Below are 143,556 nucleotides of genomic sequence, written 5' to 3'. Positions count from 1 at the left end.
TCAAAAGCCAATAAAAACTAAAATAAAGTAGTTAGGCCTTAACCCTAACCTTAACCAAAACAAATACATGCCTAACCACCTTAACCATAACAAATTTAACCTTTACCCTTACCCTAACGTTCTTCACCCGTAACATACACATGACATGCCTCAATGTAACATACACGTGCCTCAATGTAACCTACACATGACTCAACCCTCACCCTAACCATATGAAACTGCATTCAAATACAATTGGGCACACCAAGTTTGCCCTTTGTCCTTTGTCTCAATTAGACACGTGTCCTCAATCAGCTTACACACACACACGCACACGCACGCACGCACGCACGCACGCACGCACGCACGCACACACACACACACACACACACACACACACACACACACACACACACAGCACAGCACAGAGTATTATTTAGCTTTACCCTGCCCTATTAACAGATTAATTCGGTGAGCTAGCGGAACAGATTGGTGGCGTGACGTTCTCAGTCCAGTTTCACTGTCTGCGTTCCAAGAGTACAACTGTTTCCTCATAGGCCAACTGTACTGTATGCTGAGCTATTAGTCACCATGGAGACTTTTATATCCCCCTAATAACAATTATATTCTTAGGGTCAAAGTACAGCCTGGTTTTTCCATGTCACGACCCATTAGGTAATCCCTGATAGGAATGTTTTCCTTTTCTTCTACTTCATGTTTACAGACGATAAAGCGATGTTGAACTTTGGTAGAACCTGGGGTTGCATGTATCATTGTATTTCGTACATTTTCCCCAAACCGGAATAGTCGCATCTCAGAGACAAAGAGAAACATAAAGTAGTTATTTAATTCACTCTTGTTGAATGACTAGGTCTCAAAATCTGCATTTTATCACAAACAAATACAAACAAAGCCGATTCTGCCAATGTAAATGATAAAGAATCAGTCCTGGCACCTTTTTACTGAGTTAATATCCTTGACAGAAGTTCCTTAGTGCCTCAAAAAAATGCCAGATCAAATTTCAATACCTTATACCTAAATGTTCTATATATTGGAAGATACTGTATATAAAACTGCTTTATTTGCATATGCCTATGTCACTGTCATACAAAAACAAAACAAAAACATAAAGCATGAAGATAGCATGATAATATACGGGAGATACAAGGTTTCTCCCTGACAGTGATGATATCATGCCCAGGTAGCTACTGGTAAATTCAGCATCAAAAAGTAAAGTTGAAGAAGTTATGTTAATTTGGCTCTTTGGTTAACAGGCTTTCAGTGTAGCCTACACCAGGTAGCCTACAATGTATGTGAGGTGACCTTACGAAATGCCCTCTTTGCTCCCATTGAAGGGGTACAACTGTCTTTTGGACAAATAAGCCCTTTGAACAACTTGTCTGTTGTGCAACTACTAGTCACATGCACGCGTGCACGCACACACACGCACGCACGCACGCGCGTGTGCGCACACACACACACACACACACACACACACACACACACACACACACACACACACACACACACACACACACACACACACACACACACACACAGACACACAGACACACAAAATAGATGTATAAGTCTGGTTTGAGTGGTTTCTACCGCATGTAATACTACCTGCTTCATGTAATTGCAGAGATTTTCGACTTCCAGTTTTTCCAAATGACCCCTCCTTCAACACACACACACACACACACACACACACACACACACACACACACACACACACACACACACACACACACACACACACACACACACACACACACACACACACACACACACACACTGCTCTATCGTCTCCTGATCCCCCGCCCAGTATGCCCACACCATAAACATTCCATTGCCATTAACCAATCACCTCCTCTGTCTCACCAGCATTCCTTCTTGGGTTTATGTCTGACCTTCTATGAGGTTAAAGATCATTCCTCCTAACACACACAGTTCATTCATGAAATACTAAATCCCTATTCGTAGCTAATCACTCATATTTCTGCCACTGTCGGGCAGAAACCTTGTATCTCCATATTTCACATTTTAATATTTTATTCAACTTTGTCGTATGACAATGTCACGCAAAAGTAGCAAACATAACTGATCTATAAGCTTGCGATGCGTTGTGAGCTTGTAGGTCTGCTATTTTTGAAAGACCACCCTTATCACACACATCGGCTATTTTCGGTGAAGAGATTTGATTTAGATGGAAAAATGAGTGTACAAAGTATAGAGCCCTGGGGGAACCTGGTCAACTAAGTATTTAACACTATTGCATCATGTGCACGGTCATTACCACATTCTCAAAGTGGGGTCCGGGGAAGCCTTGTTGAGGTATTTTTGAAACATTTTAACAACACAAATATTGTATGGGGGTTCCTGGCACAACATATTTTCAGATGGGGGTCTGCAGCCAAATATGTATTAATTTGAAATTAACAAGTTTGAGAACCACTGCTCTGTGTTGCCTATCAAGTTTATAAATGACTGACCTTTACCCTCTCGTTACCCATCAGGCCCTGGACCGAGCCTTCCGTCGAGGCTGGGAAGCATTCGTCACCAACCTCTACAGCGTCACGCTCACGCCCGTCAACTCATCTTCATCATCCTCACCTTCGTCGAAGACAAAGCACCAGCACAATGCCGCTTTGGCAGAGTTCAGATAGAGCTGGAATAGACTACTGTCTGGACAATATTAATACATTTTAAGAATTATAATTGTGTAGTAATAATGTCAGACCTGGGCATGGTACTTCATAGATTTGTCCCAATCTCTGAATAGCCGTATCTTGGAGACACGCATCATCTAAATCAGGGGACTCTCCATCATCACAGATACATATTTCTGGGGGACATGCTGACAGCATTATGATGTACTATACATATAATTCACCCAGAAAATGTGTGCCTAAATTTCTCAATATAACATTTATGGTCTCCAGCCATTGGTGCCAGTTTGCAGGATGCATACGTTCTGTGTTGTTGTTGATTTCACATGGACCTGACTGAGGAAGGGAGAAGCCCAGAAGGCCAATTCATGCTTTGAACAACTTCGTCGCATCCGCGACATGTTGTGAGCTTGTGGGTTGGCTATTTTGGCTCGCGACACCGTCTTGCGACGGAGCATAAATTAGGCTTTAAACTGTCTGAGTTTTTGCAACATTCCAGCCACTGTGAAGACCTATCTATCCTTGGGTTTAGCACTATGAAACAGCTTCGCTGTTGATGTGTTACCCAGACGAATGGAAACTTCACTTGCCGCTGGCGAGAGCTTTATGGTCGAAAAAATTAATGATTGACTCATTGATTCATGTCACAGCCGTGTTCTCCCATTCAACACGTTAATCAGTGCCATTTATAGCTCTGTCAGCTGGGTAATCAGTGATCGATAGGCGCTAATGAGCAGTGGTCGGAAGGAGACAATCTACTATAGATCAGTGGTTCTCAAAGTGGTGTCCAGGGACCCTCGGGGTTCCTTTGAGTCGGTACTAAATGGAGGTCTGTAACTCTGAGAATGTACAAATGGAACCAAATGGACTCTTACGGGTCCATTTGGTTCCATTTGAGTTATGGGGGTCCTTGAAATTAAAACCTTTGAGAACCTCTGCTGTAGTTATAAATTCAAGGAATCTCTATGTCTGTCTGTCCGTCTGTCTATCCTATATCTCGAGAACCGTTGATCCGCTGGACTTCAGACTTGGCGTGTGTGTTGCTTAGATCCCAGGGGAGTGCAGTGTTAAGTGTGAAGTCGATAAGATGAGCGATTCTCCAGAACGCTGCAAAGCAGCCATACTGTGGTTCTCGACAATGCTGCAAGCAGCAATACCGGGAGCCAAGGAATCAGCCCGTTCTGTACGGGTATGTGCTCCGAATGGGAACTGCATTAGGGTTTTCAATGATGTCATGCGTATGAGTGCACGCATGCACATACAGTACGTACTGTACATAGTATTGTCAATGCTGAGACACACATACATGCATTCTTATACACATTTGTGTAACTGTGAGAACATTACATTGACTAAAGTAATTCCCTGCCCTGACCTTCACAACATACGTGCAGTACATACTCACGCACACACGCGCGCGCGCGCGCTCGCTCGTTCACACACACACACACACACACACACACACACACACACACACACACACACACACACTGGCTGTCCTTATGAAGGTCATCTAACCTGAATGGACTGTGTGTGTTTGTGCGTGTGTGCGTGCCTGCGTGCCTGCGTGCGAGAGAGATTAGTCAGGGATTGAGTGACGTATTCCATGTAAAGTGTTTGGAAACATGATAACAAGGGACATGAAGACACAAAATGACGGTCCTGGCGATTGGTCAATTCATAAGTTTATCTATTTAGTGTTTTCTCTCACAGAGTGTTGAAGCCACTAACTGTTGAGGTAAGGGCTGAGCTGGTTGGAGTAGAATACAATGATGTCATTTTATAATGCTGCTGTAATTTAGCATGTGTTAAAACAATTGTGTGCATTTTTTTAAATCTACCTTTTTTTTTATATCCCAATCAATGTTTCATTGTTTACTACTCAGAAACAGAACTTTTATGACCAAATAAATGTAAAAGTTATGTTAAAGCTTGTTGTAATGTGTTCTGTTGTTCAGTCAAACAAAAAAAACATGCCAAACTTCTGCCAATGGTTCAAAGTGCAGCAAGTCAGGCTTTTAACCAGAACTGAGAACCAGGGATCACATCATTACCCCCAATTTCAGCCTGTTTAATTGGCTTCCTGATAGCTTTACAATCTATTGTATTATCAAAAATGCATCTTCTTATGATGTACAGTTTTACATTTCTTCAGTAAAACTTTTGCATCTACTGTACAAGAGGAGGTTCCATTCTTCATCATTGACATTAGACATTAGATTATTTATAAATTCATGATGTAGCCACTAAGCAGAGTAGTGAAATACTTTTTTGTTTTACTTTTTAGTCGTTATGGCAATTAATTCCTCCCCCCACACACTGTTGTTGTATCCTACTGACTCACACGCCAGTGAGGAGCATATCCTTCTCATCCTACTCCTCCCGCCCAACAATCAGCCCATAGCCATAGGAATATGTGCTGATCCCCTGGCTTTCCCTCCCCCAAACACGGGGCAATTGTGTTCATATAGACACTCGACAAAGCCGGATGCACCACGGTGGATTTGAACCCTCAACCTCCACAGTGGTGGGCAGGCACTTTACCACTGCGCCACTTATCCAGCCAATTCAGTGGTGTGGATGCAGTGAACCCAAGGCCATCGTCATCAACAATACCCAGATCAGCCACTGATGTCTCCATCTTTACTCTCTGGACTGATTCCTCCATTCATGGTCATCTAGAATCAGTTGTTCACAACCTGTGAGCTGGGGACCACTGGTAGGCCACAAGGATATTGCAAGTGGGCCCCCAAATAATTGACTAAACACTAGGATTTTAATGATGATATGATATATTTAAAACATGGTATCATGTTGATACCAATAAGCAAACTTAAAGTATAAGCTACTGGTTCACAATTGATCCAATTCAGACAATGGATTGATTTAATAAACATGTTCTGAAAGCGTTCGTGGCCCATCCATGTGACCATTTAACACGGCAGCCACATAAGTGGTCACATGGGTGGGCTGCAAAGGCTTTCATAATGTTCAAGTGGTCACAGGTTCCCAGAGGAGGAAGGAAGGAATCTTGCTGTGGTGGCTGAGTGTCTCGGATTGGCTCCTGGACAAGTGACTGTGACAATGGACAAAGAGATGACACAGTCTATAGCGTCATCAATGACACAGAATGTCATCTGTGCATCTTATGAACAGAGGATCGCCCCTATACTGATTGTGGTGACCCAACGTCTTCCATCAAGTCCTACCATTAGACCAAAAAGTGATTGACCCTGTCCTCTAGTCTTACCTATCCTATAGCACCACCCGCAGGCCAACATATCAGCCTTTCACATAAGATATCTCATAATCGAATGATTCCTATTCCTAGATCTTTATGCTTTCCGGAGGGAGGGGGGTTTACCAGGCTACTTTATGCTATGTTGTGTGTGCAACACCATTGTATGAAGTATAAAATGAGGCTTAGCCTATGTGGTTAATAAGACTAATCAATTAGATATGATACGATAGATATGATATGATAGAAAAATGGATTTTAAAAAAACCTATGGATGTATACGGTGTATACTATATAAAAACGCTTCTTGATTATTTGACCAATCGAAATAAGACCTCTACTTGAATCTATGCACCCTTGTTTGTCTGCTTTTAAGTAGGCCTATAGTGATAGTGTCACAATTATAATGGAAAGGTGACATGTTCTACTTTTAACTTCTGCTATCAATTTGTGCAGCAACACATTTAAAAAAGACGCCAAATGGATGATACACAAAAAAGCCAAAGGCTTGTTTCCATTGTGGTCCATTAAACATTCAACACTCAAACAACTGGACAAAAGAACTAGACAGTGCAAAAAAAATGCAAAATAAGAATGTTATAATAACAGTTAAATTAACCGTTTTTAGCAATTCATGATTAAATACACAAAATATAAAAAATGGTTTACAATTTCGTAAATTCAAAGGATCGGATTATTTTGTCATTGACCAAGCACCACCATCAAATTGAATGCCGTCACATTGATGACAGTGAAGTGGAGCGCTACTGTCATCAAAGCCTATATAGAGGGAAAAAAAGAGGGAACCAAGAATAGATCCCTGGAGGACTAGTCAATGAAGTATAGAGTTTAAGTTACATTTTTGGTTCCCTATCCCCAGTGGTGTAAAGTACATTTACTCAAGTACTGTACTTCAGTACAATTTTTAACTGTTTTTACTTTACTGGAGTATTTCCAATTTTCAATATTTTAATTCTACTCCACTCAGGCAAATGTTATACTTTTTGATTATTATTACAAAACATACATTACCCACTTGAGCCCTATAAACATTTCGGCCATTTGAAAATAGCCGACCTACAAGCTCACAATGTGTCACGATGCGACGCATTGATTTATTTTAGTACTTTTTCCACATCATGGAATTATGCCAAATACAAATGAGTTAAACCTTTGCCACGGTCCACTCCTCGGGCCGTGGACTGAGACTATTATTTAGCCCTTGACTTCCCTTATATGGTATTGGACACTTCTTAGGCTATTCCTCTGTTGTATCGTTCCAATTGTATCTCTGTTACTCTGTTGTTGCCTTTTGCCCTGTTGTTCTGTACCTTTATTTTGTAGTATTGTTTCCTGTCTGCTCAGTTACTGTTTACCTGTCTTGTCTTGTCTCACCTCCCTGTTGTTTACTAGTCATGTTCTCCTCCTGTGTCCTCTTAGTCCCCCAGCCTATCCTATTGTTAATTGTCTTTTGAGTTCACCTGTGCCTATCCCTGTCTATTTATATGCCCCTCTGTTTTCAGCCTGTGTTGGTTCGTTAAAGTTATTACTGTGTTCAGTGAGTTACTAGTGTTGTCTTGTATTCCCTGTGTAATTGATAAACCCCCCTGCATCTGAATCGTTCTGTCTCCGCTTCACTGTCTGCGCTTGGGTCCTACACCTCTCTGCCTCGCACCGTGACAACCTTAAAGAGAAAGAAAGACATGATTAGGTACAGTATGTGTTTTATATTGTATAAGACAGACACAGTGGAATTGTGGAAGCCTTTATGACTGTAGAAAACCCTCGATTTAGGTTGAGTGTTTGGAGGACAGCCTCAGCAGCAGAGACTCAATTCCACCGTCCTCCCCCCAAACCAAACCTTTGCTTCAAATGTCGTCATTCTTTGGAAAGGACTTTGGTAGGGACTGTGCTAATTGCCCCGGGGAAGCTGACTATGACCAACTTTGAGAACTCACAACTTTGAGACCTCAGTTATGTTTTGATCATTTTATGTTATGTGATTTTGTGTTATAATTGTGTTTAGATTAAGTTTATAGTTAGGTTTGGATTAGGCTGCCTCGTTGATTTTCAAGGGTACATTTTCTTTTGGCTATCGCCTTTTATGTCCCCTCCCCCCGCCTATTTTGTATAACCTGCTAAATCAGTCAATATCCTAAAGTGGTCCACTAAACTGGGTTATTCTAAAATGGAAAAAACTGAAAACTACACAAAAACAATAATCAAAGAATTACTCTGAGGGAGATCAAATTTGATTACAAACTGTGACAAATCCAAACATTTGAAAACAGTATCTGCTATTTTTGTCAAGGTGTATTCAATCCAGTGTCTGTAGTACTGTATATGAAATGAGGTACATGAAATGATAACGTTTTTTGGTGTAGCAGTCGACAAGCTTACCTTGCGTTACCATTGCATATATTATAAAATAAATGCAATACATGTTTCAATCAGCCAACTTAAGCCTAGTCCAGGGTCCTTGCTTCCTCTTCTGGTGTAGCTGAATACGGCCACAGTGGTCTAGTAAACATACTACTGAAGCAGCTAGTATGGGTGATTTAGAGGGTCCTTGGTTCCTTAGCTTTAGAGTGTATTGGTAGAATGATGCACAACTAAACTTGGAAGTAAGTTATATCAGAAAAGGTTTATTACAATTAGTCAGCCAGCATAAGCATTACAGCAAACAATGTCGACGCGATAATTCTCAAGTCTTCTCTCTCCCCCAACCATATATATCTTTCGTGGTTGCCCACTCCTCCTTAGCTATTTTCCCTTACTCATCCTTACGTGTGCGTTTCTGATTTCTCACGTATGTGTTTGTGGTTTCTCAAGTATCTACTTATGATTCATTTGTTGTGGTCTCCTCTTGCCACAATGCTTCTGACGTCCCCAAGGACTCAGAGGAGACCACAAACTGTGTTCGCCTGCCAATTCCTTTCCGTAATCATGTCGCTGTGACCCTAACCTGTCCTTACCTATTGTTGGCTAAATACTCTTATCTCTGTCCCACGGCCCCCTTACTGGTTCGTCATAGTGTGGTTATTTAGACCAAAGTGCTCCTTTTCGGTTGCCTCTGCACCTTTAGTTATCTCTGGCTATCCTTAAGTTCCCCCCATTGTTCTCCTTGATTACTAGATTGCTATCTGTTGTATCAAGACAGTTTCAAACTGCCCTATCCCTGGCCCTACGCTGTTTGATTAACATCTGGTGTTCTAATCACTAGTTTCAAGCTCCCCTTTTCTCTGCTACTATTTATGTATTTTATATGGCCTGGGCAATTGTGCTTGTGTGCTCGTGTTCGCCCCAACACTAGCTTTAGAGTGCAGTTCGTGAGCGAGTGTGATTGGTTGAGGGTCCACATTTGAAAAATCTATAATTTGAGGAGGGTCCCTGATTTGCATGTCTTGCATATTGTTTGCATGTGATTGCATATTCAGTAGCTATGTGTTTGTTAGATTTATGTTAAAGTACTGGCCTTGAACCATAAGGTCATGCGTTCGATCTTGGGCACCACCAACTCGGCGTATGAGTAGCGTGGCTTGGGTGTGGAAAGTACTGGGCTGATGGTAGGTTCTGCGCTCCACTTCAGCAAACCATCTCCCAGGTAAATAGAACCAGATGGAAACATTTGATCTGCTGTGGTGACCCCGATGGGAATTAGCCTAAAGAAGAAGAAGCAGCAATTACATATATGTCGTATATTTCCTGAAAAATAACCTCTACCGTCCAGTCTGACACCTCTGAGCAGGTTGAGGGGTGGGCCGTGTGGGATATGATATTCAGTGCACAATGCATAAAGATATGAAAGGAAATATTTGCCGTTATTCAAATCAAATGACAAATTTGAAAATATAATGAATTTGCCAATTAATTACAATAATGGCATATATTTGCTTCCATATAAAACATGTAACCATGGTGTGGTTGCAATGTGCTAAAGGTGTAATCACAGAGCTATCTGCTTGATGTATTATAATTAAAAGTGCATTCAGATATTATAACACACCAGCAGCATCAGCATCTCCAGTGAAGTTGTCAACGTGTGTTTACAAGGAAACATTAGAAGTGGATCTCAGGTGAGCTGATGTGAACACAGGTGCTATCAGCATCTTTACACTCTAGTTGTCAACAGTGAATTTGTTAACTTGACGTGATAATGAATTAAGTGCTAACATTTCATGTAAACATACAACAGGACAAAGGTGAGACAATCATAGGGCACCGCAAGGAGTTGAACCCTGTTCCCAGCAGAAACTAGGAGTACTTACTACCAGTGCCTTTTTGCTTTGTGACACCATGTCCTTATTGCATGTGAATACAGTTATTACATCAAAGATCAACAGAGAATATTAAAAAAGGATGAATAACCTGTGGCTTGATATATAATTGATATATGTGGCTTGACACAATAGCACAGTGATTTTCAGATTGGCGTCCGGTGACCCCAAGGGTCCTTGAGGGGGTTCCAAGGGGTCACCAGGAAAATGTGTTAAAGGGATAGTTCACCCAAAAAATTACTTACTTTCCATCAATTACACACCCCATGAAGCCTTGAATTCTTGGAAGCCTTGGAGATTTGTTAGTTTTTGTGGCATTCCTAAGCCAATAACTTGATGACCGGCGGAGACTCAATAGAAAAAAATGCACGATTGACTTACCTTTTCAACTGGCCACAGAAAATGTATATCCCTTATTATCCCTTGTCCGACTGTTTGTAAACACACACGCTACGTGTGAGCGTCGCCCAGAGAAAAATAATCCAACCGGGACATTTCCTTCTCCTGCAGCAGCATGTTGAAAACAGGATGTCTCGCGAAACACAGGGGGAAAAAATCAACTCGAGATAGAACCGTTTTAATTAAAAAGTTAAACAGGAAGTGGACGGAGGCGGAAATCTTCGGATGACGTTATTTCCGGATCCGGGTGAGTGGAAAGTGAACCTGATCACTCGGGTGACAGAGAACAGCGCAATCTTTTATAAAACCACAACAACAACAAAAAATGTTTACGTCCTTGTCAGAATTGGCATTTGGACGTCAATTACGTCCTTGGCAGTGAATGAGTTATGACAGAGCACTCGTTGTGTCTGCGAAACTGCGCATCTGTGCGCTTGAGCTCGGCGAGTGGACATGTGCGCGCACGGCCAGGTTTGCGCGTGTTGCTCACCGAAAATAGCCGTTCTACAAGCTTGTGCTCAATTTAGTATCAAGCTTTACTAGAGATGCAGCGTACGGCATGGATTTATACACAGAGGGCAATTAATCTATGTACTGTCCTGCAAACATTCTGTTTTGGAGAAAATATGTGTAACTTGCCAAAATTCGATTTTGGATGCAAACGCTAGGGGGTAGCAGTCCCTGTGAGTCCAAATGACGCCCCAATACTCACACACGACCCTCCTGGGCCCTGCAGCTCAGATAAGCCGATACTCACACTTGACCCTCCTGGGCCCTGCAGCTCCGATGATCATCTCTACTCACAATCCATCTTCACTGCTATGCCGATGACAGTCAACTGTTTCTATCCCCCCCCCCCTTTGCCACTCAGGTGGAAGAGCGCATTGCTGCATGGCTGGCTGACATCTCAGAGTAGATGTCCTCTCACCACCTCAAGCTGAAGCCAGACAAGACGGAGCTTCCCTTATTCCCAGGTAAGTCACCCCACGCAGGATCTATCTATTTCCATAGACAACGCCCTGTTAACTTCGGTTCCAACGGCCAAGAACCTCTTGGTGTTGTCTTGGACAGTCAGGTCTCATTCAAGGCCCACATTGCAGCGGTCACTCGATCCTATAGGTTTACACTCTATAACATTCAAAGGATCAGACCCTTTAAGAGCATCTGCTAAATGCCTAAATTGTGAATTGATGAGCCAGGACTCGACCCTCCTGGTTCCCTCAGCTCTGATGAGCTTGTACACATTTCATTGTAATCAGGAGAGAGCACCCATTTATCAACATCAATTTTGTCTGCCCGTCCGTCCGTGAATACAATATACAGCTATGGTCAATGTATGTATTTATTACACAAATGAACACATCAGGTATTGCAGATAAAAAAATCATTCTCAAAGCAGCACATTGCACGGTGTCGCCGTTGTCGGCGCCCCGGCGGTGGTTCTTGGCTTTGCGGTGCTGGTGCTGCTCATTGATGGCCGGGCCGCCCGTTGTCGGTACCCCAGCGGTGGGTTGTTGCGGTGCTGCTCGTTGTTGGCCGGGCCACCTGTTGTCAGCGGCCCGTGCTGGTCATTGCTGGCTGTCTGCCCGTTGTGGTGCTGGCGTTGCTGGGAGGCCGGGCAGTGGGTCTTGGCGTTGCGGTGCTGCTCGTTGATGGCATGGTGGTCTTACTGGCACTGTCGGTGCTTGGGTGACTGCGGTGCCTTTGCCTGCCCGTTGTCGGCAGCCCGGTGGTGATATGTGATGATTTATATTAACCACTAGATGGCACCATCTTCTAGTCTACAAAAGCCACACCCAAACAAACAAATGGAGATCTAGTATGACATGATGTATGCTGTTTGCTACGCTGCTACCAGTCCTAAATAAAGTGACGTTGAAAGAACCCAAGTTTCTTCATTGATAGAAACATGACATGGTACCAGGAGTGTTAACGAGTCGTTATCATGATGGAAAGTGTGAAGCCGACAAACGCTGTGAATTGGACTGGTAATGTTGATTACGAGTGGCGTACCTTTAAGCAGCGTTTCATAAGGATAAGGATAATTCCTTTTAACAGGTCGTTCATGAAAGTCCTTGCGGTCTTGTTTCCAATGAGAACCTGTGAGCAATTAGGGGTTAAGAGTCTTGCTCAGGGACAAATATCATTTCATCGACACACATGCTGACCTGGCCTGGAATCGTACCTGGGGCAACCAGGGCCTCTGGCTCCCTTGGCGGGCTCTCTAACCATTCAGCTATGGCCGCCCCTCATGCTGTACCTAATGGCTGTAGGACTGGAAGGAAAGTCTGAAAAACGGAGGATTGCACTGCTTCTTACCATCGCGGGACATCAAGCCGTGGAAGTATACAACACGTTTGTGTTCGCCAACGCGGAAGACAAGTTTGACGAGGTTGTCAAGAAGTTTGATGAACACTGTTCACCAAAGAAGGATGAAACGTTTGAACAGTATGTGTTTAGCTCAAGAATGCCGCCTGCTGAAAGTTTTGATGTGTTTCTGACGGACTTAAAGCTAAAAGCTAGGACGTGCAACTTTGGAGTTGCACAGGATTCTATGATCCGTGACCAGCTTGTGTTTGGCATACAAGATTCAAAGTTGAGGGAGAGGTTACTGCGGGAGACAGAGCTAACCCTTGTATCGGCTGTGAAAATATAAACAATTGGGTCTAGTCAAGAGGATGGATAGCATCAAAACAAATGCACAGAACAACGTAGAGACAATAGTGGATCAGTATACAGATGTATTCCGAGGGTTTGGTGTCTTACCATACACCTACAAGATCCAACTAAAAGATGATGCACAGCCAGTCATTCATGCTCCCAAGCGGGTTCCAGCATAACGAGTGAAATGGCCGGTGCCATTACTTCAGAAAATTGGATGTTTCACAGGGCTTTTGGCAGATACAAATGCATGAAGACAGTACAAAGTACTGGACATTCAATACACCGGTTGGGCGCTACTCGTTCCAGAGAATGCCTTTTGGAATATGCTCTGCTCCTGCACACCAGTGAGCTCTACGGAGACTGATGTTCAATTGCATGTTAACTTGATTGCAAAATCACCACCTGTGTCAGACAGAAAATCTAAGCAGATTGCAGCAGAAACAGAGAAGGACCCAGTACTACAGAGGGTCATACAAAAAATCTGAAAGATAACTGGCCTAGAGGTGACTGTCAACAATATTACAACATCAGAGCAGAGCTGAGTGTGATAAATGGACTTTTACTCAGAAAGAACAGAATTGTCACTGAGACCAGAGATGTTGAAAAGACGATGGTCTCGAGCTGTGAAACTTGTCTGAAACATCATACAAACAGGCAGAAAGAGCCCATGGTAACTACAGACCTACCTAATGTGCCTTGGCAGAAAGTGGGAACTGACTTGTTCCATCTGGATGGAAAGAATTATCTACTGGTCATAGAGTATTTTTCAAACTATCCAGATATAGCACTGCTTTCCAGCATGATAGCTACTTGTGTGATTATGCATATGAAATCTATCTTTTCGAGACAATTTGCCAGACTTTGCAGTCTGACAACGGCCCATGTTACAGCTGTAAAGCATTCCAGAACTGCAGAAGAATATGATTTCCAGCATTTAAAGGACAACTTTGGTTTTTTACAACCAATGTTTATGTTTTAGATTGTAATTAAAGTAAATAAAAGATGAGTGTTAAAAATTTTACATTTACTGCTTTCTATAGTTTTAGCAATTTTCACAATCTTTTTTACAGTGTTTTCACAGTGGGCGGGGGCATTCTGTCCGGTGGCTAAATATGTATTTTTTTAACACAACAACCCAGCGTTTTCTTTATTATTATTTACAGTAGCTCTTCTAGCCCCCAATAACTCAAATCTGGCCATCACAGACAGCCGGACCTTTTTTATTGTGTAAAAAAGGCATATTTAGCCACCGGACAGAATGCCCCCGCCCACTGTAAAAAATATCGCAAAAAATGCTAAAACTATAGAAAGCAGTAAAAGAAAAAAAAATTACACTCATCATTTATTTACTTTAATTACAAGCTAAAATATAAACCTTGGTTGTAAAAAACCAAAGTTGTCCTTTAACCTCAAGCCCCCTATATGCCCAGTCAAATGGTAAAGCATGAAAAGGTGTGCACATAGTAAAAAAGCTGCTCAAGAAAGCACAATAGAGTGGTTCTGATCCATATCCAGCTCTACTGAGTTACCGAGCATCACCACTGGAACATGGAATGTCTCCTCCTGAGCTTCTGATGGGACGCACGCTTCCTTACAATGCAAAACAAAAGAAGCATAACTTTGTGAGACAGAAACGGAAGTTTCTGTCATAGTTTGCTTTCTGTTTTGCAAAGTGCCAAAAGGTTTATTGCCACTGTCACATGACACAGTGAGACTTGAAGATTCTAACTACTTCCACAGTTCTGGAGGAAGTGGGTCCTAGATCGTAGACAGTCAGAACAGAAGATGGTCAAGCCCTGAGAAGGAATCGACAGAGCTTGCTGAAGACACTTGAAGAACAGTCAGCTGATGACGAAGTTTGCACAACAGCAGCACCACTGCCAGTTGAGATGACAAACTTGCCACCTAGGTCTACATGCCAGTTTAAACCATCTGACAGACTGGCCCTCTAAAGAACAGCACAGAGCTGTATCCTTTTGCACATAAAAAGGAGGGGGGGAAAGGGAAAAAAACACTTAATGCATGTAAAAAAAAAAAAATATTTGGAATAGTAACAGTTGAAAAAAGAAAATCATGATGTCATTTGACACTGCCCCCGAAGAATGTGTTTTGTTGTGTAATTTCCATTTCACAAAGAGCACAACAGAAATTGTTTACATTTATTTTTGTGTGGTTTACATTTTGAGAAAAGGGGATGATGTGATATGTGATGATTTATATTAACCACTAGCACCATCTGCTAGTCTACATAAGCCACACCCAAACAAACAAATGGAGATCTAGTATGTACCAAGAGACATGCTGCTACCAGTCCTAAATGAAGTGACATTGATAGAAACATTACATGGTACCAACATTACAGGCGGTGGGTCTTTGCTGGCATGGTAATCTCTCAAGAACAGATTCCAACATTCAGGTCCTGGGTTCGATTCCTGCCGGGGACGCTGTGGGCACTGGGGGCGTGTCTTCTCCTCCGCGTCATCAGCGCCCATACCCTAGGTGGGGTTGGCGAAAGGGCCCACTCTGTGTGGAGTTTGCATGTTCTCCCCGTGTCTCTCAGGGTAGTTAATACCCTCACAAAAACATGTAGTAATCCTGGTCACTATAACTCCTCCCCCATAACAGCCGGGCGCCTGATGGAGGGGAAGGGAACTGGTTGGAATAACGTGTTCCTTCCACGCGCTACGTCCAACCAGGGAAACTCCCCCCTGTCAGGTGACAAGAAGGTCAGTTGGCTCTCATGCATTGAAGGAGGCATGAGCTCGGCCCTGGCCTCCCTAGGCTGGTGAGGGGAGTGTAGTGCCCAGGATCACTTAGCAAATTGGCACCGGGTGAAAAATAAGTGTTACAAAATCGTGGGATAAAAAAAAAAAGAAAAGAAAAAAAAAACAGATTCCGAGCTGTGCTACTGCATCTGTCGGGAGGGCCATTCAGAATGTGTGAACGTTGGCCTACAAGAAGGCAGCCTTAGATCAGGAAGCAAGGCACGCTTTACCCAATGAAATGTATTGGGCGGTATTTACATCTGTGCGTTTGCTTTCTAATGTGTTCCCACTGGAAACAAACCCAAACTCATTCAACAATGGCGTCCTCAGAGCCGACAACACCATGGAAAGTTTTAACTTGTTCTTACATTATAGAAACAAGTGGGCTTATAACCAAAATGATCCATGTTCCATGGGAGAAATGTTGTTAGTGTTCCATGGGAGAAATGTTGTTAAGTGTTCCAAGAGAGAAATATTGTTAGTGGGAATGAAAACATAGGCGCAAACGGGCCAACATCCTGTTATCAACATTCTATTGGGCGGTCCCCCCAGAGTCAAATTCAAAGGAAAAAAACAGCACAGGGCGCTGTTTTTCCCCTTTTTTTGACGATGGGTTCCCAGATTGCTGGCATGGTGGTCTTGCTGGCATCGCGGTGCTGGTGCTGTTCGTTCCGGGCACAGCGGTGGGTGCTGTCCTGGTGGTGGTGGTGCGGCTCGTGAAGGAAGAATATTGGAAATATGCCAGTTGCTCGTTGCTGGCATGGTGATCACTCAAGAACACATTCCGAGCTGCGCTACTGCATCTGTCTGGAGGGCCATGTCGGGAGAGCCCGTTGTCTGCTGCCTGGTGGTGGGTCTTGGGGTTGCGTGCTGGCACGGTGGTCTTGCTGGCACTGTCGGTGCTGTCCACTGTTAGCAGCTTGACGGTGGATCATGGCACCGCGGTGCTGGTGCTGTTCGTTCCTGGCTCCTTCATCTTGTAGTACAGTAATGAAAGTGCAGGCAGCCTTCTCTGTGCCCTATTTATATTGTACCTGCCGGGTAACTACAGGTGGTCCCCTGCCCGCCCCTCATTTAAAGACAAAGGCTACCTACATCTACTGTTGTGGAGGTGTGTTATTCAAAAGACTAAGACTAAATCAGAATTTGCTGCAGTGTTACTTTTGGAGACTAAGACTAAGACTAAATCAAAATTTGCTGTCAAAATTAACAATGCATTCAAGGAAGTAGCACTTAGCCTAAAGCTATGTCCAGTATGACATCTGCCTCCGTGTGATGTCACGGTAGCAGATAGGACACTTGTCGAGGGCCTCAGCACACTCCTGGCAGGTGACCAGGTGACCGCACGGAATGAAGACAATACATGTGTCCCTGTCCATACATACTTTACATTCTTTTCGCCTCTGCAGCTCCAACAGAGTTTCATCTGAAAGGGAGAATTATAGTACTTACTTATTAAGTACTTTGAGGGACATTTGGCAGGTGAATAACAATTCACAAAGACAGACCCTCTTCTAGAAGGCTCGTCCCCTAGGTGCCACGCTGAAATTGTATTTTTATTTTAAGTCTATCGAGACTAGAGACTTGTTCACACAAAACACACCCATGACTTATTCAGAGATGAATACAACCCCTTTGCACCTCGTGTCCATATTATCAGTGTAACTAGTTAAATTGGTTGCTCCATAGAAATAGAGCCCAATGTCAGAGATCTGCATGGGAAGTTGCCATGCCATTATTGAACACCTGTCTAATTTGTTCACAGGTTCAGTTATGTATGAAGGATACAAACATGGACAAACAGGTACCTTGTGTCTGGGCAGCATTGCTCTCTGGGTTCTGATTGAAATAGTCCTCGATAAAATCCTCTATTCTAGAGTATTCTGACCCGGTCCTTCTCATCTTCTCCTGGAGGGTTCTCTCTACCAAATGGCGGTCCAGACCCATCTCAAGAGCTGTCTGAGTGATGTCTGACTGCTGCACATCTGGAGAAACAAACAAAACACACACACACACCATTTGTCTTTATAGATATATTTTACTTCCAGTAGAGACATATTCATAATGTGGCCATTGTGGACCTATAAGTAAATCAATATATGATAAAGAAGTCAATATTTACCATTCTGATGACCTGATTCCTGCAAAGGAAAGAGATTTCAATATAATTGTTACTGGAATTATTAACTCAATGCTCAACCTCAGCTAACATCAGCCATCCCTGTAATTAGTAGATTGTAGTAGTAGATATTGAATGGTAGAGCATGACCATCAGTATTGGGTTGGGTACTAAAGTTATGTTCCAAGTAGGAATATATACTGAATTTACTTCAGTTAACAGTTTTTTAGTTTTTCTTCCAGAAATGGGGAATCGATAAGAACTGGAAACGAAAGGCAGAATCAGCATCAATAAAATCCAAACGATACCCATCCCTAATCCAGTGTTAATTTTGACATCAAATTTTGATTTAGTTTTAGTCATAGTCTTTTGAATAAAATTCCATTTAGTTTTAGTCATATTTTAGTCATCTGAAATGTTTTAGTTTTAGTCTAGTTTGAGTTTACTAAATATTATAACATTTTAGTCAACTAAATCTACAGTTGATGTAGTTGACGTGATGGTGTCGTTATGCCCGAATTCTGCATGCCGACAATAGTCGATCTTCATGTAGATTTTAGTATAGTTTTTATTTGTTGACGAAATTGTCAATATATTTATTCATCATTAGTTTAGTTTTTATCTAGTTCTCGTCAGTGAAAAGGATTTTTTTCGTCATAGTTTTAGTCAACAAAATGCCCTAATCATGATTATTATTAAACTGATTGATTGATTGATTGATTGATTGATGTACTTTATTTAGTAAGACATGAGAAATAGTACATGGAAGTACAATTCACAATACAAGGTCTACTAAATTGGATAACTCGTAAAGCACTAAGCTTGTTTAAAATGAGTTCCCACGCACACAAATCATGATGACATATAAGAGACAGACAGATATACACTACTATACAGAACGTCATACAATCAGTTTACAGGTTACTGGTATGAGACATAAGAAATATGAAATATGTACAAAAGAAAAATAGAAGAGTTCAGGGGGTGGGGGGGTTATGTTAAGACTTTGACAGGGGCCAGTTTGGAATTGCAGCCTCCTGAAGGTGTTTCTTTAGGGCAATTTTGAAAGTGAGCAGGGTTTTACACTCCTTTACTCCTTTTGGTAGGGCATTCCACATTTTTGTTGCATTGCATGAGAAAGAGTTCATTCCCTTTGTTGTGCCAAATCTGGGTTGAACATGATCCGTGGAGCTGCCTCTGGTATTGTGATTGTGGACGTTTTTTAAGTATTTTGACAGGTACAGGGGGATACCAATGTTGTGTAATGAAACTAAAAACTACTGTGGCTAGCTGGCAGGTAAGACAAACGAACACTGTTATTGTGAGATATTGGCAATCCTATGGAGCAACTAACTGTGGTATAATGTGTGCTCTTATGATTTGCAATTGAAAAACAATGCCTAACAAGTCCAATGGCCTTGGGGTAGTGGGTCTGATCGACTACCTACCTCCCCTATCTCCATGTCCTCCTCGTCGTTGTCAGTTGAACCATTAGTCAGTGATCCTGGGTTGAAACTGGACAACTGGGGGTGTCTGAAGCCAGACATTTTTGCCTGGTTTCCACTGAGAAGAATGTCTTGATGACAAGAGTTGACCTGAACAGAAAACACAAAAAGAGAATCACTTTATAGGTATGAGGCACATGTTTTTTTCTTCTTTTTGAGGTTCTTCATTGGCCTAATGGGATGAAGACAATACATGTGTCCCTGTCCATACATACTTTACATTCTTTTCGCCTCTGCAGCTCCAACAGATTCTCATCTGAAAGGGAGAATTATAGTACTTACTTATTAAGTACTTTGAGGGACATTTGGCAGGTGAATAACAATTCACAAAGACAGACCCTCTTCTTGAAGGCTCGTCCCCTAGGTGCCACGCTGAAATTGTATTTTTACTTTATATTCTAAGTCTATCGAGACTAGAGACTTGTTCACACAAAACACACCCATGACTTATTCAGAGATGAATACAACCCCTTTGCACCTCGTGTCCATATTATCAGTGTAACTAGTTAAATTGGTTGCTCCATAGAAATAGAGCCTGATGTCAGAGATCTGCATGGGAAGTTGGGAACCCTGCCATTATTGAACACCTGTCTAATTTGTTCACAGGTTCAGTTATGTATGAAGGATACAAACATGGACAAACAGGTACCTTGTGTCTGGGCAGCATTACTCTCTGGGTTCTGACTGAAATAGTCCTCGATAAAATCCTCTATTCTAGAGTATTCTGACCCGGTCCTTCTCATCTTCTCCTGGAGGGTTCTCTCTACCAAATGGCGGTCCAGACCCATCTCAAGAGCTGTCTGAGTGATGTCTGACTGCAGCACATCTGGAGAAACAAACAAAACACACACAATTTGTCTTTATAGATAGATTTTATTTCCAGTAGAGACATATTCATAACGTGGCCATTGTGGATCAATAAGTAAATCAATATATGATAAAGAAGTCAATATTTACCATTCTGATGACCTGATTCCTGTAAAGGAAAGACATTTCAATATAATTGTTACTGGAATTAATAACTCAATGCTCAACCTTAGCTAACATTAGCCATCCCTGTAATTAAGCAATAATACACAAGGGGGAGTGCTCGGCCTACTGCCTACGACCTGATATTGAATGGTAGAGCATGACCTTCAGTATACTATTACGATTATACCACAATTATTAGGGTTGCGTATTAAAGTTATGTTCCAAGTAGGAATATACACAGTTTGTACAAGTACTATTTACTTCAGTTAACAGTTTTTTCGTTTTTCTTCCAGAAACGGGGAATCGATAAGAACTGGAAACGAAAGGCAGAATCCGAATCAATGACAAAGACTTTGACAGGGGCCAGTTTGGAATTGCAGCCTCCTGAAGGTGTTTCTTTAGGGCAATTTTGAAAGTGAGTAGGGTTTTACACTCCTTTACTCCTTTTGGTAGGGCATTCCACATTTTTGTTGCATAGCATAAGAAAGAGTTCCTTCCCTTTGTTGTGCCAAATCTGGGTTGAACATGATCCGTGGAGCTGCCTCTGGTATTGTGATTGTGGACGTTTTTGAAGTATTTTGACAGGTACAGGGGGATACCAATGTTGTGTAATGAAACTAAAAACTACTGTGGCTAGGTGGCAGGTAAGACAAAGGAACACTGTTATTGTGAGATATTGGCAATCCTATGGAGCATCTAACTGTGGTATAATGTGTGCTCTTATGATTTGCAATTGAAAAACAATGCCTAACAATACAAGTCCAATGGCCTTGGGGTAGCGGGTCTGATCGACTACCTACCTCCCCTGTCTCCATGTCCTCCTTGTCGTTGTCAGTTGAACCATTAGTCAGTGATCCTGAGTTGAAACTGGACAACTGGGGGTGTCTGAAGCCAGCCATTTTTGCCTGGTTTCCACTAAGAAGAATGTCTTGATGACAAGAGTTGACCTGAACAGAAAACACAAAAAGAGAATCACTTTATAGGTATTAGGCACATGTTTTTTTCTTCTTTTTGAGGTTCTTCATTGGCCTACTGGGAGTGTGCATGACGGAGATTAGCTGTTCACAGACGGATACACAGACACATGGACGGACTTACGGACAGGGGCGAAAACATAGTCTCTGGACTTCAGCCGTCCGGCCTGGCGGAGACAATTATTTTTGTTCTAGTTCCCCAGAGACTGTACTAGCAGCAATGATAATGCAATAATAATAAACATATTGTCGCTGTCGGGTGAAAAAAACGTGTATGTCGAAATCTATTACTTAGTAGGGCATTTATGAAAGAAAGAAAACATAACTAAATTAAATATAAAGATACAAGGATTCTGCCCAACAGTGACGGTATGTAACGAGGGAAATAAAAAGGTAAATCATATTCAAAGAATAGCAGCAGTATACCAGGTACACTCAATGTCAGTGAATAAACATATGGAAGTACATGGTGTATAAAGTTCTGGAACATTTTCATCTCAAGGACCCCCAAATTGATATGTATGTGGCTGCAGACCTCCATTTGACAATCTGTTGTGCCAGGGCTAAGGCTGCGACTATCGATTATTTTCTTAGCAGTTATTTTATCGATTACTTTTCCAATTAATCGAATAATTGAGAAGCGTTTTTTTTGTAATATATTCTAAATTATTTTTGTAATAACATAAACATAACATAAATAATGTACATTTAAGTGTAGCCTAAATGTGACAGGGTCAAAGCAGGGGGGTGAAACCAAATTGTAACATTTTTTATTGATGATGAAAAACCTGTATTACGCACTTAAAAACATCATTCTCGTAACTATATTTCTGCACTGCATGTTTTATGGTTGACAATGTATTTCCCCCCGGTCCCCGAGCCACTTGACATTGGACTCCCCTATAGGCTGTGTGACATTGGCCTTGTGACAGCGGACGGCCAATGTCCCCAGGTCACGCTGGTGGCAGAGCGAATGAGGGCGGAGTAGGGTGTGGCCCACCTTATTCAAAAGTGAGCGCGAGCCACTTGGACAGCAGAGAGACAGGCATACAGGGCAGTGTGGAAGTGACAGCCAGAAGGGACGGTTGTGCACAGGAGGAGCAGACATACCACGGAGCAGAGGTGGGGAATACAGTGATCGCGGCACGTACCAAGCCACCAGCAGCGGACGGTGAGCAGACGGCGCAGTAGCAGCAGAGACGGGGAGGACAGACAGACGAACCAAGGAACGGAGGAGAGGTCCAGTGGCGATAACGTTGCGCGCTTCACACCCTCAAAGCCAGACGTACAGTCTGGCGGGCGAGTAAGTGTCCTTCTATGCAACGTTACCTTTATAAACCCACGGTCCTAAACCTCATATGTGAAATATACCTGAACAGATGAACTGGTTCTAGTTTCTATGATTGCAGGCAATACGCACGAAGACAAGAAGAGACAGTGATTCCTGGCCTAAACCCCCGCTCCAGTTAAACCCCATATAAGGACATTCCCACCTTTTGCATTGAACCGTGATGAGTATATGACATATAGCAATTGAATTGGCACTTGGCACTTTACTGCTTCAGTAATAGTTGGCACTTTAACGCTAAATTCATTATTTATTTGCTATAGTTTGCACAAGCCCTGTCTGTTTTTAGTGTTTGGTGATTGTCTGTATTCCTGTATTTTAGTTAGTTAGTGGGCGCATTAGGAGGTTGAGGTTTTAGAATTAGTGTTATATTTTGTTTATGCTTTTCAATATTTTATGGCTTATAGACGCCACTGTATTAGCTTAATAAAATAGATTACCTTTTTATACAAACCTGTTTCCGCCCAGCTTTCTCCAAGGGATATGTGTTGAAGTGTTGTTCTCATTTAAAAGTATTGTACTTACCTGGGTAAACTCGAACCTGTGAATAGCCTAAGAAAGAGTGTTACAGAGGACCCTACCTCTTAAATAAAAAGGTGGCGTAGTCTTGCAGTACCTAACAAACAGTATTATTCTCACAGTAATTACGCACCCCGCACTTTACCGTGCAACTGATATTTTATTGTTGTGAGTTTAATGTGTATTGTTATTTATTTATTATTGAGACAAAGTAAAGAGTGTCAGCATTCTAAAAAGAAGTGGCAAGTTACATGTGACAACCTGGCCACCGTCACATATTTGGCGTAGCGCGGCAGGACTGGGTAGAGAACAACACAAAATCCCTAAGAGAAACTGTATTGAAATTTTGCTGTTTTGCTGCTTTTTGTTTTGTTTTGTTTGGTTGAATCAAGAAAGTAATGATGATGATGCCAGTGTATCCAGGGGCACCGTGGCTACCTAAGTTTTCGGGCATAGAAGGTGAGGAGAAATACAGGGAATGGAGAGAACAGATTAAAGGATTATTGGGCACTCAGGATTTAACAGAGGAGAAAAAAGTTGCTTTTGTAGTACAGACCCTTACTGAGGAAGCTAAGCGACAAATTAGTGTAATTGACAAGGAAGATCGCAATACAGTGGCCAAAGTCTTTAAATGTTTAGACACGTTGTATAAAACATCTGTTTCTGCTTCCCAAGCTCGTGCCTTGTTCTATGGCTGTGCGCAACGCGCAGGCGAAAGTGTGCAGGCTTATATTTTGAGGCTTAGAGAGTTGTTCTGCGGGCTGCGGCGGCTCGACCCAGACACCGCTCCCTCCGATGCCATTCTGCGAGAGCAGTTACTTGTAGGACTGTCTGAAGGCCCTCTGGGTCAAGCCTTAAGAATATATGCCCGTCGAAACCCCACAGAAGACTTCGCCGCCCTAAAAAATGAGGCCTTCCTACTAGACACTGAACATAGAAGAGAAGGGACTGCTGAAATCTTGTGCCATGCTGTTAAACCTGTCTCTATCCCAACACCCTCACAGGAATCTGAATGGAGAGAGAAACTGAAACAGGAGATTATGGAAGACGTCAAATCGCAAATGCAGGGGTTTACGCAGGAGCTCATGAAAGAGATCAGACCGCTCCTTCGACCCAACACCACCGATACACGACCTCGCGGTTCGCCTCCATCTGAACGACGCCGGGAGCCGTACCAACGCAACGAGTGGGATGAGGGAGGTAGGCCGATCTGTAGGAGCTGTAGGCAGTCTGGGCACATTGCTCGCTTTTGTAAATCTGACCCCAATCATTTAAACTAGTACGCCCTGTCGCCGAGGTCCGGGAGACAGGGGTGCAGCGCGCACTCGCCAGATCAAGGGCTAATGAAGTGTTTATTGGGGACTGTCCGACTATTGGGATCACTATGGGAGGAGTCCACTTAAGGGGGTTACTGGATACTGGGTCACAAGTCACATTAATGCAGCAAAGCTTATTTGAGGAAAAATTCTCACACCTAACGTTGGGAAATGGGCCCCTTGTTTTTAAATTACGCGCCGCTAATGGTCTTGACTTACCGTACACTGGCTATGCCATATTGGACCTAGAGCTGGAGGGAATGAAGATCCCAGGGAGAGGAGTTGTAATCGTGAAAGATGAACATTGTACTCAACCGCTGATTATTGGGATGAATGTCGTGAACGCTGTATGGCATGCCCTCTTTAAATGGCCTGGGAGGCCTGTGTTTCCATGTCAGCAGGGAAGGACGCTGTGGAAGGACGCATTCGCCACCTGTAGGAGGGTGGAGGCAGTGACGAACGAAGATGGGTCCATCGGTTATGTGTGGCCGGTCGGCCGGCGGAAGATTCGAATCCCCGCGCAGAGTGAAGTGATGATCTGGGGCCGCGCTTGGAGAGGACCAAATGGAGCGGACTACGAGGCCTTGATGGAAGCCTTGCCGGATGGAAAAGATTTGGGAGTGGCCCGTGCCCTCGTCACGGTGCGCCACGGACGTGTTCCCATACGAGTGTGCAACCCACACGCATATAGTCTGGTCCTGGACCGCCACCAGAAGCTGGGGAGGCTGTACCCGGTGGAAGAAGCGGATGTCCGAGGCGGCAGGGACCTGAGCCTGTCCCTGGGGACCGACGGAGAGGTGGAAGTGGCCGTAATCAGTGTGGAAGATGATGGACCACTGAAGACCCTGCCCGAAGAGATGGAAGTGTTGACGGAGCGTGATGACCTGCCGGAGGCGCAGAAGAGAGAGTTACACGAGATGTTGTGTCGGTGGAAGAAGGTGTTCGCCATCCATGACGAGGATTTCGGACGGACGGACGTCGTGCAACACCAGATACCGACCGGAGACGCGGCACCCATACGAGAGCGACACCGGCCGTTGCCGCCCTCCATGTACCGGGAGATGAAGACCCTCCTGAATGAGATGCTGGAGAAGGGAGTCATCAAGGAGAGTTGCAGTCCGTGGGCGGCACCTATCGTACTGGTCAAGAAGAAAGATGGCAGCTGGAGGTTCTGCGTCGACTACAGGAAACTTAACGCCGTGACGCACAAGGACGCCTTCCCCCTACCCAGGATAGAAGAGACGCTCACCAGCCTGACGAAGGCGCAATGGTTCTCCACGTTAGACCTGGCCAGCGGGTATTGGCAAGTAGGAATGGATCCCCGGGACCGGGAGAAGACCGCCTTTACGACCCCGCTGGGCCTGTTCGAGTTTCAACGCATGCCGTTCGGGCTTTGTAATGCGCCCGCGACGTTCCAGAGGCTGATGCAGCAGTGTCTGAGTGGTCAGGTGACAGAATCCTTGCTGGTATATCTTGATGACATTATAGTATATTCACCTGACTTCTCCTCTCATCTACAGCACCTCGAGCTCGTCTTCCAACGCCTGTGGAGACATGGACTGAAGCTGCGGTTAGACAAATGCAAACTTCTGCGGAGGGAAGTGCAATTTCTGGGCCATGTCGTGGACAAAGAGGGAGTGCGGCCCGATCCGGAGAAAGTGGTGGCAGTGCGGGACTGGACACCACCCTCAACGGTCCGCGAGGTCCGCGCGTTTCTAGGTCTAGCGGGTTACTATAGGCGTTTCGTGTCCTCTTTTGCTGCTATAGCACGACCCTTAAACAACTTATTGATAGGAATCCCAAATGACGTAAAATCCCACCAGTGTAAAGTCGAGTGGACTTCGGAGTGCCAGCGGGCGTTTGATGCGTTAAAGAGTGCCCTCACACAAGCCCCGGTGTTAGCGTATGCGGATTATACACAGCCTTTTGTGGTTTACACTGATGCGAGTGGCCGTGGGTTGGGAGCGGTTCTAGCCCAGGTCCAAGACGGTCACGAACGTGTAATAGCTTATGCAAGCCGCAGTCTCCACCCGACCGAGCAGAATGACGCAAATTATAGCTCGTTCAAATTGGAGCTTTTGGCCCTTAAATGGGCCGTGACCGAGAAGTTTAAAGATTATCTCACTGGCGCTCGATTCACAATATTCACGGACAATAACCCTGTTGCGCATCTCCAAACGGCTAGATTGGGAGCTGTGGAACAACGGTGGGCTGCTCAACTTGCGTCGTTTACTTTCGACATCAAGTATCGACCGGGCAAAAACAACGCCAACGCTGATGCCCTATCGCGGTTCCCAGTGCAGCCTGTAGATGTGGCGGCTGTACAATCGACGCCAGCAGCCCGGGAGGATGAGTGGAGAGAGACGCAGGATCGGGATCCAGATGTGCAGGTGGTGAAGAGGTGCGTGGAACGGGGGAGAGCCCCTAATATGGTGGAGAGGAAGAATTGGACTCGGGGAGCGCGGCAACTGTTACGCCAGTGGAACAAACTGATTATACGAAATCATGTGTTATATAGGAAGGTGACCGATCCTTATACCAAAGAACAATACTCACAGATCATTTGTCCAGGTTCACGCAGAGAGGAGGTATGGAGAGGAATCCACACGGCCGCGGCGCATGCTGGGTTGGAGAGGACCTTGGCCCAGCTGCGACGTCGGTTCTATTGGCCAGGCATGGAGGGAGCGGTGCGTCAGTTACAACAGGGTTGTGTCGCCTGCAGCCTGCAGAGGAACAGGTCAGAGCCTCGGGCCCCCTTACAACCCTTTGAAGTCTCATATCCACTAGAAGTAATAGCCATTGATTTCCTCACATTAGGTAGGCCTGCTGATGCGTGGCAAAACATTCTGGTAGCTACTGACTTATTCACCCGTTATAGTTGGGCTATTGCCACCCGAGACCAGACTGCGCACACCACTGTCCGTGCGTTATGGACGCATATTATCCAGCCGTTCGGCTGTCCGGCCCGGTTCCACTCAGATCGAGGCCCCAACTTCGAGTCCGAGTTAATGCACCATTTATGTCAGACTTATGGTATTGCAAAAAGTCGCACCACTCCGTACCACCCGGCTGGGAACGGTGGAGTGGAACGATTTAATCAGACATTACTGAACATGTTGCGATCACTAGACACTGATAAACAAGGAAGATGGAATGAGCACTTACCCGAGTTAGTTCATGCTTATAACAACACGATCCATAGTGCTACGGGTTATGCCCCCGCCTACTTAATGTTTGGCCGACATTTGAGGCGCCCTATAGATGTCCAGTTAGGAGTGCAGTCAGCGCAAGAGCGCATGGGAGTGGGTGGCTGGGTACAGGACCACCAACAGAGAATGGCGACAGCTTATAGGACCGCAGGGGAGAGGATGGGAGAAACGGCCAAGAGGAGAAAGCAGGTTTATGACCGTAGGGCCGGTATTACACCCCTATTACCAGGAGAGAGAGTGTGGATTCGAAATAGGAAGAGAGATGGCCAGGGGAAATTGAGTACGTGGTGGGACCCCGAGCCTTACGCAGTGATGGAACAGGTGGGAGCTACGGGGTTGGTGTACCGAGTCAGACCCGAGAAGGGGGGGCGAGAAAAGACCATACATAGAAATGCGTTGAAAGTGTGTGTAGCCCCCAGGTCGCCCCACGAGGACCCCCCAGCTGTAGTGCAGCCCGAGCAGGTAGAAGCAACAACGCCGCAGTATTATGGGTTTCTCTCCGTCCCGAGAGCACCAGATGAGCCACGGCGCTCGGGAAGAGCAAATATAGGCCAGCCACCCCAGAGGTATGGACATGATTAGGGACAGTTGCAGGGACTGGCAACGGAAAATGGGGGGGGATGTGACAGGGTCAAAGCAGGGGGGTGAAACCAAATTGTAACATTTTTTATTGATGATGAAAAACCTGTATTACGCACTTAAAAACATCATTCTCGTAACTATATTTCTGCACTGCATGTTTTATGGTTGACAATGTATTTCCCCCCGGTCCCCGAGCCACTTGACATTGGACTCCCCTATAGGCTGTGTGACATTGGCCTTGTGACAGCGGACGGCCAATGTCCCCAGGTCACGCTGGTGGCAGAGCGAATGAGGGCGGAGTAGGGTGTGGCCCACCTTATTCAAAAGTGAGCGCGAGCCACTTGGACAGCAGAGAGACAGGCATACAGGGCAGTGTGGAAGTGACAGCCAGAAGGGACGGTTGTGCACAGGAGGAGCAGACATACCACGGAGCAGAGGTGGGGAATACAGTGATCGCGGCACGTACCAAGCCACCAGCAGCGGACGGTGAGCAGACGGCGCAGTAGCAGCAGAGACGGGGAGGACAGACAGACGAACCAAGGAACGGAGGAGAGGTCCAGTGGCGATAACGTTGCGCGCTTCACACCCTCAAAGCCAGACGTACAGTCTGGCGGGCGAGTAAGTGTCCTTCTATGCAACGTTACCTTTATAAACCCACGGTCCTAAACCTCATATGTGAAATATACCTGAACAGATGAACTGGTTCTAGTTTCTATGATTGCAGGCAATACGCACGAAGACAAGAAGAGACAGTGATTCCTGGCCTAAACCCCCGCTCCAGTTAAACCCCATATAAGGACATTCCCACCTTTTGCATTGAACCGTGATGAGTATATGACATATAGCAATTGAATTGGCACTTGGCACTTTACTGCTTCAGTAATAGTTGGCACTTTAACGCTAAATTCATTATTTATTTGCTATAGTTTGCACAAGCCCTGTCTGTTTTTAGTGTTTGGTGATTGTCTGTATTCCTGTATTTTAGTTAGTTAGTGGGCGCATTAGGAGGTTGAGGTTTTAGAATTAGTGTTATATTTTGTTTATGCTTTTCAATATTTTATGGCTTATAGACGCCACTGTATTAGCTTAATAAAATAGATTACCTTTTTATACAAACCTGTTTCCGCCCAGCTTTCTCCAAGGGATATGTGTTGAAGTGTTGTTCTCATTTAAAAGTATTGTACTTACCTGGGTAAACTCGAACCTGTGAATAGCCTAAGAAAGAGTGTTACAGAGGACCCTACCTCTTAAATAAAAAGGTGGCGTAGTCTTGCAGTACCTAACAAACAGTATTATTCTCACAGTAATTACGCACCCCGCACTTTACCGTGCAACTGATATTTTATTGTTGTGAGTTTAATGTGTATTGTTATTTATTTATTATTGAGACAAAGTAAAGAGTGTCAGCATTCTAAAAAGAAGTGGCAAGTTACATGTGACAACCTGGCCACCGTCACATAAACATGTACAAATTGACGCTTTTGTGTTTTCTTAAAAGCTAGCTTTTTGATAGTTTTTTATTTGTGACTTCAAAGCAATTCAATTCAAAGCTCATTTGAATTGAATTGAAATGTGAAAATGTCAGATAACAGGAGATTTTTTCCAGGGGGGGGGGGGGGGGGCAGGCTTTATCAGGCTTTAAAAGGATCCATTAAAAAGTTAAAAGTAGAAACAAAAGAGCCATGTTTAATAATAACCACTAATTACTTAAAAGTCTCTTTAAAATTGCATTACCCACATACAGTACACTCACTGTACACCCCAAAACAGGAGGAAAAACAGGAGTCTCCTGGTAAAAACAGGGGATTGGCAGGTATGGCTCAGTTTTGTGAACTTGTAGATCTGCTATTTTTTGCTATTTACATTACCTGCAGGCTGCAGCTGTTCGAATCTTCCCTCTGAGATCCTCAAAGAATGATACAAAATAAAATAAAATAGCCCAACTAAGAGCAAAATGTTCCTTTCTTTCTTCTCTCTTTTTCTCTCCTTCTCCACCTCCTATAAGTGAATGCTTTGGCTCTTGAGCACAATTAATCAAATAGAAGACGCAAATATATTAAATATATACTATTGGCTATATATAATAAATAACAATGAATACAAAAAGAAAAAAAAATCCTCTGACTGCAAGCAACACACCCTGTCCTCTCCAAGTCCAGGACTTTATGATGAACTGTTCTTCTACAGAGATAAGGAGTGGGGGGCCCCCTGGTCACGTGTGATTTAACCATTTAAACGCTCTAGTCTTTATCAAACTTAATTGCAACTGTTCTTTAAGTACTACTTATTCCGTCTACACGAAATATAGCCAAAAGTAGCAGATCTATAAGACTACTTGTAGCTCGGATTGTTTTTGTGAATGTTCCCTCCAGAATAGGGTTGCAGGAGTTCAAGTGGTTAAAATGTGACACGTACAATATGACCCTTTTGGCTATCCATAGACACTTGTAGGGGAAGGGACTTTCCCCAAAGAGATTCCCCGCCAACGGCTATCAAATGAAAATCGTCCACCTGCGCGTCCCCCATAGGACGTAGGGGTGGGGGGGGGGCAGTTGTCCGGTTGTGGATTCCGGTTTGATTAATTGATGTACTGTCGATTCCGGTTGGCTAGTGTACGGCCCGCCTACTGTAGCTCGTCGTCCAGTCAGCGCATGACTGACTGCATCGTCACATGACGCATGCATCGTAACCCACGTGGCCGGATGAGCACAAGATGTAAACATTAAACCCGCTGCGAACAAACCGTGAGTATTCACAACAGAGTTTTCTTACGTTAAGTCTGTACTTCAGTGTCTCTCTCTCTCTCTCTGGCATGTTATGGTGGTTTTGGCTCATTGCTTATGGAGATAGCTGTTCATATGTGACATTACACAGACACAGGAATAAATGTGTGTGTGTGTGTGTGTGTGTGTGTGTGTGTGTGTGTGTGTGTGTGTGTGTGTGTGTGTGTGTGTGTGTGTGTGTGTGTGTGTGTGTGTGTGTGTGTGTGTGTGTGTGTGTCTGAGAGCTTGTAGATTTGCTATTTTTGCTGAAGAGTCACCCCCAGAATAGGGACTCTAGGGGCCAAGTGGTTAAGAAATTGGTAGGTAGGCTTGTAAGTTATGCATTGTCCCTTAATGTGTGTGCAAAGAAAAAGAGACTGATGATTCTACAATGTAAGGTCCAGCCAAAGAATCTTTTGAAATCCTGTCATCTAATGCCACAACTCCCATTTGCTATTCAAGAATGCTGTTAAGCTCTTTGACATTAGTACAGCAGCAGGACGATACAAAAGCAGCAATACAACATACAACGGTACAAAAAATGCATACAGTATAAAGAAGTGCTAAAACAATGTGGCACAAAAGTGCAAAGTGCTAAAGCAATGGGGCGGCCATAGCTGAGTGGTTAGTGAGCCCGTCTGGGGAGCCAGAGGCCCTGGTTGCCCCAGGTTCGATTCCAGGCCAGGCCAGCATATGTGTCGATGAAATGAAATTTGTCCCTGAGCAAGACTCTTAACCCCTAATTGCTCACAGGTTCTCATTGGAAACAAGACCGCAAGGATTTTCATGAACGACCTGTTAAAAGGAATTATCCTTATCTCTCTTGATTTGATTTGAAAGTATTAACCATGCAAAATGACAAAGTCCAGGACTTATTTCAGTTGAGGTCCTCACAAAGAAGACAAAACAACAAAGTACATTAAATAAACACGTTTCCCTAGGCTAACAAGTAACATCATGTATAAAAAAAACACTAAAACATAAAAACAACACAAACACAGACAAACCCTAGTAAAATTGAAAACTCCCTACTTCAGACTAGAACCTTTTCCATTAGCCATGATGCTTTTGTTGACTGTTAAAAAGTTATCAGGTTTTAAGACAATTTGGTTGCAGTGTCCAGCCTGTTCCACTGGGTGGCACCAATGTATCTCAAAGTCCCCTTACCTGTCAGAGTCCTGAATGTATACAGGCTCACATTAGCAATGCACATTGTGTGCGCCACTGACCACCAGAGTAAAAAAAATAAAATTAAACACAGTGACCACTCCATGAATAATCCTGTGAATCATGGTCGATCTCGCCAGACCTCTCTGAGACCTATTTCTCTTTTCATGTCAAGAGATAAGAATATTTTTCTCCCTATGTCTCTATCTCTCTGTCTCTTTCTGCCTGTCTGTCTGTATCTCTCTCTGTCTATCTTTCTCTCTCTCTCTCCCTCAACCCTCTAGGTGGATGAGCAGAGACGGCAGTCAAAGTGAAGGAAAAGTGCCCTGACAAAGTTTCCATACCAACATGTCCTCTACCTCTATACGTTCTCCTTAACACCGGGGCTCAGATGCCCCTACTGGGCCTGGGGACCTACCGGCTGTGTGGACCTTGATTTTATTATTACCATATTGTTATCATCTTTAATAGAGCTAGTGAGTGTACATAAGGGTTTGTGGGGCATCATTTTGTACTGCAGGATTTTGGCATTTTGATATAATGTCCTCTCGACAGTGGAATACATAGTTCTTTCATGGTTAATCACCACTTTCATATTTAGTTTTTGTACACATTTGGCCGGCCATAGCTGAGTGACTAGAAAGGTTGTCCGGAAATCAGAAGGTAGCCAGTTCGACCCTCGGCTCGCCCAGTTCACATGTCGAAGTGTCCCTGAGCAAGACCGTTAACACCTAACGGCTCCTCCCGTGGGCTCATCAGATTTCACCTCCCCTAGAGACCGGAAAATACTCCCTTTCGGCAGGTTCACTGCTCTTCATCATTAATGTCCTCCCTGTTTCTCCGTTCCCTCCTCCCTCTAGTAAGCTGGGTCCCAAGGACCAGGGTGTGAAGGCCATGGAGGGAGCCCTCCACAGCCTGTCCCAGCTGGATTTGGATTACATCGACCTCTACCTCATCCACTGGCCGGGCACACAGGGGGTGCTGGTGTCTGACCAACAAAACCCAGGTCAGGAATGCAGGATAAAGGCCTTTATACACCAAGAATGATGTGCATAAATGACTCGAAATTGCAATGAGTGAAGAGTGAATCACTTGGTGTAATTTCACAATTAGCCACTTACTTTGTTGAATGGGGTCACCCAGTCTATACTTGGTCTCCTCCTTTTTTCCCTTACACTGAATATTTTTGCTGAAAATACTGGATCACGCATGATATTAAATGTTCATCATTGATATGCCTCTGATCTGGATATGTATAAGTAACATGTTTGAAAAATGTTACTGATGTGCCATTTAATGGGATGTGTAAAGGCCATAACGCCCCTATTCTGGGGTGAACATGGGCAAAAAGAACCAATCTACAAACTTATAACGCGTAGCGATGCGACAGGTTGTTACAGTAGCTTGTAGATCGGCTATGTTTGAAGATATTTAGTGTAGAGGGAAAAAAGGAGTGGGCGTACAGTAGTATAGAGCCCATGGGGAAGATTTGAAATTTTTTGAGCGTTCTCGAGGTCAATATTGATTTTCATTATTTCAGCGGTGCAGCTGTGTCCGCTAGACGGCTAAATCTGGTCAGTCATTATATCAGGCAGTCATCTCACATACAGTATCTTTACCAGTGCTTTTAAATGCATTGGATTTATATGTTCCTAGTAAACATTGGTGAGTACTGTGCCACACAGACAGTTGGTGTGTTATCTACGCTTTGTCAAATTGTCCCCGAATTTTAGCAGTTATTAAAGAGTTATTACATAAAGGCTTTTGATCTTGACATGGCGATTACATTCCTACAATACATGAAAATGTGTAATTTGAAAAAATATTTTTTATCTCACAATGCAAAGCACCTTGGAAGCCTGTCATGTTGTCCCATTTGGGACATAGACCTTTGTTAAATCTAGTGTAAAAGACTGAGTTGACTACACCATTGTTTGGCAGCGGCTGGGGTTAAAAAAGAAAGGAAAACAAAATCAAGGCAGACAATAGAACGGCTTTACATTGCATTGTTCTATATTCTATTGTTACTGTAGATGTAGAGATACTAGCTTAGCCTCAAAACATCCAGTAAGCAAGCATTCCTTGTGCTTTTGTCTAGAAAATGTGAGTGAATGTGTCAGCTTGGGTGTGATGCATTTCTATGTGTTTTGCAGGGAACAGAGCTCAGAGCTGGGCTGCTCTGGAGGAGCTGCAGGCGCAGGGCAGACTGAGGGCCATAGGAGTGTCCAACTACACACCAGCACACATGACACAGCTGATGCACAGCTGCAAGATCCTTCCTGCTGTGTTACAGGTAAGAACGGTGGCGGAGATTAGCTGGTCGCAGACAGAAGGACGGACACACACACACACAAGGACACACGGACGGACGGACGGACGGACGGATGGAAGGCAAAACATACTCTCTCGCCATGCCTTTCGGCCTGGCGGAGACAACAAACACGAAGAAAAACAACCCACCCACCCACAAACCCTAGGTACAGTACAAGTTCCATCTTTATATTTGCATTAAAAACATGATACAATATCCCATTTAGTTAGAAGGACGCAGTGATGGTAATAAAGACATAAAAGAACCCCATATTTTCTCATATGTTGCAGGTTTCCTCTAGCCTGGTTCCATACCATACTGTAGACCCCGCCCACTCTCTGAGTGCACTGCCTCTTGGTCTGGTGTTGTAATTGTGAACCAAGGATTTCTCCGGTACAAAATGTACCGGAGATATGAGAGTCGGAGGTGGGGGTGGGGATCCCTTAGGATTGGTTTAGGGAAATACTTGTCCCCTCCCCCTTGTAATCGCCTACACTGGAGCCAATGTCAGACTGAAGCTCCACACAGCTTTAGTCTGATAATCAGGCTAGGTTTCCTCCTTACATTGTATAAAATATTTCATTCATTACAGTGTGCAATTATGGAAACCATAAAATGTAGGAGAACAAATATGTCCATTTTCATCAGTCTCTTCTTTTAAGTACATTTTAAGCCTAGGCAGTTTCTCTATCAAGGACAGAAAAATAAAGAATCAAGAAAGATATTTAGCAAAGCATTTTATTAACTGCGCCAGTGGACGTATACAAACAAATGTAGCAACAGAACTTGCATTTGTGACATTTAGTCTTCCTATTACACTAAATTATTAGCGGAAATGTCTTTACAACAGGCTATTAAACCAACATTTCCTCAGTATATGAGATGGGGAAGACAGAAAAGCTTAAAAATCCTGTGGGCAGATTGCTACTAAAAGCTAGGGTTTGTCCAGAGCCTTCATGATCTTCTGGACCCAAGGGAGAAAAGGATTCATGCAGAACTCCCTGTTCTTCTTTGTCACCACACTGTGCAAGAAACAAGAAATTATTAATGTTGCTATAATGGTGCCACTTTGTGACCACCATACATACTATGCACACACACACACACACACACACACACACACACACACACACACACACACACACACACACACACACACACACACACACACACACACACACACACACACTCCAACACTTACATGACTCCAGCCAGTGCGCACCTAGCATCTGTCTTGTAATAAGACTTAAGACGTTCAATGAAGCGATCAATGTGTTTTGGCTTAGGATAGAAGTCACTCTTGAAGCAGCACTTATGAGGACCAATTTCATCTGCGTCCAAATCTATTTGTTAACATAAAAATGTAACTGAAAACAGAAATTATACAGTACTATGAGTGTTATGAACATTTGGTGAACTCTTCTATCAGGATGCAAAGCAGGACAATGTGACGGCTTCCCATGGTCACAACTTCTGCAGAGAATGATGAATGAATAGTCCTTTCTGATATTTATCAAGAGCAAAGTGCAACGGCAAGAGGAGTGATGTAGGTGTGACCTAATAATGTAGCCTACTCAACCATGCCCCACCCCCCTCTATACTCTCAAACTATTTCCCTGCTGTGTGGAAAAGCCTGGTGACGCAAGGTTACACGCGTTGGTCAATTCAGTTGCCTTGCTCAATAAAACTTTAAAATGCAGAACTCAAACCACACTGATATGGACTCATTCATTCATTAAAGTGTGCAAAATATGCAAACCATAAAAAAGGAGAACAATATTTCAATTTTTATCTTTTAAGTACATTTTATGCCTATAGACAGTTTCTCTATCAAGGACAGAAAACAAAGAATCAAGAAACATATTTAAAGTATTTTATTAACATGCGCCAGTGGACGTATACAAAAATGTAGCCGCTAATTCACACAGAACTTGCATTTGTGACATTTAGCCTACCTATTACACTAAATTATTAGCGAAAATGTCCTTACTATAGACTTTTAAACCAACATTTCCTCGGTATGAGATGGGGAAGACAGAAAAGTTTGAGAATCCTACAGGCAGATTGCTACTAAAAGCTAGGTTTGTCCAGAGCCTTCAAAGCTAGGTTTGTCCAGAGCCTTCATGATCTTCTGGACCCAAGGGAGAGTAGGATCCATGCAGAAGTTCTTGTTCATCTTTGTGACCACACTGTGCAAGAAACAGGAAAATATTAATGTTGCTATAATGGTGGCACTTTGTGACTTATGTGCTTTCTGAAATAAAATCATATATATAACACACACACACACACACACACACACACACACACACACACACACACACACACCAACACTTACATGACTGCTGCCAATGCGCACCTAGCATCTGTCTTGTAATAAGACGTCAGAAGTTTAATGAAGTGTCTGATGTGTTTTGGCTCTTTGTAGAATTCGGACTTGAAGCAGCACTTAGAAGGACCAATTTCATCTGCGTACAAATGTATTTGTTAATTTAAAAATAAAAATGGCCTTTTATGTAACTGAAAACAGAAATCATAAAGTAGCCTACTATAGGCGTTATGAACATTTTGTGCACTCTTTGGTTGAGAAAATAACAACATACTTTTGTCATAAGGACATGTACATCAACTTACCGTCGGCTGTCACAGAGCAGTACAGAGCAGCTCCTATCAGGATGCAAAGCAGGACAATGTGACGGCTTCCCATGGTCACAACTTCTGCAGAGAATGATGGATGAATAGTCCTCTCTGATATTTATCAAGAGCAAAGTGCAACTGCAAGAGGAGGGAGGTGGGGTGTGCCTTAATAATGTAGCCTACTACCCAACCATGCCCCACCCCGACCCTTCTATACTCTGAAACTACTTCCCCTCTGTGTGGAAAATCCTGGTGACGCAAGGTTACACTCAAACAATTGCATGCAAAACAAAAACAGCATAATTTAGAAGAAGAAAATAGCATATATTCATTGCCAGAGGACAGTAAGTTTAGAAACCAGAGAAGCTGCACAATTTAGACTCAGTCAAGCAAAATGTGTACTTTATATAATAGTGAAAAATATGGATGAAAATGATTAATAGCTAAGATTTTTGACTGACTAGGTGACTAAACCTGTCAACAGTAACCTAGTTCACACTTTTGGGCATCAAGTGCATGATGTCCTAATTCTAAAACCAGACTTCACATCCACATACAGTATGTCTCAGAAACGCTGAGGAAACACTTCTGCTGCTGCTATGTTATTAAAATTATTATATACATTTTACAAAAATAGTATTTTGGTTTTATTGAGCAAGGCAATGAATTGACAAGCGCGTTTCGACACTAGGTCTTTCGACAGGGTCGACAGAAGTTCAGAGTCGAAACTCGTTGGTCAATTCAGTTGCCTTGCTCAATAAAACTTTAAAATGCAGAACTCAAACCACTGATATGGACTCATCCACTCATTAAAGAGTGCAAAATTTGCAAACCATAAAAACAATATTTCCATTTTTATCAGTCTCTTTTAAGTACTTTTTAAGCCTATAGGCAGTTTCTCTATCAAGGACAGAAAACAAAGAATCAAGAAACATATTTAACAAAGTATTTTATTAACATGCGCCAGTGAACGTATACAAAAATGTAGCCGCTAATTCACACAAAACTTGCATTTGTGACATTTAGTCTACCTATTACACTACATTATTAGCAAAAAGGTCCTTACTATAGGCTATTGAACCAACATTTCTTCAGTATATGAGATGGGGAAGACAGAAAATCCTGCAGGCAGATTGCTACTAAAAGCTACGTTTGTCCAGAGCCTTCATGATCTTCTGGACCCAAGCGAGAGTAGGATCCATGCAGAAGTTCTTGTTCTTCTTCTTTGTGACCACACTGTGCAAGAAACAAGAAAATATTGATGTTGCTATAATAGTGGCACTTATATGACTTATATGCGTTATAAAAATAAAATAAAAACGTAATCATATATATAACACACACACACACACACACACACACACACACACACACACACACACACACACACACACACACACACACACACACACACACACACACACACACACTCCAACACTTACATGACTCCTGCCAATGCGCACCTAGCATCTGTCTTGGAATAAGACTTCAGATGTTTAATGAAGAGACTGATGTCATTTGGCTTTTTGTAGAAGTCGGACTTGAAGCAGCACTTTGAAGGACCATTTAGATCTGCGTACAAATGTATTTGTTAACATACTGTAAAAATGTTTTTTTTTATGACATGTAACTGAAAACAGAAATGATACAGCACCATAAGTGTTATGAACATTTTGTGCAGTCTTTGGTTGAGAAAATAACAACATACTTTTGTCATAAGGACTTGTACATCAACTTACCGTCGGCTGTCACAGAGCAGTACAGAGCAGCTCCTATCAGGATGCAAAGCAGGACAATTTGACGGGTTCCCATGGTCACAACTTCTGCAGAGAATGATGGATGAATAGTCCTTTCTGATATTTATCAAGAGCAAAGTGCAACTGCAAGAGGAGGGAGCTGGGGTGTGCCTTAATAATGTACCCTACTACCCCCACCCCGACCCCTACACTCAACTATTTCCCCACTGTGTGGAAAAGCCTGGTGACGCAAGGTTACACTGAAACAATTGCATGCAAAACAGAAACAACATCATTTAGAAGAAGGAAATAGCCAATATTCATTACTACATAATTTAGACCCAGTCAAGCACATGTGTACTTTATATAATATATGGATGAAATATGGATGAAAATGATTAACAGCTAAGAATTTTGACTGACTAGCCTGTTAAAAAGCCTGTCAACAGTAACCTAGTTCACACTTTTTGGCATCAAGTGCATGATGTACTAATTCTAAAACCAGATTCACACCCACATATGTCTTAGAAATGCTGAGGAAACACTTCTGCTGCTGCTGTTATTAAAAGCATTATATACATTTTTAATAAAAAAAAAAAACATTCTACTTTGGCTGGGTGGTTTATAACGTATCATTCTGTGGTTTGACATAATTTGAATACATACTGCTTATACTTCTACTTCCTGTTTATAGGCCTACTTCCTGTTTACATGGCTCTTAACAGGAAAAGGAACATGTCCCACAACCGGCAACAGTGGTAAAACAACGTTCTCAACCCCAGTACTCCTGGTCAAGTATTACTCAACTACAAGTAAAAGTTTCTTCGTCAAATGTGTACTTGAGTTAGAGTACAGGAGCACTTGCTTTAAAAAAATACTGAAGTATTCAAAAGTGCATGCTTTTAGAAAAACCTAAGTATTCAAAAGTACAAAGTAAGTAGTATTCAAAAGTACAAATTACAAAGTACACAAAACATCAATTGCGAAAATGGCAGATCTACAATTATTTAAAGGTCCAGTAAGTAATATTTTAAAATACGTGTTAAATAGCTCTATATTCTGACCATAAGAATTGCCATTGAGTATTTGTTCTGTAACAGGGATCTCTTTCCATTTCTATAACATAAAAAAAAATCAGGTCAGATCAAGTTGGGATACCAATTGTATCCAATCATGAGAGAGAACTCATACAGCATACAGGATAAACAATTGAAATTAGAAGTGCAAAAAGGGACTTCCATATTCAGGTTTTACTTAAGGTAGTGTAATTTTCATGTATATAACCTGTACTTTTTTATCGTGTCATTTTTAATGACATCTTAAGAGTGGGATTGACTTTAATACATGGAATGCATTTTGGGTTCATATGGAACTTCGTATAGCTGTGTTCACATGACTTAACCCTTTAAGACCTGAAGCCGATTCTACATGTCTCCTAAATCCCAACAGTTTTCTGAAAAACGTATGTTTCTATATCAGTGGTTCTCAAACTTTTTCATGTCAAGGACCCCCAAAATCATATGTATTTGGCCGCGGACCCCCATCAAAATATTTAGTTCCAGGGACCCCCCAGAAGCAAAGATTTGAGTTAAAATTATTTTTGAAATACAAACCATTGTGATTGTGACAATCAAGATTTGAAACGCCAACATGAGACACAGAGCTATATGGTTCAATTCCAACTATGACTAGTTTACTTTGAGCTGCTGAAGTTTCGTTTTTATCCTCTTGGGGGGTGTATGTCGTTCAGGCATAGCCAGCTTAGGGATGAAAACTGAGGCTAACATTTTTAGGGTTTCCTTATTTCTTTTTTTAAAAGGCCTTACGGGAAAGAATTGACATGTTCTGGTTACCTTGGAAATAACTTGGATGGATGGATGGATGGATGGATGGATGCATGCAATGAAGACCAAAAACGACATGCTCTTGCCAGCTGCTACAAAGGGCATATATATGTGTGTGTGTGTGTGTGTGTGTGTGTGTGTGTGTGTGTGTGTGTGTGTGTGTGTGTGTGTGTGTGTGTGTGTGTGTGTGTGTGTGTGTGTGTGTGTGTGTGTGTGTGTGTGTGTGTGTGTGTAATATATATATATATATATATATATATATATATATATATATATATATATATATATATATATATGTGTATGTATGTATGTATGTGTGTATACAATTTTAAACCAGCCCTATGGCTCTATGACTAAGCAGTAGTTAATATTAGTATTATTAATTGATTGATCTCAAAGTTTGGTTAAATAAATTAATCAAATGTGCTCTGTTTTAAGGCATTGCTTGAGTTAGCCTACAATGCAAACCATAAACAATAGGAGAACAAATATTTCGAGCTCTTTTAAGTACATTTTAAGCCTATGGGGTTTCTCTATAGAACAGAAAGATTAAGACTCAAGAAACATATTTAATGAACCATGGATGTTATTAATCTCCCCCATAATGAACATATACATTGTAGTTTAAAAATAATAATAATAATAATAATGAAAATAATAAAGGACAAAAAATGTGCTGCTAATTCACACAGAACTCACATTTGTGACATTTAGCCTACCTATTACACAACATTATTGCCAGACCCAAGGGGTCGGGCTTACATGAGGCTTTGTATCTGTTTTCTCCATACATGGGCATGGTCACTTTGTCCCCCGGCCCCAGCCAAAAACGTCTGTCCCCCTTTCATCATAGAAGGTACACACGTCATGCGAAGCCCGGTCATTCAGATTTCAACCACTAGGGGTCTGGCAGTACCAGGTCTCCTGGTTCCCTTGTTAGCTAAAAAGTCCTCATTCTAAACAAACATTTCTTCAGTATTTGAGATGGGGACAGAAAAGCTTAAAAACAATTCTATGTCAGTTTTTCTTTTCATCCTGTGGCCAGATTGCTGCTATAAGCTATGCTTATCCAGAGCCTTCATGATCTGCCGGACCCAAGGGAGAGTAGGATCCATGCAGATGTTCTTGTTCTTCTTTGTGACCATACTATGCAAGAAACAAGAAAATATTGATGGTGCTATAATGGTGGCACGAGATTATCTCAAGCTCAGCTGTTTATTTTCAAATGTAAACCAATTTAATTCCTTAAATTTGAAATGCCAACATGAGACACGGAGCTATATGGTTCAATACCAAATAAGACTAGTTTACTTTGAGCTGTTTGAAGTTTAGTTTTTATCCTCTTGGGGGTGTTACTGTATGTCCTTCAGGCATAGACAAAGGGGATGAATACTAAAACTGAAACCGAGGCTAACATTTTTAGGGTTTCCTGGCTTTAAAAAAAAGGCCTTACGGGCGAGAAATAAAATGTTCTGGTTCACCTTGGAAATAACTTGGATGGATGCAATGAAGACCAAAACGACAGCTCTTGTCAGCTTACATTAAATAAAAAGTGGACTACACCTGACTTTTCTCAGAGCCTTAATAACGGCATAACATTTCTCGTTGACATTCAAGGAGCTCCCTATTTACCCAGTCAAAAGCCTTCTGAAAATCAATGAAACGTTCATAATTATTTTCTTGAAGTCTTGCTCGAGTAATAGTAGTCTAGTACTACTCAGTAAATATGGTCAATACAAGATCTTGCTTTACGAAAACTGTACTGTTTATCACCAAGTATAAGCCTGACCTTTCAAAATGATCTGTAAGTCTATTATTTAAAACTGAAGAATTGAATTTATATACATTACTAATAAGATGTATGCCTCTATGACTAAGCGGTAGTTAATATTGTATTATTAATTGATTGATCTCAAAGTTGAGTTAAATTAATTACCTGAGTTAGCCTACAATGCAAACCATAAACAATAGAGAACAAATATTTTCAGTTTTATCAGTCTCGTTTAAGTACATTTTAAGCGGGGAGTTTCTCTATAGGACAGAAATATTAAGAATCAAGAAACATATTTAACAAAGCATTTTATTAATATGCCCCATAGTGGATGTATACACTGCAGATTAAAGCGGCACTATGTCACTTTTTTTTAATAATGAAATGTAATTTTGTCCAATCTGTGTGGTAGAGTATGTTAATACAATATAACTCATACAATTGGGGTGGTTGTATTTAGTCTCCCTGCTCTTCTATATAGATCCTGTCAAAGGTCATGTCTCACCAAGACACATAGTAGGCTCTATTAGCTCAATGGTAAAAATGTCAGCACTTGCGCAGGAAACCGGGTTAAAATCCGAGGTAGAAGAGGAAAGTTACACAGTGCAGCTTTAAATGAATATATTAAAAAAAAAAAAAAAGTGAAGGACAACATTTTGCTGCTAATTCACACATAACTTGCATTTGTGACATTTAGCCTACCTATTACACTAAAATTAATTATTAGCAAAAATGCCCTCATATTAAACCAACATGTCCCACTATTACGAGATGGGGAAGACAGAGAAGCTTTTACATTTTTATTTATTTATTGCTGCTAAAAGCGCCGCTTATCCAGAGCCTCCATGATCTTCTGAACCCAGGGGAGAGTAGGATCCATGCAGAGGTTCTTGTTCATCTTTGTGACCATACTGTGCAAGAAACAAGACAATATGTATGTTCCTATTATGGTGGCACTTTGTGACTTATGTCAACAGAAAAAAGAAAAAGAAAAAAAATATATATGTATATATATTATTATATAGACTCCAACACTTACATGACTCCTACCCTTGGGCACCTAGCATCAGTCCAGTAATAAGACTTCAGAAGTCCAATGAAGCGATTGATGTGAGCTGGCATTTCGCGGAATGTGAAGCAACAGTTATCAGGGGCAATTTCATCTGCGTACAAATGTTTCTGTTAATGGCTTATACAGTATAACTTAAAACAGAAATGACAGTAATACAGTAAAAGTTTTATGAACACTTGCACTCTTTAGTTGAGAAAATAACATAAGTTTGTCATAGGCCAGTGACACTAAAAACATGTAGGATAACTTACCGTCGGCTGTCACAGAGCAGTACAGAGCAGCTCCTATCAGGATGCAAAGCAGGACAATGTGACGGCTTCCCATGGTCACAACTTCTGCAGAGAATGATGGATGGATAGTCCTTTCTGATATTTATCAAGAGCAAAGTGCAACTGCAAGAGGAGTGAGGTGGGATGTGTCCAAATAATGTACCCAACCTGCTAAAAAGCCTGTCAACGGGAACCTATAGCAAGTTCACACTTTTGGGCATAAAGTGCATGATGTCCTAATTCTAAAACCAGACTTCACACCCACATGGCTCACGCGTCTCAGAAACGCTGCTGTGTGTTATTAAAAGTGTTATATACTTATTTCCATAGTTGTTACATTCTTATTTACTCATCAAGCTCTGACGACTTGAGTTGAGCATGTCAGTTTATAATAATAATAATAATCATCATCATGGTAGAGAGCAGCAGGCAAAGTACAAAGTGGACAAAGTACTCAAGCCCAGAACTTAAATCAAAGTATAGATACTCCTTCTCAAATATTACTAAACAGCATAAGGGATAGGTTGCAGACGCTACGAAAACAACATATATCTGTTGAATGCTCCTCTTAGGACACATGTTGATTATGACCAGTTTAGGGAGGTGGGAATGCTCCCTGTGAGGTACAGGGTGGATCAACTTAAGCTTAGTCATATACACAACATTTTGAATTGCAATGCCCCTGACTACCTGAGTTGATTTCCTAAGTTGATTGTACATCAGTAACAGTATGGAACTAGGGCGAACCAAGCAGTATAGGAGATACCAAGAGCCAAATGTTGTGGCAAGAGTTCTTTTATATACACAGGTATTTCTCTTGAGAATAAGCTGCCTGTGTGTGTCAGGCAGTCTCAATCTAAACTGCTATAAAAACAGTGTGAAAATACTGTTATGGAAAAAGCTACAGGCTAGTGATGCACTTTTATTTGTGTTTTTATGGTTTGATATTTGTAAGGGATTTTAGGCTGTTTTCAGTGGTTTTGTTGTATTTTGTGAGTTCATGTGACGTGTAATGTTATGTATTGGTTCTATATATACAGTAAGTACGTTTATTGGACTATTTATTTGTATTTATGTTGCAGGACCTCATCGGAAAGAGTTTCATTACGCTTTTATGTGTTTATCCTGGGTTTAAGTTAAATTGTGATTACTTGTTGTATTTCTTTTACCAAAATCAAATCAAATCAAATACTCAACTACAGTACAAGTAAAGTGCTTGCTTGGTCAAACTTGTACTTGAGTTAAAGTACAGGAGTACTCGCTTTTAAAAATATTTAAAGTTCTATTATGTACGTATCAAGTCACTGGTAGGTGAGGTTCTTCCGCGTGCGGTTAGGGTTAGGGTTAGGTATAGGGTTCGTTAACGTCGGAAAGGCGACATGTCGAAAAGGCGACATGCACCCACTGTCCACAGTCCTCCTCTCAGACACAGACGGGGTAGACAAAAATGGTACCATATTATAATTAGCATTAGTGAGGACCAATTATGAAGATAGGTTGAAAATGGGTGAAGAGGTCCTTTAAGTATTCAAAAGTACAAACAATAGTGAAAATGGCAGATCTACAAGCTCACATACATGTGCATGCGCGTATGTGCATGTATGTGAGTTTTTATCCTCTTGGGGGTGCGACTGTACCACATGGATGGATGGATGGACGGACGGATGGACGGACCGACGGATGGACAGATGGATGGATGGATGGATGGGTGGATGGGTGGAGGCTGTTGCCAGATATTCTGTTCCCCATGATAATTCCAATGCCACTTATATACTGATGTCAATAGTGGGCTCCAATGTCCCATCATCGCTTTATGATGACCTTGACAGACTATAGTCATAGTCATAAGCATTATTTATTTTATATAAATCATATAGATTCTCTAAATCTATACCACATAATCACTTTTGGCAATACTTACAATTGAGGCACCTTTTGGTGAAAACATCGGCTATTTTCAAATGTTTTGCCTCTTTCTTATATTACTTGACAATTTGACCAATGTATGACCACTTTTTATAGTACAGTTCGTTGATTACTTTTGATGCAGTAATGGCATTTTTTTTAAGGTAGTAACAAGGTCTTAAAAGCCCTTAAATTGTCAAATGCGCACAAAGGTGACATGGGTGTTTCAAGTGTTTTGCTGCAGAAAATTGCCTTAGAGGAAACTTGTTGCCGATGGTGGTGTGAATTCGGCATGAGAGAGGAAACAGACATGAGTGAGCAACTTCCTCATAATGTTCTGTGCGTTCCATTACTGTGCTAAACACCCAAAAACCCAGAGGCTGTCATGTATCATTCAAACGTGAGTGACCATTTGGGTAATGCCGGACTGTTGGGAGGACAAAAAGGTCCTATATGAGCTTGTATATCTGCTATTTTTGAGTATGAAATAATGGTTAACGTGGTTAAAATCTAAAATGACACGGATGCTTTCCCGGTTTTAATGGGTTAAGGTGCCAGTGAAAAGAGACATCATGGGTTACCAGTAGTAGTACTATAGATGGAGCACTGCTGTAGATGGAAATTAACTTATTGGACTCATAGTTCAAAGGATAAATGTGTCGCCCGCAGCTTCTGCTTCAGCACAAATCTTCTCAAATTCTCAAATTGATACTTTATACTTCAGCATACAACTGCATTGCTTGCCCGAAAAAGTTTTTCTGCAAATGTACGATGAAGTGTAAATGAGGCTTAATCAAGAGTTGGTTAAAACTAAAGTTAGGTTAGTTCAATTGTATTATGCTTTATTATGGGATCAAGACGAGGAATGTTTCGGCCCGCTTGTGTGTTTCATAAAAATAAATAAAACTTAAAACTAAAGCTTGGGGGAATCTAAACAGTGTACACTCCGTCAAGCAAAAGTGTACATACTTTATCGTTATGTTAGTTAAAATATAGATGATAATGTTTAATAGATACGGCCTAAAACCCAACCCGTTAAAAAGCCTGTGAACGTAACCTATAGCAAATTCTCACTATGGGTGTGACGTGCATCATGTTCTAAATTCTAAAACCAGACTTCACACCCACATAAACTTGTCTCAGAAACTCTGAGGAAATACATCTGTTTACTTCTGCTAATGTGTGTTATTAAAAGTTAAAGAGAAACAAAGAAGGAAGAAAAATATTAGAGACAAGTGGGAAAAGAACTGCATTAGTTTAAACAATTACAATCATTATGTTCCCAAATTGCCCTTAGTTTAAATAATGTATCGCATGTATGCCTTTTAGGGGTTCAGGAGCAAGAATAAAGACACATATTTGACCAAGCGTTTTATTTGATATGCCCCATATACATATAGGTTATATAAACATTCAAAAAGAAAAAGGTAAAGGAAAAAAACAAATGAAGCTGCCAATTCACACATAATTGACCCATTACAGTAAATTATTAGCAAAAATGTCCTCATACTAAAATATAAAACGAACATTTTCCTCGGTACATGAACCAGATGGGGAAGACAGAAAAGTAAAAAAAAAGAAAGAAAGAAAAGAAACAAATCAATGTCTTTTTATCCTTTTAGCCTTAATGTCTGACTGCAATCTCGTGCTGTTTACATGTCTGACTAATAAAGTATTCAATCTATCAATCAATCAATGGGCAGATTGCTACTAAAAGTTACGCTTATCCAGAGCCTCCATGATCTTCCGAACCCAAGGGAGAGAAGGATTCATACAGATTTTCTTGTTCTTCTTTGTGACCACACTGTGCAAGAAACAAGAAATTATTTATGTTACTATAATGGTAGGTGGTGCAATGGTAGGTGGTGCGCACACACACACACACACACACACACACACACACACACACACACACACACACACACACACACACACACACACACACACACACACACACACACACACACAGAGAGAGAGTCCAACACTTACATGACTCCTGCCTTTGCGCACCTGTGATCAGTCCAAGAATAAGACTTCAAGAGCTTGATGGCCACTCTCTTTGGATAGAAATCGAAACAGCAGACATCAGGCCCATTTGTAAATTTTGCATCTGTTTAAAATGGTATATGTTAATATAAGAGTTGCTTTTCATGGTGTACCTGAAAATGTGTTATGAACCCTTTTTGCACTCCTAAGTCTAGAAAATAAAAACATACATTTGTAATATGGTCAATAAAACAGGTACATTAACTTACTGTTGGCCATCACAGAGCAGTATAGAGCAGCTCCTATCAGGATGGAAAGCAGGACAATGTGACGGCTTCCCATGGTCACAACTTCTGCAGAGAATGATGGATGATGGATGGATGGATGGATGGGTATAGAGACCAAAGCGATAGCCCTCATCAACCAAAAGGCGTGCGAATGAAGATAAACCGCTCTAATATTTCAAGAATGAGAGTGCAACTGCGAACAAAGTGTAACTGTTAGAGGAAGGCGAGATGTTGTGGTCAGAAGGGCGTTTTATGTGACAAGTAGAATGTGGTAGAAGAGACAGTTGAGGCAAATATGGAGATATACAGTAGCAGTACGTAGCTAAAATGTGTACCCCATGCAGGGATCAATGTACCATACATGATTCTTCAGCATCTGCTTGCAACAGTCTCCTGTCTCGGAGTGTGTGTGTGTGTGTGTGTGTGTGTGTGTGTGTGTGTGTGTGTGTGTGTGTGTGTGTGTGTGTGTGTGTGTGTGTGTGTGTGTGTGTGTGTGTGTGTGTGTGTGTGTGTGTGTGTGTGTGTGTGTGTGTGTGTGTGTGTGTGTGTGTGTGTGTGTGTGTGCGCGCGCGTGCGTGCGTGCACCAAGGACCTTTTTAATACCTTAAAAAGAAAGAAAGAAAAGGAAAGGAAAAAATACTTACGCTATACCGCATCAAAAGTAATCAACACATTACACAATAAAAACTGGTCAAACATTGGCCAAATAAGAAAGAGGCAACATTTTTGAAAATTGCTACAAGCTCACGACGCCTCGCAGTGTGAGACCTTGTGACCTTGTACTGTAGATCTGCTATTTTCACAATATTTATCTCTGGAACCAAGTCAAACTATGTAATGCCTACATTTCCAAGTACTTGTCAGGGTGTTTGTACTTTTACAAACACTAAGTACATTTTGAATTCCGGACTTTTAGCTGTAACAGAATATTTCTACATTGCAGTATTGATACTTTTACTTAAGTTTAAAAAATGAGTACTTTTCCCACACTGCCCGTAAATGAACAGAGCAAAGGTCAAGGTAACATTGTCTGTAGCACTCCTCGGGTTTTGCAGAAGATTGCATTTTTCCCACTGTAGCACTACCGCTGCGCCATCTAGCGGTGACGTGATTACAAGAATAAATTAAAAAGTACCAGAGTATCGTCGGTCGTCTTCCATTGGTCACCTCTCGTGCAGCTTCTTAGCCAATCACAGCATGACCATGGGATCTGGTTCTTTGTTTACATGACGTAATATATATGCGCCACACAAATATGTTCCAGCGATGCCATGTCCCCTATTATAAGCGACTTTGGGTATTTCTTTTCTGTAGAGTTGTTTGTATTGGTAGTTGCAGGTTGCGTTTTTTTGGGGGGCTTGTTTCTTAATTATCGTTTAAACCAGTGGTTCTCAAACATTTTCATGTCAAAATTAATATGTATTTGTCCGCGGACCCCCATCTGAAACAGGGACACCCATACAAGATTTGTTAAAATGTCTTTAAAAAAAACATTTCTTCCAGGATTTTTTGAAAATAGCAGATCTACAAGCTCACAATGCGACACATTGTGAGCTTGTAGATCTGCTATTTTCAAATAACCACTGCATATAGGTTTAAAGTGGCCTAGTCTTTTCTTTTGGGCTTAGTTTTACAGAGATGGTTGCTTGTTTATCTCCCAACATCTGGCAACACTGACACACACAAAAGCAAAGTTTGTTGTTTACCCAGGGTGTCGGACTAAGCACGAAGCTTGTTTCCAGCCGGACCCTGCATGGAAGCCTTGCTCAAGGGCTATTCAGCGGTGATTCATGATTGATGTGATGAATTGGGGAATCGAACTAGGGACCTTCCGGTATCAAGGCCGCCCCTCTAACCACTAGGCCACCGCTGCCACACACACACACACACACACACACACACACACACACACACACACACACACACACACACACACACACACACACACACACACACACACACACACACACACACACACACACACACACACACACACACACACACACACACACACACACACACACACACACACACACACACACACACACACACACACACACACACACACACACACACACACACACACACACACACACACACACACACACACACACACACACACACACACACACACACACACACACACACACACACACACACACACACACACACACACACACACACACACACACACACACACACACACACACACACACACACACACACACACACACACACACACACACACACACACACACACACACACACACACACACACACACACACACACACACACACGTTGACATTGAAGCACTGGCATGTTTAAACAACTTCTCATCATGGTTATAGAGCAGAAATAAACCATTTTAAATATAGCCACGTTCACCCTTTGGAAAATACGAGACAATTCTAACATGTTGGCAATTGTTTGTGGCAGCTAAGACCGGTTACCACAAAACAGTCACAATCAGAGACCTCAAAAATTATAAGAGTGAGGACTTAGATCACAGACTGGAGGAACAGGATTGGTCCGACGTTCTAAACAGCACACAGGTAGACGAATCCTGGCTTAGTTTCAAAACCAAATTCATTCAAATTTTGGACAGTGTGGCTCCCATGAAAACCATCAGGGTCAAAACCCGCTCGGTACCATGGATGAATTCGGACATCCTTACTGCCATGAAAGTCAGAGACAAAAAGTGTTCTGAGCTTCATAAAAGTAGGATCAAACTAGCCAAATGTTTTAACAAAGGTCTCGAATCCCACGTAGCTAAACTTGAAAAGGAAAAAAACAAGCTAAGAAACAAGGTAAATAGCATGCTCCTGTTAGCAGAAAAAAAGCTACCTCGATGACAAGATTGAGGAAAATAAAAAAAAAACACGAGAGCTTTGGAAGCTACTCAAGAACCTCCTAGGCTGCAGCAAAAAATTGAAAACCAGGCTTTCAAACTTAAGCCTCAAGGTGAATGACACTCTCATTTCATCCAAACACGAAGTGAGTAAAATCCTCAACATATTCTTCACGACCGTAGCCTCAGATTTGGTTGAAAAACTTCCTCCACACTCTGGGAGATATGGTGAGGAGTATGTTGTCTCATTTTACGAAAAACAGGGTGTTTGCAAAGATGACTTTAAACTCTCCCCTGTGAAAACAGAAGAGGTGTTTAAAAAATTGAGTGCTCTTCATCAACACAGAGCCACAGGCCTCGACAATATCCCCCCCAAATTTCTAAAAGACTCAGCCGCCTCCATTGCTCCAATCATTACCCACATATTAAACCTCTCCACCACACAGGGACAGGTCCCCAACGACTTCAAAAAAGCAAGGGTGACCCCTCTGTTCAAAAAAGGAAACCAATTAGACCCTGGCAACTACCGCCCTATTTCTATTCTAAGCTCCATCTCGAAAGTCATGGAAAAAATAGTCTATGAACAGGTCGATAAGTATCTTGCCGAGAAAAATCTAATCTACAAATTCCAATATGGCTTCAGAACAAACCACTCCACTGACACATGCCTTCTCTATTTGAACGACTCTATCAAACAAGAGATTGAAAAGGGCAAATATTGCGGCATGGTCATGCTGGACCTCCAGAAGGCTTTTGACACCGTTAATCACCCAATTATGATCAATAAGCTCAAAGCAATAGGTTTTGATGACACGTCAGTGAACTGGATGAGATCCTATCTGGAAGGGAGGGAGCAAGTGGTGGAAGTAAACGGCACCCAGTCCCCCCCCCTCCCAGTGACTTGTGGTGTTCCCCAAGGAAGTATACTAGGACCCTTACTGTTCCTGATATATGTGAATGACATGTCGTCAGCCTGCGACTGCAACCTGTTCCTGTTCGCAGATGACTCGGCCCTGCTAGTCTCGGACAGGGACAGGCTGCAGGTTGAGAAAACTCTCAGCTCTGAACTCAACAAGATCTGCATCTGGCTCTCCGACAACAAGCTCTCATTACACCTGGGCAAAACGGAATGCATCCTCTTTGGGTCCACTCCTAACCTCAGAAAGGCAGAGAGCTTCACGATCAAAGCGGGTGATGATATCATCAAAAGAAAAAACGAAATTACCTACCTGGGCTCTATCTTGGAGGCTGACCTCTCTGGTGACAAAAATGCTGAAAAAACGATCAAAACGGTCCACAAAAAAACACGCTATTTGCAGAGTATTGATCGTAAAGTCAGTAAGAAGACTCTGAAGACTCTTGCAGTGGCCCTCATACAAGGTCATTACGATTATGCATGTACTTCATGGTATCACAACACCTCCAAGGCCTTAAAAACAAGGCTCCAAACATCCCAAAACAAACTTGTAAGGCTACTTCTTGGCCTCAACTACAAAACCCATCTAACCCCTGATCATTTTGATAGGATTGGATGGCTTAGGGTTGCGGTCAGAGTACAGCAACTTGCTATGGGCCTGGTCTTCAAGATATATCACAACATTGGGATCCCCCTGTATTTGTCAAAATACTTCCAAAATGTTAATGATGTCCATGATCACAATACCAGAGGCAGCTCCACAAACCTTGTCCAACCCTTTTTTGGCTCAACAAAGGGAAGTAACTCGTTCTCATGCTATTCATCAAAAATGTGGAACGCCCTACCAAAAGGAGTAAAGGAGTGTAAAACCCTACTCTCTTTCAAAACAGCCCTAAAGATACACCTTCAGGAGGCTGTAATTGGAAAATGGCCCCTGTCTAAGTCCTAACCTAACCTACCCCCCTACCCCCCCCCTCTCTCCTTCTCCTTTTGTACATATTTCTCACTCTTCATACCAGTAACCTGTAAACTGATTGTATGACATTCTATAGTAGTTGTGTATATCTGTCTGTCTCTTATATGTCATCATGATTTGTGTGCATGGGGAACTCATTTGAAACAAGCTCAGTGCTTTTATGAGTCTTCCAGTTTAGTAGACCTTGTATTGTGAATCTGTACTTCCATGTACTGTTGTTCTCATGTCTTACTAAATAAAGTACATCAATCAATCAATCAGCTGGATGTGAGTTTATTAACACAGAGTTAGGACCAGGTTTGAATTGGTTGAATTGTGTTTGTTCTTTATTTACACAGAACTTTTTCATTAGCAAATTAATATAAATATATCATTGTTTTGTTTGGGTGATGCAGCTATCACAACAGAAGTTGAAATGGCACATGATGTTGATGATGATCAGCTGAATGAAGACCCATGCAGTTCCCATGGCCATGGTGGGTGATACAGCTATCACAACAGAAGTTGAAATGCCACATGAATGATGATGATCAGCTGAATGGAGACCCATGCAGTTCCCATGGCCATGGTGACAGAGATGTTGGATCTTCTTCATATCAATGTGCAGGAGGAGGAAAAGGATCAGCTAGGCCGCCCCCATGTGTGAGATGTTGTGGTATTAACAACAACAACAACAACAACAACAGCTCCAATGACTCTCGCTCCAGTTCAAACATGTTGTCACTCAGGTGGAGTCAGAACTTTACATACTGACCTCATGTCTCCACGGGTCACTCTGCCTGCTGTTGTTGTAACAGGCAGGTGATGGATGCATCAGGGAGCAGCACATCAATCACTATTTGAATCATGTCACACACAGATCAGTGTTGCCAGATTTTGCGAGAGAAAACAAGCCCAAAAAGGTGTCTATTGTAGTTTGTCTATTGTCTATTGTAGTTTACATGAGCACCTATGTGCATCAGATATTTAACTATAGCCGATCTACAAGCTCACAACGTGCCGTGATGCGACGCGTTGTGTGCTTAAGATCGGCTATTTTCAAAAAACTATTGTCAAAAAAGTGACAAATGTTTATTTTTAATGTTTTTTTAAAAACATTTTAACAACACAAATGACATGAAAATGTTTGAGAACCACTGGTTTAAACAAGGTCATTTTGGCACCCTGCAACTACCAATAATTAAGCAACTTTACAGAAAAACAAGCCCAAAGTCGATTATAACAAGCAGACCTGGCAACACTGACACTTGCTTAGGCAAGAATAGTTCATTTGTTAGCAGCACTTTTCAACAAGTGCTTTACATAAAACATGAAGCATTAAGACATCAAGACACAGAGCACAACACATTATATTAGCATTATTATTATATTACAGGGGAGAGGGGGACAGCCCAGGACTCCCTGGACTTCCAGCCCCCCCTCTTACCTCCACACCCACACCCACCCCTCATATCCAGAGGTACCAGTTCTCAACCTTTTCATTTTTTTATACCTTCAGAAATAATTGCATGAGTCCCGACTCATTGTTTGGGAAACACTGCCCTAGGAGAGGTGAATTAAAAGTGTTATTATGCGTTTTTTATGTATGACTAGACACTTTACAAACACATCGGTGAAGACATTTCTAGGTACAGGTAATCACCTGCCTATAAATGACAATTGTCACAATATATTTGGGACAAATGTTTCTACCTTGTTTAGACAAACAGATGTTTTTAATATTCAGCATAGTGGTGGCAGCCATTTTTTGGCTGGACATACAGCAGATCTGGATTCAGCACTTTAAATAAGCATATTCTCTGAAATTATAGACTATTTTGGTTTCATTGGGGTTGGTGCGGAGCGGTTCACGTGCAGCCGAGACGCTTTGGCGCTTGAATTTGTTATTTATTTTTATTATTGCTTTTTTGGTATATCTTGCGTGCGCATCAGTGTGTGTGTGTGTGTGTGTGTGTGTGTGTGTGTGTGTGTGTGTGTGCGTGTGTGTGTGCGTGCGTGCGTGCGTGCGTGAGAGAGAGAGAGAGAAAGAGTAGTCGTGTGACTTGTGTGACCCTCAACACAGGATTTGAGAATCCCAGGCTCAAAGTATTAAATAATTATGATAGTAAGACCAGCATCAGTGCTTTCTGCACATGATGAAAAAAAAATCACTGGAGCAGTGGAAACATCCACAGGGCTATGGGTGTGTGATAAACAAATTATCAACACGTCGTTGTTGTCCGAGGTTATCCAACCAAAGGCAAAGTTTGCATAGTGACCGAATGATTAAATATACATTTCCATGGAAAACACACCATCAAAGGAAAGGTGACAATGCTCATAAGTGCAGTTGTACAACAAGCAGCACAGAGGAAGGATGAGGATGGAAGGGAATGGTTAGAGGAGGCGAAGCAGAGAGTACGTCACTTGGAGGATTTGCTATCAGGAAGACAGTAACTGTCTGAAGGAGAGACTTCACCAAAACACCCGACTCAGAGATCTGAGACTCTCTGCTGACATCTAAAATGTGAGATCACTTTAACCTTGTGCTCATTGTTCATTAGAATAGTTGTTATTTTCAGAAGTGTTGTTCAAAATGTTTAGTTGTGGCAATGTTACATTGCACTCAAATCCAGGCCATATGTTTTTCTCTCCTGAACCAATTGCAGGACACACGCACAGCCTTAAGATGATCGACAACAACACACAGGGAAATGGCACCAACTCCTCCATCCCCTTCATATCCTCAGAGATCGACACTCTACGTCTACATACTGCTGTCATCTCTATCAGCATCATCCTGGGTCTCCCCATCAACAGCTACGTTGTGTGGCTGATACTGAGTGGAGCTGGTGGGACGATAGCCTCAGAGTTCTTTTTTCTAAACCTGACTGCATCTCTGATCATCTCTTCCCTGGCCTCAGTCTTTTACTTTGCATGGCTCTTCACACGCAACATTATTCTTTATATGATTCAAGACATTGCTTTTGTTTGTTTTTTCTTCTGCTGTGTTCCATGGTTCCAGTGTTGTATCTGTGTGGAGCGTTACATAGCGGTGGTTCACCCTGTGGTATTTCTCAGGTACAAAGCTCTTCGGTACAGGGTGGCCTGTTGCTGTTTTGTCTGGCTGATGAGTGTTACGATCAGCTTGTTTTTAATTTTTGGGTCAATTATGGTGTTGGGTTACATCTCTCTGGGCTTTAGCATTGCGTGCATTTCTGTGATGTCTTTCTGCTGCTTCTCGGTCCTCAGAGCTCTGAAACAGCCTGGACCAGGAGATGGGCAAAGGGACAGAGGGGAGGGAAACGACATGAAGAGAAGAGCTTTTAAAATTATTTTGATCAGCTTGATAGTAATGGTAGTAACTATACTGAGCCATATTGCTAATGTTGTAACTGCTACGACTAAAGTCATCCAAGTTGCTAAATCAATCCCATTTACAATCTTTATGATGTCAATGTTTGCTCATCCTTTGCTCTACATCTACAAAGCTGGGAAACTCCTTTGCTTCAAGGGGTTCTGAGAGCAGGATAGATCTCTTACCAGACCTGTGTGTAATAGTATGTTTTAAATTGAATCTATATCTTCCACTGTGTCAGAGAAACTGATTCAAATTATTCAGCTATTTGTTATGTTGTTGTTTATTAGAACAATGTATTATAAAAATGACATTATAATTATAATATTATTGTTCATGATGATACAAAAGAATGCATGTAATCCTATTAATTATTGTAAAAGTGTAAGTTGAAACGATCATTTCTCAAGTTCACTCTTATAGCAGGTGATATGACACCACTTTATCTGAAATGATTTGCAGTGAATATTTGTTCTATCATGTCTATAAGGATAAGGATCAGAGGTGTGATCAAATGATTGTAGTTTGCAGGTGGTTAAGTTCAGACATGAGTTTGTCTGTGGTTTATATTGATGTGGTTTAATTACTTCACTTTGTTTAATGGTTAGTGTAGAGTTTGGTACAGGACCTGGGAAGAGTGTCAAAATAATTTAACCAGCTCATGAACTGCTTTTAATTCTTTCTTTTTTTTTAACATTTACATTTTGATTGTGATTGCAAACAAAATAAAAATCTAGTAATTGTGTTGCTTTGTTTTGTCTGAGAGAACCACAAAAAGGACAAGACAAGAATCCTCACAAGCTCATTAGATGTATTATCAACATAGAAACATTGGTTATACATTAACTGAAGGGCACTCCTCAGAGCACAGGCCTTCGCCAGGCTGGGTGGCCTACCACAGGGCTGTGTCAGTCGTGGGTTACAGGCAAAAGGATGCGAGGAAGCTGCGGGGGTGAACAGCATTTGTACAACAACATACGGTTGACCTTTTAACATTTGTTTAAGAGAACGTGATTTTGGAGGTGTGCCCTCGGGCAGTGGTTCCCAAACTCTAGACCCGAAAGAGAAATTGGACGTTTGCCCGGGACCCGAACTAGTGAAAATAGCAGATCTTTTCATGTCACTTTATCTGAAATGATTGTTCGTGAATATTTAACCATCAGATCATCTGTGTTCTATGTCTATTGATCAGGGGTGTAATCAAATGGTCATTAGGTTGCAGGTGGTTAAGTTTAGACATGAGTTTGATATTTAATTACTTCACTTTATTACACGCCTTGGTTGAATGCTTGATTCTGATTGGTCAATCGCTGAATTCAGCAGTGTGTTATCAGTGTATAATGACCGATGAGCTCTATAACAGACCGCTGTCTAATCAAAGACTCAGAGCACCTGCTCATGTCAACCTGCGCTGCTTGGTTTTATGCTGTAATCCAACATGACAGCCATGTAAACAAACAAACTGTTAGCAGAGATCAAACTGCAACGGCTCTGCATGAGAACTCAGATACAACACATAATAACACCGAACTCACAGGGGAATAAATAAAGAAATATTGAGACAGGAGACAGAGCTTCTTCATACACAGCTTCTCAAGGCGCGCTGCCCTCACCTAGCAGCTAGGCTTTTTATTGAACAGAACACACCCAAATCAGTGCCATAATACACGCCCACTCACAGGTGGCATCATTCAATCAATCAGTGTTAATAAAACATAAATCATTGCACTATGAGAGCATAACTCAACACCCCCACTTGCTCTCACTTTGTTATCATCATGAACAGTGTAGTTTTTCTTTCTCACATTCCAAACATAAATTCAGCAAACTTAAGCAACTTAAATTTAGTAGCAGGTTTTGTCATCACATCTGCAACCATGTCCTCAGTTGGACAGTATTGTAATACAATGTAACCATCATTCACAGTAGACCTAATGAAGTGGTACTTTATGTCAATATGTTTGCATCTCTGTCTGTTGACAGGATTCTTTGCCAAAGCAATTGTACCCTGGTTGTCTTCGTAAACCTTAGGTAGTGCATACTCATATTCATCGAGACCTTCTAGAAGTTGTTTAAGGTAAAGACACTCCTGTATTGTTGCGGCTAGAGCCATATACTCTGCCTCACAAGTGCACAGTGCAAAAGTGGGTTGCTTTTTGGTCTTCCATGAAACCAAAGTGCCTTTTTTGTTTAGGCTTACACAATAACCGGTTGTACTACGTCTGTCATCATCAGCCGCCCAATCTGCATCACTGTATGCTTGTAGACCTAGTGTCTCATCAGATTTTCTGTAACACAACTCCTTGTCAAGTGTACTTTTAAGATACCTCAGTACATGTTTAACTGTGACCCATTGCTCATCAGTTGGCTCTGTAAAGTACTGTGACAGTTTGCTTATAACAGCTTAAATCAGGTCTTGTGCAGACAGTTAAATAAATGAGGCTACCCACTGCCTCTCTGTATTTTCTGACATCAGGCATCATGTCGGCACCATCAGTATAATTTAGTTATTGTTCACAAGTTGTCAATCTAGGCTTACAATCCTGCATGTCAAACCTTTCTAGGATTTTTTTCCACATACTTTGCTTGTGACATTTTTACACAGTCATCATCAATTTGGTTAAAATCAATACCTAGAAAATGTCTAAGTTTGCCCAAATCTTTCATTTGGAATCTTGAAGCAAGCATGTTCTTCACAGTTCTCAGAGCATTTTCATCACTTGCAGCAATGATTAAGTCATCAACCCATAATACCATGATTACGTTTTCATTTTCAGTTTCTCTGGTTTGTCCATGTAGGTTGTTTATTTGAATAGCTTTTTTTACATTTTCGAATTTGGGTAGGAGTTGTGTAAGAAAGGGTTAAAATGAACCCCATGGGACATTTTTTCAGCCTGTTACCTGGCAGAATCTTAAATACACCCTTCAAGGATTAAGAAAAAACAGTTGTCAAGGAAAAATCCATCTAAGAATTTAGTAAAAAAGAGAAGTAATAGATGTGATACGACCATTTTCAGCTATTTTTGTGCAGTTTTCGCTCCGAAACAGAGCCAAGATGTGCTTGAATCTTAATAATAAAATATGTTATGAATTCCTTGGGTCCTAATTGTATGGAAACATGTGTTCATTTGTCCCTGTAGGTTGTTTATTTGAATAGCTATGCTGTTTTGTCTTTTTTTACATTTTCGAATTTGGGTAGGAGTTGTGTAAGAAAGGGGAACCCCCATGGGACATTTTGTTCAGCCTGTTACCTGGCAGAATCTTAAAATACACCCTTCAAGGATTACGAAAAAACAGGTGGCGTAAAAAAATCCACCCTATGCGCGTGGACCCCCCTTTCCATCTAGACCACACATTCATTGAAATGATAGCTGGGGGCGGGGCAATCCGCCCTCTAGTTGCTCGTTGTCCAGCCAGCGCTGACGCAACAGACGCATGCGTCGTTACGCACGTGGCCGGATGAGCACAAGATGTAAACAGCAACCTGATGCGAACACACGGTGAGTATTCACAACAGAGTGTTCTTATGTTAAGTCTTTACTTCAGTGTCCTTGATCCAAGGCTAGGTTAGCAGCCCCATCTCTCTCTCTCTCTCTCTCTCTCTCTCTCTCTGTCTGTCTAGTCTGTCTGTCTGTCTGTCTGTCTGTCTGTCTGTCTGTGTGTGTGTGTGTGTGTGTGTGTGTGTGTGTGTGTGTGTGTGTGTGTGTGTGTGTGTGTGTGTGTGTGTGTGTGTGTGTGTGTGTGTGTCTCTCTCTCTCTGTATGACATGTATGATGATTTTGGCTCATTGCTGTTTATATATACATTACACACAGGAAGAAGACGTGTGTGTGTGTGTGTGTGTGTGTGTGTGTGTGTGTGTGTGTGTGTGTGTGTGTGTGTGTGTGAATGGTTTTGTAAACTAGTTTTCCTAAGTTGTTATTTAATAGCTCTGATTACATATGTATTTATTCCCTTTTAGCTGTACATGCATACATTATTTTGTTTTGACTGTTTTGTTCCACTTTTGCTTTGGCAATGCAAACTTATGTTTTCTTAATTCTCATGCCAATAAAGCCCTTTTGAATGAAATTAATTTAATTTAAGGAGAGAGAGAGAGAGAGAGAGAGAGAGAGAGAGAGAGAGGCTGTACTTGTGAAACAGCGTAAGTAGGGCCAGGTTTTGCTCTTGACAGATATAATTCTCTTGATAGATGGTAGTCATTGGAAGAGGTGGCAGATGGGATGAGATAAGGGTCAGCAATGATCTTTCCGGCCCTGCTTCCCCTTCTTTCTGTAAATGACACAGCAGGTCCCTGAGAGATGGTAGTTTACAACTGATGACCCTCTCAGCTGACCCAGTCTGCTCTTTATCTTGGCAGTGAACCACATGGGGATCATTTGGCAGTGGTGGACAAAGTACTGAACCCAGAGTACTTGAGTCAAAGTATAGATACTCCTGCTCAGTCAAATTTGTATTTGGGTTCAAAAGTACCGGAGTATTTGCTTTTAAAAATACTTTAATTTTCTAAATGTACATGCTTTTAAAATTACTTACGTATTCAATATACAAAGTATAAACAAATCAAATGCGTGGCTTGTAAATCAGCTATTTTCACTTTATTTGAAATAGCGCTTAAGTGGTTAATTCATAATGTACCTTTTCCCTTCGTAGACATGTAGTGGAGTAAAAAGAAAAGTACAATATTTGTCTTTGAAATGTACTGGAGTGAAAGTCATAAGTATCCAAAAATACAAATACTCAAGTTAAGTACTGATATATATATTTTTTTTTACTTAAGTACAGTACTCAAGTAAATGTACATAGTTACTGTCCACCACTCGACCACTGTCATTTGGTGAAGACTGTGGTGGCTGTGTAGAACCGGCTCATCATCGTTTTCAGTGGCAGCTTGATGTGTGTGATCGTGTATAATATAATGCGTCGCATTGTGATGCATTGATGCTTGTAGATTGGCTATTTTCGCTGAATGTTCGCCCCCAGAATAGGGACTCTTAGGGTCCAAGTGGTTAATAACTTAGTGAGATAGGATGGTAGGTAGGCTTGTAAGTTATACATTGTCCCTTAAATGTGTAAGGTAAGGGAATGCCATGCCTCTTAAATGTACCGCTAGCAGAGAAATCCCGTCAGATTTAAATCCCGTCATCTAATGCCACAACTCTCATTTGCAATTCAAGAATGCTGTTAAGAGATTGTTAAGAGAGATTGACTGAATATTTAGTACAGCTGCAGGACGATACAAAAGCAACAATAGGCTACAACATACAACGGTACAAAAAATACATACAATATCAAAAATGCTAAAACAATGTGCCTCTCTCTTGATTTGATTTGATTTGAAAGCATTAACCATGCAAAATGACAAGCGTACAGGTTTAAAAACCACTGAGGATCAAGCACAACAAAGTCCAGGACTTATTTCAGTTGAGGTCCTCACAAAGAAGACAATAAATTACATTAAATAAACACTTTTCCCTAACAGGTAACATCACGTATAAAAAACACTAAAACATAAAAACAACACAAACACAGACAAACCCTACTAAAATTCAAAGACTCCCTACTTCAGACTAGAACCTTTTCCATCAGCCATGCTTTTGTTGACTGTTTAAAAGTTCTCAGGTTGTAAGTCAATTTGGTTGCAGTGTCCAGCCTGTTCCACTGGGTGGCACCAATGTATGTCAAAGTCCCCTTACCTGTCACTATGTATACAGGCGCACATTAGCAATGCTAGATGTAGTGTACACATTGTGTGCACCCCTGACCACCAGACTGAAGACTTTTTTTCTTAAACACAGGGACCACTCCATGAATAATCCTGTGACTCTTGGTCAATCTCGCCAGACCTCTCTGACCTCTTTCTCTTGTCATGTCAATAATGAAGAATCTCTCTCTCCCTATGTCTCTATCTGTCCCTTTCTGTCTGTCTTTCTGTCTGTCTGTCTGTCTGTCTGTCTGTCTGTCTGTCTGTCTGTCTGTCTGTCTGTCTGTCTGTCTGTCTGTCTGTCTATCTTTATGTCTCTCTCTCTCTGTCTATCTTTATGTCTCTCTCTCTCTCTGTCTATCTTTATGTCTCTCTCTCTCTGTCTATCTTTATGTCTCTCTCTCTGTCTATCTTTATGTGTCTCTCTCTCTCTCTCTCTCTCTCTCTCTCACTCTCTCGCTCTCTCGCTCTCTCGCTCTCTCTCTCAACCCTCTAGGTGGATGATCAGAGACGGCAGTCAAAGCGAAGGAAAAGTGCCTTGACAAAGTGTCCATACCAACATGTCCTCCACCTCTAACGTTCTCCTTAACACTGGGGCTCAGATGCCCCTCCTGGGCCTGGGGACCTACCGGCTGTGTGGAGCTGAGGATGTCCGCGCCGCCGCAGATGCAGCGCTGGCGTCCGGCTACCGGGCCTTCGACACAGCCGCCGTCTACCGCAATGAAGCCGACCTGGGCCGAGCCCTGAGGGAACTCCTGCCCAAATACGGGCTGACCCGGGAGGATGTGTTCATTACCAGGTAGGTGTGCATTGTGCAATTATGTATGTCTCAACTAGTGCCCAATGGAGTTTGGACTTGTTCATCTGTATCTCTGGAAGGTGGTATCTTTACCTACCATTTTGCTGCTGAACTCTGGTAGGGGGTTATAGTATATGTCCTGATGAAGATCTGAATAGATCGAAACGTTGACGACGCAAAATAAAATACAGCGGAGCTTTTTCAGCATCACCAGTTTGCAGACTCTATTCCTTTTTACGAGGCAAATAAAGAGAGCCTTGACCTTGATTTTATTATTACCATATTGTTCCTTTTTACGAGGCAAATAAATTACCATATTATTGTCTTTAATAGAGCTAGTGAGTGTACATAAGGGTTTGTGGGGCATCATTTTGTACTGCAGGATTTGGGCATTTTGCTATAATGTCCTCTGGACAGTGGAATACATAGTTCTTTCATGGTTAATCACCACTTGCCATCGCCATAGCTGAGAAAGGCTGTCCGGAAATCAGAAGGTAGCCAGTTCGACCCTCGGCTCGGCCAGTTGACATGTCGAAGTGTCCCTGAGGCTGAGCAAGACCGTTAACACCTAACGGCTCCTCCCGTGGGCTCATCAGAGCCATGATCTGTAAAATAGATTTCACCTCCCCCAGAGACCGGAAAATACTCCCTTTCCCTTTTGGCAGGTTCACTGCTCTTCATCATTAATGTCCTCCCTCTTTCTCTGTTCCCTCCTCCCTCTAGTAAGCTGGGTCCCAAGGACCAGGGTGTGAAGGCCATGGAGGGAGCCCTCCACAGCCTGTCCCAGCTGGATTTGGATTACATCGACCTCTACCTCATCCACTGGCCGGGCACACAGGGGGTGCTGGTGTCTGACCAACGAAACCCAGGTCAGGAATGCAGAATAAAGGCCTTTATACACCAAGAATGATGTGCATAAATGACTCGAAATTGCAATGAGTGAAGAGTGAATCACTTCACAATTAGCCACTTTGTTGAATGGGGTCACCCAGTCTATACTTGGTCTCCTCCTTTTTTCCCTTACACTGAATCTTTTTGCTGAAAATACTGGATCACGCATGATATTAAATGTTCATCATTGATATGCCTCTAGTCTGGATATGTATAAGTAACATGTTTGAAAAATGTTACTGACGTGCCATTTAATGGGATGTGTAAAGGCCATAACGCCCCTATTCTGGGGTGAACATCCGGGCAAAAAGAACCAATCTACAAACTTATAACGCGTAGCGATGCGACGCGTTGTTAGCTTTTAGATCGGCTATGTTTGAAGATATTTAGTGTAGAGGGAAAAAAGGAGTGGGCGTACAGTAGTATAGAGCCCTGGGGGAAAATTTTACCTTTTTTTTTGCGTTCTCGAGGTCAATATTGATTTTCATTATTTCAGCGGTGCAGCTGTGTGCGCTAGACGGCTAAATCAGGTCAGTCATTATATCAGGCAGTCATCTCACATACAGTATCTTTACCAGTGCTTTTAAATTAATTGGATTTAGATGTTCCTAGCAAACATTGGTGAGTACTGTGCCACACAGAAAGTTGGTGTGTTATCTGATTTTTTGCAGTTATTAAAGAGTTATTACATAAAGGCTTTTGATCGTTACATGGCGATTACATTCCTACAATACATGAAAATGTGTTATTTCTTTAAATATTTTTTTATCTCACAATGCAAAGCACCTTAGAAGCCTGTCATGTTGTCCCATTTGGCACATACAGTAGACCTTTGTTAAATCTAGCGTAAAAGACTGAGTTGACTACACCATTGTTTGGCAGCGGCTGGGGTAAAAAAAAAGGAAGACAAAATCAAGGCAGACAATAGAACAGCTTTACATTGCATTGTTCTTTATATATTCTATTTTTAGATGTAGAGATACTAGCTTAGCCTCAAAACATCCAGTAAGCAAGCATTCCCTGTGCTTTTGTCTAGAAAATATGAGTGAATGTGTCTGCTTGGGTGTGATGCATTTCTATGTGTTTTGCAGGGAACAGAGCTCAGAGCTGGGCTGCTCTGGAGGAGCTGCAGGCGCAGGGCAGACTCAGGGCCATAGGAGTGTCCAACTACACACCAGCACACATGACACAACTGATGCACAGCTGCAAGATCCCTCCTGCTGTGTTACAGGTAAGAAGATCATATCAGTCACACGTCCCCTCACACAATGTAGAATGAGGGCACAGTCAGTCACACGTCTGTGTCAGAAGCGTTGCAGCCAACGCAATCCGAGGCTTTAATTGCATGGTGACGTGTTGTGGGGTGGTAGATCTGTTATCTCCGCAATTATTTGGGGGAAAATATTTGAAAATGTATGAACATTTGGAAATGATTATGACAATTATGCTAATTGCGATTAGCTAAAACATAATTGCGATTGACTAAAATAATTACGATTAGGGGATTATGTAATGATTGTGACAGGCCTATCTAATTCATGGGTATTTTGTGTGTGTGTGTGTGTGTGTGTGTGTGTGTGTGTGTGTGTGTGTGTGTGTGTGTGTGTGTGTGTGTGTGTGTGTGTGTGTGTGTGTGTGTGTGTGTGTGTGTGTGTGTGCGTGTCCAGGTGGAGTTTCACCCACGTCTGTGTCAGAAGGAGCTGAGGAGACTGTGTGAGGAGCACGGCGTGTGTTTCCAGGCCTACTCCTCTCTAGGAAAAGGAGAACTGCTCGCCGACCCAGTGGTGATGGAAGTGGCACAGGGCTGTGGACACACTGCTGCACAGGTATGTGCACACACAGCACCCTCTGAAACAACACTTCAACTAGCCGATCTACATCAACACGTTGTGAGCTTGTAGATTGGCTATTAGAAAATATCTTTAAAAATAGTAAAACATGGCAAAGAAGTTTAGGGATAATGGGTAAGGCACCGGTTAAAATATGGCCCCCTGGCTATGTGACATTAACCACATGAATCCTAGTCTCCCTATTCTGGGTATGCAAAGAGAGCAGATCTACAAGCTCACAACCAAGAGATTTGGTGTAGAAGGGAAAATGGAGTTCAGCCCTCTGGGGGATCCCTAGTGATTTTTTTGTGATTTTTTTTCCCCGTTTCGGTAGTGACGAAAAGTGACGAGTGACGAAAACAGAAAAAAAATTGTTCCCCCAAAAACCTGTTAGGAGCACGTTTCAGGCAATTTAAAGCTGATTGGTAGTGATTTTTTTTTCCGTTTCGGTAGTGACGAAAAGTGACGAGTGACCAAAACAGAAAAGAAATTGTTCCCCCAAAAACCTGTTAGGAGCACGTTTCAGGCAATTTAAAGCTGATTGGTAGTGATTTTTTTGTGAATTTTTTTTTCCGTTTCGGTAGTGACGAAAAGTGACGAGTGACGAAAACAGGAAAAAAATTGTTCCCCCAAAAACCTGTTAGGAGCACGTTTCAGGCAATTTAAAGCTGACTGGTAGTGATTTTTTTGTGAATTTTTTTTTCCGTTTCGGTAGTGACGAAAAGTGACGAGTGACGAAAACAGAAAAAAAAATGTTCCCCCAAAAACCTGTTAGGAGCACGTTTCAGGCAATTTAAAGCTGATTGGTAGTGATTTTTTTGTGAATTTTTTTTTCCGTTTCGGTAGTGACGAAAAGTGACAAGTGACGAAAACAGAAAAAAAATTGTTCCCCCAAAAACCTGTTAGGAGCACGTTTCAGGCAATTTAAAGCTGATTGGTAGTGATTTTTTTTTCCGTTTCGGTAGTGACGAAAAGTGACGAGTGACGAAAACAGAAAAAAAAAAATTCCCCCAAAAACCTGTTAGGAGCACGTTTCAGGCAATTTAAAGCTGATTGGTAGTGATTTTTTTTTCCGTTTCGGTAGTGACGAAAAGTGACGAGTGACGAAAACAGAAAAGACAATTTAAAGCTGATTGGTAGTGATTTTTTTGTGAATTTTTTTTTCCGTTTCGGTAGTGACGACTAGTGACGAGTGACGAAAACAGAAAAAAAAATGTTCCCCCAAAAACCTGTTAGGAGCACGTTTCAGGCAATTTAAAGCTGATTGGTAGTGATTTTTTTTTCCGTTTCGGTAGTGACGAAAAGTGACGAGTGACGAAAACAGAAAAGAAATTGTTCCCCCAAAAACCTGTTAGGAGCACGTTTCAGGCAATTTAAAGATGATTGGTAGTGATTTTTTTGTGAATTTTTTTTTCCGTTTCGGTAGTGACGAAAAGTGACGAGTGACGAAAACAGAAAAAAATTTGTTCCCCCAAAAACCTGTTAGGAGCACGTTTCAGGCAATTTAAAGCTGATTGGTAGTGATTTTTTTTCCCGTTTCGGTAGTGACGAAAAGTGACGAGTGACGAAAACAGAAAACAAATTGTTCCCCCAAAAACCTGTTAGGAGCACGTTTCAGGCAATTTAAAGCTGATTGGTAGTGATTTTTTTGTGATTTTTTTTTTTCCGTTTCGGTAGTGACGAAAAGTGACGAGTGACGAAAACAGAAAAAAAATTGTTCCCCCAAAAACCTGTTAGGAGCACGTTTCAGGCAATTTAAAGCTGATTGGTAGTGATTTTTTTTTCCCGTTTCGGTAGTGACGAAAAGTGACGAGTGACGAAAACAGAAAAAAAATTGTTCCCCCAAAAACCTGTTAGGAGCACGTTTCAGGCAATTTAAAGCTGATTGGTAGTGATTTTTTTTTCCGTTTCGGTAGTGACGAAAAGTGACGAGTGACGAAAACAGAAAAGAAATTGTTCCCCCAAAAACCTGTTAGGAGCACGTTTCAGGCAATTTAAAGCTGATTGGTAGTGATTTTTTTGTGATTTTTTTTTTCCGTTTCGGTAGTGACGAAAAGTGACGAGTGACGAAAACAGAAAAAAAAATGTTCCCCCAAAAACCTGTTAGGAGCACGTTTCAGGCAATTTAAAGCTGATTGGTAGTGATTTTTTTTCCCGTTTCGGTAGTGACGAAAAGTGACGAGTGACGAAAACAGAACAAAAATTGTTCCCCCAAAAACCTGTTAGGAGCACATTTCAGGCAATTTAAAGCTGATTGGTAGTGATTTTTTTGTGATTTTTTTTTTCCGTTTCGGTAGTGACGACTAGTGACGAGTGACGAAAACAGAAAAAAAAATGTTCCCCCAAAAACCTGTTAGGAGCACGTTTCAGGCAATTTAAAGCTGATTGGTAATGATTTTTTTGTGATTTTTTTTTTTCGTTTCGGTAGTGACGAAAAGTGACGAGTGACGAAAACAGAAAAAAAAATGTTCCCCCAAAAACCTGTTAGGAGCACGTTTCAGGCAATTTAAAGCTGATTGGTAGTGATTTTTTTGTGATTTTTTTTTTCCGTTTCGGTAGTGACGAAAAGTGACGAGTGACGAAAACAGAAAAAAAAATGTTCCCCCAAAAACCTGTTAGGAGCACGTTTCAGGCAATTTAAAGCTGATTGGTAATGATTTTTTTGTGATTTTTTTTTCCCGTTTCGGTAGTGACGAAAAGTGACGAGTGACGAAAACAGGAAAAAAATTGTTCCCCCAAAAACCTGTTAGGAGCACGTTTCAGGCAATTTAAAGCTGATTGGTAGTGATTTTTTTGTGAATTTTTTTTTCCGTTTCGGTAGTGACGAAAAGTGACGAGTGACAAAAACAGAAAAAAAAATGTTCCCCCAAAAACCTGTTAGGAGCACGTTTCAGGCTATTTAAAGCTGATTGGTGGTGACTTTTTTGTGAATTTTTTTTTCCGTTTCGGTAGTGACGAAAAGTGACGAGTGACGAAAACAGGAAAAAAATTGTTCCCCCAAAAACCTGTTAGGAGCACGTTTCAGGCAATTTAAAGCTGATTGGTAGTGATTTTTTTGTGATTTTTTTTTTCCGTTTCGGTAGTGACGAAAAGTGACGAGTGACAAAAACAGAAAAAAAAATGTTCCCCCAAAAACCTGTTAGGAGCACGTTTCAGGCTATTTAAAGCTGATTGGTGGTGACTTTTTTGTGAATTTTTTTTTCCGTTTCGGTAGTGACGAAAAGTGACGAGTGACGAAAACAGGAAAAAAAATGTTCCCCCAAAAACCTGTTAGGAGCACGTTTCAGGCTATTTAAAGCTGATTGGTGGTGACTTTTTTGTGAATTTTTTTTTCCGTTTCGGTAGTGACGAAAAGTGACGAGTGACGAAAACAGAAAAAAAATTGTTCCCCCAAAAACCTGTTAGGAGCACGTTTCAGGCAATTTAAAGCTGATTGGTAGTGATTTTATTGTGAATTTCTTTTTCCGTTTCGGTAGTGACGAAAAGTGACGAGTGTCGAAAACAGAAAAAAAATGTTCCCCCAAAAACCTGTTAGGAGCACGTTTCAGGCAATTTAAAGCTGATTGGTAGTGATTTTTTTGTGAATTTTTTTTCCCGTTTCGGTAGTGACGAAAAGTGACGAGTGACGAAAACAGAAAAAAAATTGTTCCCCCAAAAAACTGTTAGGAGCACGTTTCAGGCAATTTAAAGCTGATTGGTAGTGATTTTTTTGTGAATTTTTTTTTCCGTTTCGGTAGTGACGAAAAGTGACGAGTGACGAAAACAGAAAAAAAATTGTTCCCCCAAAAACCTGTTAGGAGCACGTTTCAGGCAATTTAAAGCTGATTGGTAGTGATTTTTTTGTGAATTTTTTTTTCCGTTTCGGTAGTGACGAAAAGTGACGAGTGACGAAAACAGAAAAAAAATTGTTCCCCCAAAAACCTGTTAGGAGCACGTTTCAGGCAATTTAAAGCTGATTGGTAATGATTTTTTTGTGAATTTTTTTTTCCGTTTCGGTAGTGACGAAAAGTGACGAGTGACGAAAACAGAAAAAAAATTGTTCCCCCAAAAACCTGTTAGGAGCACGTTTCAGGCAATTTAAAGCTGATTGGTAGTGATTTTTTTGTGATTTTTTTTTCCCGTTTCGGTAGTGACGAAAAGTGACGAGTGACGAAAACAGAAAAAAAAATGTTCCCCCAAAAACCTGTTAGGAGCACGTTTCAGGCAATTTAAAGCTGATTGGTAGTGATTTTTTTGTGATTTTTTTCCCCCGTTTCGGTAGTGACAAAAAGTGACGAGTGACGAAAACAGAAAAAAAAAAATTCCCCCAAAAACCTGTTAGGAGCACGTTTCAGGCAATTTAAAGCTGATTGGTAGTGATTTTTTTGTGATCTCTTTTTTCCGTTTCGGTAGTGACGAAAAGTGACGAGTGACGAAAACAGAAAAAAAAATGTTCCCCAAAAACCTGTTAGGAGCACGTTTCAGGCAATTTAAAGCTGATTGGTAGTGATTTTTTTGTGAATTTTTTTTTCCGTTTCGGTAGTGACGAAAAGTGACGAGTGACGAAAACAGAAAAAAAATTGTTCCCCCAAAAACCTGTTAGGAGCACGTTTCAGGCAATTTAAAGCTGATTGGTAGTGATTTTTTTGTGATTTTTTTTCCCCGTTTCGGTAGTGACAAAAAGTGACGAGTGACGAAAACAGAAAAAAAAATGTTCCCCCAAAAACCTGTTAGGAGCACGTTTCAAGCTATTTAAAGCTGATTGGTGGTGACTTTTTTGTGATTTTTTTTTTCCGTTTCGGTAGTGACGAAAAGTGACGAGTGACGAAAACAGGAAAAAAATTGTTCCCCCAAAAACCTGTTAGGAGCACGTTTCAGGCAATTTAAAGCTGATTGGTAGTGATTTTTTTGTGATTTTTTTTTTCCGTTTCGGTAGTGACGAAAAGTGACGAGTGACGAAAACAGGAAAAAAAATGTTCCCCCAAAAACCTGTTAGGAGCACGTTTCAGGCTATTTAAAGCTGATTGGTGGTGACTTTTTTGTGAATTTTTTTTTCCGTTTCGGTAGTGACGAAAAGTGACGAGTGACGAAAACAGAAAAAAAATTGTTCCCCCAAAAACCTGTTAGGAGCACGTTTCAGGCAATTTAAAGCTGATTGGTAGTGATTTTATTGTGAATTTCTTTTTCCGTTTCGGTAGTGACGAAAAGTGACGAGTGTCGAAAACAGAAAAAAAATGTTCCCCCAAAAACCTGTTAGGAGCACGTTTCAGGCAATTTAAAGCTGATTGGTAGTGATTTTTTTGTGAATTTTTTTTCCCGTTTCGGTAGTGACGAAAAGTGACGAGTGACGAAAACAGAAAAAAAATTGTTCCCCCAAAAAACTGTTAGGAGCACGTTTCAGGCAATTTAAAGCTGATTGGTAGTGATTTTTTTGTGAATTTTTTTTTCCGTTTCGGTAGTGACGAAAAGTGACGAGTGACGAAAACAGAAAAAAAATTGTTCCCCCAAAAACCTGTTAGGAGCACGTTTCAGGCAATTTAAAGCTGATTGGTAATGATTTTTTTGTGAATTTTTTTTTCCGTTTCGGTAGTGACGAAAAGTGACGAGTGACGAAAACAGAAAAAAAAATGTTCCCCCAAAAACCTGTTAGGAGCACGTTTCAGGCAATTTAAAGCTGATTGGTAGTGATTTTTTTGTGAATTTTTTTTTCCGTTTCGGTAGTGACGAAAAGTGACGAGTGACAAAAACAGAAAATAAATTGTTCCCCAAAAACCTGTTAGGAGCACGTTTCAGGCAATTTAAAGCTGATTGGTAGTGATTTTTTTGTGAATTTTTTTTTCCGTTTCGGTAGTGACGAAAAGTGACGAGTGACGAAAACAGAAAAAAAAATGTTCCCCCAAAAACCTGTTAGGAGCACGTTTCAGGCAATTTAAAGCTGATTGGTAGTGATTTTTTTGTGATTTTTTTCCCCCGTTTCGGTAGTGACAAAAAGTGACGAGTGACGAAAACAGAAAAAAAAAAATTCCCCCAAAAACCTGTTAGGAGCACGTTTCAGGCAATTTAAAGCTGATTGGTAGTGATTTTTTTGTGATCTCTTTTTTCCGTTTCGGTAGTGACGAAAAGTGACGAGTGACGAAAACAGAAAAAAAAATGTTCCCCAAAAACCTGTTAGGAGCACGTTTCAGGCAATTTAAAGCTGATTGGTAGTGATTTTTTTGTGAATTTTTTTTTCCGTTTCGGTAGTGACGAAAAGTGACGAGTGACGAAAACAGAAAAAAAATTGTTCCCCCAAAAACCTGTTAGGAGCACGTTTCAGGCAATTTAAAGCTGATTGGTAGTGATTTTTTTGTGATTTTTTTTCCCCGTTTCGGTAGTGACAAAAAGTGACGAGTGACGAAAACAGAAAAAAAATTGTTCCCCCAAAAACCTGTTAGGAGCACGTTTCAAGCTATTTAAAGCTGATTGGTGGTGACTTTTTTGTGATTTTTTTTTTCCGTTTCGGTAGTGACGAAAAGTGACGAGTGACGAAAACAGAAAAAAAATTGTTCCCCCAAAAACCTGTTAGGAGCACGTTTCAGGCAATTTAAAGCTGATTGGTAGTGATTTTTTTGTGATTTTTTTTTTCCCGTTTCGGTAGTGACGAAAAGTGACGAGTGACGAAAACAGAAAAAAAAATGTTCCCCCAAAAACCTGTTAGGAGCACGTTTCAGGCAATTTAAAGCTGATTGGTAGTGATTTTTTTGTGAATTTTTTTTTTCGTTTCGGTAGTGACGAAAAGTGACGAAAACAGAAAAAAAATTGTTCCCCCAAAAACCTGTTAGGAGCACGTTTCAGGCAATTTAAAGCTGATTGGTAGTGATTTTATTGTGAATTTTTTTTCCCGTTTCGGTAGTGACGAAAAGTGACGAGTGACGAAAACAGAAAAAAAATTGTTCCCCCAAAAACCTGTTAGGAGCACGTTTCAGGCAATTTAAAGCTGATTGGTAGTGATTTTTTTGTGAATTTTTTTTTCCGTTTCGGTAGTGACGAAAAGTGACGAGTGACGAAAACAGAAAAAAAATTGTTCCCCCAAAAACCTGTTAGGAGCACGTTTCAGGCAATTTAAAGCTGATTGGTAATGATTTTTTTGTGAATTTTTTTTTCCGTTTCGGTAGTGACGAAAAGTGACGAGTGACGAAAACAGAAAAAAAATTGTTCCCCCAAAAACCTGTTAGGAGCACGTTTCAGGCAATTTAAAGCTGATTGGTAGTGATTTTTTTGTGATTTTTTTTTTCCGTTTCGGTAGTGACGAAAAGTGACGAGTGACGAAAACAGAAAAAAAAATGTTCCCCCAAAAACCTGTTAGGAGCACGTTTCAGGCAATTTAAAGCTGATTGGTAGTGATTTTTTTGTGATTTTTTTCCCCCGTTTCGGTAGTGACAAAAAGTGACGAGTGACGAAAACAGAAAAAAAAAAATTCCCCCAAAAACCTGTTAGGAGCACGTTTCAGGCAATTTAAAGCTGATTGGTAGTGATTTTTTTGTGATCTCTTTTTTCCGTTTCGGTAGTGACGAAAAGTGACGAGTGACGAAAACAGAAAAAAAAATGTTCCCCAAAAACCTGTTAGGAGCACGTTTCAGGCAATTTAAAGCTGATTGGTAGTGATTTTTTTGTGAATTTTTTTTTCCGTTTCGGTAGTGACGAAAAGTGACGAGTGACGAAAACAGAAAAAAAATTGTTCCCCCAAAAACCTGTTAGGAGCACGTTTCAGGCAATTTAAAGCTGATTGGTAGTGATTTTTTTGTGATTTTTTTTCCCCGTTTCGGTAGTGACAAAAAGTGACGAGTGACGAAAACAGAAAAAAAAATGTTCCCCCAAAAACCTGTTAGGAGCACGTTTCAAGCTATTTAAAGCTGATTGGTGGTGACTTTTTTGTGATTTTTTTTTTCCGTTTCGGTAGTGACGAAAAGTGACGAGTGACGAAAACAGGAAAAAAATTGTTCCCCCAAAAACCTGTTAGGAGCACGTTTCAGGCAATTTAAAGCTGATTGGTAGTGATTTTTTTGTGATTTTTTTTTTCCGTTTCGGTAGTGACGAAAAGTGACGAGTGACGAAAACAGGAAAAAAAATGTTCCCCCAAAAACCTGTTAGGAGCACGTTTCAGGCTATTTAAAGCTGATTGGTGGTGACTTTTTTGTGAATTTTTTTTTCCGTTTCGGTAGTGACGAAAAGTGACGAGTGACGAAAACAGAAAAAAAATTGTTCCCCCAAAAACCTGTTAGGAGCACGTTTCAGGCAATTTAAAGCTGATTGGTAGTGATTTTATTGTGAATTTCTTTTTCCGTTTCGGTAGTGACGAAAAGTGACGAGTGTCGAAAACAGAAAAAAAATGTTCCCCCAAAAACCTGTTAGGAGCACGTTTCAGGCAATTTAAAGCTGATTGGTAGTGATTTTTTTGTGAATTTTTTTTCCCGTTTCGGTAGTGACGAAAAGTGACGAGTGACGAAAACAGAAAAAAAATTGTTCCCCCAAAAAACTGTTAGGAGCACGTTTCAGGCAATTTAAAGCTGATTGGTAGTGATTTTTTTGTGAATTTTTTTTTCCGTTTCGGTAGTGACGAAAAGTGACGAGTGACGAAAACAGAAAAAAAATTGTTCCCCCAAAAACCTGTTAGGAGCACGTTTCAGGCAATTTAAAGCTGATTGGTAATGATTTTTTTGTGAATTTTTTTTTCCGTTTCGGTAGTGACGAAAAGTGACGAGTGACGAAAACAGAAAAAAAAATGTTCCCCCAAAAACCTGTTAGGAGCACGTTTCAGGCAATTTAAAGCTGATTGGTAGTGATTTTTTTGTGAATTTTTTTTTCCGTTTCGGTAGTGACGAAAAGTGACGAGTGACAAAAACAGAAAATAAATTGTTCCCCAAAAACCTGTTAGGAGCACGTTTCAGGCAATTTAAAGCTGATTGGTAGTGATTTTTTTGTGAATTTTTTTTTCCGTTTCGGTAGTGACGAAAAGTGACGAGTGACGAAAACAGAAAAAAAAATGTTCCCCCAAAAACCTGTTAGGAGCACGTTTCAGGCAATTTAAAGCTGATTGGTAGTGATTTTTTTGTGATTTTTTTCCCCCGTTTCGGTAGTGACAAAAAGTGACGAGTGACGAAAACAGAAAAAAAAAAATTCCCCCAAAAACCTGTTAGGAGCACGTTTCAGGCAATTTAAAGCTGATTGGTAGTGATTTTTTTGTGATCTCTTTTTTCCGTTTCGGTAGTGACGAAAAGTGACGAGTGACGAAAACAGAAAAAAAAATGTTCCCCAAAAACCTGTTAGGAGCACGTTTCAGGCAATTTAAAGCTGATTGGTAGTGATTTTTTTGTGAATTTTTTTTTCCGTTTCGGTAGTGACGAAAAGTGACGAGTGACGAAAACAGAAAAAAAATTGTTCCCCCAAAAACCTGTTAGGAGCACGTTTCAGGCAATTTAAAGCTGATTGGTAGTGATTTTTTTGTGATTTTTTTTCCCCGTTTCGGTAGTGACAAAAAGTGACGAGTGACGAAAACAGAAAAAAAATTGTTCCCCCAAAAACCTGTTAGGAGCACGTTTCAAGCTATTTAAAGCTGATTGGTGGTGACTTTTTTGTGATTTTTTTTTTCCGTTTCGGTAGTGACGAAAAGTGACGAGTGACGAAAACAGAAAAAAAATTGTTCCCCCAAAAACCTGTTAGGAGCACGTTTCAGGCAATTTAAAGCTGATTGGTAGTGATTTTTTTGTGATTTTTTTTTTCCCGTTTCGGTAGTGACGAAAAGTGACGAGTGACGAAAACAGAAAAAAAAATGTTCCCCCAAAAACCTGTTAGGAGCACGTTTCAGGCAATTTAAAGCTGATTGGTAGTGATTTTTTTGTGAATTTTTTTTTTCGTTTCGGTAGTGACGAAAAGTGACGAAAACAGAAAAAAAATTGTTCCCCCAAAAACCTGTTAGGAGCACGTTTCAGGCAATTTAAAGCTGATTGGTAGTGATTTTATTGTGAATTTTTTTTCCCGTTTCGGTAGTGACGAAAAGTGACGAGTGACGAAAACAGAAAAAAAATTGTTCCCCCAAAAACCTGTTAGGAGCACGTTTCAGGCAATTTAAAGCTGATTGGTAGTGATTTTTTTGTGAATTTTTTTTTCCGTTTCGGTAGTGACGAAAAGTGACGAGTGACGAAAACAGAAAAAAAATTGTTCCCCCAAAAACCTGTTAGGAGCACGTTTCAGGCAATTTAAAGCTGATTGGTAGTGATTTTTTTGTGATTTTTTTTTCCCGTTTCGGTAGTGACAAAAAGTGACGAGTGACGAAAACAGAAAAAAAATTGTTCCCCCAAAAACCTGTTAGGAGCACGTTTCAAGCTATTTAAAGCTGATTGGTGGTGACTTTTTTGTGATTTTTTTTTTCCGTTTCGGTAGTGACGAAAAGTGACGAGTGACGAAAACAGAAAAAAAATTGTTCCCCCAAAAACCTGTTAGGAGCAAGTTTCAGGCAATTTAAAGCTGATTGGTAGTGATTTTTTTGTGATTTTTTTTTTCCCGTTTCGGTAGTGACGAAAAGTGACGAGTGACGAAAACAGAAAAAAAAATGTTCCCCCAAAAACCTGTTAGGAGCACGTTTCAGGCAATTTAAAGCTGATTGGTAGTGATTTTTTTGTGAATTTTTTTTTCCGTTTCGGTAGTGACGAAAAGTGACGAAAACAGAAAAAAAATTGTTCCCCCAAAAACCTGTTAGGAGCACGTTTCAGGCAATTTAAAGCTGATTGGTAGTGATTTTATTGTGAATTTTTTTTCCCGTTTCGGTAGTGACGAAAAGTGACGAGTGACGAAAACAGAAAAAAAATTGTTCCCCCAAAAACCTGTTAGGAGCACGTTTCAGGCAATTTAAAGCTGATTGGTAGTGATTTTTTTGTGAATTTTTTTTTCCGTTTCGGTAGTGACGAAAAGTGACGAGTGACGAAAACAGAAAAAAAATTGTTCCCCCAAAAACCTGTTAGGAGCACGTTTCAGGCAATTTAAAGCTGATTGGTAGTGATTTTTTTGTGATTTTTTTTTCCCGTTTCGGTAGTGACAAAAAGTGACGAGTGACGAAAACAGAAAAAAAATTGTTCCCCCAAAAACCTGTTAGGAGCACGTTTCAGGCTATTTAAAGCTGATTGGTGGTGACTTTTTTGTGATTTTTTTTTTTCCGTTTCGGTAGTGACGAAAAGTGACGAGTGACGAAAACAGAAAAAAAAATGTTCCCCCAAAAACCTGTTAGGAGCACGTTTCAGGCAATTTAAAGCTGATTGGTAGTGATTTTTTTGTGATTTTTTTTTCCCGTTTCGGTAGTGACGAAAAGTGACGAGTGACGAAAACAGAAAAAAAATTGTTCCCCCAAAAACCTGTTAGGAGCACGTTTCAGGCAATTTAAAGCTGATTGGTAGTGATTTTTTTGTGAATTTGTTTTTTCGTTTCGGTAGTGACGAAAAGTGACGAAAACAGAAAAAAAAAATGTTCCCCCAAAAACCTGTTAGGAGCACGTTTCAGGCAATTTAAAGCTGATTGGTAGTGATTTTTTTGTGAATTTTTTTTCCCGTTTCGGTAGTGACGAAAAGTGACGAGTGACGAAAACAGAAAAAACATTGTTCCCCCAAAAACCTGTTAGGAGCACGTTTCAGGCAATTTAAAGCTGATTGGTAGTGATTTTTTTGTGAATTTTTTTTCCCGTTTCGGTAGTGACGAAAAGTGACGAGTGACGAAAACAGAAAAAAAATTGTTCCCCCAAAAACCTGTTAGGAGCACGTTTCAGGCTATTTAAAGCTGATTGGTGGTGACTTTTTTGTGATTTTTTTTTTTCGTTTCGGTAGTGACGAAAAGTGACGAGTGACGAAAACAGAAAAAAAAAAATTCCCCCAAAAACCTGTTAGGAGCACGTTTCAGGCAATTTAAAGCTGATTGGTAGTGATTTTTTTGTGATTTTTTTTTCCCGTTTCGGTAGTGACGAAAAGTGACGAGTGACGAAAACAGAAAAAAAATTGTTCCCCCAAAAACCTGTTAGGAGCACGTTTCAGGCAATTTAAAGCTGATTGGTAGTGATTTTTTTGTGAATTCTTTTTTCCGTTTCGGTAGTGACGAAAAGTGACGATTGGAGATCTAAGATTTGTGATACCAAGCTGTTGTGAAGAAGAGGAAAGACGTCCTCACATAGCTGTAGTGCCGAACATTTTCACTATTTTCGCACAACAAAGTATAAAATAATGTGGTAAATTGATTTGTTCATATGCTTTTTCATTCAAAAAGGCGCTTCTCGAATATTCGATTAATCAAATCAAAAATGTAATCGATAGAATGATAAGTGATAGTTGCAGACCTAAACACAAAACAGGACTATAAGCGCTAAGGGGAATCACATTGACACACGCAGTATGTTTTCACCCCAAAGGTTCTGTTGCGTTGGGCCGTACAGCAGGGTGTCCCGGTGCTGCCTAAGTCATCGCACCCCGACCGAGTGGGGGAAAACACCAAGCTCTTTGACTTCACACTGAGTGACAAAGACATGGACACACTGTCATCTCTGGACTGTGGTCACAAATACTGCTGGGACCCCTCGGAGGTGGCATGACACACCATTGGTTTTGTCTTTTTGATTTTGGACACTGACGATTGGACCATAAATATTGTGATGTCACTTTGAAGTCATATCGCTCAACTGCTTGAAACATGTTTTCATGATTGCCAATAGTGGCAAAGCAACTGTTTTTTTTTTTTTATGGTGTGGCTCTGCAGCAGTCTAGCTGGTGTCTTTAATGTCAGAATGATCCTGACATTAAAAGAGATTTAAATATCATCCAGTGTTGTCAAAGATCATCAGGGACGTTTTACTATGAGGTTCAGGTAAAGGGGAAGACTAGTTGGGCTGTAGGAGTGGCGAGAACGTCTATGTGTCTGTCTGTGTGTCTATATCTAATCTCACAAACCGCTGGATTCATCAGTACAAACGTTCTTATATGTTTTATTCTTAATTTTACAATGGAAGTCAGTGGGATTCGGACCGGGCTGAAACCTTGCCCGAATATACGACTGACGTCACAGATGGCTGACGTCACAGGCTGGTCACGTGAAATACGAGATCCACATTGGAGCCACGCCGTTTCCATGTGGATCCTGATACACATGATTCGATTTCTGTTTAAAATAAGATTTGATTGCTTCCTCCTTGCTACTGTCAACCACCTCATTTGTCAAAACCTGCGTTAAAGTGAATCACTGTGATCCTGCTCCTCACTGCTGCTTATGAAACTTCCCATGTGTCTTCATCACCATAAGAATATTTACTCATCTGCACTGCATTTACAATTAGGGCTGGGAAATTAACCGACAATATGTCAAAACAGATATTTAGAACCAATAACCAACTTATAACCGACTTGTTCTTTTTTTTTCTTATATCAACGAATCGACAAGAAAATATTCTAATAGATTTTTTGTTATAGACCAAATCAATTCTGATTAACAAGTCTGATTAACAATTTAACCATGTATTATTGAATAATGAAAATAGCTGATCTTCAAGCTCAGAACGCCTCACGTCATGACCCGTTGTGAGCTTGTAGATCGGCTATTTTCACTATTTTAAAAGTAATTGTTCATTAATCGTAATCGAGGCAAAGGTTTGAAATAATCGTGATATTGATTTGAAGTCCCAATGTATCATTATTTGCTTTTAACACTTACTGATCCAGTTGTCCAGAAATTGCCTTGAAGTTATCATGAACACATTTCTGCAACGTTGTCTTTATAATAATAAATACAAATTCTTTTCATAAGATGTTTCATAAAATTCTTTATTGTTCAGCACAGGATATACCAGCAGTGGCACAATAGTAGAGAAAATACATTTACAAAAGTCATTACAAAAAGAAAAAAAAACATATTCAAAGTTGGAGTTTCTCCACACAAATCTTTAGATTCAAGTAATACCAAGGATGGATGCAAAGCAACTGGTGCACAGACAGGCAGGGACTTTTCTAGGGTGCGTTCACTGTCACAACTGTTGCTTAAAGGAGCACTTCACCCATTTTCAACTTTATCTTAATTTAATTGGTCCTCAATGATGTTAATTATAAGATGCCACCATTTTCGTCTAATCACTCTGCGTCTCATTGGTGGGCAGTTCAGAAACCTGCCTATCAATAATGGGGATTACAAGCTAATAGAAAACTACAGCCTTTAACTTCCTGGGAAGTTAGCATGCTGAAATAGAAGCTATCATTTCATTCTTGCATCAAAAAATATATAAAAAAGTTTGAAATCTTGTTTGAAATGACCAAACCTGCCTGCTGATGATGTCACTGATAGGCAGGTTTGTGAACTGTCCACAGTCAACGGTCAGAAATTGTGCCATTTTATAATGAGCATTAGTGAGAACCAATAATATGAAGATAGGTTGAAAATGGATGTAGTGCTCCTTTAATGGTAAGACACTGGTTGCCAACCAACGGGGACCAATTTTTACTATGGTTTGCGAGCAAATATCCCCTCTTTTTTCCCCCTACAATTTGTTTTAAATTATTATTTCAAACGATTTTTAAACATAAAAAATACAAATTTAATTTATTTCTGGCATTTTCAACAACAGCAAAAATATATCCAAAACATTTAATTTTTTTTAACAAATAGTGAAAATAGCAGAGCTTGTAGATCTGCTATTTTCACTATTAATTGGGGCTAAAGGGGTTAATTCATAAGGTATTTTTGCACGTTTGGGTCCTAGGGAGACACAGTTTGGGAACCTCTGTGGTAAGAGGTTGTGTGACTTGGTTCAGGGCAGCACTGAATGATTCTAATGGGTGTCAGGCACCTGTTGGACCGCAGCGTCTGTGTAGGACACCTGAACATTTCATCACAGTTGTCTGTGACACGTAACCACACTGTTTCACACTGTTGTGTCACATTATAATTAATGCCCTATTTCATACCTAAAATTTGAATTTTCGTCTATAATGACACGTGCAAAAGCAACTGGTGCCCTGGACCCCAGGTTGAAAGTGGTTAAGTGTGTCTTATGGGTTTAATATCTATTGAACCGATGAAAACTATTAACAAGAGCTTGTGACTAAATAATAACTACAATAATAACTACATTGGAACCATAGGACGGTTTTGGACATACAAGGTTTCCTTTACACCTGACAGCATCACCGCAACGAATAGAATCGTAGAAGCACTGTTTGCATCGAGCAATGACAACAAAACTGCACCAAGAAAAGAAAGTGTGATATCTTAGGACTATTTGTTTCCCTGGTAGCTAGCATAACGTATTTGTCTAAAAGAAAAGGAATGTGGCCTGTTTTTTGTTACCTGTGTGCACCTGTGCACCTTGCATCCCATCCCTACAAGTCGAGAGGAACTGAATAAGACACGTCGAACAAATCCACTGTATCATCACCACCTTCAACAATCACATATTGTTTACAATTGTCACACATATAAGCCAATCCTATGTATCGAGTCTCGCTGAGTGGGAGTGCTGATCCCAGGGTCTTCATTTAGGCGTTAGTCTCTCAGATCTGATCTATAGCAGCGGTTCTCAAAATGGGGTGCAGGGACCCCCAGCGGTCCTTGAGGGGTTCTTTGAGTTTTTTTATTTATTTTATTTAACTACTTTAACCATATACACATTGTCTATATGAAAATAGCATATCTACAAGCTCACAATGCGTCGCTATCTTGTAGATCTGCTATTTTCACCAAAATCGTGAAAGAATGTGATACAAATTTGATTGGCACAAAATATTTTCAGATGGGGGTCCGCAGCCAAAACTAAATTAATTTGGGGCTCCTTGACATGAAAAAAGTTTGAGAACCACTGAACTACAGTATATGACTGACTGTCCACACTGTTATTTGCAAGCAGTGGTGAGCTGTGGATTTTTGAACTAAGGGTACTGTATTTTATGACGTCACGTGCGCGCGCACGTGCGCAGGCATGTGCACATAGCCACTTACTAATACTGTATTCAACATGTGATTATTAATGTATTTATATTTCTTATTATTTTGTTGCATTGTTAATTTGTTGTTTTTATTTTTGTTTCAATTAATCAATTATTTTATTTTCCTTTTAGTTTTATATAAAATCCCTTTACATAGACTCACCCACACATAAGCAGTTAAAATAATCAGACACCTTGTCTTTGTCTTGTCTCAGAGAACTGGGTGCTCTGCTAAGCAATCCCCCTCACACTCTGCAGTGCACATTCAATTCAAGTCCATGGCTTTTCTCCAGTAGCCTAATGTTATGCAAAGCAGCCAGGTAGACGCTGTCTACCTGGCTGTCTCGCCACTGACGGCGCGAACCTTCAGAGGCTATTGTTTAAACTTTAAGGTGTTAACGACCGCCGCTGACGGTGAGTGCATGTGGAGCACGCGCGAGCCCCCAGCCCCCACAGTCTCAGAACTAAGGGTACGCCGTACCCGCCCGTACCCCCTAGAGCTCAACCCTGTTTGCAAGTGATCTATTACAAGCTTGTAGATCTGATATTTTCATACGACAAAGTATAAAATAGGGCTTAAGTGGTTGAGCAGACTAAACAATTTAGTTGATGATAAACAAATATAGAAACGATTTTTTATTACATACATTTCTTTTAAAGATGATACGCTTCAACACTATTTGATTAATACAAAAAGTGATCGATTGAGTATCAGGATCTTTTGGCTACGAGATTGGGACCCGATTCCATTTTTAGTTAATTTACGGTTTAAGATAAGACAAGACAAACCGTTATCGATCTCCAGGTGTCGTTTCAGAGCCTATTTGTCATTCAGAATATATAGTGTGGATGTAAAGCCATGGTGAAGCTGACCCGAAAGATAAGCACTCCCACTCCCAGAGGCCTTGATAGATTAAACCATTCCATCTACTCCTGGCATTCAAATCCCAACACAGAGCGACGCCGTGCGTTGGAGAAATGAGGCCGAAGGCTGTTGTGTTTTGTTCTTCACAGCAGTTAACTCATTACCACCTTAAGTCTTTCTTAAATATTCACAAAACATTAACCCCCAAGATCCATAGATTGTACACTGCCTATTGCTAGCTTGGCCAAAACGTGTATAATATAAAGATTCTGGTAAACTTTTGTTCAGTTCATCCCCAACACCCTCAAACAAATTATTTACAGTTTAACCACATTAATCCTCAATTTCGGGATTTCAGTTTTTATTCGTATTTCCAATTTGTAAAAAAAAAAAAAAATCAAAAAGAGAGACGAGAGCAGATCTACAAGCTCACAATGCATCACATTGTGACATTTGTGAGCTTGTAGACCAGCTATTTTCACTATTTCTCGTAGTATATAGGGCTTAAGTGGTTAAAAGCCCAGAGTCCACCTTTACTTTGTTTTGTTGGTGATTCAAGGCTTTAAAAAGATAAGATTCACGCTGGTTTGTGCTTTTTATACATCTAATTTAATTTGTCACTATTATCTGATAGAAATCTAAAACCTGAAGTTCAGTATGCAAAGAAGAACAAGAAGACTATTCCAGCACTATCAGATTGTCTGCGTACAAGATTGTTTTTGTTTGATAACATCGAGACGTACAAAGCGATTGATGATAGTCTTTCTGCAGGTTTTTTTTTTTTAAAGATGGTGTTTGGCTTGTCTGTAACGTAATAGAAAAATAGATAAAGGACTCATTTGAGTGCTTTATCTCTCTTTCCTTTATTTGTCCTCTGAATTAGCAGAGGGGGGCACTTCATAAGCCAGAGAGCTGGCCTTTTCAATGCATACACAGTGTTCTCCATAATTATCTATGTGCTTGTATGTGATGAAAATGAAAACGTGCATGAACGTGACTGACTGACTTTTTATTGCACTGCCAGTCTTGTGACATGTCCTGACTGTTCTGATTAAGACTCCCGGCTCCAGTTGATCCGTATCCCGAGCGCAAACGTCACCAGTGAATTATCAAACGACACGAGGAAGGACCCGTGGTCCATTGTGGGAGTATACAAAAAGAGACGTAAGATCTATATTTCAGTGTTTTATCTCTCCCTCTATGTTGCATAGCGTTGACAGGAGAGACAAATCAAATGGAAAAGCTCTTAGTCTTTTTTGCTACTAAGTAGTCCTCTTTCCCATAATTACCCCCACTCTCTGTTTTCCCTTTCTATCCCCTTCTATATTCAGTGCAGTTGGCAGTTATTTTCAGAGCTTTATCCCTTGATTACGTCAGGCAAATCCTGTCGTCACCATTCAATATGTTTCTCCCCTCACAGACAGAGCATGGTGACAAAGTTATTAATCACCTTCAATCTACCAGCCACACACACGCAAGCGTGAGCAAATATATCAGTCGACACGTCAACAAAAAGTACACCAAAAGAAAAAGACATTTGGTTCTCTGACAATGTGATTATATTACTGTATATATGAGACTATATGGTGTGGAATCTGCAGGCGGGAAGCGATTGGACCAGTGGTTCTCAAATGGACCCTTTACAGGCTGTAACTCTGAGAGTGTACAAATAGATTCGTACACTCAGAATTATGGGGGTCCTTGAAATAAAAATGGTTTGAGAATCAGTGGATTTATGGATTATACCCTGCTTTGCTCTCTTGACACCCATCCCTCTTTTCTTCCATCTGCTCTCCACACTCTCTGTGTGGAAATGCATTGACAATATTCTGAATTTCACCTTCTTCAGTCTCTAACCAACCCCCTCCCCCAAAACAATATAAAACTAAAGAAAAAATGTCCATGAACCTGGTTGATGTGTCTACTCCGTGCGACTACTGTGGCTGTCGTGGTGGCTGTTCTCGCCCTCGGTCTCCTGGTGACTGAAGAGGTAGTTCCACCAGCTTTTAGAGTGGTGCATCTGTCCTGCCGTCCCGGCACTCTTCACCCGCTTCATCCCCTGCGAGGAGAGAGAAAACCCAGAAGAAAACTTGTTTTACAGGTATGATCACCAGTGGTGGAAAGTACGGCTGCACGATATTAGGAAAACATAATATGTGAACACATCATCTGTTTTTTACGTCCGGAAACTCCTGTCCAGGACAGGCTTCAGACGTATCTCCTGCGGGAGACTTGGCTCAGATCTGAACACATTTTGATTCGGCATTAGGGACCCATTGCAACCGCACGCCCTTGCTGACGTCGACCCCAGCCAGGGTTCGAATCCACGACCTTCCGCATGAAAGGCATATGCTCTTAACTGCTACACTAGGACGGTCTCGGTGCAATATGCGATAACATTGTTGAATATTATGATGACAATATGACTCACCACAAGTCAATAGATATTGAAGTATAGAGTTTTAATGTATTTCTGCCTTAGGTTAGCTGCTAACTTAGAACCCAGACAATGAATGGCCTACTGTATGTACAAAAAAAACACAAAAAAGCTCGAGGGTGTATTTCTATTGTAGTCCATTGATTGCTAATAGCTTATAATTTGTCACAATGCCTATAGCCTAAAGCTAATAGCTTTAGAAAATTGCGTCTGGTCTGTGGACGTGACAAGCTCATGATGCATCATATCAGAAACACCATTGTGCACTAACAACGAACCTATAGAGCTGACAGTCTTCTCCTTGGTAATGATTGCTAAGTTGCTCCAAGTGTGGTAACATTACAAACCAGCTATTGTTTTTGTATGTGTATTAGGGCATAATTGTCAGTGGAAGTTCAGTGTACAGCCTTAAGAATGTTGGTGGATTCACCAACAGAAGGGCTCAACGCTGAAGGGGCTTACAGAAGGGCTTGGCAACCTTTTCAGCCACGAGATATAATTTTCCAAGGCTGGTGAGCTCTATCGCCTGACAGCAGTGGTGGAAAAAGTACTCAAATTATTTACTTAAGTAAAAGTACCAATACTGCAATATAAAAATACTCTGTTACAAGTAAAAGTCCATTGGCATCAAAATGTACTTAAAGTATCAAAAGTAAAAGCACTAAATATTTGAAAATAGCAGATCTACAAGCTCACAACGCGTCGCGATGCGACGCGTTGTAAGCTTGTAGATCTGCTATTTTCAAATAGACTATGTATAAAATAGGGCTAAAGTGGTTAATGTGTGTTTTATAATGTAATAATTTATATCTGAAAAGTAACTAGTAACTAAAGTTTTCAAATAAATGTAGTGGAGTAAAAGTACAATATTTGCCTCTGAGATGTAGTGGAGTAGAAGTAAGTAAGTATTTGAAATTGGAAATACTCAAGTAATGTACAAATACCTCACAATTGTACTTAAGTACAGTACTTAAGTAAATGTACTGAGTTAGTTTCCACCACTGCCTGACAGTGAAAACCCTCACTGCTTTATAGGCTGCTTGTACTGTATGTCTTGTTCTCATGGCGTCTCTACAGTATACATATACGTATATTTGTTTTTCTCTACTCTTCCATTCTTATGAATGTTATTTCTGAAACTGCAAAATGTTGGGAGCTTGTACAAACAATAATCGTACCCGCTCTTTTACACCTGTAAACTTGTGATGTGACAATAAAGTTGAAACTTTATTGTCACATCACAAGTTTACAAGTGTAAAAGAGCGGTTGGGTTGAAAAAGCCATCTCCTTTCTCACCCAAGCCGGGAAAGATTTTAGCGTTGGCTATTCAAAAATAGTAGATATACAAGCTCGCTGCTCACTTCGTGCTGCGCTGCAAGCTTGTACATCTGCTATTTTTTTATTTTTTTTTCAAGTGTTCTCTTCTGGGGGGTCCCTAGCACAAAGTATTTTCTTAATGGATTAAACATCTTGTCCATCCACTCCCCCGCGGCCCGCCCGGCCGCTCGGCACTGTCTCTCTTACCCCTTTGTCCAGCAAGCTGTCAAACTCGTCGCTCATCCTTCGGAGCTGCCGGCCGTATTTCTGGGCTGCCCAGAGGGCAGGCGGTGCCGACACCGACCGTCCCCGGAAAGGGACGCCGTCCTCGCTGTCGAGGTCATCGTCTCTGGAGGCGATTGAGGCGTTGGATTCTGAATTCAGTCTGATCCGACCGCTCGCTGCATGGTGTGATTCACAGACAGAGAGAGGAGGAGGGGTTGATTCACTAAAAAACTGTTGGAATCATGAATGCATAATGCATGTAAGCAACATTTCAGCAAGTGTCATAAGACTCACAGTACGTTTTAACAGCGGGCGACTCTCGGGCGATGCCGGGCGACATCGTCCAAAAGATAAAGAAAATCCATCTTTCATCGCCCCCCCACCCACTTCGCCCGATCGCCGGCTCTCATAGACTTTCTTTATCTTTTGGACGATGTCGCCCGCGATCGCCCGAGAGTCGCCCGCTGTTAAAACGCACCGTCAGACAAATGAGTCAGTGGTTTTCTAGACCACTGTTTCCCCAAACAGTCGCAAATAAATATCCCCTTTCTTTCGCTTCCTACATTAAAAACATATATATATTTCAAAAGATTTAAAAACGTTTTAATAAAAAAATCTCAACTTTTCATAAATTAAATAAAAGTAAATGCATTTAAAAACGGTTAAAAAGTAGTGACAATAGCAAATCTACAAGCTCACAACACGTCGAAAAGCGACACGTTGTGAGCTTGTAGATCTGCTTTTTTCACTAGTTTGGGTCCCGGGCAAACGTCTAATTTGGGTATTGAGCTAAAACGTTTGGGAACCACCAAGTTCCCAGTGGTTCTCAAAGTGGGGTTCGGGGCCTTGAGGAGGTTCCATGGGGTCCCCAGAAAAAAACTGTTAAAACACTTTAACCACTTATATATATATATATATATATCGGTACATCAGCTATTTGAAAATAGCTGATCTACAAGCACACAAAGTGTTGTGATGTGACGCGTTGTGAGCTTGTAGGTCTACTATTTTCAAAAAGATCTTGATAAATTGTGGAACATTTTAAATATTTTTGAAACATTTGAACACAAATCTTGTATGGGAGAGCCTGGCACCAATGTTATGTTATGTATGTTTGGAATTATTTACAACAGGAGCGCCGCATTTTTGGAAACCCCAGCAGCGTGACGAGGCGTGTGGCGTTTTTATCTGCTTGCAGAGAGCTGAAATATTTTCAACTCGGGCACATCTACATGCTCTAGGGAGCTTGTAAATCTGCTGTTTTCTATGCATGACGCTGGCGCGTAACCTTGTATAAATCAGCTGTGTATACATCAGCTGTGCAAAGATGAGAAAGGACCAATGAATGTGCAGAAGGTGTAAGATTAGATTAGAAACAGCCATTTAAGGAATGTTCTTTACCTGACATTCTGGGCTCAGGTAGGATGAGGGCGTGTCGGCCTTGAGGAGCGCTCCACTCTCGCTCGCCCGGCGACTGGTCGGCTTCTGACTCCTCTACCTCCTCCGAGGGCTCTGATTCGCCGTCTGAAATGGTGAACTGGGTGGCCATGGTGACATCTGCAGGCACAAGGGTGACGAGAGGTGAAGAGTTAGTGTGTGTGTGTGTGTGTGTGTGTGTGTGTGTGTGTGTGTGTGTGTGTGTGTGTGTGTGTGTGTGTGTGTGTGTGTGTGTGTGTGTGTGTGTGTTGCACAGCAGCTGATATATAATGTTTACAAGACAGCGAAAGTAATACACATGGCAGTCCTATGTCTGTTAAAGAGGGACACACAAAATGCAGAGGGTGCTTACAAGAGGTGTGTTTGTATGCAAGAGTTATGCAAGATAGGGAAGTAAGAGATGGGTGCCTGGCTGCTAAAGAGGACAAACAGTGAAACACATTAATGTGCTTTCTTAGCAAAACAGTGGAATTATAAAATCAACGTTGCGTACTTTACATACAAATGAATGTTGTCTTAATATCTCACTCCGTGCATAAACCAGCAACCCTGGCATGTTTCATCGTCTTTTAGCCATGACATAAAGCGTTAATCACGACATTATATTAAAAAGTCAAGAGACAGCCCTAAAATCACAACTACATCACAACAAATGGCTACGGTAACTGTCTATCTCTGGTCCATAGCGTTAGAGGGAGTTCTCCTTAACGCTATTATGTTACTTTCGAGCCGTTGACCCTGGTAGCGCAGGCTGCGCAGCCTCTCGTCTGTAGTAAAAAAAAATAAAAAAGTACACTTTCGCTTCTCACCGAAACAAAGACGGGTTTAAGATGTTGAAAGCTACGTTCCTTAGTGGGAACGCTCGGAGCCCCCCACCTCACGTCTAAAACACACTTTTTGGCCAGAAAAGAAAATATTTCACAGGAAAGAAAAAAGATTTAGTTGCTCCACGGCGCCCCCTACAGATCTTGTCAGTAGAAAGATTCAATTGACTAGATCTGTAGGGGGCGCAGTGGAACAACTAAAACATTGGTTTCTTAAGCTATGGACAAGAGCTAGCTATCATATCTGTCCGCTGTCACTCCTATATTCGCCGGTCCAAAGGTATCCATAATAGAACCCCCGCGTTGAGATAAGTGATCACTTCTGATGACAAAACCAAAGAGTCCTGATGTAACGACACAATCAACGACCGGTCCCAGTGTATTACAAACAACCGTGTAATAGACAGTGCCAGTGCATTAACAGCGTAACAAGCGTGATGTTGGACTCCACTCCACGCGCTGTTATGTTGTGTTGTTGTTGACTGAGAGGACAAAAGAAACTTGCGCGGAGTCGGGCGGGTGCCGCCGTGGGAGTAATTATTAAATAGTAGTAATAATCATGTAATATAGTTGGTCCTTACCCGCAGATCTTTGTGGCGGTGGAGCTGATCGGTGCGGATGTGTGTGAGTGTTTGGCTGTGGATGGTTTGGTAGTATTTTGGGACTCTCGGGTACAATACAGTTGTGGGGTCGCTTCGCCCAATCGCGTCGTGTCCGTGCACAGCCTCGGCGTCGCTGACGTCACTGTTGCGATGCTAGCACTGGGCTGCGGCTTTGTTTTTCTCACCGGCTTGCCGTAATGCACCGCGTAGAGGCGCAGCGGGAATGTAGCCTACAGATTACATAGTAGCTACACACACAGTGATGGAAAAAGTAGCCTACTCATTTGTTTCAATACTGCAATGTAGATATACTTGTGTCTGTTACGAGTAGAGGTCCCGTTTTCAAATTGTACTTGAGTAAAAGTACAAAAGTATTGGCATCAAAATATACTCAAAGTAGGCCTACCAAAAGTAAAAGTAGTCATTGTTCAGAATGTCCCATTTCACAAGTTCAATATATATATATATATATATATTTTTGTAAATAAAATAGCAAACATTGTGAGCTTGTAGATCTGCTATTTTCAAATGGCCAAAATGTATACGGCTGAAGTGGTTAATGTATGTTTTGTAATAATAATCAAAATCTGTAAAATAACTAGTAATTGATTGATTGATTGATGTACTTTATTTAGTAAGTCATGAGAAACAGTATGGAAGTACAATTCACAATACAAGGTCTACTAAACTGGATAACTCATAAAGCACTAAGCTTGTTTCAAATGAGATCCCCACGCACAAGTTTTCATATAGTTGTAGTAAAAGTACAATATTTTCCTCTGAGATGTAGTGGGGTATTGCAAATACTGAAGAAAATTGTACTTAAGTAGAGTACTTGAGTACATGTACTAGTTACTTTACACCACCTGCACACACCGGCCAGAACAGTCTCACACTTGCATGGAGGTCTCTCTACACTTTCAACCTGGTGTCACTATTTTGGGCATGTCATTGGCAAACATTTTCGATAGTGTGTGTGGTTGCTGTATAAGTAGTACAAGTACACACTCTAGATAGCCCTTTTCTTTTCTTTCTTTCTTTCTTTCTTTCTTTCTAATTTGACATTTGGAATAGGGTTTAACACCTCCTCTGCCTGTTTGTCCATCCATCCATCATCAACTCAACCAGTAGTTTCCTGGGGAAACTACAAGGAAGGAGGAGTGGGGAAACTTCCTGGCGAAACTCTTCCTTCCTTCCTCCTGTTTTTGTTCTATAACCCCCCCCCCCCCCCCACACACACTTTTACAAATTATTCATGTCCACAGTCCACATACAGGAGAGCATTCAACGACACAAATATTAAACATAAAGGAGAGCATACAAGGACACAAATATTAAACATAAAGGAGAGCATACAAGGACAAACATATTAAAGGTGCAATAAGGTTACATTCACAAAATCATGGCATACTGTATGTCTTCTTGATACAATAAGCATGTCACTAAGTACTCTATGGGTATAAGTAGCAGCAGTATATAACTCAACACTATAGGTGTAAGTAAATGTATAACTCAGTACTCTATGGGTATAAGTAACAGTATATAACTCAGTACTCTGGGTATAAGTAACAGTATATAACTCAGTACTCTATGGGTATAAGTAAGAGTATATAACTCGGTACACTATGGGTATAAGTAACAGTATACAACTCAGTACTCTATGGATATAAGTAACAGTATATAACTCAGTACTCTGGGTATAAGTAAATATAACTCAGCACTCTATGGGTATAAGTAACAGTATATACATCTTGTATCATTGTGCACAGATGTCAGTTTCTCTGATAAAGTAGTTGATGGTCATCGTATCACGGATAACAATATGCTTACGTAGATGCACGTGCGTGCTGAGTCAAGCAGATGAAAGTCATAACTCATGACAGTATGTAGTAGTGGAGGTTGGTATTTAATGACCTTGGTCATAAAGGTTTCCTCTAGGCTATAGGGTCAAAGGTGTTGTAGGTAGGCTATCTCTAATACAGTCACTTCTCTGGACTCTTAATCAACCTCAACATCTGGTGCATTAGCTGACAAAGATGTAAACGTGTCAGTTATCACAGAGAGGAAACATGGATGGAATAACACAGGAATGTTTGTTTACTGAAGAACATGGTATTTTGATATGTCCTTCGCGATGAGACCTTTTTAAAACCACTAAAAAGAAAGAAAAATAGGCCATTATTGTGTCAAAAGTAATACAATACAATAAAAATGGTCAAACATTAACCAAATTGTCAAAGATTACCCAAAAAAGAGGCAAAAATTCTGAAAATAGACAATCTACATTCTTAGAATGGAACTGAGTCAAACAAAATGCAATGCCTCAACTCCTACAATACCAAGTGCTTGTCAGGGTGGGGGACCCCAGTTCAAATATGATTATTTTGGGGGGTCGCAGCATGAAAGGTTTGAGAACCGCTATATCTACATTCCTTTATATGCATAACAGCCTTTCAAGATGTGTGACAGTGTTTGTGCGATAATCAAAAATATACATAAAATACTTTTTGTTAACCACCAGCACCCCAGCATCCATATTCTTGGGGGAACATTAGCCAAAAATAGCAGATCTAAAAGCTCACAACGTGTTGCAACGTGATGCATTGTGAGCTTGTAGATCTGCTATTTTTGGCAATAATTGCGATTATTGTCCCATCCCTCTTCTGCCTACATATACGTCATGTCCTTGTATGAGCGAATAGGGGAAGGGGATCAACCTCACGTGATGCCTTTGTTTGGCCCGCAAAACCATCAGCTGTCCTGAATGCAGGCCAAACAAATGTGCCTATTGGTCAAAAACACGAATGTGTGTCTAAAAGAATAGGTGCAAGGCAATAAGGACCTGACTGGTGGTGTAACTAGATTGAAATATTTTATGAGATGACGTCCTCATTGAGTGCAATGTTCTTAAAGGGTTAGTTCAGATTTTTGGACTTAAAGCTGTCGGAAATACTTGCCATGAATGTAGTGGTTGCAAAGGTATTAATTGATTGCCCGAGTCCCGTGGTCAGAGGTCTGGTCCGGTTCTCTGGAGTTCCACCCACTCCAGAGTCCAGACCCACTCCAGTGTGGACACAGAGGTTTTTCAGGTCTGGCCAGTCCGACCAGACACCCCCCCCCCCCCCCACCAGAAGTTTTCCAAAATAGTGAAAATGGCCAATCTACAAGCTCACAATGCGCTGTGTGCGACGTGTTGTGAACTTGTAGATCGGCTATTTTCACAACTAGATTTTCAGGCCGTCATGCGGCCAGTGACTTTTTTTTTGGTCCCTAACATTCATCGAGCTCTGGACTTAGTAATTTTTTTTCCGTTTCGGTAGTGACACAATGGTGTCACTACCGAAACGGAAAAAAAAATATTCCCCCAAAATCCTGTTAGGAGTATGTTTCAGGCAATTTAAAGTTGATTGGTAGTGACTTTTTTTTTGGTCCCTAATTAACATTCATCGAGCTCTGGACTTAGTATTTTTTTTTCCGTTTCGGTAGTGACACAATGGTGTCACTACCGAAACGGAAAAAAAATTATTCCCCCAAAAACCTGTTAGGAGTATGTTTCAGGCAATTTAAAGTTGATTGGTAGTGACTTTTTTTTTTGTCCCTAATTAACATTCATCGAGCTCTGGACTTAGTATTTTTCTTTCCGTTTCGGTAGTGACACAATGGTGTCACTACCGAAACGAAAAAAAAATTATTCCCTCAAAAACCTGTTAGGAGTACGTTTCAGGCAATTTAAAGTTGATTGGTAGTGACTTTTTTTTTGGTCCCTAACATTCATCGAGCTCTGGACTTAGTAATTTTTTTTTCCGTTTCGGTAGTGACACAATGGTGTCACTACCGAAACGAAAAAAAAATTGTTCCCCCAAAAACCTGTTAGGAGTACGTTTCAGGCAATTTAAAGTTGATTGGTAGTGACTTTTTTTTTGGTCCCTAACATTCATCGAGCTCTGGACTTAGTAATTTTTTTTCCGTTTCGGTAGTGACACAATGGTGTCACTACCGAAACGAAGAAAAAAAATTGTTCCCCCAAAAACCTGTTAGGAGTACGTTTCAGGCAATTTAAAGTTGATTGGTAGTGACTTTTTTTTTGGTCCCTAACATTCATCGAGCTCTGGACTTAGTAAATTCACCATTGGGTCTCTACCGAAACGAAAGTTGGTCACTACCGAAACGAAAGTTAAATCCGAAAAATCACTAAGTGTGGAGGCCAAAATCGTCCCCCCGAAAACCTGTTAGGAGTACGTTTCAGGCAATTTAGAGTTGATTGGTAGTACTTTGTAGTGACATTTTGGTAGCACTTTACAATAATGACCCGTTATAAAGCATTTATAAACGTTTATAAGTAGTTTGTAGACTATTAACAAATCATTAACAACCTGTTTGTTGACATTCGTAAATGATTACTAAAACCTTTATAACTACAGTTACAAATCATTTGTAAAGTATTAGTAAGTAGTGAACTATTCATGAATAAGCCATTTATATACATCTGTAAAAGATTATTAAATCATTTGTAAGACCCATTCTAAAGCTTTTATAAACGTTTGTAAGCAGTTTGTAGACTATTAACAAATCATTAACAACCTGTTTATTGACATTCGTAAATGATTACTAAAACCTTTATAACTACGGTTACAAATCATCTATAAAGGTATTAGTAACTATTCATGAATAAGCCATGTATAATACATCTGTAAATGATTATTAAATCATTTGTAACTGATGTTACATAATATATACAAGCTATTGGTAGCTTGTTCATGTTTAACATATGCTTTGTTAAACATTCCTAAAGTATCTATAAATCCTTAGTACATGTTATTATGTGCCCTATAGTAAAGTGAAGACAGTTCATCATTTACAACTGTCTGTTAATGTGTTTGTTCATGTTTAACATGCTTTGTAAAACATTCCTAAAATATCTATAAATCCTTTGTACATGTTATTATGTGCCCTACAATAAAGTGAAGACAGTTCATCATTTATGACTGTCTGTTAATGTGGACTTTCTCCTTACCTGTTGCAAACTACCTGGCTTTCATGAATGCAGACACCAAACAATTACTAGAATTATCATTCATGTTAAGCAAATGATGCGTAAGACATTCGTAAAGAGTATGTAAACCATTTGTGGTGTTAGGGACCAAAAAAGTCACTACAAAGTACTACCAATCAACTCTAAATTGCCTGAAACGTACTCCTAACAGGTTTTTGGGGGGACGATTTTGGCCTCCACACTTTGTGATTATTTCGGATTTAACTTTCGTTTCGGTGGTGACCAACTTTCGTTTCGGTAGTTTGATTACAAAATGTAAGTTGTGTAAAAAATAATCTGACTATACTAAGTTGTTATTTGTTTGTTTAAGCCAGGCTATACTCTACTCAGAGTCATAAGTTTACAAAATGTACTAAAGTACAGTGAACGTCTGTGCGGTTTGTCTTCATCACTGAAAATAACGTACCTGTAAACTGCTGTCATGTGCAGTTGGGGTGAAGAAACACAACCATTTCACTCCTAATAATACCTATTTGATTTGACATCCTGACTTGCTGCTGTAGCTGAGGCTTGAACCTGTTACCTGCGGCTCACTAGTCAGTGACTCTATCCATTCACCTACAGCTGTTTCCTTGGAATCTGCGGTTCTGAAACGTTTTGTTGTCAACCCCTCAAATTGACATGTATTTGGGCAGTGGACCCCAATGTGAAAAGATGTAGTGTCAGGGCCCCCCATGAAAAAGATTTATATTTATGCTGTAACACATTTTTTAAAAGTTATTTGTCTTGTTTGTTGTTCAAGTCAAAGCACCAGGAAGGCTGTACTTGTCAGCCATCTGTTAGCTCAATGGGTTGAGACGCAGTATTCATGATCCAGAGGCCATGAGTTCAAATCCCATTGATGTCTTTCCTATGATTCTTTCCTTTGCAGACTGGCTTCCAGAAGATCAAGTGAAAAGTACCAGGAAGGCTGTACTTGTCAGCCATCTGTTAGCTCAATGGGTTGAGACGCAGTATTCATGATCCAGAGGCCATGAGTTCAAATCCCATTGATGTCTTTCCTATGATTCTTTCCTTTGCAGACTGGCTTCCAGAAGATCAACTGAAAACTACCAGGAAGGCTGTACTTGTCAGCCATCTGTTAGCTCAATGGGTTGAGACGCAGTATTCATGATCCAGAGGCCATGAGTTCAAATCCCATTGATGTGTTTCCTATGATTCTTTCCTTTGCAGACTGGCTTCCAGAAGATCAACTGAAAACTACCAGGAAGGCTGTACTTGTCAGCCATCTGTTAGCTCAATGGGTTGAGATGCAGTATTCATGATCCAGAGGCCATGAGTTCAAATCCCATTGATGTCTTTCCTATGATTCTTTCCTTTGCAGACTGGCTTCCAGAAGATCAACTGAAAACTACCAGGAACGCTGTACTTGTCAGCCATCTGTTAACTCAATGGGTTGAGACGCAGTATACATGATCCAGAGGCCATGACTTCAAATCCCACTGGTGTCTGTACTGTGATGCTTCCCTTTGCAGACTAACTTCTAGAAAAACAAGTTAAAACCACCAGAAAACCTGTAACTCTCAGCCAACAGCATAGCTCAACTGGTAGAGCGTCTGTCCAATAACATGACTTGACTTGACTTCAGTGGGTTCGATTCCCACTCGAGTCAAGTGTCCCCGGTAACTTGGGGCAACAGATAAATTGACTGATATCCTTAGTGATGCTTCCCTTTGCAGACTAACTTCTAGAAAAACAAGTTAAAACCACCAGGAAACCTGCAACTCTCAGCCAACAGCATAGCTCAACTGGTAGAGCGTCTGTCCAATAACATGACTTGACTTGAGTGGGTTCGATTCCCACTCGAGTCAAGTGTCCCAGGTAACTTGGGGAACCCACTCAAGTCAAGTCAAGTCAAGTCGACTTGACTTGAGTGGGTTCGATTCCCAACCCTCGAACCCACTCAAGTCAAGTCGACTTGACTTGAGTGGGTTCGATTCCCACTCGAGTCAAGTGGGATATCAGTCAATTTATCCGTTGCCCCAAGTTACCTGGGACACTTGACTCGAGTGGGAATCGAACCCACTCAAGTCAAGTCAAGTCATGTTATTGGACAGACGCTCTACCAGTTGAGCTATGCTGTTGGCTGAGAGTTGCAGGTTTCCTGGTGGTTTTAACTTGTTTTTCTAGAAGTTAGTCTGCAAAGGGAAGCATCACTAAGGATATCAGTCAATTTATCCGTTCTCCCAAGTTACCGGGGACACTTGACTCGAGTGGGAATCGAACCCACTCAAGTCAAGTCAAGTCATGTTATTGGACAGACGCTCTACCAGTTGAGCTATGCTGTTGGCTGAGAGTTACAGGTTTTCTGGTGGTTTTAACTTGTTTTTCTAGAAGTTAGTCTGCAAAGGGAAGCATCACAGTACAGACACCAGTGGGATTTGAACTCATGGCCTCTGGATCATGTATACTGCGTCTCAACCCATTGAGTTAACAGATGGCTGACAAGTACAGCGTTCCTGGTAGTTTTCAGTTGATCTTCTGGAAGCCAGTCTGCAAAGGAAAGAATCATAGGAAAGACATCAATGGGATTTGAACTCATGGCCTCTGGATCATGAATACTGCGTCTCAACCCATTGAGCTAACAGATGGCTGACAAGTACAGCCTTCCTGGTAGTTTTCAGTTGATCTTCTGGAAGCCAGTCTGCAAAGGAAAGAATCATAGGAAAGACATCAATGGGATTTGAACTCATGGCCTCTGGATCATGAATACTGCGTCTCAACCCATTGAGCTAACTGTTGGCAAAAAATACAGCCTTCCTGGTGCTTTGACTTGAAAAACAAACAAGACAAATAACTTTAAAAAAATGTGTTACTTTTCACATTGGGGTCCACTGCCCAAATACATGTCAATTTGGGGGGTTGACAACAAAACCTTTTAGAACCACAGATTCCAAGGAAACAGCTGTAGGTGAATGGATAGAGTCACTGACTAGTGAGCTGCAGGTAACAGGTTCAAGGCTCAGCCACAGCAGCAAGTCAGGATGTCAAATCAAATAGGTATTATTAGGAGTGAAATGGTTGTGTTTTTTTCACCCCAACTGCACAGGACAGCTGTTTACATGTAGGTGATTTTCAGTGATGGAGACAAACCGCACAGACGTTCACTGTACTTTAGTACATTTTGTAAACTTATGACTCTGAGTAGAGTATAGCCTGACTTAAACAAACAAATAACTTAGTATAGTCAGACTTTTTTTTACACAACTTACATTTTGTAAAGCTTGACTCTGACTCAGTATAGTCAGACTTTTGTTTCCTTTCATTTTCTGACATGATGTTAATCAGAGTGCCATAGCTGAGTGGTTAGTGGGCCTGCCTGGTGAACCAGAGGTCCTGGATGTCCTGGGTACGATTCCAGGTCAGGTCAACAATGTGGCAATCTTAGAGTGATTTGAGGCTGTTAGTTGTTAAAGTGCGGAGGACACATTTCACGTATGTGCCTAACAGTATATACTTAGCGAGCACACTGACGTTATTGTCACTACGTATTCGGCCCGTTTTTTTGACCCCTAACTAGTCCTTCATACTTTTAGCTACGAACTCTGTTCCAACTCTACAACGTTCGGCCTGCTTAGGACATATCGGCTACCATTTGAATTTTAGAGAATACCATAGTGATTTTTTAAGATTTAACTTTCGTTTCGGTAGTGACACAATGGTGAAAGAAAACATTACTCCACTACAAAGTTTTGGGGGGACGATTTTGGCCTCTAAACTTAGTGATTTTTCGGATCTAACTTTTGTTTAGGTAGTGACACGAAAACGTTTCGGTAGTGACACAATGGTGAAAAACAATTACTCCACTACAAAGTACTACCAATCAACTCTAAATTGCCTGAAACGTACTCCTAACAGGTTTTTGGGGGGACGATTTTGGCCTCCACACTTAGTGATTTTTTCGGATTTAACTTTCGTTTCGGTAGTGACACCATGGTGAAAAAAAAAATTACTCCACTACAAAGTACTACCAATCAACTCAAAATTGCCTGAAACGTACTCCTAACAGGTTTTTGGGGGGACGATTTTGGCCTCCACACTTAGTGATTTTTTCGGATTTAACTTTCGTTTCGGTAGTGACACAAAAACGTTTCGGTAGTGACACAATGGTGGGAAAAAAATGACTCCACTACAAAGTTTTGGGGGGACGATTTTGGCCTCTAAACTTAGTGATTTTTTCGGATTTAACTTTCGTTTCGGTAGTGACACAAAAACGTTTCGGTAGTGACACAATGGTGAAAAAAAATTACTCCACAACTAAGTACTACCAATCAACTCTAAATTGCCTGAAACGTACTCCTAACAGGTTTTTGGGGGGACAATTTTGGCCTCCACACTTAGTGATTTTTTCCGATTCAACTTTCACAAAAACAAAAACGTTTTCGTAGTGACACAATGGTGAAGAAAAAATTTTACTCCACGACAAAGTTTTGGGGGGACGATTTTGGCCTCTACAATTAGGGATTTTTTTCGGATTTAACATTCGTTTCGATAGTGACACAAAAACGTTTCGGTAGTGACACAATGGTGATTTTTTTTTTACTCCACTACAAAGTACTACCAATCAACTCTAAATTGCCTGAAACGTACTCCTAACAGGTTTTTGGGGGGACGATTTTGGCCTCCACACTTAGTGATTTTTTCGAATTTAACTTTCGTTTCGGTAGTGACACGAAAACGTTTCGGTAGTGACACAATGGTGAAAAAAAAAATTACTCCACTACAAAGTACTACCAATCAACTCTAAATTGCCTAAACGTACTCCTAACAGGTTTTTGGGGGGACGATTTTGGCCTCCACACTTAGTGATTTTTTCGGATTTAACTTTCGTTTCGGTAGTGACACAAAAACGTTTCGGTAGTGACACAATGGTGAAAAAAAATTACTCCACAACAAAGTACTACCAATCAACTCTAAATTGCCTGAAACGTACTCCTAACAGGTTTTTGGGGGGACAATTTTGGCCTCCACACTTAGTGATTTTTTCGGATTTAACTTTCGTTTCGGTAGTGACACAAAAACGTTTCGGTAGTGACACAATGGTGGGAAAAAAATGACTCCACTACAAAGTTTTGGGGGGACGATTTTGGCCTCTAAACTTAGTGATTTTTTCGGATTTAACTTTCATTTCGGTAGTGACACAAAAACGTTTCGGTAGTGACACAATGGTGAAAAAAAATTACTCCACAACTAAGTACTACCAATCAACTCTAAATTGCCTGAAACGTACTCCTAACAGGTTTTTGGGGGGACAATTTTGGCCTCCACACTTAGTGATTTTTTCCGATTCAACTTTCGTTTCGGTAGTGACACAAAAACGTTTTCGTAGTGACACAATGGTGAAGAAAAAAATGTACTCCACGACAAAGTTTTGGGGGGACGATTTTGGCCTCTACACTTAGTGATTTTTTTCGGATTTAACATTCGTTTCGATAGTGACACAAAAACGTTTCGGTAGTGACACAATGGTGATTTTTTTTTTACTCCACTACAAAGTACTACCAATCAACTCTAAATTGCCTGAAACGTACTCCTAACAGGTTTTTGGGGGGACGATTTTGGCCTCCACACTTAGTGATTTTTTCGAATTTAACTTTCGTTTCGGTAGTGACACGAAAACGTTTCGGTAGTGACACAATGGTGAAAAAAAAAATTACTCCACTACAAAGTACTACCAATCAACTCTAAATTGCCTAAACGTACTCCTAACAGGTTTTTGGGGGGACGATTTTGGCCTCCACACTTAGTGATTTTTTCGGATTTAACTTTCGTTTCGGTAGTGACACAAAAACGTTTCGGTAGTGACACAATGGTGAAAAAAAATTACTCCACAACAAAGTACTACCAATCAACTCTAAATTGCCTGAAACGTACTCCTAACAGGTTTTTGGGGGGACAATTTTGGCCTCCACACTTAGTGATTTTTTCCGATTTAACTTTCGTTTCGGTAGTGACACAAAAACGTTTTGGTAGTGACACAATGGTGAAGAAAAAAATTTACTCCACGACAAAGTTTTGGGGGGACGATTTTGGCCTCTACACTTAGTGATTTTTTCGGATTTAACTTTCGTTTCGATAGTGACACAAAAACGTTTCGGTAGTGACACAATGGTGATTTTTTTTACTCCACTACAAAGTACTACCAATCAATTTAAATTGCCTGAAACGTACTCCTAACAGGTTTTTGGGGGGACGATTTTGGCCTCCACACTTAGTGATTTTTTCGGATTTAACTTTCGTTTCGGTAGTGACACAAAAACGTTTCGGTAGTGACACAATGGTGAAAAAAAAATGTACTCCACGACAAAGTTTTGGGGGGACGATTTTGGCCTCTAAACTTAGTGATTTTTTCGGATTTAACTTTCGTTTCGGTAGTGACACAAAAATGTTTCGGTAGTGACACAATGGTGAAAAAAAATTACGCCACTAGGCTACAAAGTACTACCAATCAACTCTAAATTGCATGAAACGTACGCCTAACAGGTTTTTGGGGGGACGATTTTGGCCTCCACACTTTGTGATTTTTTCGGATTTAACTTTCGTTTCGGTAGTGACACAAAAACGTTTCGGTAGTGACACAATGGTGAAAAAAAAAATGACTCCACTACAAAGTTTTGGGGGGACGATTTTGGCCTCTAAACTTAGTGATTTTTTCGGATTTAACATTCGTTTCGGTAGTGACACAAAAACGTTTCGGTAGTGACACAATGGTGAAAAAAAATTACTCCACAACAAAGTACTACCAATCAACTCTAAATTGCCTGAAACGTACTCCTATTGGGGGGACAATTTTGGCCTCCACGCTTAGTGATTTTTTCCGATTTAACTTTCGTTTCGGTAGTGACACAATGGTGAAGAAAAAAATTTACTCCACGACAAAGTTTTGGGGGGACGATTTTGGCCTCTACACTTAGTGATTTTTTCGGATTTAACATTCATTTCGATAGTGACACAAAAACGTTTCGGTAGTGACACAATGGTGAATTTTTTTTTTACTCCACTACAAAGTACTACCAATCAATCTAAATTGCCTGAAACGTACTCCTAACAGGTTTTTGGGGGGACGATTTTGGCCTCCACACTTAGTGATTTTTTCGGATTTAACTTTCGTTTCGGTAGTGACACAAAAACGTTTCGGTAGTGACACAATGGTGGGAAAAAAAATGACTCCACTACAAAGTTTTGGGGGGACGATTTTGGCCTCTAAACTTAGTGATTTTTTCGGATTTAACTTTCGTTTCGGTAGTGACACAAAAACGTTTCGGTAGTGACACAATGGTGAAAAAAAATTACTCCACAACTTAGTACTACCAATCAACTCTAAATTGCCTGAAACGTACTCCTAACAGGTTTTTGGGGGGACAATTTTGGCCTCCACACTTAGTGATTTTTTCCGATTCAACTTTCGTTTCGGTAGTGACACAAAAACGTTTTCGTAGTGACACAATGGTGAAGAAAAAAATGTACTCCACGACAAAGTTTTGGGGGGACGATTTTGGCCTCTACACTTAGTGATTTTTTTCGGATTTAACATTCGTTTCGATAGTGACACAAAAACGTTTCGGTAGTGACACAATGGTGATTTTTTTTTTACTCCACTACAAAGTACTACCAATCAACTCTAAATTGCCTGAACGTACTCCTAACAGGTTTTTGGGGGGGCGATTTTGGCCTCCACACTTAGTGATTTTTTCGGATTTAACTTTCGTTTCGGTAGTGACACAAAAACGTTTCGGTAGTGACACAATGGTGAAAAAAAAATGACTCCACTACAAAGTTTTGGGGGGACGATTTTGGCCTCTAAACTTAGTGATTTTTTCGGATTTAACATTCGTTTCGGTAGTGACACAAAAACGTTTCGGTAGTGACACAATGGTGAAAAAAAATTACTCCACAACAAAGTACTACCAATCAACTCTAAATTGCCTGAAACGTACTCCTATTGGGGGGACAATTTTGGCCTCCACGCTTAGTGATTTTTTCCGATTTAACTTTCGTTTCGGTAGTGACACAATGGTGAAGAAAAAAATTTACTCCACGACAAAGTTTTGGGGGGACGATTTTGGCCTCTACACTTAGTGATTTTTTCGGATTTAACATTCATTTCGATAGTGACACAAAAACGTTTCGGTAGTGACACAATGGTGATTTTTTTTTTTACTCCACTACAAAGTACTACCAATCAATCTAAATTGCCTGAAACGTACTCCTAACAGGTTTTTGGGGGGACGATTTTGGCCTCCACACTTAGTGATTTTTTCGGATTTAACTTTCGTTTCGGTAGTGACACAAAAACGTTTCGGTAGTGACACAATGGTGGGAAAAAAATGACTCCACTACAAAGTTTTGGGGGGACGATTTTGGCCTCTAAACTTAGTGATTTTTTCGGATTTAACTTTCGTTTCGGTAGTGACACAAAAACGTTTCGGTAGTGACACAATGGTGAAAAAAAAATACTCCACAACTAAGTACTACCAATCAACTCTAAATTGCCTGAAACGTACTCCTAACAGGTTTTTGGGGGGACAATTTTGGCCTCCACACGTAGTGATTTTTTCCGATTCAACTTTCGTTTCGGTAGTGACACAAAAACGTTTTCGTAGTGACACAATGGTGAAGAAAAAAATTTACTCCACGACAAAGTTTTGGGGGGACGATTTTGGCCTCTACACTTAGTGATTTTTTTCGGATTTAACATTCGTTTCGATAGTGACACAAAAACGTTTCGGTAGTGACACAATGGTGATTTTTTTTTACTCCACTACAAAGTACTACCAATCAACTCTAAATTGCCTGAACGTACTCCTAACAGGTTTTTGGGGGGACGATTTTGGCCTCCACACTTAGTGATTTTTTCGGATTTAACTTTCGTTTCGGTAGTGACACAAAAACGTTTCGGTAGTGACACAATGGTGAAAAAAAAAATGACTCCACTACAAAGTTTTGGGGGGACGATTTTGGCCTCTAAACTTAGTGATTTTTTCGGATTTAACATTCGTTTCGGTAGTGACACAAAAACGTTTCGGTAGTGACACAATGGTGAAAAAAAATTACTCCACAACAAAGTACTACCAATCAACTCTAAATTGCCTGAAACGTACTCCTATTGGGGGGACAATTTTGGCCTCCACGCTTAGTGATTTTTTCCGATTTAACTTTCGTTTCGGTAGTGACACAATGGTGAAGAAAAAAATTTACTCCACGACAAAGTTTTGGGGGGACGATTTTGGCCTCTACACTTAGTGATTTTTTCGGATTTAACATTCATTTCGATAGTGACACAAAAACGTTTCGGTAGTGACACAATGGTGAATTTTTTTTTTACTCCACTACAAAGTACTACCAATCAATCTAAATTGCCTGAAACGTACTCCTAACAGGTTTTTGGGGGGACGATTTTGGCCTCCACACTTAGTGATTTTTTCGGATTTAACTTTCGTTTCGGTAGTGACACAAAAACGTTTCGGTAGTGACACAATGGTGGGAAAAAAAATGACTCCACTACAAAGTTTTGGGGGGACGATTTTGGCCTCTAAACTTAGTGATTTTTTCGGATTTAACTTTCGTTTCGGTAGTGACACAAAAACGTTTCGGTAGTGACACAATGGTGAAAAAAAATTACTCCACAACTTAGTACTACCAATCAACTCTAAATTGCCTGAAACGTACTCCTAACAGGTTTTTGGTGGGACAATTTTGGCCTCCACACTTAGTGATTTTTTCCGATTCAACTTTCGTTTCGGTAGTGACACAAAAACGTTTTCGTAGTGACACAATGGTGAAGAAAAAAATGTACTCCACGACAAAGTTTTGGGGGGACGATTTTGGCCTCTACACTTAGTGATTTTTTTCGGATTTAACATTCGTTTCGATAGTGACACAAAAACGTTTCGGTAGTGACACAATGGTGATTTTTTTTTTACTCCACTACAAAGTACTACCAATCAACTCTAAATTGCCTGAACGTACTCCTAACAGGTTTTTGGGGGGACGATTTTTGCCTCCACACTTAGTGATTTTTTCGGATTTAACTTTCGTTTCGGTAGTGACACAAAAACGTTTCGGTAGTGACACAATGGTGAAAAAAAAATGACTCCACTACAAAGTTTTGGGGGGACGATTTTGGCCTCTAAACTTAGTGATTTTTTCGGATTTAACATTCGTTTCGGTAGTGACACAAAAACGTTTCGGTAGTGACACAATGGTGAAAAAAAATTACTCCACAACAAAGTACTACCAATCAACTCTAAATTGCCTGAAACGTACTCCTATTGGGGGGACAATTTTGGCCTCCACGCTTAGTGATTTTTTCCGATTTAACTTTCGTTTCGGTAGTGACACAATGGTGAAGAAAAAAATTTACTCCACGACAAAGTTTTGGGGGGACGATTTTGGCCTCTACACTTAGTGATTTTTTCGGATTTAACATTCATTTCGATAGTGACACAAAAACGTTTCGGTAGTGACACAATGGTGATTTTTTTTTTTACTCATCTACAAAGTACTACCAATCAATCTAAATTGCCTGAAACGTACTCCTAACAGGTTTTTGGGGGGACGATTTTGGCCTCCACACTTAGTGATTTTTTCGGATTTAACTTTCGTTTCGGTAGTGACACAAAAACGTTTCGGTAGTGACACAATGGTGGGAAAAAAATGACTCCACTACAAAGTTTTGGGGGGACGATTTTGGCCTCTAAACTTAGTGATTTTTTTCGGATTTAACTTTCGTTTCGGTAGTGACACAAAAACGTTTCGGTAGTGACACAATGGTGAAAAAAAATTACTCCACAACTAAGTACTACCAATCAACTCTAAATTGCCTGAAACGTACTCCTAACAGGTTTTTGGGGGGACAATTTTGGCCTCCACACGTAGTGATTTTTTCCGATTCAACTTTCGTTTCGGTAGTGACACAAAAACGTTTTCGTAGTGACACAATGGTGAAGAAAAAAATGTACTCCACGACAAAGTTTTGGGGGGACGATTTTGGCCTCTACACTTAGTGATTTTTTTCGGATTTAACATTCGTTTCGATAGTGACACAAAAACGTTTCGGTAGTGACACAATGGTGATTTTTTTTTTACTCCACTACAAAGTACTACCAATCAACTCTAAATTGCCTGAACGTACTCCTAACAGGTTTTTGGGGGGACGATTTTTGCCTCCACACTTAGTGATTTTTTCGGATTTAACTTTCGTTTCGGTAGTGACACAAAAACGTTTCGGTAGTGACACAATGGTGAAAAAAAAAATGACTCCACTACAAAGTTTTGGGGGGACGATTTTGGCCTCTAAACTTAGTGATTTTTTCGGATTTAACATTCGTTTCGGTAGTGACACAAAAACGTTTCGGTAGTGACACAATGGTGAAAAAAAATTACTCCACAACAAAGTACTACCAATCAACTCTAAATTGCCTGAAACGTACTCCTATTGGGGGGACAATTTTGGCCTCCACGCTTAGTGATTTTTTCCGATTTAACTTTCGTTTCGGTAGTGACACAATGGTGAAGAAAAAAATTTACTCCACGACAAAGTTTTGGGGGGACGATTTTGGCCTCTACACTTAGTGATTTTTTCGGATTTAACATTCATTTCGATAGTGACACAAAAACGTTTCGGTAGTGACACAATGGTGATTTTTTTTTTTACTCATCTACAAAGTACTACCAATCAATCTAAATTGCCTGAAACGTACTCCTAACAGGTTTTTGGGGGGACGATTTTGGCCTCCACACTTAGTGATTTTTTCGGATTTAACTTTCGTTTCGGTAGTGACACAAAAACGTTTCGGTAGTGACACAATGGTGGGAAAAAAATGACTCCACTACAAAGTTTTGGGGGGACGATTTTGGCCTCTAAACTTAGTGATTTTTTTCGGATTTAACTTTCGTTTCGGTAGTGACACAAAAACGTTTCGGTAGTGACACAATGGTGAAAAAAAATTACTCCACAACTAAGTACTACCAATCAACTCTAAATTGCCTGAAACGTACTCCTAACAGGTTTTTGGGGGGACAATTTTGGCCTCCACACGTAGTGATTTTTTCCGATTCAACTTTCGTTTCGGTAGTGACACAAAAACGTTTTCGTAGTGACACAATGGTGAAGAAAAAAATTTACTCCACGACAAAGTTTTGGGGGGACGATTTTGGCCTCTACACTTAGTGATTTTTTTCGGATTTAACATTCGTTTCGATAGTGACACAAAAACGTTTCGGTAGTGACACAATGGTGATTTTTTTTTTACTCCACTACAAAGTACTACCAATCAACTCTAAATTGCCTGAACGTACTCCTAACAGGTTTTTGGGGGGACGATTTTGGCCTCCACACTTAGTGATTTTTTCGGATTTAACTTTCGTTTCGGTAGTGACACAAAAACGTTTCGGTAGTGACACAATGGTGAAAAAAAAAATGACTCCACTACAAAGTTTTGGGGGGACGATTTTGGCCTCTAAACTTAGTGATTTTTTCGGATTTAACTTTCGTTTCGGTAGTGACACAAAAACGTTTTCGTAGTGACACAATGGTGAAGAAAAAAATTTACTCCACGACAAAGTTTTGGGGGGACGATTTTGGCCTCTACACTTAGTGATTTTTTTTCGGATTTAACATTCGTTTCGATAGTGACACAAAAACGTTTCGGTAGTGACACAATGGTGATTTTTTTTTTACTCCACTACAAAGTACTACCAATCAACTCTAAATTGCCTGAAACGTACTCCTAACAGGTTTTTGGGGGGACGATTTTGGCCTCCACACTTAGTGATTTTTTCGAATTTAACTTTCGTTTCGGTAGTGACACGAAAACGTTTCGGAAGTGACACAATGGTGAAAAAAAAATTACTCCACTACAAAGTACTACCAATCAACTCTAAATTGCCTGAACGTACTCCTAACAGGTTTTTGGGGGGACGATTTTGGCCTCCACACTTAGTGATTTTTTCGGATTTAACTTTCGTTTCGGTAGTGACACAAAAACGTTTCGGTAGTGACACAATGGTGAAAAAAAAAATGACTCCACTACAAAGTTTTGGGGGGACGATTTTGGCCTCTAAACTTAGTGATTTTTTCGGATTTAACTTTCGTTTCGGTAGTGACACAAAAACGTTTCGGTAGTGACACAATGGTAAAAAAAAATTACTCCACAACAAAGTACTACCAATCAACTCTAAATTGCCTGAAACGTACTCCTAACAGGTTTTTGGGGGGACAATTTTGGCCTCCACACTTAGTGATTTTTTCCGATTTAACTTTCGTTTCGGTAGTGACACAAAAACGTTTTGGTAGTGACACAATGGTGAAGAAAAAAAATTACTCCACTACAAAGTTTTGGTCAAATAGAACCGAATTAGACCCGAAAAATTTCGTGCACGCGCGCAGGTTGGGCGCATGCATGTGCGTGCATGTGCGTGAAATTACGCCACTGGGGGGGCCTTTGGTTTTGTGCTGTTCCACGGCCCTGAGGGGTCTTAATGCGGCCCTGTATGTGCCTAACAGTATATACTTAGCGAGCACACTGACGTTATTGTCACTACGTATTCGGCCTGTTTTTTGACCCCCAACTAGTCCTTCATACTTTTAGCTACAAACTACGTTCCAACTCTACAACGTTCGGCCTACTTAGGACATATCGGCTACCATTTGAATTTTAGAGAATACCTTAGAGCTTTAGAAGATTTAAAACCTCTAGAACCGTAAACCTTTAAAACCTTTTCCCCCCTGTTCTGAATTCCCATAGACGTGTTTAATATCGCGTCAAATAAGAACTGTGTTCCAAACATAAACAAATGACCCCGGCGGTTTTACTATTATGGATATGAAGCATCAACTGACGGTGAGAAAACGCTAATGTTACTTCGGCCGAATTAGTTAAATTTGCCAGAAACGGACTGTTTCAAATATGAGTGACTGACTATCATAAACGATGCAGAGGCTCCTCCCTGACAATATCGCCGAGGCAGTTTGTTTATTTTTGGACCACAATTCTTATGAGACGATTCTATGATGACCCAATGTTATTCTCCATAGGGAAATTACTTTACGACCCAGGGGATGGACGAGTGACGTCAGGACTTCTGTACTCTGGGTTAACATGTGCATGTACAAACTGGATGTATCCACTAGAGGGCAGTGTTGCCGTTCCACCTCGGTCCGGTATGTCTCTCGGTCGGTCGGAAGGAACGATCGATTATAACAATTGGGGGTCAGGGAAAACGAGCTCGACCTTTTCATCTTCAGGGGACAACAGGAAGGGAACAGATGTTTTCACATATACAGTATATTATTTTATTCCCACTGTGCAATGAGGTCATTTTTGAACGTCCCATTTTGGTCCCTGGAGGGTGCAGAATGAAAGTTTTAATTGTGTCTTTGTCTGACGGTTTTTGGGGGGACGATTTTGGCCTCCACACTTAGTGATTTTTTCGGATTTAACTTTCTTAACCACTGCTCCACCATGGTACATACTTTCTATGGTCTCTTACACGCTCTTCAGTGAAAGATCAGATAAAGGTGCAAGAGTCAGGTATTGGTTGGAAACCTGTCCTAGTTGGATTTGAACCAGTAACCTTCTGGTTGCAAGTCCTGTATCTAAACCACTGCACCACAGAGGTTCTGACTTGTTCTGTTAACTTAGCCTGGCAAAGTTTGTACCATTTTCCCTTTAAATATCCATTGCCATTGACAATGTATTGGGCGCTTAAAGTTAAATATTTCAAAAACTACAAATCATTTCAAAGTATAACATCTCAAGGATGCATGTCCACAGTAAGGTGGAATTTTTGAACTGTGAATGGAGATTCTAGGTGAAAGTGTTTTTTAAGGTCCCAAAACCTTCCATCCGCCTCCATTCTAAATCTCTGAACTTTTAAAGGAGTACAATTCTAAAACTATGCAACATTTCAAAGATTCCTTTTCAGGCAAACATGTCCAAAGTAAGATGAACATTTTAAAGTATGAATGAGGTTACTAGGCGTAAGTATGTAGTTGTAAGCCTGCCTTTAAATGTCCATTGCCGCATCGACAATGCATGGGGCGCTTAAAGTTAAATATCTCACAAACTATAAATGATTTCAAGAAAAAATCTCAAGCATGCATGTCCACATTAAGGTGGAATTTTTCAACTGTGAATGGAGTTTCTAGGTGAACGTGTTTTTTTGAGGTCCCAAAACCTTCCATCCGCCTCCATTATAAATCTCTGAACTTTTAAAGGAGTACAATTCTAAAACTATGCAACATTTCAAAGATTCCTTTTCAGGCAAACATGTCCACAGTAAGATGAACATTTTAAAGTATGAATGAGGTTACTAGGCGTAAGTATGTAGTTGTAGGCCTGCCTTTAAATGTCCATTGCCGCATCGACAATACATGGGGCACTTAAAGTTAAATATCTCACAAACTATAAATGATTTCAAGAAAAAATCTCAAGCATGCATGTCCACATTAAGGTGGAATTTTTCAACTGTGAATGGAGTTTCTAGGTGAACGTGTTTTTTTGAGGTCCCAAAACCTTCCATCCGCCTCCGTTATAAATCTCTGAACTTTTAAAGGAGTACAATTCTAAAACTATGCAACATTTCAAAGATTCCTTTTCAGGCAAACATGTCCACAGTAAGATGAACATTATAAAGTATGAATGAGGTTACTAGGCGTAAGTATGTAGTTGTAGGCCTGCCTTTAAATGTCTATTGCCGCATCGACAATACATGGGGCGCTTAAAGTTAAATATCTCCAAAACTACAAATTATTTAAAAAAAAAAAAAATCTCAAGCATGCATATCCACAGTTAGGTGGAATTTTTGAACTGTGAATGGAGTTTCTAGGTGAACGTGTTTTTTTGAGGTCCCAAAATCTTCCATTGACCTCCATTATTAATCTCTGAACTTTTAAAGGAGTACTATTCTAAAACAATGAAACATTTCAAAGATCCCTTTTCAGGCAAAAATGTCCATATTAGGATGAACATTTTAAAGTTTGAATGGGGTTTCTATTCTATATATGACATTTTGAATCTTTACAGTCAGTTCACCTTCTTTTGGGTCTTGAGTCGAAAAGATTACTCCCGCGGAGACATCAAATTTCTCTTTTTGGCCTTGAGTCTTGGGACTCAAGGCCCAAAAGAGAAATTTGATGTCTCCGCAGGAGTAATTGGTTCGACTCAAGACTCTTTTGGGTCTTGAGTCTTGGGACTCAAGACTCAAATCCTGGAAATCGAATCCTGGAAATGGCAAATCAGCATGCGTCTGTCTCCCTGGGGTCTAGTGCTGTAATAGGGATAGACTCCTGTGTTCTTGGCTGTTGCTGACAATAAGCCCACTTGTAAAGTGCATGAGCCAAATGCCTTTAATTAATTTGGTGGAATGACCCATCACGTTCATGTAATGTCAATGTACAAAGGTCAGTGTGCTTGGTTAGCTCTGTTGGAAGAGCTCTTGACTTCAGACCACAAGGTCATGGGATTGAATCCCAGCACAGGATCCTTGGCATCTGAGCAATTTGGCTCCTACGGGTCTACTATCTTTTTTCGCCTTTATCATAAAGGTTGCTGGACAATATATAGAGGATGAAATGCATAATTTATTAAATAATATAAAAGGTAATATCAAATACATTGTAGAAAATGAGAGACGTGACAAATAAATGAGCAGACAAAATTGTAACGCAAGCTGATCTTGCGTTACAATACCGCATTATGCTGCACTGCATATTACATGACACAGTATCCATACTTCATACTACATAGTATTCATACTGTAACTACATCGATTAATGAGAACATGGTTTGCCTGTGAAGATATAATGAAAGGCTAATCTTTCCCCCATATGATAATATGGGGGAAAGAAAAGAAAGATGCTTCTCAGTTGTGGGTTTATCAAAAAGCGTTTATTATTAATAGTCAATAATAATGTCACACAAATTCACAAAGTGTTTAAGACATGTCTGGCTCAGTTTGGTGTGTATGCAAGTATGTGTGTTTGTGTGAATTCTCTAAACAGTGCAGGTATAAATAAATGACCACAAAGAGAAAAGGGGGGAGGGGTAATTTGACAGGAAAAAAAAAGAAAAATCGCATTTTAAGAAGACAAACGGAAAAAAACAAAATTGAAAGAGAACATTTAGCACCATCTATCCCGTTATGATGTTCAACAGATAATATAATAAAAATCATTCAAATCTCATCTAAAAAGCCCCCTACGGAATAATAAAGAAAAAAATTACAAATTTTCAAACTGTTTGGAAAATGTATTTTTTTCTTTCCTTTTCTTAATGAGCATACAAAGACAGCCTTTCATTAGTTCATCTCTACTTGAGCGGTGTGTCTAGCGTCTACAGGAAAGGTGGTGTTATATTCAAGATAAAGATATCATTTTTCATATATATACCAGAAGGTAGAGGGGCAAAGAGTCGTGAGAGGCGAGCACCAAACAAAAAAAACAGCAGCCTCCGACATTGGAACACACAAGCCCCCTACATTTCAGTTCATAAAAGAGGAATCAATCACCATTTCAACAAAAAAACAAAAACATTCTCAGCGAGAACATTGATATCCAATAAATAGAAACATTTTAAATAAAAGAAAAAATCCAGGAAATACTCAATCTCATATTGGAACTGAAGAATTGGAGGTACAATACAGGTGACACCGATATTTTTTTTTTCCTTTTTCTTTTAAAATATTGATAAGGTCATGGAAGTAATAAACAAAGACCTGATGATGTGAGGTGTGACAACTGATTATTTTTCCCAGAAGAAATAAAATGTGAATTATTTCAGGAAAAAAAAAGAGATTTACAACACATAAGATTCAGAAAAACTAAACAAAAATAAAGATAAAAACGAACCCCCCCCTAACAAAGTCTTTGAAACCCGTATGTTTTGATGCATTCCAAACAATTGTACTTGTTTTTTTCCCCCCATTCTTAATGCTTTAGAAAAATGTTCATATCTCTATTATTAGTATTTTTCATTTTCTCTCTTTTTCTAAATACAAGTGACAAGGCCAATGTGGTGTATATCTAGGCTGATCTAGTTTAGAACAAACAAAAACAATAAATTATTCAAAAAGGAAAACAAAAAAGAGAACAGCACTCCACAAAAAATACAAACGGCATGTACAAATTTCAGTATTCAAGACAAAATAAAAATAAAAAAACCTGTCTGGTACTGACAAAAACATGCCATTGAAACCATCATCTCCGTAGTTTGATCAATGGCAGCACCAACTGCATCCTGGTTTTCAAGTTCACCGTTGCCAGGGGCGAGAGCACCATTTTCAGAGTAAACTGGCTTTCTATTTCATCTTCGAAATTCACTCGATATGGGTGAATTTACTCATGATTCATAGAACCGGTGGTTACATACGTAACCTAATGTTTTGTTTTTTTTATTGGCGGCTTGTTTTTTTTTATATTTTTGTAAACTGGTTCTCAGTTGGCTGTTCGGCAAGTATTAGCAGTAGTAGTAGTAGTAAAAATCATCTTAAATAAAGAAGGGAAAGTTGAAAAGCAAAGTGAAAGGTGTATTTCTTTCTTTCTTGTTGTCGTTGTCCTGGCTTGCAGGAGTTTTGGTTATGGCTGAGGTGGACACAGGATGGGGGCTGTGTCACCGCGAGCTGGAGGGCAGTGCCTGGGGCAGTGCCACGAGACAGAAGAGGAGACGGTTAGATGAGAGTTAGTTGAGAACACACGACACTAGTCTGTCAAACATTTAACCCTGTAAGACTGGGAACGCATCATTTTAAGATTTCTTTGGCTATTAAAAAATAGCAGATATACAAGCTCATAGCGCGGCACAGAGTGAAAAAAATGGTGCAAATCGTTGAATATATTATATATATGTTTTAAAGCGAACATTTTTAACTCTGATCTGTGCTTCTGGGCCGGGGGGTCCCTGGAACATCATATTTTGAGATGGGGGTCCATCATTTTGGGGGTCCTTGACATGGAAAAGTTGGAGCACCACTGATATAGCAACATTTTTTTCAAAAAACTGTTTGTAGAATATATATTCAAAGATTTGCACAAATGTTCACGATTTTTCAAAAAATAGCAGATCTACAAGCTCGTAGCTCGGAGATCTGCTATTTTTGAATAGCCCAAAGAAATCTAAAATTGACACAGATGCTTTCCCTGTCTTAAAGCAGTGTGGTGCCCAACCTTTTCTGCATCAGGGTCCACTTGAAATTTTCAGAGCATGTTCATGTTCATGTTAATGATCAATCAATCGATTGTGTTCCGGCTTGGATCAATGGATACTTTCAAGTAATAAGTCTAAAACCTTTTTTCCACCAAGGTTTTTAAGAAAAAATACTACGACTTCTTTTTTTGTACATCAAGTTTATAATATTAATGTTATTTTATCATTACAAAATTATTTTTTGGCCAATTATTTATTAAGTTTATTGTTTAAAGGTTAAAGTTCTACAATGGTCTCCCCATCTCCAGCTCTTTAGTACTGTACACATCAAATACATTTTAAGATGGGTTAAAAATATCATCCAATCCGTAGCGGTTCAGGCACCCTAGGCTGCAAGGCCAAGCGTTCGACTCCCATTCCCAACGACCTTTGCTGCGTGTCACCCCCCCCCCCCAATCTCTCTCCTAATTTCCTGTCAGCTTACTTTCCATATCCCTCTCTAAATAAAGGCATTAAAAAGCCCCCATAAAAACGTAAAAAAAATAAAAATAATCATCCAATCAGGAGACAGGACCCCACAAAAATAATTTATCAGCTAGTGTTCCAGTTAAAATTTTGCTTGCTCACTTTTTGTTTTTGTTTCATCACTTCCGATTTCACTTGTTCATCCTGTACGAGTTCTATCTCCTGTTTGTATGAAATTGGTATCCCAACCGCAATAATACCGTATGTATTTCTATTTACTAAAGAGTTGGAGAGGCAGTGTGACCCCCGTTATTGAACAAAAAAACATAGAGCTATTTAACAACAAATGTGATTTCAATATAACCCCTTTTCTCTACAATACATCTCACTCTGTTTGCAGTTCACAGCGCACGACCACAAACAGCGGCTGTTGGAAGGAAGCGTTGGCCTTTTCGGGGCCCGGGGGGGGGGGGGGGGGGGGCTTACCGGGTTCTTGAAGGCATCGTATGTGTTCATGAGCTCCTCCATGCGGTACTGTTCCAGCACCACCACGTTGGACAGAGTGGGGTTCAGCTTCCGGGCGCAGTCCTCACAGTGCACCACGTACGTCTTCCTGCTGTTGTTCTCGCTGGTCACAAACAGCAGGCTGAACACCTCCACCTGGAGCACACCCAGAGAGAGAGACAGAGAGAGAGAGAGAGAGAGAGAGAGAGAGACAGAGAGTTACCAGGGGTTCTCAAACTTTATTGTCACATCTTCTTGGGAACTGGGAACCCCTATACGTAACTATACCTTTCAATCCAGGAACCCCTTTTGGGGTTGTTGTTGCCGTTTACAGTATATAGCAACATACATTTTTTGTAATATTTGAAAAAATATTTGAAGTTTTTCAGAAAAAAAATAATTCAGGCGTTTTTTTTTATCGGCCTCAGCAATGCAGTTAAACGACAGATAGAGAATAGAAGTAAAGTGCATAAAAGAAAGTGGCTAATGCGCATGCGCATAATAATTTAAGAGTCATGAATGTATGTAAAGGAGAGTCCATTTAAAACACAGATCAGTCTGTGCATTAAAAACACAGTTCAGTTCAGTGTGCAGTGGCCACTGAACTGAACTAGCAGTCTAATTGCTGCTAGATAAAAACTGTTCCCGAGTCTGGTGGTATTGCTCCCGATGGTCCTGTATCGTTTACCTGGTCGTGGTCCGGGGACCCTTAGTTCAAATCTGATGTGTTTCCATGTGGTTGCTTGCTGTTCAGACTTGATCAGACCAATCTCGTTCCAATCTCGATACTAGGCCAAAAATCATATTTCAGTCTGCCTGTCTGAACATAGAAAACTGCAGATCTACACGCTCACAACGCGGCAAACCACGACACGTTGTGAGCATGTAGATCTGTTATTTTCGGGTGCACGACACGACCGGCCTTGACAGCAGAAGATGGATACTTTGAAAAGCACGTCAGACTCACGTCGCACTCGTTGCAGTAGTAGGCCGGCTCGTCTTTGACCCGACTCTGGTAAGAGATCTTCTTCCCCAGAGCCACCAGCTGGTCCCGTAAGATCTGGATGTGTTTGATGGACTGGAGGAGGCAGTGTCTGGAGGGACAGGGGAACATGTTACATGGAGTCAAGCAAAAATAAAATCTCACGCCTGAATATTTTTTTGTTAGGCTAAATCCTAATCTGCGATTTGTGAAACAGTGCGAAAAGAGTGCCGACACACTAGCACTGTGTTTCATAAACAATTAGCACAGATGAAATGATTTATTGATGTTTTGGCATAACCAGGTAAGCCAGGTAACCAGTTGAATAAATCACAGATTGAAGATTTAACCTGAAATATGAATATATGAAAAATCCGAGATCATTAGGGTTTTCTGGGAGAACATTCTATTCCATTGCTACTTTGACGCCTATTTTTGGTGTATGACATGCTTCCATAAAAGACGTTCTATGGAATCCAAACCAAAACCAAAACGTCTTCTCAGTCGTGGCGACTGAGAAGGTTAATTCATGAAGGTTAAAGGAGTAGTTCACCCCCAAAAAATACTTATTTTCTATCAATTACACACTCCATGAAGCATTGAATTGATGGAGATTTCTTTTGTTTTTGTCGCATTCCTAAGCCAATAATTTGATGACGGCGAGGAGACTCAAAGAGTCTCCTTTGAGTCTCCTACCGGATACATCAGCATCTTTCCGCCGGTTATCAAATTATTGGCTTAGGAATGCGACAAAATCTAAAAAAATCCTTGAATTCAAGTCTTCATGGGGTGTGTAATTGATAGAAAATAAGTCATTTTTTGTGTGAACTATCCCATTTAAGATCTGGATGTGTTTGATGGACTAGAGAGGAGGCAGTGTCTGCAGGGAGAGGACATCGACGTTAGGAGGACCGTGCAGACGACAGTGGGCCGCCCGTGTAATTTGGACCCGTTTTACTCACTTGATCATCTTGTAGGTTTCTTCGTCGGTGATCTTGAGGGTGCGCGCCACGTTCCAGGACACGTGGATCATGGGAACGATGGACTTGACGTTCGACACCACGTTCCACTCGAACCGCTCCAGGGCCAGCTGGTACTGGTAGGCTGCAGAGACACCACGTCAATCCATGTTTCACTGACATTTATTCCAATGATACATAACCAGTGGTGGACAGTTAGAGTGCAGTAGTAAGTAAAAGTGCATTTACTCGAGTAATGCATTTTTTGGATAACGTTCACTCCACTACAAGACAAATATTGTACTTTTGACTCCACTGCATTTCTAGGAATGGAAAAAGTACATTATGACGTAACCACTTAAGTCCCATAGCAGATCTATTCCGTCGCAATGTCTTGTTTTTGTGCAAAGACGTTTGTAAATTTGCGTGTTGCTTCCTTCCTTAAACCAGCGGTTGTTCATGTCAAGGACCCCCAAATTCATATGTATTTATCCGCAGACCCCTATCTGAAAATATTTTGTTCCAGCGACCCCCACATACGATTTGTGTTGTTAACACATTGATTGCCTAGATCGAGTTAACTCGATTTTAGCAAAAAATGTCATTCTTTTTTTTTTATTCATTTTTTTTATTTTGACCCAAAGACCAAGGAGATATGATTTTTCGAAGATTTAGACTCCTATCCACTTCCTTGTTAACTTAAAACTTAAAAATTCTGTATCTCGGCTCCTTTTTTTTTTTCAACGAAAAATCTGCAAAAATTCTGGCAGTGAATGTGTTAAGAAAGATTCCACATTTTACACATGAATTATTTTTAATAGCGACACGTTGTGAGCTTGCAGTTCGTCTATAGCCGACAATGTATGTATATAGGGTTAAAGTGGTTCAATTTATTTTTATGCTATTTCAACTCATTTTGCTGTTTCTCAAAAAAATCTGGATGTATCAGTCCCGCTCACCGTTGACAGGGCCAACGTTCCAGGCGATGTTATTGCACCAGCCCACAGCCTGCACCCAGTGAACCGTCCCGGCATTGATCCACACCAGATCCCCGGGTCTCTGGATGAACCGGTACACCGGGATGTTGGCCTTGTAGAGGTCTTCCAGAACCGGCCACCAGGACCCCGTCAGGTAGTCCACTCCATGCCTGAGCGGAAATAGGAGGAGTGGAGTTAAGAGTTAGGTCACTCATGTACAGCATGATTTATTTTTTAAAGATCAGGTTGTTTTCATGTTGTTGCTGTCGGTCAGAAACCTTGTATCCCCATATTCCAACTTTTTGTGTTTTTCTGTAAATTAATGTTGTACAACACTGTAGTTAAAAAGTAGCGATTCTTAAAAGTCCTATTTCTGACAAGGAGACATCTTTTTTTAAACAAAAGTGGTTAAGTCTGGCTGAGGGGTTTATAAACATTTTCCAATGAAAAGTGTTAACAAGAGCTTTTGACCAATATAATAACTACACTGGATCCATTTGGAACACAGGTTATTTTTTCTCATTTCCTGGACATTTACGTTTCCACCTGTCCGCAACGATATGCGACTCTGTGCCGCCAAATCAAACTCACTTTTCACAGAAGTCGCTGATATCGCGCCAGTAGTTCTCGTGCACAGAGAACCACTCGCAGTCTCCAGGGCCGATGTTGATGTTGACCGAGCAGAAGTTGTTGTTCTCCTGGTGACCTGTGGGTAAAAAAAATGCTTTTAGTCATTTGCACGCTGGGTGGACAAGGTATATGCCTGCACGATATTTGGGACAACATGCAATATGCGATAACATTGCTGTGTGTGTAGACATGAATGCCGTTACATGGTTGGAAAACACATTAACATGAACTGCCGGCACACAGGCAGTGGGAAAGGCGTTCGCACATGACCCTCTTTACCAGTACAAGTAGATGCCATGGTCCCTTCTCATTCTTGGGGGTACTTAATACTCACGTGGGAGATGACTGTAAGCACGTGATACTAGTCTTTTGATGAGAAGCTACTTTAACAGTAGTTGCAGTAGTTGGTCCATGCAACATATAGCCTATCAAATTTCACCTTTCTCTAGTTGTGTCAACATTGCTCGGAAGCATTTTGGTCACTGAACAGTTTTTGCCACGGGTACAGGCAGCCTTGCTGTCATAGTCTCTCTCCCTCTACCTCTCTCTCTCTCTCTGAACCATGATTGAGTAAATAGTCTCCCCCTTGACATAAACCTATGATCACTCGACCATCGCTCAACCATCTCTCACTCCACTCTCTCTCTCTGCACCACAGCACACTTGTACCCATACAGTAGCTGAAGTTCTTACATGAACAGAGGTCCATGAACAGAGCTCGACTGTAGAACACTCCTCCGTTCATGTAAAAACTAATATTGAACACAACAGTTGCACTCACTGAAAAGCACTGTCATGGGGGTATGACGTTCACACTTGCGTGGATGGAAAAGAATGCAGGCAAGGTTGTAGGTTCCTAACCAGGAACAAATGCCCACACAAGATTGCCCGCCATTCGAGATTCGGTGCACGTTCACACATGACACCAAAATCTAATATGCCACCACATTGCCCACCAAAATCAAATATGCCACCACATTGCCCGCAAATCTAGTAAGTGTGAACGAACGGGGCTTATAACTCGCAACAAGTAAAGTTTCAACGTCTTTCTGCCTTAGTTAGGTTTTCTGCTAACATAGAACCCAGACAATAATGAAAAGCCTATTGTAGTGTTTCAGTGTTTTTGCACACTGAAAAAAAAAGCAGAAAGAAAGGGGAAAGGGATTACTGTATATTTCCATTCAACGATATGGTTGTATTGAAAACATTGCACCTGGCTACAGCGTCTATTGACTATGAATGCCACCACCTTAACGATACGGTTTTCTCACTGCTCCCCTTAAAAAACGTTCTAATGTAAGCAAAAACATCCTTCATACACATCTTATACAGTATGTGTATGTGTTGAAATGCGATATGTGCTGCATATTCAGGGGAGCACATAACTGGTGCGCATGCGTGGTCAAAATAAATGTTGCGCGGCAGACAAACGAAAAAAATAAGCGCTCTTGCGCACAGCTGCCGGGACCAACAACTTATTTATAGCGTCAGTTGCTAGCTCTGGTGTCATGTACTTCAAATGTCTATCTACTTCCTGTAAGTAGAATAAAAAATAAAACTAGTGTTGTAAGTGTGTTAAACCTCCGGTCCGCAGGAAATTTATTTTCAATATATTATGCAACCCAATGGCCACCAGACTGCCCTTCTACTCCTAGCCTGAAAAAAAAGCCATCTTAAAATTCAGATTTGGAAAAAACGGCAGCTTTTATCTGGTAATATGGAACCATCTAGCTAAATGTATTGCCATTGCCTGTCAATGCAAAGTGGAAAAAATGGTCCATACATTACTTTTTTTTTCTCGCTCATAAGCCTGATTTATACTTTGTTGCTCCATTGCAACAAAGTACTACTAAAGAACTAGCCAACCTCACAGAGTTGCTCACAGTGTGTAGCGTCCACGATGCGTCAGCTATTTTCGTACTTATCTAGAGTGAGTGATTGCCCAGGGGCATAACACCTGAGGGAGCTCATCTGACCTTGGCTTGTTACCCCAGAAACTTGTCTCAAACAAGGGGAAAAATGCATTCTACCATGCTGCCACCTCATGTGGAATGCATTAACCAAAGCCATTAAAGAGCCCGTAAACAGGAATTGCCCCGTTTTGGGCATTTCCTGCTGAGAGCAATTGTTGTGGGCGGGGCTGATGACACACTCAGGTGAGTTTCAGTGATGTCGTCAGAGTTACTGTCCTAACTACACCAGTCTTCTGCCAAGGTACCGGACTCTGTCTTTTCCCTGTGTTTCGCCCAGGTGGACGTGGTTTTGAGGTTAAGGTTAGGCACAGTGTTTGTGAGGTTAGGGAGAGGGTTAATGTTAGGTTTAGGCATTGTTTTTGTGAAGTTAAAGGTTAGGGTTTAGGCGCCACCTGGGCGACACACCAAAGGAAGAGGGAGTCCCACCAAGGTACACCAGTCTTCTGATGCTATACCCTAGAGCAGGGGTCTTCAATCTCAGAGTTACTACAGGGGGGCCACCAAATCTTTGTGTGATAGGATATTTGTTTTTACATAAACCACTTGAACCCCAGCATCCCTATTCTGAGGAGGACATTAGCCGAAAATAACAGATCTGCTAATTTTGGCAAAGAGGTTTGGTGTAGATGGAAAAAGAGCAGACCAAGTACTGAGTGAAAGGTCAAGTTTACTAAGTATTGACAGTTTAAAGTGGTTAAATGTCTGAAAATACACATAAACATGAACCCAACAATGAATCGACAGTAATGTCAAACAAGTCTATGAAGCTACCTACATAATCTATGAAAAACTTTAATCTGCAACACAATTTAATACAATATTATGTAGTGGGGGGTTCTTGCTTCATCTCTCTCAACTAAGGGGTCCTTGGCCTAAACAAACGTTGAAGACCCCTGCCCTCGAGTGCATCGCCATCTTTTGGCTAAAATAATGATTTCACTGCCTTCAGTGGACACACCCCCAAAGTCATTAGCAGAAAAAACTACAGATAATTTTCCATGACTTTGAAACCAATTTAAATTCTAATTCTAATTCTAATTTGGCTGGGTGGTTCATAACCACCCATACTGGGTTAGGGTATTTCCTGTTTACAGGCTCTTTAAAGATCTCGACTCCCTACCCAAAGCCAAAATTAACCTAAAAGAATGGCTGACATCAAAATACAATTGGGCTTCGTAGAACAACTTGGAACACCTACCCCCCCCTCCTTTTTTCTGTAAATATACCCTTTGCTGCTACCAACATGTATTGTATTATTGAATTGTATGTATTGCATGTCTTACTGATGAATTGAGTACAATGGGCCACGATGGAAACAAGCCCATGTGGGCTTTTTTTTGTGTTGTCCTCTTAGCATAACAATCAATCAGAGGTGAGTGTTGCTTACCAGGTGTGCGGCTCCCAGGCACCTTCATGTAGAGCTGCACAGTGTTCATGCCCAGGATGGTGTGTCCCACATGGCTCAGCATGTTGCCACTGGACGCCACGCGCATGAAGGCCGGCAGCTTCTGCAGCTCCTGCAGCTGGGGCTTCCACCTAGTGGACACACAGCGTTAGTTCAAACTACTGTAGTTCCAAAACAAGTTCACATTTTCTCTTGTTAATCTTTTGTTAGTATGATTCATTATTTTAAGTCAGTTTGATTGTTTGTTTAGTTCGTTTACTACTGTATATCTCTATGCACTAAAATCAATTTAAAGACATTTGTTTTTTAAAAGGGGTAAAGGGTACAATGTCTCTCACATATTTTCTTTATGTAATTGCTTACCTCTTGGGATCGGACAGGTCGATGTTGGTGCCAAACTTAATGATCTTCCCCACTGGTTTCTGCTCACCACTGAGGGAGGGAAGGAAAGTCAAAGACTTAGCGCAGTGTTTGGAATACATATTTTATATTCTAGAACAAGAGTTCCTGTATTGCAAAATGGTAAAAAAACAAAACAAAAAAAGAAAACATCTAAAATAGGCAATCTACAAGCTCACACATGTGCATTGTGAGCTGGTGGCCTGGTTGTAAAGAAGTTTGCCTGTGGTGTCGAGTCGTTACCTGCTGCTGTCCTTGGGGACGTCCTTGTCAGAAGTGCTGGGTGGTTTCCTGTCCTTCTCCTTCTCCTTCTCCTTCTCCTTGTCCTTCTCCTCCTCATCGTCATCTTCATCGTCACTACGTTTATCCTCCTGAAGACATACATCATGCCATGTTATTTTTAGCTGCTAAACATCAAACTATACCTCCGAGGACCCCCCCCACACACACACGCCGGCCGGGCGGCAAGAATAACAGAACTACAAGCTCACAACATGATTCATTGGAAACATTGGAAACAGTAGAATGAAACTGATCTACTATTTTCGCTATTTGTCGTACGAGATCGCATATAGGACTTCCGTGGTTAACAGAGGCAGGGTCCAGGGACCACTTAAGCTCCATAAGTCGTCGCTGTCGGGCAGACACCAGCTATCAATTTATTTTTACTTTTTAATTTTCTTAAATAAATCGGTGCTATTGAACACCCTTTACGTCTGTGTGTGGGTTTTACAAATATTGAACCAATGAAAAGTATTAAAAAGCGCTTCTGACTAAACCTCCTAACTCCATTGGATCCTCAAACTGTCGGACAAACTATCTAACTCCAACTTGTGGAGTTAGGTGGTTTGTCCCCCATTGATTAGATTGACGAAGTCAGACGGAGAAAAAAAACATCTCCACATTAATGGTCAAAAACCTCCTAACTCCACTTGAGCTGTATTTGGATAAAGTGGTGATAAGATAAGGACACATTCAAGTATCTGACAATGTATAAAGTCACCATACCGACTTCGATGAGGCAGTATTGTGTTGTTCTAAAAACACTTTTTTTTTTCATTTCCTGAAAAGTTCATATTTTGGACATAGCCGGTTTCCCCATGGGTCTATGCTTAATCCCATCCATTTTTCCCTCCAAATACTCCAAATCACTGATTAGCCTATCACGCCCAGAAAAGAGACGCTAGGGTTCATGTGGTCAAATTGCATTGTTTACCTGCAGACTCTCCTGGAAGCTGGAGGCCTGGTACTGGGCGTACTTGGCGATGGTGGTGTGGGAGCGGCTGCTCTCGCATGGCCAGGCCTGACTGGTCCCGGTGGGGTCCCAGTTCTCGTCCGCGGGCTGCTGCACCTGCGTTCTGACCTCCACCGACTGCTCCGCGTTGGCGTCCACCAGGGACTTGGTGGAGAACAGGCCCAGATCTGTGTAAAACGTGAGAGGTCTTTCTTAGCTTGATGGCTACCAGAGACTAGAGCCATGAGTAACGTTGGAGAAAGAAAGGGAACAGTGCATCAATGGGACCTGGTTTTCGACATTTACTATTAGGAGTGTATGTGGGCAAACGTACTCAGTCGCAGCGATCCGGCCAGGCCTCTGATTACAGTCACAGCGTTCTTGGGGTCAGTGCAGAACTGCAGCAGCACGGGGGAGAAGGCGTCTCTCTTACTCTCCAACTGCAGAAGAAAAGGCAAACACATTGACATTAACAACATAAGACATGTCACTCGTTCCGTTTCATGTACATTAAACCAGTAGTTCTCAAATGGTGGGCCGTGAGACAAGTCCAGGTGTGCCTTGGGCTTTTGTGACAGCAACACATTATTATTGCAATATAAGAATAGAAAAGGTTATGAATTATTTAAAACTTTACTATATCTGTACTTTGTGCGCACTTGTTTCCCAATACTGAAGCAACATTATATACCCTAAATATAATTTATATATACCTATATATCTATATATATATATCTTAACCACATTTTGGTGATATTTGGGGCTTGTCATCATAAGCCACGTGTATATTAATGTCATTTTTGTAGCTTGTAGATCGGCTATGTTCGCTATAAATAGGAGTGCCTTGAGATTTTGACTTGCACCAACTTTTGATGGGACTACACTAAACCACCACAAGAGGGCAGAATGTGCCCATATAATAGTGGCATTTGGTTTCTTTTCATGGAGCTGTACATTTCCAAAACAAATAATATGAAAATCATATGGAAAGGAGTACAATGGTGTTGTGAGGTGGAGTGACTTACATAGATGCTGGGTGTGGGAGGGTTGAGTTTCTCCCTGGGAATGGGGACCTCTGTGCTCATGTCAGGCTTGACAGAGAAAGCTGGGAGCAGGAAGGACTCTTTGAACTTACCTTTAAACCTCGAACCCCTGGAACAACGGTACAGGTGTCAACAGTTGGACGCAAGACAAACTGATGTCAGTGGGAAAGCTAACTCTCTCTACTGTAGTGTGTGTGTTTACAAAACTAAATAAAACTAATGAGAAAATGTATGTGTAGTATTACTAGTATTAATACTAGACATAGGTCTAGTATTTTGGTTGGATATGAAATCTATCTTGTTAGCTGTTTCAGTTTTAACTGTGAATAAATGTATCGTATGGTTTTGTTGAGTTTTTAATCACAATATTCTTTTTCTGACCTTTTTCAATATCACCTCTGAAACTAAATTAAAACTAAGCCTTTTCAAAAACAAAATAAAAAACGATAGCAAACCTACTTTAAAAACGAAACTAATAAAAAATGCAAAACTACAATAACCTTGGTTATTAATACACTCCTACTTACTTGCAGGACCTGATGATGTCCTTGGCATCGTTCTTAATGTTTATCTCCTCCAGTGGGATTCTCTTCTCCTCGACCTCCGAGGCGATGAACGTTTCCCGGTCCCCGCTCTCCACTTTGATCAGGCGAATCTTCAGCTCCTTAGGCGGGCCGTCCGACAGCGCCCTCAGCTTCAATAAGTCTGTGGAGACTAGCGAGGAACTAGGTGACTCTTTGTCATTTTTTCCTCCAGAGGTCCTGGAGGCCCATTCGGCGTGCTCCCCTTCACTGGCTGATCCGGCGCCAGACGCCTCCTTTCGCTTCCTTTTCTCCGAGTCCGAACGAGCGCGGTCCTTCTCTCGCGCCTCCTTGCACTGGAGGTCGAGGTCGCCGAGGATCCTCCGGTCTTTCTTCTCCTTGTGGCTCTTGCCCTCCTTGTGCCGCTTGTGGCTGGAGCCCGAGGAGTTTGAGGAGGAAGAGGAGAAGGTGGAACTCTCTTCCCTCTTTTCCCTGTGCTTTTTCTTCCGCTCCTTCCTCTCTTCGTGCGTCTTGCTGCTGCTGTGGCCGTGGCTATGCTTTCTCCTCTTGTCTTTCTCCCGGTCTCTGTCCCTCTCTCTGTCCCGTTCCTTCCCTCTCTCCGTCTCGTGTCTGTCCTGCTGCCTGATGTGGGCTTTGGATTCGTCCGTGGAGCTCTTGTCGGAGAGCTGACCGAGGTTGATCTCGCAGATTCTGCCCAGCTCGGCGAGAGAAGACTCGGAGATGGTGGTCAGCTTCTGTTCCTCCTTCATCTCCATTTTATTAGGCTCTATGGAGGGGAAGTGCTCTTCTTTACCAAACCCTAACCATCTCTCCGTTTCTCTACTGTCCCTCCAGATGTCAACTTCCTCCACCTTCACCGCCTTGTGCTCCTCCCAGATGTCAGATTCCTCCACCTTCACTATCTTGTGATCCGACACGGGAGAGGGAGAAGGCTTCGGAGGCGGAAGAGCCGGACTGAATCCCGGGTGACCGGTGGACTCGGAGGTGGGGGAGGTGCTCTGCTGCTGGCGACAGATGTCGGGACCCAACGAGAGCGATGAGGAATATTTGACCCCAAGCAGTGCAGAGGCAGGGGGTCTTCCGAAAGGCCCGCCTCTGTAAGCGTACTTCTGGCTCTCCGGGACGGTAGTCTGGGACTTGAATATGCTGCTCATTCCCGTCTGGTGCAGGTGGGGTCTTTGAGGCGGCGGGGAGCAGGAGGGGGTCTCCGAATAGTATTCGTCCTCTTCTTCGTCGGCTTCGCTTTTGGCCAGATCAGTGAGGCCGTAGAGCTTCGCCAGATCACAGTGGCGGTAATTGGTGTTGGCGGATCCCATTCCCGTGTCCATGCAGTGTCTAGGGTTGATGTGGATGTTTGGAGAAACCTTGAGGCAATCGTCATCGTCCTCGTTGAGCGACGACGTCCGGCTGCACGGGGACGCCAGGGAGCCTTGGCGGCTGAGCACGGGAGGACTAGCGTGGGGATTGGATCCAAACTCCTCCTGGTTAGGCTGGTGGTGCTTGGGCGCCGGGATGAGGTCCGGGGCGCACAGATAGTTCTTGACGGGCGGGATGCTCGGGGGGAACGGGTCGAGGGACCCTTTAGCGCTGCAATACATCTCCTCTTCTTTCTTGATGGACTCGTCCAGCATCGCCATGATGTTCGCCAGACCGTCGGGGAGCAGCGTCGTCATCTCCGAGGGTTCCTCCTCGAACTGAGCGCTGTCAGACTCCCCGCCGCAGCTGCTGCCCAGGCTGCTCATGCCACCGGGCATACGCTTGTGCAGCGCGTCCCTCGGGAAAGCCTGGTACAACTTGGGGGGTTCCCTCAGCGTCGGCGCCGGGAGAGCCCCGAGACTCACCCCCGGGGTCTGCCGCCGCGGGCCGCCATTGTCTCTGTCCCCGTCTTTGGATGGCGACGGTGCGTTTTGCATTGCGTGGGGCCTGTGGTGGGGCTGGGCGGCGCTGTACGCCTGTTGGTTCATCCCTGAGGTATTGTGTGTGGATGGTGGACTCTGGGCCGCCGCTGTGCTGCCGCCGACGTTGCCCCACATCTCTCTCTGCCTCTGCTTCTCTCTGGCGTACTCAGTCTGGGGCGTGAGAGGGGGCGGACGCAGCCTCTCCACGGGGGCGGCGAGGGCAGGGCCCGGAGGACACGGCGGTACGCCGCCGCGGCTCAGCCACGGGTAAGGCGGCGAGGACTGGGTGGAAGCGGGGGGCAGAGGAGGAGGGCCTGAAGTAGTAGTAGTGCAGATGGAGGAGAGGCGAGGGGGAGGTGGGGAGGTGAGGGAGTCGCCAGAGAGCAGTCTCTCCAGACTCTCGATAGCGGTCTGCTCTTTGCCTTTAGCGCTGCTCAGCTCCTCTTTCATCTTACTCTCCATCCGCCACCTCCTCTCCTCCTCTTTTCTCTCCTGTTTCTTCTTTTCCTCCCTTTTCCGCTCCTCCTCTTGCCTCTCCCACTCTCTCCTCTTCCGCTCCTCGTCTTGCCTCTCCCACTCTCGCCTCTTCTTCTCCTCCTCTTGCCTCTCCCACTCTCGCCTCTTCTTCTCCTCCTCTTGCCTCTCCCACTCTCTCCTCTTCTTCTCCGCCTCCTGTTTCTCCCAGTCTCTCCTTTTCTTCTCCTCCTCCTGCCTCTCCCACTCTCTCCTCTTCTTCTCCGCCTCCTGCTTCTCCCACTCTCGCCTCTTCCGCTCCTCCTCTTGCCTCTCCCACTCTCTCCTCTTCCTCTCCTCCTCGTGCTCCCTCTTCTTCCTCTCCTGCTCCTTCTTCTCCAGCTCCTTCTTCTTGCGCTGCTCCTCCTGCTGACGGTCCCACTCCCTGCGCCTCCTGCGCTCCTCCTCTCTGCGTTTCCTCTCCTCCTCCTCCTCTCGCTCCCTCTTCCTGCGCTCCTCGGCCTGCATGTGGCCCTGCAGCTCGGCGTCCAGTTTGTCCAGCGCGTCCACGGTGGTCTGCTGGGAGATGGGGGCCGTCGGGGGGCCGGGGGGAGGCGCGGACGGCTGGCCACGGGAGGCAGCCTGGGCTGAGGAGGATCCGACCATGTGGTAGGGCTGTCACGGTCAGGGAAAGTTTAACCATTAATTGTCGTACGAATACTTGAGAAAAGAAATTTAACCCATTAAGACCGGGAAAGGCTCTGTGTCATTTTTAGATTTCTTTGGCTATTCAAAAATAGCAGATCTACAAGCTCAAGAGTATGTAGATCTGCTTTTTTTTTTTTATCGTGACAATTTGTGCAAATCTATAAATATATATATTTTTCAAGCGAACATTTATAAATATTTTGTTCCAGGGACCCCCAGAAGCAAAGATTTGAGTTACAAATGTTCGCTTTGAAAAATGTATATATTCAAAGATTTTTCAAAAATAGCAGATCTACAAGCTCTAGCTATAGCTATGAGCTTGTAGATCTGCTATTTTTGAATAGCCAAAACTATAAAATATGGTTAAAGTGGTTAAAATGATCGTGACACTATATTAAAAATTTTTAGCTGGGGACCCCCTGGAACCCCAGTACCCGTCCCCAAGGACCCCTTGGGATACCCGGACCCCACTTTGAGAACCACTCGTGTAACAATTGCGACAGGCTCTTACCTGGTGGTGGCCCGATCTGGACATCAAGGAGGTGGGGTTGAGGGGCGGCTGCGAGGCCGAGACGACGCTGGCGTGGTGATGAGACGCGGCCGTCAGCGTGGGACAACACGTGCTGGCGGGAGGCCTGGTGGTCGGGAGAGAGTTGGCGACTCGACTCGTGGTGATCACGCTCTCCCCCCCTGCCCTCTGGTGGTGCCCTGAGGAGAACAAGGAGGCGGGCGGCGCGGCGGGAGGGGGCCGCTCTGCGACCGCCGCTCCCCGGCCGTAGTGCGACGACGTCCTGGGAAACGACTGGTTGGACCCGGCGGGGTTGTTGGTGGGTCCCTGCTGCTGAGGTTTTGCCGGTGGTGCCAGTCGGGGAGGAAGGTGGTTGGCAGTGCCTGCTGGGGCTCCCTGATAGGTAAAGGTGGCAAGAGTTAATCCAACTAATCCATTTAAGCAATTTGAATAAAAACATTATTTTCCTTTTTTTTCTTTCAGATTTCATTTTTTGAGTGGTGCCAACCACTCCTACATTTGACTTTGTCCGTGTGTCCTTATGTCCGTCCGTATGTTTGAACACGGCTGATTGGTCAAGCTTCACGTGACACGTGACAATATGTTGTCACGTGTCACGTGACAACATATTGTCGCTGATTGCAACACAAGGATGCAACCAGTTACACTTTCAAAGGCACCACTCTCTTCACACTGGGTGTGATTTTTTTTTAATGGTAAACGTTTTTGCACAACATTGTTGTATGAGTTATTTATTGAAAAAATCTATCATTATCTTTTCACGTTGGATTCGTTGATATATTTAAAAAAAAAAGGGCTTCTCAATAAATTTGATTAACAGAAAAAGTGATGGATAGAATAATGACATAACAATACTGAGAACATGGATGGTTGCAGGCCCTACCTGATAGCCTTGCTGCAGCAGAGCGTCCAGCTGAGACGCGGGGGCCACAGAGGACACTCTCTGCCAGCTGTCCTTGTTGAGATGGGCGCTATTCACCGAGCAGCCAAGAGGGGGTGCTACGCTCACAGTGGAGACTCCAGTTTTAGCCCCACTAGCACTGCTGCTGCTGCTGCTGGCATAGCGGTTGATGGTGCAAGGAGCCTGGGAGGCAGGAAGGTTGGGGGTGATAACTGGGGTACGGGTGGGGTTCATTGGGACCAGCGGGGGGCTGACTTGGTGGTGTTGTTGGTGGTGGTGGTGGTGCTGGGAGTGGACTGGAGGAGCCCGGCTCTCCGCAACCTGATTCTGGCTCTGCTGGCCCTGAGGTAACAGCCCTGGATGTCTGTAGAGGCCTGGCTCCTGTTTGGGGAAACGAGATGACACTTCACTGCACTGACTTCAATCACTGCACTATAACATATCGTCATTGGTTCTCAACAGTGGCGTAGCCAGAACGCTAGTATAGGCTGGGCCTACGTTTTTTTGGCGTATTTTGTTACTTTTTTCCTGTTTTTTTGTTACTTTATTTCGGTTTTAGGGTTAAGGTTATGTTATTTAATTCTTATTTTTGCCAGATTTTACCAATTTATTATAAAAAAAAAAAATTAGACAAAAAACAATCGATTGGGTGGGCCAGCTTTCTATGTGGGTGGGCCGCGGCCCACCCAGGCCCACCCGTGGCTACGCCCCTGGTTCTAAATATCGGTTTTGTTGGTTAATTGCCCAGCCCTACATTGTGTGTACTGTGTGGTAGCTGGTAGTGGAGTGCTCTGTCTGTACACTCACCAGGCAGTGAGCACTGGGTCTGCCGCCAGGGAGTCTCCAGGCCACATGGGAGCTGCTGTGCTGTTGTTGCTGAGGTACTGCGGTGTTGCTGGCAGGAGGAGGAGGAGGAGGGGGAGGAGGCGGAGGGCCCTGGTGGTGCCCCAGCCCTGGGTGAGGCTGGAAGTGGCTACTGTAAGGCACGCCGCTGCTGCTGCTACTGCCGGCAGCAGGGGAGTTTGCTGGTGATGACTGGGGGTGCTGAGGGTGTTGGTCCCCCCTGGTCGGAGTAGACGGAGGAGGGGGGTGACAGGGACTCGCTTGTTGGCTGCCGGTCCCCCGAAACCCGCCGGAAGAAGAAGGAGGGGGGTGGGGGTGGCCCCTTTGGAGTTGAGCGCCGCCGCGGTGCTGCTCCGTGGCCAGGGGGCGAGCCGAAGAGGAGGCCGCCAGGGTGGGTTTGTTGGAGGAGCCGCCGCCGCCGAAGTGGTGGTGGGGGTACGAGGACGAGGAGGAGGAGGAGTTTGGGGATTGCTGGTTTGCAGCCTGAGGTTGGAATGCAGCCTTGTTGTGGGACAGGGGGGCACCGCCGCCACATCCCTGGGCGTAGCCGCCTGCTCCTCCGGGAGAGGAGGTGGGTGACGGCGTGGAGGTGGGAGGAGAGGCCTTGTTGTGGGCGTAGCCGCTGCTCATGACTAGTTTGGTGGGGTCCTGTGAGGGGGGGGGGACAAAACAGGTGTCAGGTTTCATAATGTTATATGTTGTCAGAATCCACTTTGTGCTAAAAGACTGACTTTGAGACCTGTTTCACTATGCAATGGAAGTCAATGAGGAGACTGCTATATTTTGGATTATTCATTTCTAATAAAAACAGAGCAGCTATTGAAGATATTTAGCCAATATTTGGAGTTGCATCAAAACATCAAAACCTCTACCAAAGTGAAACAATCCTGAAAATATAATTTCATCCCTAGCGAATGTTCAGGGTTTTTTTCTTTTGTTTTAGAAGTGTATAACTTTTTGTACAGCTGCTACCCTGAACAGGGCTCCCTCGTAAAATAGATCTCAATGCGATTTCAGGTGTATAAATAAAGGCAAAGAGAAAAAAAAGACAGTAATCAACTAATGTACAGAACAGAACTGGACATGAATTGGCTCTTTACTTGGACAGCTTTTCCCCCCCATCTACACTAAATCTCGTAGCCAAAAATAGCCGATCTACAAGCTCACAACGCGCTGTAGATCGGCTATGTTGGGCTAATGTCCCCCCTCACCCCAGAATATGGACGCTGGGGTTCAAGTGGTTAATCTCATCCATGTGTTTTGGCTATAAACGTAGCAGCATTGTCTTACGGTGCGGACCTGGAACTCCTGTGGCACTAGGTTCTTGCGGTCAGTGGGCTGTGGGGCCCAGGGAGGGTTGACCTTTTGGAGAGGGTTCCAGAAGGCTGGTTTAGGAGTAGGATAATGCAGCTGCTGAGGACCGGGAGCCTGGCCTGGGGCAGAGAACCTCTGCAGCCCTGGGTGGGGTACCTAGGCCACGGAGAAACAACACAAGACTTAAACTACTGCAGGATCACAAGAGACCACACACACACAGCACAGAGTTTCTCAAATACGATCTTTAGGGCTGACTGTCCACGCCGTTATTTGCAAGTGACTCGATCGGATTTGTGTATCCAGACATCGGCGAAAGTAGCCGATCTACAAGCTCACAACGCGTGTAGGTCGGCTGTTTTTGCCGAGCGACACCGTCATGTGACAGCATAAATCAGGCTTCGGTGTCCAAGTATCCAGTCCGGGACACATCATTAGAAATCTGATTTAATTCACAAAACTCTGTTTACATGTTTCTTAAGCACAAATTTAGAACAACAACATTAGATCGTTCCTGTGCTCGTCACCAGGAAACGTTGCAATCTGCTTTGCTCCCTTCTCATTTTCAGTGCTTCTGTTGCACAGACGGAAGTGCTTAGGCGGAAGCATTTGAAAAGGTTTTGTGAGCCAACAGTCTTGTTCCTTACCTGATCAGAGCTCCTCTGCCTCTTGGGGCTGGGGCAGTCTTCAGGGCCGGGGCGGGACGGCGGGGGGTGCAGGGAGGGGGCCGGGGTGTGCTGGATGACCGAGTGCTCTCCCAGCGGAGGCGCCGGCCTCTTCAGCTGACCGACGAGCATCTTCCCCTGGTAGCTGTTCCTCTGCTGCTGATGGAAGAACGGAGCAAAAATGTTAAAAGATTCAGTGGAAACACAGGTGTTCATATTGAATGCATATTAGGGCTGCAGCAGTTAAGTATCAAACTTAGCGATAGACAATCAATGAAATAATTAATTAATATCGATCCCTATTTTGGGTAAGTCTTAGGCGAAAAGTTTCCAAAAAATTTAAATACTAAACAAAAAACTTGAAAGACTATATACAACACCGTTGCACGATCAAGTATAATATAACGCTCAATCGGTTAATTGATTTGTGTCTCGAGTCTTCGATTAATCGCAAATGAATAGATAGAATAATCTCTTCGAAAATAATTGATTGTTGCAGCCCTGAATGCATTATGGTTGAAACGAACCTGTCAGCTGGGCCGCCGTGGCAGGAGTGACAGTCAGTATGGTAATACCTTTGTTAGTACAGTATGCGTGGTGAAACATGAGCGTAGCCAATTAGTGAGGGCTTTACCTGTTGCACCTGAGCCCACATCTCCTCCCCTAGTGATGGGGCGCCTCTGGGGGGGTGCTGCTCCTGGGGACCCCCGAACTGATGCAGAAACAGAGCAAGGGAAGACGAGGAAAATAAGAACAGAATACAGAGTGAGTGACAAGAACAATAAAAAAGGGTTAATTGCACTTTACTGCAGGTTAAAGCAATAGGCTGCAAGAGGCTGTGGTTTATCGTGGAGATTATCACAACTAAGCGGACCTTTTTACCAGCTCAGTGGTCTTGTGGTTAGAGTCTACACCCTGAGATTGGGAGGTCAAAGACTATGAAAGAATGGTAGTTATGGCATCCCTGCTTGGCACTCAGCATCATGGGTTGGATTGAGGGCAAGTCCCTGTGACATATTAGCCTCATATCCAGTGGGTGTACTTGATGAGATTAATCGCAATCAATTATTTTGGTCACAATAATCGTGACATGAAATTTTCATATGGTCCCCATCCCTAGTCCTAGGTGTGTGTTTTTCAAAGTATTTCATAACGGGACTCAAGGCAATGGAAGTGCAAACATCAGCGGCACTTCAGCTCACCTTCAGCAGGTGGCTGTGTCTGCCGGGGGGCAGGTGGGAGTTGGGCGCGGGGGCGCCGCCGCCCGCGTAGCCGCCGCCGCTGTGGAGTCGGAGTGCGTGTTCGTTGGACAGCGCCATGGACGAGGGTCCTTGAGGCGGCGGGTGGGACTCGTACAGCTGGCCCTGCTGCTGCTCCCACCTGTGGGGGGCCGGGGGAGGATGGGGGTGATGGGGCGGGGGTCTCAGCTGGTCCCTGGGCAGGCCCGACAGCATGACCGGAGGGAGGTCCAGCTTCTCGGCCCCTCCTCGCATCTGCATGGGTCTGGATGGGTCAAAGAAAAGACAAGATTCGTTCAGCTTTAAGCCTAAACGCCTACATCTCAAGTGCAAAGACAAACAAAATGCTCATGTTCTACTGATACTACCATGTCGCCATGGACTTACCCATTATTAACATATCTACTGGGATGGTTCAGAGGTAGGTGGGAGTGGGAGATGACCGGGCTCATTCCAGGTGAACACCTGGACAAGAGGACAGAACACACATTTAGTTGGAACATTTATCCCTTTCATTCACTCAACAGGAGTGTTGTACACTTGTACAAAAACACCGTAGATTTTAGTGTACTGGGGTGTTGTGCTCACAGTACCAGACACATATGTAAATATACTGTCGCCGTCGACAGGAACAAAAGATAACTTTTCAGGAAATAGAAAAATTACCTGTGTTCCAATTGGATAAAATGTAGTTATTATTTAGTAAACAAGCTCTTGTTAATACTTTTCATTGGTTCAATATTTATAAACCCGACAGCCAAAAAAATCTATTAAGAAAATAATAATTGTATAATAGCAATCGCTTGTAGAACAGCTATTTTGGCTATTTTTGAAGGGGAAAAAATTGCATCAACGAAGCAGGGCAGTAATTTATGAAAAAACTTGAAATATGGAGATACAAGACTTCTGTCTGACAGCGATGAAACGCATCTCTTTAAAATGTCTTTACTTTAATAAAAAAAATGTTTTATAGTTAAGGGGTTTCAAGTCGGGATGGAACCCTCCACAACAGTTTTTTCGGTGTGGTGTGAATGATGTTTGGTGTTGCCATGGGGACAGGACAAACCTGGTGGTTGGGGGGGGCCAGGCGCGGGCCCATTGTACCCTGCCGGGTCCGTCCAGAGGGAAAGACTCCCGTGTGCCACGCCCGCCAAACTGCTCCACCGCGTGATGCATCCAGCCTACAGGGAGGAGGAGGAGGAGACACACACTTAATGCACAATGAGAAAACAACGTCTTCACTTAAAGCTGCAAATCCATCACTTTCTTTAGTGAATAAAATGTTAATTTTGACCAATCTGTATGACAGAGAATGTTAGAGGTAGGGTAAGTGACATTTGGTTAAAATAAAATAAAAACTAAATTGGGAAAAGGTTAAAGCTCTGTATCGTGATTGTAATCATTGCTGTAGCGTGTTTATTCAGTAACAGGGGCCCCCCCTCGTCTCTCCAGCTCTTTAATAAACAGATACATTTTTGTTTATGTTCAGGTGAGTTGCCAATTTCTGCCAATCAGGAGAGAGTACCCATTTATCAGCTTCAATTTGACAGTATTCCAGTTCCAATTTGTCTGTTCATTTCTTTGTGCCATCACTTCCAATGTCACTTGTTAATCTGTATCCTGTGTGAGTTCTCTCTCCTGATTGGATAAAAGTGGTATCCAGACCTGAAAATACATTTTCTGCTCACTAAAGAGCTAGGGGGTAACAGGGAGACCCCTGTTACTGAACAAACACTCTGTAGCAATGAGTACTATGAGAAGATAAGAGCTATTTAACACTTACCCTACCTTTAAAGGGGTGATCATACTGTGACACGTTGCTATAGGTGCAAACATTTATGGTGCAAAACAGCATGGTGCTCATGAAGGTGGGACCCGGGTTCGAATCCCGGGTAGGACATGAAAGTTACAGATGGCAGCTTTAACTGAATTTTTTGGGAAGTGGCATGGGGCCGTTAGAACAGTGGTTCTCAAAGTGGGGTCCGGGGTGGGGGGCAGAACCCCCCCAGGGGTCCTTGGAGGGGTTCCAGGTTTTTTTTTTAACACAAATATTCTCTTCTGGGGGTCCCTGGCACAAAATGTTTTTCAGATGGAGGTCCGCAGCACAAAAACGTTTGAGAACTACTGGTTTAGAAGGCTGTGTGTGTGTGTGTGTGTGTGTGTGTGCAGAGTTGCTCCAGTACTCACCAGCCTAGCTGTGTGTGTGAAGCCCTCCACTGCAGGACAGAGGAGGCCTCACTACACCGACACGGTCTGCACCCTCTGAAGTCTTCAGCACCCAAGACACGAAAGCCTGTCCACAGGCTGGAGGAGAGAGAGGAGAGAGAGAGAGAGAGAGAGATTAAAACTTGAGGCGGCTTAACCCATTAAGACCTAAGGCTGATTAAAAAAAAAAAAACACAGTTTTCTGGAAAAAAACGTATGTCGCTACAGTGGTGTGCTCAAAACCTTTTCATTTCAAGGACCCCCAAAATGATATGTATTTGACCGCGGACTCCCATCTCAAAATATTTTGTTCTAGGGACCCCGAGAAGCAAAGATTTGAGGTAAAAATGTTCGGCATAAAAAATATATATATTCAAAGATTTGCACAATTTTTATTTTTTCCCCCCAAAAATAGCAGATCTACAAGCTCATAGCGCGGCACTCGGTGCCGCGCTATGAGCTTGTATATCTGCTATTTTTGAATAGCCAAAGAAATCTAAAACGACACAGACGCGTCCCCGGTCTTTATGGGTTAAGGCGAGAAGACGGAAGAGAACTAAGGGAGGCTGAGCGAGGAAGACAGAGATGGAGAAAAAGTCAATAAATGCCAGTGGGTTCTCCATTATATGGGGCTGGCTGGAGACTGCAGAGAGGGGAGGGCGTGGACACTATATATAGGGGCCAGGGGGGGAATAAAGCTACACTGCAAAGTTACGAGTGTCAATTTAACCACTTTTCAACCCTGGTACTTTCGGCCCTTTTTCCAGCCATGTCATTGTATTTCTTTATTCCTTTTATTTGGATCCCCCATTAGCTGCCACCACAGTTGCAGCAACTCTTCCTGGAGTCCAACACACAACAAAACATAAGATTTAGTTTTTTTTTTATGTACAAAGAGAAGTCCAGCACGATTCAGTCAGTTGAAGGTAGAAGGGCTGGTCGGTGCTCATCAGAGAGAATAATACCTGGGCACTTTAGGAGAAACTACCAAAATAAAATATACTGGAGCACTCGACTGGTCTGCACGTATTTACTATTTTGCAAGGGTGGCTCTGGGGAAGACACACGTCGAAACATCAGTAACAAAATAATAAATACGTGCCGACCAGTCGAGTGCTCCAGTATTTTATTTGCGTCTTTTTTTAAATATGCTTGTTTAAATGTTAAAAAATAAACGTGTTGTGAGCTCGTAGATTGGCGATTGCCGCTATTCCTCATTCAACCAAGTATATAGGGCTTAAGTTATTAACTATGAGTGCAAAAAGGGACAGATCCATTTGTACACTCTGTATTTCACGGTGTAGGCACCGAGCAGAACTCACAAGCGGGACTGTACAGAGAGACACCCATGTGAACCCCTTTATCTGTCCTTTTCCAACAGCCAATCTCCCAGTCAGTGGTCATAATGTGGAGAAAACTGAATTCTGTACACACTTAGGTGTGTGTGTGTCTTTTGTCTCTGGCTGCCGTGTGGTCCGTCAGTCAGTCAGTAGAGGGCGGCGTTGTGCCAAACCTGCTATCGGCTATAGTGATTATCAGGCAGCAGCCCCATATGGCCCAGTTCACCTATAGCAAGACAGAGCCGAGGTTACTGTAGTAGGCCTTTACCATAGACCTCCACATAACAGGACACAGAGACACAACTGGACACCTGCCAAGAGTGCGTCTGTGTGTGTGTGTGCGCGCGTGCATTGCGTTTCAATAGTGCTGCCAAGTGTGCAAGCTGCCCGTTTGTGTGAATCGAACGTTAAGTGTGCTGCGTTTGCGTGTACGCCCGTGAACGCACGAGAGATCGAACGTGCCTGCAATGATGCACGCATGCGCGCGTGTGTGTGTGTGTGCGTCTGAGACACTGTTGAGACACTGGCTTTAATCTCATTATGCCAGGCTAGAGAGAGGGGGAGGAGGGGGGGGCAGGAGCGACAGACGGCCTGAGCAGGATGGAGAGATAGATTAAGGAAAGGAGATGAGGGGTTGGAAGAGGACAGGGAGGCGGAGGAGGGAGGAGAGCAGGAACGGTGCCATATCAAACGCCCACACACCTTCCCACTCTCAGACACACACACATACACACACACAGGGAAGGAACAGTCGGAGAAGGAGAACAAAAAAACACACACATAAAAGAGCGTGACAGATTTGTCCCTCTACCCCTCCCGCTGAAACACCTGACACACACGCACACACATCACACACACAACCCACCCGCATGCAGAAAGACAGAAGGTGTCGCCTTCAAAAAGCACCACCCACACCCCCCACCCCCCCCGGAGAAAAAAAACAACAAAAACAAGAACAAATGGGAGTTGGAAATGAAAGGGCCCACTGCCAGCACTACCACACACACACACACACACACACACACACACACACACACACACACACACACACACACACACTGATGCATTATTAAGCCTGATTTATACTTGGTTGTGCATGGTATCTCGCACTAAAACTGTGTGAGATACAAGCTCTACAAGCTCTCCAACAGTGGTTCCCAAACCTTATAGCTCGAGACCCCAAAAGATAAAATTGATGTCTCCCCAGGACCCAAACTAGTGAAAAAAAGCCGATCTACAAGCTCTCACGACGCGTTACATTTATTAAATTCTCTTGAAATATGTATGAATTCCATTCTAATTTTAATCGACATTTAGGAAACAGAAAAAAGGGGATATTTACTCGCAACCCATAAAAAAAAATGGGTCCGACCTACTGTTTGGGAAGCACCGCTCTACAATTATACCAGATCTACAAGATCTAGATCTGCTATTTTGAGTGCGAGACACCGGCGCGCAACCACATATAAATCAGGTGTTACTCGTGTCTTGCTCAGCACAGCGCTCCACTGTCATCGCTCCTGTATTATTAGCCACGTGAGAGCTGTTCCCCCTACACACACACACACACACACACACACACACACACACACACACACACACACAGGTTCCCTGTCTGGCTATTTAAAGCCACGTATGGGGCTATTTTCGGGCGTTCCACACACTTATAGCACACTGGTATTGGATAGAAATACACCGCTGTGTGTGTGTGTATGTGTGTGTGTGTGTGTGTGTGTGTGTGTGTGTGTGTGTGTCTGTCTCCTTCCTGGTCGAAGCGATTGCTGTGTGGCACACACACACACACAACTGCTGTGTGGAGATAGGCTGGCGGGGGCGGGGGGGGTGGGTGGCGTTTAACTGTCAGGAAGGACAGTTACAATGTTCCTCAAGTTGCGCTGGCAGGTTTGCGTTGCAGGCGCGCATGCAACCGGGGGACAGACACAAGCACACACACACACACACACACACACAGATAATTACCTTTCAGAATAGCACCAAGTTATCGATTCACAGTTGTGTCTAGTCTCAGCTTTGGCTGTCGATCATCTCTCTGGGGTCTCCTCAGCCCTGTGGAGGAGAGCATGGAGAGATGACAAAGATGTCGGTTAGAACGCTGTCGAGGGAAGACGAGACACTTCTTAATCGCCCTGCGCTGAACGAGCGAGCGAGCGGCGGGGCTAATGCTTCCACACAGCCCTCAGCCATGGCTTTTCCTGGAGCTATGGAACAAGCGTTTAGCGTGAACTCCTACACTGTAACTCCCCCATGCCCCCCCCATGAGTGTATGTCTAGTTTATTATTATGTTTTTTAATTGAAATGTTCTTAATTGTACTGTATGTTCTCTCATTTTAAATGTATAATGTTATTCATCAATGCTTTCAGGCCAAGGACCCCCTAGCTGAGAGAGAGATGAAGCAGGGACCCCCTCTATATTGTATAAAATTGTGTTTCAGATAAACGTTTGCTACTCTTTTTTCCCTCTACACCTATAACTCTTTGCCAAAAATAGCCGATCTACAAGCTCACTTCTACAAGATCTGCTATTTTTGGCTAAAGTTCTCCTCAGAAAAGGAATGCATGGGTTCAAGAGGTTCAAGGTAAAAAAAAAATCATATCGCACAAAGATTTGGCGGACCCCCTGTAGTAACTCTGAGGACCCCCTGTTGAAAACCCCTGATTTAGTGTGAACTCCTACACTGTAACTTGCCCATGCCCCCCCCCACGAGTTTATGCCTAGCTTGTTATTATGTTTTTGAATTGAAATGTTTTTAATTGTACTGCATGTGCTCTCATTCCAAATGTATAATGTTATTTGTCATCTAAATAGTGATCTAATTGGCTGTAGACATTGACACAGGATTATATTTCTTAACCTGCTTATCTAACCAGCATGATTGTGTGATCACCATCTGGCGTGTTAGTGGCTTATACCTATAGGTTTGAGAACCTCTCTGGCCTACCGTATATAAGACACCAGTGCCTGTGTACTGCCATTTGTTGATTTTGAAGAAGGCCCGTTAGCCGAAATGTCAGTTATTGCTATAAAAAAAAATCACTGCATATGGAGCCAGAGTGTGACCCGTTTCCTAACTGCACATAGTACTTGGAAACAGACTGGCTGCACTCCCCAGCCAAGGGGAGGACAGCATAGCCAATGACAACGATGGGGACGGGGGTTTGTGACATGTCTTTGCTGGTGCCCCCTCACGTTGACAATGGAAGGCTTTTCATTTCAGCCTTCTACCCACCCGTACTTTCCTAACTTCTGACTCGGTGAGATGACACGCCTGTGTACCGAACGGTATTGAAACTGGGGGGTGGGGCGGGGGGGTGGCCCGGGTGGGGAAGGGTGATTCGGCAGGGGGTCTATGATATAATGGGGAGCAAGAGGAGGGCTCTCTCACTCCACTCACTGACTCACACACACAGACATAGACAATGGTGAGACTGACTGTACCGGCTCTAACAGCACAGGAGCTACATAAACAAGGCTGATCCCATTCTCACAGGAAGGCCCGGGCGCGCTAAAGTCAACTATCACACGTGAAACTGTGGCAGAGAGGAGGGGGAGGAGGAGGATGGGGAGGAGGGGGTCACACAGAGGAGAAGAGAGAGAAGAGAGAGAGGTTGAGAGCTGAGATAAAAGGACAGAGAGAAAGCGAGAGAGAGCTGTGACAGTTCTGTTTACACGTCTCTTTAATTGCACATTTCTTCGTTTTGATTGTTTCATTTCACACTTGCGCTGACAATGTAAGCGTTTCCCTGTGTAAACAAACTGCCGTATATACAGTAAAGCCCCTTGAACTGAAGTGAATTGAGAGAGGTAGACAGAGAGGGGTGGAGAGAGAGAGAGAGAGATAGAGAGAGAGAGAGACAGTGGAGGGAGATAGAAAGACAAGAGACAGAGAGAGAGAGAGAGAGAGAGAGAGAGAGAGCAGTGACGGTTGAGTGCAAACGGGGACACAGAGCAGGGTTGTAATTACCACTTTTTATGGAGGGCGTGTGTTTATGTGTCTGTTGTGACCAAACAGGAGTCTATTCCAGGCCCTGACTATCACATTGCTGCCTGCCTGGCTGGCTGCACACTGTAGCAAAGGGGTCCCCAAAACCTTCGCATTTCAAGGACCCCCAGTTTACTGTGCATCATAGGCCACGGACCCCCATTACTGGGGGCCCGTGGCCTATGATGCATAGTAAACTGGGGGTGTGTCAAAATGGAACCAAATGGCGGGGCCCATTTGGTTCCATTTTGCACACTCTCAGTTACCAGTCATCTAGCTTGGGGGGACAACCCTGGGATCCTCCCCACAAGGACCCCTGGGTGTCCCCCACACTGAGAACCACTGCACAGGGGTTCCAAAACATTCACTGCTACACACTGCTCAGACCCAAAAGAAACATTTGGTGTGTGCCCCCCCCCCCTCCAGGACCCAAACTTAAACAAATGCATTATGAATAAACCATCCTTATTTAAAAAGGGAGAATAGACGCCCATCAACAAGCTCACAACGTGTTGTGCGTTACTATTTCTTTCCCCACCCACAAAAAAATATAATAATAATGGAATTATACCAAAAACTATTATGAAGCATCATTTTGTTTAACATTTTCTGGAATAGAAGTAAAAAAAATAATTTAAAAAATAAATAAAAAAAGGGGTATTTACTCTCGACCCAAAAATGGGACCCCATTGTGTGGGAAACCCTGCACTAAGGTTAGTCAGTCCAGAACGGGAAACTGTGTAACACTCTGCAACCAGATAGCGTGATGAAGCAGGGCCATAGATAGATAGCGTTGCAACCAGGATGCTACATGCTAGCTCAGGTTGCTACTCTGGCAGATAAAGTGATGAAATGTGGTTATGTGAGCTATGTGCTTACGTGCCGAGGTCTGTCTGTGTCTGTGTGTGCGTGTGCGTGTGTAACAGAGCTACCGGTATTCGGGCAGTAGATCGGCTTTTGGGGGAACCCCCGCTGAGTCAGTGTGGTGGAACAGGGCTTACCTCAAACCACCACCCCCCCGCCCCCGCCTTGACCCCGCCCCCCCGGGGACTACAGTTACGGTCAGGTGACCGGGGGCGTGTTTTCTGTTGTGATGTCACTGGGAAATTTATTTTCTTGGGACTTTGTGACACCACTTCTTGCCGGTGAAATTTGAAATGTAGGCGCGTGTTTTTTTGTGTGTGTTATCAACAACACACACACACACACACACACACACAAAAACAGGATGCGATGATGACAAAGCTGCCTCGACGGGGGAAGTTTTTTATGGTTGAAGAAAGGAATCGCCAAAACTCCTCCGCTCCACTCGGCGGTTAGGAGAGAAAATGTAGAAAGATTGAGTCAACACATATTGGTTCGATAACCTTCTGATGTACTTTGGTTTAACTGTTATGAAACATTCTGAGCAACACATTTTAAACCAAAGACAAAATGTTTTGACTGTCACAGGTATGACAGCCTGACCAACACCGATAACCACACTCTGTGTGTGTGTGTGTGTGTGTGTGTGTGTGTGTGTGTGTGTGTGTGTGTGTGTGTGTGTGTGTGTGTGTGTGTGTGTGTGTGTGTGTGTGTGTGAAATATCAAATATCCCCACAAGTATGTAGTAGAATTTGAGAAACCATCATAGTGAGGAAAGTTTTCCTGGTCCTCACAAGATAATTTGTTATTTTTATGGTTTAAGCCTTAGGTTTACAAATAGGAAAAAAATCAGGTTGCGGTTAGGATTAAACATTTAGAGGTTAGGTATATGGGTTGGAGATATGACTTAGATTGTGAGCTATATTCGACTTCAGGGTTAAAAATGTCAAACAATTGAAAAATGCCATTCATAAAATTGCCCCAAAAACATTGATGTCCTCACTATACAACTGAGACCCGGGGTGTTGTGTAGTTAGCATCTCCCAGAACAGTCTGGTGATATCAAAGTCCCCAACTTTCCAAAATTGCCACCTGCGCACACCAAGTCTCAACCACCTCCAGTCCACTCACACACACACACACACACACAGCTGAACCCTTATATTATACACCATGATCACATCGCTGACAATAACAACCACATCAGTCATTTTGTCAACCCCTGTTTACAAAAACAGGTGACACACTTCTCTACGCCATCGCGTCTGAAATCCCCTGCGATGATGATAGCTGCCAGTAGCACCGTCCCCCCCCCCCCCCCCCACCCCCTCCAAATGAATTCCCCCCCTGATTGACTGACACCAAAACATCAAAGAAACCTCGCCTAAGGACGCCCTCGTTTCCCTAGCAACAGCACTGGCGTTGGGGGTGGGGGGTGGTCTAGGGTCAGTGCCATGTCAACCCGCTGCCAGTCACAAGCACCACCGCGTTTAAACCAAAAAGGGGCCGTTGATCAGTACAGAACAATTTTGAGGTATTTTTTACTTTACTGGAATATTTTCAATTTTCAGTACTTTTACTTCTACTCCGCTATATCTCAGAGGCAAATATTGTACTTTTACTCGACTTCAATTATTTGAAAACTTTAGTTACTAGTTACTTTGCCGATATTAATTATTATACTATAATAAACTAGAAAATGTGCTCCTCAGAGCACAGGTCTCCGCCAGTACTGTTCCTGATTAATCCTGTCTTACCTATTTATATTACATATTGTCACGTGTCACTTGACCAAGATGGCTTCCATGGAATGATAAAATATTAGCTTGGCTGATGGACGCTCACTTCAAAAAATATAAATGATTTTTTGAAGTGACACACCTTTATAGGTTTCTATTTCATCATACGTCTCGCTAGCCAATCAAAAGCATTGGTGACAACATATTGTCACGTGTCACGTGAAGCTTGACCAATGTTAGCTTGGCTGAGACGGACGGACACACGGAGACGAAAACATACTCTCCACCTCTGGCGGA

The 143,556-nt window shown here is 42.0% G+C and overlaps 7 protein-coding genes and 1 long non-coding RNA gene across 10 annotated transcripts in view; 3 read left to right on the top strand and 5 right to left on the bottom strand.

Moving 5' to 3' along the window:
- Positions 1–4,532, top strand: part of LOC311035401 (uncharacterized protein) — a 7,389-nt gene extending 2,857 nt beyond the window's left edge. The window contains exon 3 of the mRNA XM_084043576.1: positions 2,499–4,532. Within this exon, the coding sequence (XP_083899702.1) occupies positions 2,499–2,648 (150 nt within the window). The 3' untranslated portion in view covers positions 2,649–4,532. The remainder of the gene's footprint in view (positions 1–2,498) is intronic.
- Positions 4,533–31,200: 26,668 nt separating this feature from the next.
- LOC311035400 (aldo-keto) lies at positions 31,201–79,273 on the top strand. 2 transcript variants are annotated; one of them, XM_084043575.1, is made up of 6 exons: positions 31,201–31,282; positions 62,564–62,866; positions 63,590–63,735; positions 64,849–64,988; positions 65,425–65,583; positions 77,990–79,273. In XM_084043575.1, exons 2-6 carry the CDS (start codon positions 62,628–62,630, stop codon positions 78,167–78,169), a joined length of 864 nt encoding a protein of 287 aa, XP_083899701.1. In that variant the 5' UTR covers positions 31,201–31,282; positions 62,564–62,627; the 3' UTR covers positions 78,170–79,273. The 2 variants fall into 2 exon arrangements, with proteins under 2 accessions (XP_083899701.1, XP_083899700.1); XM_084043574.1 differs by lacking the exon at positions 31,201–31,282 and adding an exon at positions 59,818–59,863.
- On the top strand, positions 33,334–35,209 carry LOC311035408 (uncharacterized protein). The gene is made up of 3 exons (XM_084043587.1): positions 33,334–33,473; positions 34,621–34,944; positions 35,069–35,209. The coding sequence occupies exons 1-3, from the start codon at positions 33,362–33,364 to the stop codon at positions 35,077–35,079; spliced, it is 447 nt and encodes a 148-aa protein (XP_083899713.1). The 5' UTR covers positions 33,334–33,361; the 3' UTR covers positions 35,080–35,209.
- On the bottom strand, positions 35,590–39,298 carry LOC311035409 (C-C motif chemokine 5-like). Of its 2 annotated transcripts, none has more exons than XM_084043589.1 (3): positions 39,155–39,298; positions 35,980–36,121; positions 35,590–35,800 (listed from the first exon to the last, which is right to left on the bottom strand). In XM_084043589.1, exons 1-3 carry the CDS (start codon positions 39,225–39,227, stop codon positions 35,713–35,715), a joined length of 303 nt encoding a protein of 100 aa, XP_083899715.1. In that variant the 5' UTR covers positions 39,228–39,298; the 3' UTR covers positions 35,590–35,712. The 2 variants fall into 2 exon arrangements, with proteins under 2 accessions (XP_083899715.1, XP_083899714.1); XM_084043588.1 differs by lacking the exon at positions 39,155–39,298 and adding an exon at positions 37,413–37,552.
- LOC311035410 (C-C motif chemokine 13-like) lies at positions 43,060–44,256 on the bottom strand. The gene is made up of 3 exons (XM_084043590.1): positions 44,090–44,256; positions 43,806–43,929; positions 43,060–43,677 (listed from the first exon to the last, which is right to left on the bottom strand). Exons 1-3 carry the CDS (start codon positions 44,160–44,162, stop codon positions 43,584–43,586), a joined length of 291 nt encoding a protein of 96 aa, XP_083899716.1. The 5' UTR covers positions 44,163–44,256; the 3' UTR covers positions 43,060–43,583.
- On the bottom strand, positions 47,382–48,445 carry LOC311035412. Its single transcript, XR_014599710.1, has 3 exons — positions 48,268–48,445; positions 48,002–48,122; positions 47,382–47,816 (listed from the first exon to the last, which is right to left on the bottom strand). It is a non-coding gene; the product is annotated as an uncharacterized lncRNA (long non-coding RNA).
- A 101-nt stretch (positions 79,274–79,374) lies between the features above and the next one.
- Positions 79,375–89,377, bottom strand: badb (BCL2 associated agonist of cell death b). Its single transcript, XM_084043586.1, has 4 exons — positions 89,229–89,377; positions 87,788–87,943; positions 86,369–86,562; positions 79,375–84,466 (listed from the first exon to the last, which is right to left on the bottom strand). Exons 2-4 carry the CDS (start codon positions 87,933–87,935, stop codon positions 84,329–84,331), a joined length of 480 nt encoding a protein of 159 aa, XP_083899712.1. The 5' UTR covers positions 87,936–87,943; positions 89,229–89,377; the 3' UTR covers positions 79,375–84,328.
- Positions 89,378–111,172: 21,795 nt separating this feature from the next.
- Positions 111,173–143,556, bottom strand: part of kdm6ba (lysine (K)-specific demethylase 6B, a) — a 142,917-nt gene continuing 110,533 nt past the window's right edge. The window contains exons 5-28 of the mRNA XM_084042268.1: positions 138,635–138,721; positions 135,297–135,413; positions 134,176–134,290; positions 133,497–133,574; positions 133,074–133,374; positions 132,506–132,583; positions 131,854–132,030; positions 131,183–131,362; positions 129,857–130,540; positions 129,032–129,430; positions 128,131–128,523; positions 124,546–127,586; positions 124,001–124,127; positions 123,310–123,415; positions 122,958–123,163; positions 121,985–122,112; positions 121,706–121,774; positions 121,325–121,473; positions 117,926–118,040; positions 117,317–117,504; positions 116,361–116,502; positions 115,384–115,510; positions 114,399–114,572; positions 111,173–112,937 (exon numbers count right to left, since the gene is read on the bottom strand). Coding sequence (XP_083898394.1) covers positions 112,914–112,937; positions 114,399–114,572; positions 115,384–115,510; positions 116,361–116,502; positions 117,317–117,504; positions 117,926–118,040; positions 121,325–121,473; positions 121,706–121,774; positions 121,985–122,112; positions 122,958–123,163; positions 123,310–123,415; positions 124,001–124,127; positions 124,546–127,586; positions 128,131–128,523; positions 129,032–129,430; positions 129,857–130,540; positions 131,183–131,362; positions 131,854–132,030; positions 132,506–132,583; positions 133,074–133,374; positions 133,497–133,574; positions 134,176–134,285 — 6,996 coding nt within the window. The 5' untranslated portion in view covers positions 134,286–134,290; positions 135,297–135,413; positions 138,635–138,721 and the 3' untranslated portion in view covers positions 111,173–112,913. The remainder of the gene's footprint in view (positions 112,938–114,398; positions 114,573–115,383; positions 115,511–116,360; positions 116,503–117,316; positions 117,505–117,925; positions 118,041–121,324; positions 121,474–121,705; positions 121,775–121,984; positions 122,113–122,957; positions 123,164–123,309; positions 123,416–124,000; positions 124,128–124,545; positions 127,587–128,130; positions 128,524–129,031; positions 129,431–129,856; positions 130,541–131,182; positions 131,363–131,853; positions 132,031–132,505; positions 132,584–133,073; positions 133,375–133,496; positions 133,575–134,175; positions 134,291–135,296; positions 135,414–138,634; positions 138,722–143,556) is intronic.

Source organism: Gymnoscopelus microlampas, assembly GCF_963454915.1.
Source record: "Gymnoscopelus microlampas genome assembly, chromosome: 19".
NCBI lineage: Eukaryota > Metazoa > Chordata > Actinopteri > Myctophiformes > Myctophidae > Gymnoscopelus > Gymnoscopelus microlampas.
Note: the sequence above shows the minus strand (reverse complement) of the source record. Positions and strands in the feature narration are given on the sequence as shown.

Bases quoted from the DNA above. Each gene is read 5' to 3' on its own strand.
- LOC311035408 (XM_084043587.1), top strand. From the start codon at position 33,362: ATGGAGGGAGCCCTCCACAGCCTGTCCCAGCTGGATTTGGATTACATC. The intron at 33,474-34,620 runs GTCAGGAATGCA...TGTGTTTTGCAG, and splicing joins GTCTGACCAACAAAACCCAG to GGAACAGAGCTCAGAGCTGG.
- LOC311035409 (XM_084043589.1), bottom strand. From the start codon at position 39,227: ATGGGAACCCGTCAAATTGTCCTGCTTTGCATCCTGATAGGAGCTGCT. The intron at 36,122-39,154 runs GTAAGTTGATGT...GTTAACAAATAG, and splicing joins CTGCTCTGTGACAGCCGACG to ATTTGGACGCAGATGAAATT. The intron at 35,801-35,979 runs GTAAGTGTTGGA...TTTCTTGCACAG, and splicing joins TGCGCACTGGCTGGAGTCAT to TGTGGTGACAAAGAAGAACA.
- LOC311035410 (XM_084043590.1), bottom strand. From the start codon at position 44,162: ATGGGAAGCCGTCACATTGTCCTGCTTTGCATCCTGATAGGAGCTGCT. The intron at 43,930-44,089 runs GTAAGTTATCCT...ATTTGTACGCAG, and splicing joins CTGCTCTGTGACAGCCGACG to ATGAAATTGCCCCTGATAAC. The intron at 43,678-43,805 runs GTAAGTGTTGGA...TTTCTTGCACAG, and splicing joins TGCCCAAGGGTAGGAGTCAT to TATGGTCACAAAGATGAACA.
- LOC311035400 (XM_084043575.1), top strand. From the start codon at position 62,628: ATGTCCTCCACCTCTAACGTTCTCCTTAACACTGGGGCTCAGATGCCC. The intron at 63,736-64,848 runs GTCAGGAATGCA...TGTGTTTTGCAG, and splicing joins GTCTGACCAACGAAACCCAG to GGAACAGAGCTCAGAGCTGG. The intron at 64,989-65,424 runs GTAAGAAGATCA...GTGCGTGTCCAG, and splicing joins TCCCTCCTGCTGTGTTACAG to GTGGAGTTTCACCCACGTCT.
- badb (XM_084043586.1), bottom strand. From the start codon at position 87,935: ATGGCCACCCAGTTCACCATTTCAGACGGCGAATCAGAGCCCTCGGAG. The intron at 86,563-87,787 runs GTAAAGAACATT...CACACCATGCAG, and splicing joins ACCTGAGCCCAGAATGTCAG to CGAGCGGTCGGATCAGACTG. The intron at 84,467-86,368 runs GTAAGAGAGACA...CTCTCCTCGCAG, and splicing joins ACAGCTTGCTGGACAAAGGG to GGGATGAAGCGGGTGAAGAG.